The 130744-nt window shown below is 44.8% G+C and overlaps 5 protein-coding genes and 1 long non-coding RNA gene across 7 annotated transcripts; 2 read left to right on the top strand and 4 right to left on the bottom strand.

The window, feature by feature from the left end:
* Positions 1-5914: 5914 nt before the first annotated feature.
* LOC121135762 (PRAME family member 12-like) lies at positions 5915-9218 on the top strand. The gene is made up of 3 exons (XM_040734907.1): positions 5915-6195; positions 6514-7101; positions 8089-9218. Exons 1-3 carry the CDS (start codon positions 5915-5917, stop codon positions 8654-8656), a joined length of 1437 nt encoding a protein of 478 aa, XP_040590841.1. The 3' UTR covers positions 8657-9218.
* Positions 9219-30354: 21136 nt separating this feature from the next.
* LOC101834917 (preferentially expressed antigen in melanoma-like protein 1) lies at positions 30355-39470 on the bottom strand. Of its 2 annotated transcripts, none has more exons than XM_040735011.1 (4): positions 38881-39470; positions 34245-34541; positions 33176-33730; positions 30355-31171 (listed from the first exon to the last, which is right to left on the bottom strand). In XM_040735011.1, exons 2-4 carry the CDS (start codon positions 34529-34531, stop codon positions 30598-30600), a joined length of 1416 nt encoding a protein of 471 aa, XP_040590945.1. In that variant the 5' UTR covers positions 34532-34541; positions 38881-39470; the 3' UTR covers positions 30355-30597. The 2 variants fall into 2 exon arrangements, with proteins under 2 accessions (XP_040590945.1, XP_040590946.1); XM_040735012.1 differs by having other exon boundaries at positions 39027-39470.
* A 10842-nt stretch (positions 39471-50312) lies between these two features.
* On the bottom strand, positions 50313-59658 carry LOC121135789 (PRAME family member 12-like). The gene is made up of 5 exons (XM_040735040.1): positions 59537-59658; positions 57266-57399; positions 53722-54040; positions 51751-52332; positions 50313-50945 (listed from the first exon to the last, which is right to left on the bottom strand). Exons 3-5 carry the CDS (start codon positions 54012-54014, stop codon positions 50414-50416), a joined length of 1407 nt encoding a protein of 468 aa, XP_040590974.1. The 5' UTR covers positions 54015-54040; positions 57266-57399; positions 59537-59658; the 3' UTR covers positions 50313-50413.
* A 9264-nt stretch (positions 59659-68922) lies between these two features.
* On the bottom strand, positions 68923-85888 carry CUNH1orf158 (chromosome unknown C1orf158 homolog). Its single transcript, XM_005079403.3, has 4 exons — positions 85580-85888; positions 74994-75107; positions 70695-70872; positions 68923-69317 (listed from the first exon to the last, which is right to left on the bottom strand). The coding sequence occupies exons 1-4, from the start codon at positions 85688-85690 to the stop codon at positions 69136-69138; spliced, it is 585 nt and encodes a 194-aa protein (XP_005079460.1). The 5' UTR covers positions 85691-85888; the 3' UTR covers positions 68923-69135.
* A 43-nt stretch (positions 85889-85931) lies between these two features.
* On the top strand, positions 85932-94011 carry LOC121135797. Its single transcript, XR_005872915.1, has 2 exons — positions 85932-86112; positions 93250-94011. It is a non-coding gene; the product is annotated as an uncharacterized LOC121135797 (long non-coding RNA).
* A 1464-nt stretch (positions 94012-95475) lies between these two features.
* On the bottom strand, positions 95476-103363 carry LOC101834123 (arylacetamide deacetylase-like 3). Its single transcript, XM_005079402.4, has 4 exons — positions 102965-103363; positions 97829-98045; positions 96795-96858; positions 95476-96293 (listed from the first exon to the last, which is right to left on the bottom strand). The coding sequence occupies exons 1-4, from the start codon at positions 103133-103135 to the stop codon at positions 95519-95521; spliced, it is 1227 nt and encodes a 408-aa protein (XP_005079459.1). The 5' UTR covers positions 103136-103363; the 3' UTR covers positions 95476-95518.
* Between the last annotated feature and the right edge of the window lie 27381 nt (positions 103364-130744).

Genomic DNA, 130744 nt, shown 5'->3' with positions numbered 1-130744 from the left:
AATTGTGATATGGGTGGTTTTCAGGTATCCTATTCAATCTTGCCATCAAAACTAAAGGCATCATCTGGGGGACCAGCGAGTCCGGGTTACAGGGACCAAGTAAAACAGGCCCTGCATCCAGGCCTGCATTCCAGTGCCTGGGGATTGCCTGGGGACTGCCACAGAGCTTTCCATCCAGGCAGTTGCGAAGCACCCTAGATAGCAGGTGTTCTCTTCCACCAACAAGACCAGGGGACAAGGTGGGAGACTTCACACCCCAGATACCTGGGCTTCTTCCCCACCCACAGGACCAGAACTAGGATGAGGAATAGAAGAAAGAACAGATTATTAGACTTGCTTGCACCCACCGAAAGGGAACTCTGGTCCCCTAACCACGAAACCCGTAAGGGGCTCTTCCTTCATCAAGTAGAAGAAGAGCTGAGAAAGAGACAAAACAAAAACACACTCATCACCGGAAAACAAATATAACACAACCAGATTCTAGAGACTCCACACCAGCAAGACTCCAATACTCCAACGCAAATGAAGCAAAAGAGAATGATCTTGAAAACAATTTCATGAAAATGCTTGAGGCCCTAAAAGAGGATCTAGGAAAATCCTTGAAAGAAACGGAAGAAAAAACAACCCAAAAAATGCAAGGCATGTAAGAAAAAGAAAACAAGAAAATGACAGAAATGGAAGAAAAAAACAAAAAAATTTCATAATATGCAACAAATAGTCGCAAAGCTAAACCGTCAATTGCAAGAAACAATCCAAACTGTGCGAGGGTTGAAAACTGAAATAGCGGTAAGGAGAGTAGGGAAAGCAGTGGAAATGTAAGGTGTTCTGGGTCTGAGAATATGAATACACAATAGCACATGTCGAGGTTCCAAAAATCTAGATTCATTCCTGGGCCGCATTACAGAAACTGATTGAATAGAGATCACAGTGCAGACTCATTGGCTGAGCGCTTCCTGAATTCTCCTATCTAGGGTCGCAGAGAGGCAACATGCAGAAGCATATCTAAAATAATAAACATGGCTTACTTCCACAGGACCATATGACAGACAGTCTCTGGTGCTGCCAGATTGATTTTGGGATCCTCATGGGTGGATCTTCAGACCCAGCCAATGCATCAACATGTTGTGGCCCCAAGGCTGCAAATCAAACCAAGCAGACACAGAAGTTTCCATATGTGTTCCGTCATTTCCAAACAGAAAAACAATGAACCAATCAGAATTATTTGTTCTTATTCTTGATAGGAAAAGCCATAATGATTTACAGACCTAAAGATTCACTGTAGAGTGTCTCTCTTGTTTAAAGAGGTGTGGGACAGCGATTGGAAGGTCTCCAGCTCACAGAGGGCTTGGCAATGTGATCATTCATTCACCCTAAAGATAAAATGGATTCTGAAGTCAAAATGGCAGCACTTAAGACAAGGGGACTTTGCCTATTCCCTCCAAAGGGATGTAATTCATTGGCCTGTTCATCTCAGATAAAAAATCATTCAGAATGCTCTTGTGCAGTCAGAGGGGCCTTGGGAGCACCTTCCAAAACTTGGTTCACTTTTACTTTGCAGCCAGGAGGCCTAGTCATCACATCTTCTACCTTAGTTTCCAAATTACTAAAATGAAGCCCAGTGCCCCCACAGGAGCTCTCATGACTTCAAATATGAAGCTGAATGCCCACCTTTTTAGAGATGATCCCTAGTCTTTCCCTGGCAGTCTCAGGCTGTGGAAAACTGTGGCCGGGCCCATTGGGCATATTACACAGGCAATTGCTGTGCAATAGTCCTCTATTCCACTGTAAAGATTGTCTCTCTAATAGATTTTAAGAATCACTGATTGGTCAGTAACAAGGCAGGGAATAAAGGAGGCTCAACCAAACATAGGATGCTTGGATGAGCAAGGCTACATCAGAGGGTCACCAGCAAATGCAGATAATCAACATGAGAATGCTGTCCTGAGGAAAGGAACCAAGAGTAGCCACCTATAGCCAGACTTTGTCTGCAACATAAATCCAAACAAAGCGAAACGTGTTCCTGTACAGCAATTCAGATACCATTAGATGGAATGAGAGAACCCAAAAGACTGTGCTTCTAAAATGGAGATGCCAGTGCATAGTGTCTTACAGGAAGAGGACATCCAAGGTATTGATTGGGCCTAGCTAAACACAAACAGTATCAAATACATCTACTCTTTTATTTGCTGTTTAAAATATGGTTTTCCCTGCACTGCAGCCAGGAGATCAATTGGGTATGCTTTCTGACTGGAACTCAATATGTAGCCCAGGCTAGCTCCTCTTTACCATACTCTTGCCTATCATTGAGAGTGTTTGGATTCCCTATTTTAGCTATGATGCCTGGCTAGTGCATCTGGCTGTCTGATAGCGCATAGTTGCCTGGTTGTAGTTATATATTATTTACGATTTACTAAGCTTGACTGAGGATTAAGAAAGCAAAATCAGCCTAAAGCTGTAGAGATCACGCAGTGGTGGCTCACACCTTTAATCCCTGAAGCAGAAGCTAATTGGTGGTGGTCCACACCTTTAATCCTAGGACTCCTTATTGAGAGACAGACTTATCTCTCTGAGTTCAAGACTACCATGGGATCCATGAGATTGAGTTAGTGTAAAAGAGTAACAGATCACAATCACACACCTTTAATCCCAGCACTAGAGAGGTATAAAAGATAGAAGCAGTGTCCTCAGTATTCAGTGTCAGTCATACATTCTGCAGGCAGGAAAGAGAGGCAGCAGTTGGAGGTTTGGTGAAGAGGTTGTCTGTGGATCAGCCCTTACTGCCTGAGACTGAGGTAAGAGTTAGTTGCTAGCTGCTTTGCATTTGTGAAATTCAACTTGAAGTTTGAGCAACAATATCAGCCTCTGGGTCAATTATTTAGCATGCTGCTCCTGCCATGGTGGCAGGAGCCTCTAGTGGCAGCACTTTATGTGCATAGTAAGAGGACTGCAGGCCAGTCTATTTCTCTGTAGTGTGGCTTCAGGTGAGTTCAGGTTAGGGGATCAAATAAGATTCGCTATGTCTTTATGTAGGTGGATATGTTGTGGTGTTGTGAGCCCAATACAAATATGCCACAAGTATGAGCCACATTCCCCATTCCCAGGTCATCCATCTGCTTTTGTTTGAATTAATGTAAACACAACAGGCAGGGATGTTTGTCCCGGATGAGTGATATTTTATGCTCAGAAACTGCATTCTAGTTCCCATGTGTACCTTGGATGTGCTTCCTGGATCTGTCATTTTAAAATTTTATTCTTAGAAAATGTCAAGTCAAATAGTCAAGGCTGAAGCAACCACATTCCTAAAGATTAGATCTCAGTTCAGCTGCAACATGTAGCTTGTGTCCATAAAGCTACTAGCAGATCCCAGAAGCATTTGTAAATCATAATTCAAACAATTATGAAACCCTAATCAGGAATCCGTTATTGAAGGGAGTGCTAAGGTTTTGAACAACAGCGTAAATTCTAACTGGAATTCTAAAATGGGAATAAGAATCTCTATAGAGCCAGAAAGATCTGGAGATCAGCAATAGCCTTGCCTATTATAGAAATGTCTCAAGGATAGTCAAGTGTGTTGGCTCTTACTTTTAATCCCAGCACTCGGGTTTACAGACATTTGCCTTCAAGCAGGTCTCAGGTCACTGGCTTTCCTGTTTGTTCAGATGGGATTGCTCCTACGTACATCCCAGGCCAGTGACTCCATGCAGGACTCAAAGTTCATTTCCTGTTTTTCCATGGCACACAGTCTCTTCTAAACTACTGATACCAGCCTTGAGCTCACTATGAATTTCACGCAGGTGTTGACTTTGTTATTTCTTTCTCATCCTTCTGAGTAGGGACTGCTAAGTGGACATCGGAATTGGTAGTTCCCAGATCTAGACACATCTATGTTCTGGGACACAAGTGAGGCTACAAGATTAGCCTGTACACAGCACAGCAAGCAGGCATATAGGAAGTGCTAATTTAGCTGTGAGGTAGAGGTGCATGCCTTTAATCCCAATATTTGAGTGGCTGAGGCAGTAGGATCTCACTGAATTCAAGGCCAAGATAGGCTCCATCGTTACAGAAAAAAAGATTATCTAAAAAAAACACAAAAAAGGAAGGAAAATAAATCATAATTTACCCAGGTGGTGGTGGCTCACACAAGTGGTAAAATACTTTTCATGATTTATTAAAGCCACTGCAGATCAAAATAGCAAATCAACCATCCTAGATATCCTTATGCCAGGTACACCTTTAATCCCAAGACAGAGTAACACATTTCTCACCTTTAATCCCAGCACTAGTGAAGTATAAAAGAAGCAGGGACTTCAGTAGTCAGTCTTAGAATTATTCTGAAGCCACACAGAGGGTAGGCAGCTGTCTGAAACTTGGTGAGAGCTGGTGGAGAGAGGATCAGTTCTTTCAGCCTGAGGTAAAGGTAAGAGGTAGTGGTTTAGCTGCTTTCCTTCTCTGATCTTCACCTTAAGCTTGAACCCCATTAGTTTTCACTGGGCCTGTTATGTATCATGTGACATACACCTTTAATCCAGGCACTAAGCAGATTGAGGGAGGCAGATCACATACTACTATAATCAGCCAGAAGGATTGCTGAGACTTCCAGCTCAGCTCAGGGTACATAATGAGTTTTGATATGCCTGAGTTACATAGAGAGAATTTATATGAAATTTACAAACATATTAATGTAAGGAAGAGAGAGTATCCTAGTGCTGTGAGTTTGTGGAGTAGTGTTATGGAGGCTTTTGGGACTTGACTATGGTCTGGCATTTCATGCTTTCCCACATCTGATTCACTCAAGCCGTGGATGTAAAAGACCAAGTAGTACTACTGCATTGGGAGATGCCTTGTGATACAATCAGAAGGCAGCACTTGGCTGAGAGGTGGGACTATGAAGGGAAAGGGTGATTGTAAATGGGCCTATAAAGGTTATCATGGGCTGGCTAGGCACTGTTTTTTGGATCCAAAATGACTACCAGGATGTGCTGGGATTTGAAAACCTGTTATGTATGTCCTGATCAGGGAATGCTTTCATACCCCTCAAGATGACAAAACCATACCCAGGTTCACCAGTCTCTTAGGTCAGCTTAGTGTTCCTGAGTGTGTTGTTGTTTTCTTTGGTGTGCCTCTTTTGAAGGTGATAATTCCATGTAGCCGAGGCTAGCCTTGAAGTCCACATATAGGTAATTGTTAAGATTAGTGAGACCTGGAGCTAAATTTCTGTGTCCTTTAAAAGATTGCTGAAATTGTTATATTCAAGAGCTAAGGCACTTTGACCAAGCACTGACCAACACCTCTAATCTTCCTTAAAGGTATTTAATTCAAAGTGACTATATACTTATTAACTGCAAATGAAAAAAGTTCTAGAGAGCATAATTTGGCCATGAATCTCAGGAAAGCATGACAATTCCCAGTATTTGAACTCCTAAAGCGTGGCTGGAAGCTTTTGTGGCTCCAGGTTCTAAAGTTTTCCAAATAATGGCTATTCTACCCATTTCTTACTTTCAGCCAGCAAGTTCCATTGATTGAATCCCAAGCATACTTGGCAGAAGGAAATATCACTTTGCTCTTGAGGATCATGAGAGATATTTAAAGATGGTTGCCAACAAAAGAATCTGGTTCTCATTTGATTCTCCAATTTCTAAAAACCCTGAACATTAGTATTTACTGGAACAGAGATTTTGATTGGTCAAATAACAGAGAGACTTGTTCCCAGAGGTGTTCATCTCCAAGATATCTTAGAGGGATTTATGGCTATGAGAAAGTCAGATAGGGATTAATACACAATACATGATTTCAAGCTATTCTAGGTTAGTGAATTAAAGCCTCCATGGCTTAGGCAATGAAGGGGAAGTGGGGTATGACTAAATGGGTTTATTCTCTGCATCTTTCTATAGAACCTGTGTATAAGAAGTTCAGAATGAGTTCTCCATCGTCGCTCAAGCTGCTGGCAATAAAAAGTCTGCTGAAAGATGAAGCCTTGTCTCTCTCTGCTCTGAAGACTTTGCCCATGGAACTCTTCCCGCCAGTATTTAAAGTCGCCTTCGATGGCAAACAAACAAACATCCTGAGGGCCATGGTGGCAGCCTGGCCCTTCAGATGCCTTCCTGTGGGAGCCCTGATGAAGACTTCTGACCTGGAGATTTTGAAGGCTGTGCTGGATGGCCTTGACCTGCTCATTAAACAGAAGGCTCAACCTAGGTAATTGAGAAAATGCTAGCGTGGAAGGGCAGAGTGTGGATGGAGGGAGGTGACTACCGAGTTTAGAATGTGGTCCAAGTTGAATCAGAGCTTTCTTAGAGAAGTGCATAAATGAGAAAGGACAGTGGTGCATGGAGTGCTGTGCTAATAGATGTAGACACATAGAGTGACTGTACCTCTGCTATTATTCCACCAGCCACTAGAATTGGAAAGAGTCTTGGTTTAAAGAATGGATTTGAGAGAAGTGGATATGTGGGGGTTTGGCAGACTGTACATTGGTAACCCTGTGTTTGATTCATTGTCTTGTCTGACCAACAGGGCTTGCAAACTAGAAGTGCTTGACCTTCGGGATTTCCAACACAACTTCTGGAAGGTGTGGGCTGGAACAGAGGATGTTGAGTGCTCTCCAGATGTCATTAGTGAGAGGCAATCAGCGGTGTGTCATACCATAAGACGGGGAAAACAGGTTGTGACTGTGATGATGAACCTTTCCCTCAAGTCCAGGGATCTCTGTAAATCCCTAAAATATTTCCACTGGTGGGCCAAGCAGAGGAAAGATGTGGTGCAGGTGATCTGTGAAAAGGTGGAGTTTGGGGCCCTCCCTGCCTATAAGCCACTAAAGCTGCTGGAGGTATTTGAGCAAAGCTCTATACAGGAGTTGGAAGTGAATGCACGCTGGGACCTGAGAACCCTTGCGATGTTTGCCGCTGGCCTGGGTCAGATGAGAAATCTTCAGAAACTCCTTATCAATGAAATCTTCACACCTTTGGAGTGGTTTAGGGACCAAGAGAGGAAAGAATGGTGTTTTACAGAGATCATTTCCCAGTTCTCCCAACTCAACAAGCTCAAGAATCTCTATTTGAATGGTGTCTTCTTCCTCCATGGTAGACTGGACCGAGTGCTCAGGTGAGCAGCATACATAGCTTGTTCTGCAGCGCAGAGCACAGCTTTTCCTTGTTACATGAAACATTTGTGCAAACCTGGGGCTTCCCATTCACCCCCAGGTGCTCTTTGAGCACAGGTAGAGCCTGAGTAAATGGAAAATGCCTGAGAGTGATTAGGGCCACAGAGAAGCCCTAAAAGCAGGACAGAGTCTGTGCCAGCAAGCTGGGACTCATGGAGACCACTGTTGGCACACACACAGGGATGGCACTAAGTTCCCCCTTGGTTTTCCTTTCTTGTTTCCCGCTAATTCATCATCTGATGAGCTTTTATGCTCGACAGTGCAGAGGGAACAGATTTCAGGACAGAAACAGTCACAATGATGGACATTTGTTGTATTTTTATTATTTTACTTTAAATAGCTTGCTTCACTTGTCAATCCCATTTCCCTCTCCCTCCCCTCCTCCCTCACACTCCCACCCCCGCACATCTCTCCTGCTATTGCCACTTCCTTCCACATAGGGGATATCTAATGGCTGTCATTTCTCTCAGGGCAGGGTCCAGGCACTCCCCTAAATGTCCAGGCTGAGAGAGCATCCCTTTTTGTGTTATGGGCATACGAATTCCATTTGTATGCCAGGGATAAATAGTGATGATCCACTGCCCAGGGCCCCATAGGTTGCCCAGGCCTCCTCACCATCTTTTACACTCAGGTGGTCTGGATCAGTCCCATGCTGGCCTCCCAGCTGTATGTCTGGGGTCCAAAATCTCTCCCTGTTCAGATCAGTTGTCTCTGCTGGTTTTGACAGCTCATTCTTTGACAATTTGTTCATCGTTCCTCTCTGTCACTAGGCATGTGTTGTTAACTGTCCATCAGGTCGTGTCCTGAGTGTGGACTTCACGATGATCTCAGAATGATTTTAGGACAAACTAGCCTCTTCTACATGGACTTCATTGCTCTTTCTCATCCACTATTATATTTACAGAAGTAAACTCCTTTGTCTTTTTTAGGAACTTGGAGAGTCCTTTAGAGATCCTTGCAATCACTCGCTGCATGCTATCAGAAGCAGATATGATGCATCTTTCCCAGTGTCTAAGCGTTCATCAACTCACACATCTGGACCTGAGTGGTGTCAGCTTTTTAAATTTAAGTCATGCTCTTCTAGGAAGACTGCTAGAGAGATTGACAGGTACACTACGGACATTAAAATTGAAGGGATGTAAGCTCATGGATTTCCAAATCGGTGTTCTTCTCCCTGCCCTGAGCCAGTGTTCCCAGCTGGTTGAGGTGAATTTTGTGAAGAACTTCCTGTCTGTGTCCAGTCTTCAGAAGCTGCTGCAGCACACTGCTAACCTTAAAAAACTGACCCTAGAGATGTACCCTGCCCCTGATGAAGTCTATGATGACATTGGTGATGTCCTGCCAGACAGATTTGCCCAACACTGTTTTGAGCTCTTGGAAACAATCAGAGGTATAAGAGAGCCGAGAGAGATCTATTTTGTGAGTAAGAGATGTCTTGATTGCCAGGGTTTCTGTGTGTATGACAAGGAGGCCTCACTATGTTCATGTTGGGAATAAAGGATGAGATATCACTGCTGGACTCTGAGAAATGAAAGCCAGGACTCAAGTGACTCATCAGAGACACAGAGGATGTCTATTCAAGGGGTTTCAGATTTATATGAAAACAATATAGTTTCATTGATTCAGACAAGATAGAAAAGCACTGAGCTCGAGAATCAGTGGCTCCTTAACTGCTGAGGGCCAACAGTGAAGTCCCAGCCTCGGACAGGAAAACGGATTTGAAAATGGAAGGGATTGCATCCCAGTGTAATCAGGGAATGAGAGACCATAGACACAGGGAAGAGTAGAAAGACAGGAGAGTACAAAGAGCACAATGGACTGGATGAGTTTTGCTCCATGTCTCTGTTTTTGTTTGGTCTCCATCTTTTTCTTGTCCACCTTACATAAAAATTTGTAATGTATGCATGTATGTGTCTTTTATGAAAAATAACCTTCTCAGGGGAATGAACTGGTTTTGAACATACAGTACTGTCACTATTCAGCCTGATCTCTCTTCCTCTGGTTTCAAGAGGGATGTAAGCTGGATGTCATTTCCTCCACAGTCATTAGCATTACAGTTTCAATCATTTCAATAAACAGATTTGCATGAGAGAGTGCATTGCAACATTTTGTTGAGTCAGTTTATTTACCGTCTCATACCTGTTCTTTATGCTTAAAGTGTTTACATATTCTTGTGTCCCCTTGTCTCTATGCCTTTTGCATCCTAGAACTTTCAGAAAATGTAATGGCTCAACATGCCTTGCTCATGGAGATTTTCTACACCTTAGCTTCATGCATCCCCTGTCATAATGCTAGAGAGAATCTCTTGGAGAGATGGCTCAGAGTGTAATTGTGCCTACTGCTCCTTCTGGGGAACAGTGTTTGATGTCAGACACTTTGAACTGTTTCAGGTTATCTGAAGTTTATATCTGGTCTCTGGGAGCACTTGCAGTCATCTCCATCTACACACAAACAGCACCCATGCCCTTTAACACACATAATTAATGATGATTAAGATTTAAATGAAAATATATTCATAGAATTATATATGAAGACTCTCTAAATGGTTGATACACTCACTGGGTTTAACATATCAAAGTATGTAAAATCAAATTGCAGGTGTCATGATGATGCCTCTACAGTAGAGGAAAAAGTTATGGGATGAAGTATGTTTGTGCTTAAGGGCTGTGGTTCCAAATCAACAGTTTATACTTACCATGTATGAAGGAATCCCATCTCTATTTCCATATGGATGGGTGACTTCAGGTACCTTTCTGGTGCAGCGTTCCTTTTGATACCCTTGGCAAATGTCAGCATCCACTTCAGAAAGCTCTTCCACATCTTTGTCATGATACCTTCCACAAGATACTAAAGTTTATCAGCCATATCTTCAGGACATGCCTTTTCTTTCATTACTTATCATGAATGTGCATGTGAGTCAGTATGTACAAACTTCTGCGCCATTGTAAAAGTATGGATGTCAGAAGATCCTTCTCTCTCTTTTCCCCTCTCTGTCCCACACTCTCTCTCTCTGTTCCTCACTCTCTTCTGCCCCCCCACTTTCTATCTTTTTCTCTCTCTGTCTCTGTCTCTCTCTCCCTCGATCTCTGTCTTTCTGTCTGTCAGGCTCTTTGTCTCTGTGTCTCTCTCTCTCTCACCTCATCACTCACTGAACAGTTGAGACTTGTTTTGAACTCACTACTTTTACCAGGATTATTTTCAAGGTTTAGTTTGTTTTTCCCCCAGGACATTCTGGGGATGGCAGTTAGGTTTTTGTGCTTGTGTAGGAAACTCTCATCTGTTCTCCACAGAGATCACCTACCATGAGTAGCTGAATGCTTGTGTTGATAATATTTAATAAATGTGCTATATTTCCGGGTAGCTGGTGTGTCCCCTTCAGAGTGCACACAGTCCACATCATCCCAGCAATTATCTAACTATGTCTGTGGATTTTTTTCCACTCTCCACCACAGTGATCGCTCAGGCTCAAAGTTGAGCAGGTCCTGACATCAAAGAGACAGATCTCTTACCAATAGCACACAGAGCACACAGTTTCACATGGTGTTCAGTGTTTTGGAATCAATGGTATGGAGTCAGCTCTGATCACAGGCACTGAGTTTGATATGGAGGAATTGGGATGAGGCACAGGTGTCTGTGGAGGTAGAAAGACAATTGTGTGTCTAAATTATTATTTGGAGCCAGACATTTGGCAACTTGTAAATGTAACTCCTGGAAGAAGTAATTCAATCTCCAGGACTCCCTGTCCATAGGAAAACTCTTTGGATTCTCATTGTCATTCAAATCCTTTCCTACTGGCCTTTTCCTCTGTCCATCTTTCTGCTGTGCTGTTCACTGGGTTATTTTAAAAGATATTCGATGCAATGAGAGCCTAACAGAACCACTCTCCTTGAAGGAGGTTGGAGAGCTTGGCCAGCAAGTGCATTCCATTATGTTCAGGCTGAGATGACCAACTGGATTTTAATGTTGGCTGAAGAAAAAGGAAATGATAGAGCAAAGGGATTGGGGTCTGGGTACACTGTCCTCTTCTGTTCTTTTCATTCTTCTTAATAGCTTCAAACAGCCCATGTTTCCCTTGAAATTTAGATTCTTCATTCATCTCTTCCTGATTTCTGTGATTGCTAACACTCAGCACTGTGTCCTGCTTGTAAGCCATGGACTGTGGGGCCTTTTTCTTCAAAGCTCCTACCCTGTGGCTGTGGCTGGTGACCTTCAAATAAAACCTCCACTATTTGGTCACGTTTCAATTTTGGGACCTATAAGAGCTGCCCAACTTAGGAAGTATTCTTTTTACCCCAAATTGTAAATGCTGTATTAATTTTGGTGTTACTGTCTTTATATCCTTTGTCTGTAAAATCAGATAGAAACATAGGAATTTAATAACATACTATTTTTGTCTTAATATTCTTTGTTTTTTTTACTACAAAATGGATATTAGAAGGCCTACAACTAATTATGATGGTTTTTATATTCTCATCACTCTCAAAGATGAGTAAATGTGAAGGAATATTCATCAAGGATAATATTCAATGATGTAATATTGGAACCAGAGTGAATACTTCTCTGCTGCAGAATTCTGGGTTCAAAGGCATGTGCCAACACCCTTGCTAAATTTCAATTCAATATATAAATTTATTTTCTATAAGTTAACAAATTAAATAGCATTATAGGTAGAAAATGGAGTCACTCTAGAGGAAAGATACCTATTCCCAGCATGGAATTCAGACAAATCATCCTGCCTCTGCCTCCTCCATGCTGAGATTAAAGGAATGCACCATCAAATTTGCCTGTGAGACTGCATCCTGAATACCAGTGTGTACCAGGTGTTTCATGTGTTTGTGTTTTATTGAGATAAAGTCTCCAGTATCCCAGAATGGCCATGAAGTTGACATTCAGCTGAGGATAGCTTCAAACTTCATATCTCCATCCGCTACTAGTCAAGCACTACGATGACAGATGTGTACACCACCCAGCCTGTGTCTTAGATAGGGTCTCTATTGCTGTGAAGACACACCATGACCATGGCAACTCTTTTTTTTATTTGATTATTGATAATGTATACACTGTTCTGACTGCATGCCTGCACTCCAGAAGAGGGCACCAGATCTCATTATAGATGGTTGTGAGCCAATATGTGGTTGCTGGGAATTGAACTCAGAACCTCAGGAAGAGCAGCCAGTGCTCTAAACCGCTGAACTATCTATCCAGCCATGACCATGGTAATTCTTATATAGGCAAGCATTTAATTGAGGTGGTTCACTTACAGTTTCAGAGGTCCAGTGCATTACCATCATGGCTGGACATGGCAGGGGGCATGCATGCATGCTTGGTGTTGGAGAAGTAGCTGGGAGTCCTACATCTGTCAGGAAATAAGAAGTAGACTATGACACTGAGTGATGCTTAAACAAAGGAGACCAAAAGCCAGCCCCCACAGTGACACCCTTCCTCCAGCAAGGCCACACTTACTTCAACAAGGGAACATCACACAATAGTTCTACTCCGCATGAGCCTATGGGGGACCAATTACATTCAAACTATTACAACCTGATTCATGCCTTTCGGTGCATCCAACCAAGACCTCCTGTGTATTAGGTAAACAGTCATCCTACTCAACCACATTCCCAGTCTTCAACCACAGATTCCAGTGTTCACACCTCCTGCTCCCACTGTATAAGAAAATGAGTTTGAAATGACCTGTGGAGTTTATGCTCACTCCTCTAGCTTTTTTTTGTTTGTTTTTGTTTTTTATCATTTTTTATTTTAAATAGCTTGCTTTACATGTCAATCCCAGTTCCCTCTCCCTCACCTCCTCCCACACTCCCCTTCCCCCCCACCCTCCCACCCTATTGCCAAATCCTTCCACATAGGGGATATCAGAGTCTGTCATTTTACTCTGGGTAGGGTCCAGGCACTCCCCTAAGAGTCCAGGCTGAGAGAGCATCCCTCTTTGTGCTATAGGCACACGAAGACTGTTTGTATACCAGGGATAGACACTGATCCACAGCTCAGGGCCCCATAGGTTGCCCAGGCCTTCTCGCTGACACTCACATTTGGGGGGTGCAGATCAGTCCCATGCTGGCCTCCCCACTGTCAGTCTGGGGTCCAAGAGCTCTCCCCTGTTCAGATCAGCTGTCTCTGCTGGTTTTGCCAGCCCATTCTTTGCCAATTTGCTCATCACTCCTCTCTCTCTGTCACTGGGTTTCTTGGGTTCAGTTCAGTGATTAATTGTGTGTTTGCCTATGCTTCCATCAGTCACAGGATGAAGGTTCCAGGATGGTTATAGACATCAAGTTCATTATCAGGAATGGGCATTCGAGGTGGTCTCTCCACTATTGCTTAGCTTGCCAATTGGTGTTATCCCTTTAGATCACTCGAGGTCACTCTGGTGCCTGATCTGTATTCGATCCTATGATTCCCTCTTCCCCTTATTCTACCCCCACCCCCTCAACTTCCTGTTCCCCCATGACAAACTCTCTTCCTCTTCACCCCCTATCTTCTTCCCAGGTCCCACTCCTCCCCACCCCTCGCGGTGTTCCCCATCCATTCAGGGGATCTTGTCTCCATCCTCTTCTCTTGGGTACTATGCATATATGCATATCTTTTAGGTTCTTTCCTGTTTCCCAGACTCTCTAGCAGTGGAAGTGCAAACTGGCACTATCCTGATCCATGTCTAAAATCCATATATGAGTGAGTACATACCATGTTTGTCTTTTTGCGACTGGGTTACCTCACTCAGGATGGTTTCTTCCAGTGCTATCCATTTACCTGCGAATTTCAAGATTCCGTTATTTTTTTCTGCTGAGTAATACTCCATTGTGTAAATGTACCACATTTTCTCTATCCACTCTTCAGTTGAGGGGCATCTAGGTTGCTTCCAGGTTCTGGCTATTACAAATAATGCTGCTATGAACATAGTGGAGCAGATGCCCTTGTTGTATGAACTTGCCTCATTTGGATATATGCCTAAGAGTGGAATTGCTGGGTCTAGTGGTAGATTAATTCCCATTTTCCTGAGGAATCTCCATACTGATTTCCAAAGAAGCTGTATGAGTCAGCACTCCCACCAGCAGTGGAGGAGTGTCCCTCTCTCTCCACATCCTCTCCAGCATAAATTGTCTTCGGTGTTTTTGATTCTAGCCATTCTGACAGGAGTAAGATGGTATCTCAGAGTTGTTTTGATTTGCATTTCCCTGATGGCTAAGGATGTTGAGCACTTTCTTAAGTGTCTCTTGGCCATTTTAGCCTCCTCTACTGAGAATTCTCTGTTTAGCTCTGTACCCCACCTTTTAGTTGGATCCTTTGGTGTTTTGGAGACTTGTTTCTTGAGTTCTTTGTAAATTTTGGAGATTAGCCCTCTGTCAGATGTAGGGTTAGTGAATATCTTTTCCCATTCTGTGGCCTGCCTTTTTGTCTTGTGGACTGTGTCCTTTGCCTTACAGAAGCTTTTTAGTTTCAGAAGGTCCCATTTGTTAATTGTTGATCTCAGTGCCTGTGCCACTGGTGTTATGTTTAGGAAGTGGTCTCCTGTACCAACTCGTTGAAGAGTATCTCCCACTTTCTCTTCTAAAAGTTTCAGTGTGGCTGGATTTATGTTGAGATCTTTGATCCATTTGGACTTAAGTTTTCTACAAGGTGATAAACATGGATCTATCTGCAGTCTTCTGCATACCAGTACCCAGTTATGCCAGCACAATTTGTTGAAGATGCTTTCTTTTTTCCATTGTACAGTTTTAGCTTCTTTGCCAAAAATCAAGTGTTCATAGGTGTGTGGGTTAAAATTAGAGCTTTCAATTCGGTTCCATTGGTCTACCTGCCTATTTTTGTGCCAATACAAAGCTGTTTTCAGGACTATAGCTCTATAATAGAGCTTGAAGTCAGGTATGGTGATGCCTCCTGAAGTTCCTTTATTGTATAGGGATGTTTTAGCTATCCTGGGCCTTTTGTTTTTCCATATAAAGGTGATTAATGTTCTTTCCAGGTCCTTGAAGAATTGTGATGGAATTTTGATAGGGATTGCATTGAATCTGTAGACTGCTTTTGGCAAGATTGCCATTTTTATTATGTTGATCCTACCAATCCAAGAGCATGGGAGATCTTTCCATTTTCTGGTATCTTCTTTGATTTCTTTCTTTAAAGAAACAAAGTTCTTGATATACAGGTCTTTAATTTCCTTGGTTAACATTATCCCCAGATATTTGATGCTGTTTTTGGCTATTGTAAAGGGTGATGTTTCTCTGATTTCTTTCTCAGTGTCTTCATCATCTGTATATAATAGGGCCACTGATTTTTTTGAGTTTACCTTGTATCCTGCCACATTGCTGATGGTGTTTATCCGCTCTAGGAGTAACCTTGTGGAGTTTTTTGGGTCACTTATGTAAACTATCATATCATCTGCAAATAGTGAAAGTTTGACTTCTTCTTTTCCTATTTGTATCCCCTTTATCTCCTTTTGTTGTCTTATTGCTGTAGCTAGAACTTCAAGTACAATATTGAAGAGATATGGAGAGAGTGGACAGCCTTGTCTTGTTCCTGATTTTAGAGGAATTGCTTTGAGTTTCTCTCCATTTAGTTTGATGGTAGCTGTTGGTTTACTGTATATTGCTTTTATTATATTCAGGTACATTCCTGTTATCCCTGATCTCTCTAGGACCTTTATCATCAAGGGGTGCTGGATTTTGTCAAAGGCTTTTTCCGCATCTAGTGAGATGATCATGTGGTTTTCGTTCGCAGATTGTTAATATGGTGGATTACATTGATAGATTTTCTAATGTTGAACCATCCCTGCATTCCTGGGATGAAGCCTACTTGATCATGGTGGATGATTTTTCTGATGTGTTCTTGAATCCGGTTTGCGAGTATTTTATTGAGTATTTTTGCATCAATGTTCATGAGGGAAATTGGTCTATAGTTCTCTTTCTTAGTTGTGTCTTTGTGTGGCTTGGGTATCAAGGTAATTGTAGCCTTGTAGAAAGAGTTTGGCAGTGAGCCTCCTGCTTCTATTGTGTGGAATACTTTGAGGAGTATTGGAATTAGCTCTTCTTTGAATTTCTGGTAGAATTCTGCACTGAAGCCATCTGGGCCTGGGCTTTTTTTGTTTGGGAGACTTTTGATGACTGCTTCTATTTCATTAGGGGTTATAGGTCTGTTTAGATTGTTTATCTGTTCTTGATTTAGTTTTGGCAAGTGATATCTATCCAGGAAATTGTCCATTTCTTTTAAATTTTCAAATTTTGTGGAGTACAGATTTTCAAAGTATGCCCTGATGATTCTCTGGATTTCCTCAGAGTCTGTTGTTATGTCCCCTTTTTCATCCCTGATTTTCTTAATTAGCATGCTCTCCCTCTGTCTTTTGGTTAGTTTGGACAGAGGTTTATCTATTTTGTTGATTTTCTCAAAGAACCAACTCTTTGTTTCATTGATTCTTCTCAGTGTTTTTCTGGTTTCTACTTGATTGATTTCAGCCCTCAATTTGATTATTTCCTGGCGTCTGCTCCTCCTGGGGGAGTTTGCTTCTTTTTGTTCTAGAACATTCAGCTGTGCTATTAATTCTCTAGTATGACTGTTCTCCAATTTTTTCATGTGGGCACTTAGTGCTATAAACTTTCCTCTCAGCCCTGCTTTCAAAGCGTCCCATAAGTTTGTGTATGTTGTGTCTTCATTCTCATTGAAATCGAGGAAGTCCTTAATTTATTTTTTTATTTGTTCCTTTACCCAGGCATGGTGCAATTGTGCATTGTTCAATCTCCATGAGTTTGTAGGGTTTCTGCGATTTGTGTTATTGTTGAATTCTAATGTTAATGCATGAAGGTCTGATAAGATACAGGGGGTTATTCCAATTTTTTTGTATCTGTGGAGATTTGCTATGTTTCCTATTATGTGGTCAATTTTAGAGAAGGTTCCATGTGGTGCCGAGAAGAAGGTATATCCTTTTGTATTTGGGTGGAATGTTCTATAGATGTCTGTTAAACCCAGTTGGGTCATAACTTCTATTAATTCTTTTGTTTCTTTGTTAAGTTTCTGTCTGGAGGTCCTGTCTAGCGGTGAGAGCGGAGTGTTGAAGTCTCCTACTATTAGTGTGTGAGATTTTATGTGCATTTTGAGCTTTAGTAATGTTTCTTTCACGAATGTAGGTGCCTTTGTATTTGGGGCATAGATGTTTAAAATTGAGACTTCGTCTTGATGTATTTTTCCTTTGATGAATATGAAGTGTCCTTCTTCATCTCTTTTGATTGATTTTAATTTGAAGTCTAATTTGTTAGATATTAGGATTGCTACACCCGCTTGTTTCTTGGGACCGTTTGATTGGAAGATCTTTCCCCAGCCCTTTACTCTGAGATAACGTCTGTCTTTGATGTTGAGATGTGTTTCTTGTATGCAGCAGAAGGAAGGGTTCTGTCTTCGTATCCATTCTGCTAGTCTGTGTCTTTTTATAGGCAAGTTGAGGCCGTTGACATTGAGGGATATTAATGACCATTGATTGGTGATCCTTGCTTTTGCTTGATTTGTTGTTAGTGAAGTTATTTTGTGTAGTTTCTCCTCCCTTTTTCTTTTGGTGTTTTGTAAAGTATGATTATATATTGCCTGTGTCTTTGTGAATGTAGTTATCTTCCTTGGCTCTAGGTTTTCCTTCTAGCAATTTCTGTAGAGCTGGATTCATGGATACGTATTGTTTAAATCTGGCTTTGTCATGGAATATTTTGTTTTCTCCATCTATGGTAATTGAGAGCTTTGCTGGATATAGTAGTCTAGGCTGGCATCCTTGTTCCCTTAGCGTTTGTAGGACATCTGTCCATGATCTTCTGGCTTTCCTCGTTTCCATTGAGAAGTTAGGTGTAATTCGGATAGGTCTGATATTTTCTCTTTACTCTGTAGGTTTGATGTTTTGATTATTATATGGCAAGGTGACATCTTTTTCTGGTCCAGTCTATTTGGTGTTCTGTAAGATTCTTGTACTTTCATAGGCATATCTTTCTTTAGGTTAGGGAAGTTTTCTTCTATGATTTTGTTGAATATGTTTTCTGTACCTTTAAGTTGAAGTTCTTCACCTTCTTCTATACCTATTATTCTCAGGTTTGGCTTCTTCATGGTGTCCCATATTTCCTGGATATTTTGTGTTAAGGATTTGTTGGTTTTGAGATTTTCTTTGGTTGACGACTCTATATCCTCTAATGAGTCTTCAACACCTGAGAGTCTCTCTTCTATCTCTTGTATTCTATTGGTGATACTTGCATCTGTAGTTCCTGATCGTTTACCCAGCTTTTCTATTTCCAGCATCCCTTCATTCTGTGTTTTCTTTATCGTTTCTATTTCAGCTTTCAATCCTTCAACTGTTTGAGTTGTTTCCTTCATTTTTTTGGTTGTTCTTTATTGGTGCTCTTTAGATTCTTTGAGAGATTTGTTTATTTCTTGAATTTTTCCCCCATTTCATGGATTTTTTGTTTGATTTTTCTTCTATTTCTTTAAGGGATTTCCTCGTTTCTTCTTTGAGGGTCTCCATCATCTTCATGAAATAATTTTTAAGGTCCGTCTCCTCTTCTTCGTCTATGTAGTGCTTTTCGGGTCTTGCTGGTGTTGGATCCCTGGATTCTGGTGGGGTCATGTTGGCGTTTCTATTGCTGAGTGATCTCTTATTCTGTCTTCTTCCCATCTCTTCTTTCAGTGGGTGCTGGTGGGGTCTTTCTGTCTCCACTGGTCTCCTTCCTTCCTGCAGCTGAAGCTGGGGATGCTGACATGGAGTTTGGGTCCTGGTAGGGCTGATGTCTTTCCTGAAGCTGGTCTCACTGGGGTTGGGGTCTTGGAATTGTTGACTTCTTTGCTGTGTGGGCAGGTCTTCTGAAGCTGTACTCACTGGAGTTGGGGTCTTGGAAGGGCTGCTGTCTTTCCTGTGTGGGTGGGTCTTCTGGATGCCAGGAGTGGCCCCGAAGATCAAGGGGGATGGGGGATGGGCGGGCGGTCCCCGCCGAAGACCCAATCTCACCTGAAGCTGGACTCGCTGGGGTTGGGGTCTTGGAGGGGCTGATGTCTTTCCTGTGTGGGTGGGTCTTCACACTCCTCTAGCTTTTGTGGATTTTCCAGGAACTGGATTTTGTTTCCTTCAATTTTGATTATGATACTAGGCTCCACCGTGTAGCCCAGGCCAAGGTTGAACTCTAGGTCTCCCTAGATCAGCCTCCAGAGTGGTGTTGCTCTCCTAACTATAACTACACCAAGACATTCTGATGCATGTTTCTTCTAATCATCCACTACATTCCAGTCCCACAGTGTAAGGGATAAGTTTTCTCAGACTCTACCATGGTCATCCACATGGAATCCTAGATGCTCAATAGAGCTGATAGCATCAAATGTGCCATCATTAAGTGATGAATGTTAGGAATATGGTGAATCCAGGAGCACATTGATAACCCAGTCCATGAGCATGGACTGAGTATTACTGACATGTGGCCACAGCATGCAGAGAGTCGGCTGGAAAATGCTTCATCTATCCTTGGGCTTAGAAAGAAAGTCTGATTGTGGAACATTGGGGTGGCTCAAGAGAAGAGTGCAAAGACCTTACTGAGGTCCCCAGAATTTCCTGTGCAAAAAGAAACTGAACCTTGAAAGTTATCCTGTGAGGCCAAGCATTTTGGCAAGTACCTTTAATTCCTGCACAGGGAAGGCAGAGCCATGTGGATTTCTGTGAGTTCAAAGATATCCTGGTGAACATAGTGAGTCAGAACAGTGTAGTGAGACCAGGTCTGAGAGACAGGCAGAGAGAGAGGAGAGAGAGAGAGAGAGAGAGAGAGAGAGAGAGAGAGAAGCATCTTTTGACCTCCACATTGGCAGAGAAGGACCTACATACAGACATGCACGCTCAATGATAATAGATAAAACAAATCACAGGCATGTCCTGAAAACATGGCTATGAAGCTTCAGTCTCTTGAGGGAGGTAATATGTTGAAGAGAGTGGTCAGAGTTTTCTGAAGTGGATGCTGACATTTGTCAAGAGTAGTGGTGTTCTGCAGCACCTGCTCTCTCCCTGCCTCCCTGTGGAGGGCTGATGAAATTCCCAGATATAACAACGATATGGCAAGCTGTGCTGGATGGTGTAGATATGCAGCTGACGGGGAACGTTCACCAGAGGTAAGCAAAAACCAGGCAATGCCAAATGGCTCACATCTGGATGTAGTGAAGGGACATCTGGACTCATGGAGAATGGGGTCAAAGGTAGGCCAGAGGCTCTAGGTGGTATTGAAAGACCCCAGGCGGGGGACTTTCACGGGAGGGAGACCCGAACCCAAGGAACAACGAGACCACGAGCTTGGATGCAACAGCAAGAGGCTTTATTTACACACGGGTACCCGGGCGTCTCAGTCTCGGGGGGGCTGAGCGCCCTGAGCTGGGGACTCAGGGGTCCTTTTATAGCAAAAAGCGCAGTACAGAAGCGAGAAGCCTAGTAACAGGACCCTGATTGGGCAATTTAAATGAGGCTAGGGCTCAGAGCGCGGGCAGATAGAGATTTTTCTTGGAACTCAAGTTCCGGCCTTGGCCCTATCTGAAGAACAATTGGTCTCTGTGCTTGCTCAGCCCTGCTGGGCTGGTTATGCAGACACCTGTGTCCCTGGGCAGAGTTCCCTTTTGATAACAGTGACTATTCAGCCATGAGGACCTTGAGCTGAGCTCCTTTCTGATAACAATGACTATTCAGCTGGGGGGGGGAAAACGGAATTTTCCATAAGCCTCGGCTGCCTGTTTAGACTGGGCCGGGGTCTTTCAGTATCATTTTGGAGAGTTGCAGAGTCCTGGACAGCTGTTTGGGCCTTGCAGCAAACTTTATGTTAAGTGTGCGTTAGAGCTTGAAGCTGATGTAGCTACAGGAGAATGAGTCCGTTCCTGCGTCTCCACCAGCTAGTAGAAATAACGACAGCGGAAGTATAGAGTAACGAATGGAGCGAGCTGGGTAGGTCTCCAGATGCAGCTAAGGCACTGAGCTCTTGCCTGGCAGTTGTGAGTTGCTGCATGGAGACCTCGCTTTCAATATGTAAATGACACAACAGAGCAGGGACTTAGTGACAGCGGAGATGTGAGAAAAAGCTGCTCTGGCTTTAGCATTTTGTACCTTCTCGTGTTTCTACCTGTTTTGCTCACTGGAGGCGGAAGCTTCCGGTACTGGACCTGAGGAATGTGCACCACGATTTCTGGGATGCATGGGCCGAAAGGGAGGATGGCGAATGTTCAGAAGACACCGTGTGTGAAAAGCGAAGAGCAAAACTAGATGCGCTTGAAGGCGGCGTTTGAAGGTGGTCACGGACCTTTGCCTTGGGTTCGGTCTGGATGAACACCAAACATATTTGTTCCGGCGGGCCCAGCAGAGAAGAAGGTTCATCAGGCCATGCTATGTGAAGATACAGACTTGGGGATTGTCTGTGTACACATTCAGGAAGGTCTTGAAGATTTTACAGCCAGATTGTGTCAAGGAGTTGGAACTGCATAATGGGTGGCGACTGTCCACAGTGACATGTTTTTCACTTTGCCTTGGTCTCCTCTCTCTCCCCTCCCTCCCTCGCTCCCTCCATTTCTCTCTCTCTCTCTCTCTCTCTCTCTCTCTCTCTCTCTCTCTCTCTCTCTCTCTCTCTCTCTCTCTCTCTCTCTCTCTCTCTCTCTCACACACACACACAAACTCTCTCCCTCCCTTCCCCCCTCCCTCCATCTCTTTTTCATTGTTTTTGTTATTGTTGTTTTTGAGACAAGGTTTCTCTGTGAAGCTTTGGAGCCTGTCCTGGAACTTTCCGTAGACCAGGGTGGCCTTGATCTCACAGAGATTCTCCTGCCTCTGCCTCCTGAGTATGTGCCACCACTGCCTGGCTTCACAAACTCTTCCTAAAACTACTCCATGAGAACCTCTTCAGTCTTATAAGTACAGTAATAGACACAGTTGAGAAGACAGTCACCAAAGTTTGTTTCTCAGTTCTCCAAACTCAGCTGTCACCAGGCATTGGTGGAGCATGCCTTTAATCCCAGCACTGGGGAGGCAGAGGCAGGTGGATCTCTGTGACTTTGAGGCCAGCCTGGTCTACAAAGCAAGTGCCAGGACAGGCTCCAAAGCACCACAGAGAAACGCTGTCTCAAAAGACCAAAACAAAAACAAGCTCAGCTGTCTCTAGCTTTTCCAAATGATCAGTGCCTACTTTCTCAGTGGCCACATCAATCAGATGTTCAGGTAAGGAAGGAATGAGAGCTCTTTCTGCCACCACAATGACTAGTCCCCTTTTCTCGTACAGACTAGTGGAACTTGACGTCTGGCAGCCTGCACACAGATTTCTCAATAATAATCATGTCTTACCGTGATGGTGACTGACTGCAGCCTAGAATGGAGTGACTTGAGTGAGCAGACTGTACTTGGTGCTCACTGCTATGCCATGGTCACACTGGCCCTGGCTACCCATCACTATGGGCCAAACTAACCACTTGGTCTCTCCTTAGGTATCTGAAGATCCCCTTGGTGTCCCTGTCCATCTCTCTCTGCAAGTTCTCACAATCAGACTTGGAGTCTTTTATGGCGGGGGGAGGGGGTTGGGGGGGATGGGGGGTGGCCATGAGTAGGGTCAAGACAGGTTTTTTTTCTCTAGCTTTGGAGCCTGTCCTGGAACTAGCTCAGTAAACCAGCCTCGCCTCAAACTCACAGAGATCCACCTGTCTCTGCTTCCAAAGTGCTGGGATTAAAGGCGTGCGCCACCACTGCCTGGCCAAACAAGTCTTTTGCCCGCTGTTGGAGCCTCCAGTCATCTCAAACATTTGGAATTGGGAAGTGTGGTTTTATCTGATCTGATTACTGTGCCTCTTAGAGTTTTCTTTTCTTTGGTTTTTCAAGACAGGGTTTCTCTGTATTGTTTTGCAGGCTGTCCTCGAACTCGCTCTGCAGACCAGGCTGGCCTCAAACTCACAGAGATCCACTCGCCTCTGCCTCCTGAGTGCTGGAATTAAAGGCGTGCGCCACCAACACCCAGCTCTTAGAGTTTTCGTACAGAGTGTTGCAAACACTCTGCAGTGCTTGGAATTAGAACATTGTAGGATGAAGGACTCTCAGCTCGGTACTCTTTTCCCTGCTCTGAGCTTGTACTATCAGCTCACTAGAGTCAGTTTCTATGACAATGACATCTCCATGGTGGTCCTAAAGGGCCATCTATATCACACAACCAACCTGAACCAGCTGATCCTGGAACTGTACCCTGCCCCTCTGCAGTGCTACGATACGGGTTATGTCATTCAAGTAGACAGATTTGTCCAGCTTTCTTTCTTTTTTTTTTTCAGACAGGGTTTCTCTGTATTGCTTTGGAGTCTGGCTTGGAACTTGCTCTGTAGACCAGGCTGGCCCCAAACTCACAGAGACTAGCCTGCCTCTGCCTTCCGAGTGTCCAGCTTTCTTCTGATCTCATGAACACACTTTGAACTGTAAGGCAGCCCCAGTCCATTTTCTTTTCTTGTTTGTTTGTTCTGTTTTGTTTTTTGAGACAGGGTTTCTCTCTGTAGCTTTGCAGCCTGTCTTGGAACTCACTCTGTAGACCAGGTGGGCCTTGAACTCACAGAGATCTGCTTGCCTCTGCCTCCAAGTACTGGGATCAAAGATGTATGCCACCACCACCCAGCTGCGGTCCATCTTGGCTACTCAGTTCTGTCTTGAATGTTGCCTCTCCTGTTTTGGAAGACGGGTGCTAGTGTATGCAGTGTGCATGTCTGTGAATGCCTATGTGAAGTCCACAGGTCACTATTACTTCACCTAAGTTGCTTTGAGAACCTGGTGCTCACTTCTTTGGGTAGACTGGCTGACCAGCATCATCCCAGATTCTGTCTATTGTCCCCTACATCCTTACCCTCAGCACAGGGTTTGCAGATATTCCCCCTCATCACAGGTACCAGTGTTTATCTGGATGCTGAAGAGTCTGAATTCAAATCCTCACATTTTAACAGCAGTCATGTTACCTGCTAAGCCATTCTCAGCCCTAGTAATAACTTTATATATTTATGTACATATATATATCTATATATAGATATATACATTTATATTTATTAATGTATATGTTTTCTGTATGTATATAGATATACCATGTGGGTTCCATGCTCCTACAGAGACTAGAAGAGGGTGTTGGATCCCCTGGAGTTACAGATGGTTAATCCTCCATGTGGGTAGTGAGAATGGAACTCTAGTCCTCTGGAAGAGCAGCCAGTGCTCTTAATCACTGAGCCAACTCTCCAGCCTCCACAGATCACTGCTTAGTGATGGCTGTCTGATCTTGTGTTGCTAATGCTTTACGCTGGCCTGATGTGTGGGAAGTGGGAAAGATGGTTTGAACATGCGTGCACTCTGTTTTCTTTAGTGCTTACAGACATTCTGCACTCAGCTGCTGTTGTTTTCTGAAAGTGGAGTTTCATGAATTGTGGCTGACCCAGACACCTTTAGAACTTCTTTGAAAATAGTCGTTTGCCTTCCACACAGCGTAAGGGATGTTGAGTGTGGCATACATGTGTGTTTACAGCATTGTGAATGCAGGTGTATACATGCCACAGAGTGTGTGTGTGTGTCGAGGTCAGAGGACATTGTTTGGGAATTGTTCTTTTTCTACAGTGGGTTCTAGGGATCAAACTCAAGTCCTTCAGGCTTGTATGGCAAGTGCTTTCATCATCAGCTCAACCAACTCTTCTGACCCTTCCTTATCATTTGATCATCATTTTGAACAGGAGTATTGAGAAAAAAATGTAAAAGCTTGACAAAGTGGCACACCAGAGGCAGAGGCAGCAAAATCAGTTAAGATCATTATTGGCCTAGTAAGTTTGAGGCCAGCCAGGGCTACATGAGACTCTGGCTCAATAAAATAATATGCTAAAATCTGTAGTGCTGGAATCCAGTTAAGTACAAGGTCTTGGTGTGCTCAAGGTGGTGACAGGAAACAAAGCGGAGGACGTGCCCAGTGGTAGCAACAGAGGAAAGTATGCCAAGTGGACCTCGAAGGACCAAAGGTCTTTAAAGTCAGTAGGTATCACTCACACTCAGCCAGGGTTGTGGTGTCCATTGGGTTTCAAGTTGGGTACTTTTAACACTTCCATGCCTGACTGCCCTTCTTCAAGGACTTGACTCAGTCACTTGTAGCTTCATTGGTCTGAACCAGGTCTCCGTTCCCTGGTGACAGACCAGCCTATCGTTCCAATAATCCTGTTTCACTCGAATGAAGGGAGTGTGTCTTACATGTAAACCTTACTGTACTCTGAGGTCCAAAGGACCGTCTGTCGTGTAACCGGATGTCTCAACCCCCAGGGAGAAGCGTCAGTCAGGGGAAGCTTGTTGTTGATTTGCAGAACACCCAAGAACAAGCAACACACTTTTCCCAGCAGTACCTTAGGGTTTTGCCATTGTAAATGGGTCTAATGTGACATGACAAGACCAGAGAAATTGGATGTAAATTGACATTTTTGGATATGCTTGTTGTTCCGCATGATACATTTAGGGTATGCAGCTCCTTTTGTAGTTTTTATTTTTACTATTTAAGTTTGGAAACGATGCCAAATTTTTGTATTTCTTTAATCAATGTGTTCTCCTTGGTGATATATATTGCATTATATATTGATGTGCGTATCAATAATACCAATATGTGTTACACTTATGCATACAAACACACATAAGTGAGAGGGGTGAAACTGTAGCCTGCACTCCCTAGCCTCTGCAGAGAGGCCCTAAGAGCAGACTTGGTGTTGTGATGTACAGGAACGGAGAAGAATATTAAGCCATATTTAAGAATGAAAAAAGCAGAGGCAGGCAGATCTCTGTGAGTTCGAGACCAGCCTGGTCTACAAGAGCTAGGTCCAGGACAGCCTCCAAAGTCACAGAGAAACCCTGTTGGCCAGTCCATATAATTCTGATTCAATTTGCTCAGCTCATGTGAGGCAGTGTTTTATGTGGGGGAAGACCTGATGCATGGATGCATCCATTTTTGCAGGGCAGTGCCAGACTGAAAGTGTTTGTTTCCTCACCGGTGAGACCAGTGACTCAGCCTCGGTATTTGAATGCAAATAGAGAAACCCCTGTTACAAAACAGAGTCACTCAGGGCTGAAAGCTGCCATATTATGTAAGACCAAATAACAGAACAGGGTACAGACTGACCTCCAAAACATCAGAGTTAAACAGCTGTAGTAAGCCAAGCATAATGACACATGCCCACAATCTAGAATCAGGAGTTCAACAACGTGTTAGAATAAAAATAAAACCAAGCTGGGCGTTGGTGGTGCACACCTTAATTCCAGCACTTGGGAGGCAGAGGCAGGCAGAGCTCTATGAGTTCGAGGTCAGCCTGGTCTACAGAGTGAGTTCCAGGACAGACTCCAAATCTGCAGAGAAACTCTGTCTCAAAAACAAAACAAAATAAATATGTAAATAAATAAATAAAACCAAAATAATGATTTGGGCCAAGGACATGAGACCAACATTGAAACAAGGAAGAGTAAGGCCTGTTGGCACAAGCATGTAATCCCAGCTTCTTTGGAGACTGAGGCAGCAAGATTACAAGAACGCATGGCAAAGCCTTCTAGAAGAAACCCACTACAGTTTAAAGTAATTAATAATAGAACTTTTACACCAGGCAGTAGTGGCACACAACTTTAATCCCAGAGACAGTCAGATCTCTGTGAGTTCAAGGCCAGCCTGGTCTACACAGTGAGTTCCATGACAGCCAGGGATACACAATAAATCCTGTTTTAAAAATATTTTAATTAATTAACTAGTTAACGGAAAATAGAATTTAACGAAGAAAAGGGGTTTATGCCATGCATGCTGGTGCACATCTTTAATCCCTAGTTTGGAGGCAATGAAGATGAATCTGTGAGTTAGAGGACACCCTGGTCTACATAGGAGGTTTCAGGACAGCCAAGACCCTGGAGGTGTGTGGAGGGGATTTATTAGAATGGCTTAAAGGCTGGGGTCCAGCTAACCCAACAATGGCTGTCTACCAACTGCAGTCCAAGAGTCAATAGTTGTTCGCTCCATGAGGCATCCAGGTACTCTTCAGTCTATGCTGTAATCCCCAAAAAAAGTAGTTCTAACGCCAGTGAAAGAATGGATTTGCCAGCAAGAGCAGGAACAGGCTGGCAAAGACAAAAGAAGCTTCCTTCTTCCATGTCCATTTTTCAGGCTGCCAGCAGAAGGTGGAGCCCAGTTAAAGGTGGGTCTTCCAGCCTCAAAAGATCTGCACTAAAGATAAATCTTCCCTCCTTAAACATCTGGGTTAGAAGTGTGTCTTCTCCAGACATAAATCCAAACATTTATGGACACCAGATTTTTAGTAAGCCAGAAATATACACTGGTTCAATAGTGACATGACCATTAAGGGGAGAATTGTCCCCTTTGTGATTGGACTTGAGGACTGCTCCAGAGGAAATGTGTGCTGGATAGTGTACAGTTGGTCAAAAGCCTATTGCTACAGAAGTCTTAGGCAAGGGTAGCTATTGTTTCAGTAAATGGTCCTCTGGTCAAATGGCGTATCTTTTAGTTTATTTATTTATTATGCATACACATGCCAGAAGAGGGCACCAGATCTCACTACAGATGGTTGTGAGACACCACGTGATTGCTGGGTATTGAACTTGTGACCTCTGGAAGAGCAGCCAGTGCTCTTAAGCCCTGAGCCATTATCTCTCCAGCTCCATAAAGACATATTTTTGAAAGATGGGGACATCAGATCTCCTGGTACTGTAGTTACAGGCAGCTATGAACCACCTCTTGTGGGTGCTGTGAGCCAAACATCGATCCTCTATAAGAAATGACTATGCTCAGCTGGGCAGTGGTGGTGCACACCTTTCACCCCAGCATTCAGGAGGCAGAGGCAGATGGATCTCTGTGAGTTTAAGGCCTGCCCGGTCTACAGAGTGAGTTCTGGAACAGCTTCTAAAGCTACAGAGAAACCCTGTCTCAAGAAACCAATAATAATAATAATAGAAATGGCTATACTCTAAATATTGAGAAATTCCCTCAGCCCATAAACCAGTGTTTCTCAACCTGTGTGCCTTGCCACCTTGATGAGGGTCAAAGAACATTTTCACAAGGGTCACCTGAGACAATAGGAAAACACTGATATTCACATTATAACTCATAAAAGTAGCAAAATTAGTTACGAAGTAGCAACAAAAATAATTTTATGGTTGGGGTTACCACAGCATGAGAACTATTTAAAGGGTCATAGCGTTGGGAAAATTGAGGACCACGACCTAAGCATTTTTATACCCATAGATTAGTGCTGCTCTCAACCTCAATGAAAGACGCTTCTCTTTGTAGGGGGCAGCAGTTCATGAGACTCAATGAGTCAAAATGCTTAGCGCTATATAGCATAGTTACATCACATCCCTGCCCTCAAGAAAATCACAGAAGGGGAAGAGTGAACGCTAGACCCAGAAAGTAGGAAAGAGTACTGTGAAATACAGACATACGACTATTGTACAGCAGATCAAGCCAGTGGAATTTCCACATAGATAGGGGAGGGGCTCGTAAGGCCCACTTTTTTTTTTTTTTTTTTTTTTTTTTTGGTTTTTCGAGACACGGTTTCTCTGTAGCTTTGGAGGCTGTCCTGGAACTCACTTTGTAGACCAGGCTGGCCTCGAACTCACAGAGATCCGCCTGCCTCTGCCTCTTAACTGAGGAGCTACTGCCATGATAGTTGCAGGAGAGAGCAGATTTATTTTCTTTCAAGTCTAGCTACCCATGATCCAATGGGTGGTACCACACCAAAGCTCATATAGGTCACACTATTTGCACTCATAGTCTGTGCATAAGTGTTTTCTCTGCACAAAATGTTTGCTTCTTGTGTGTGCCCGTAGCTCGTGGGCTCTAGAAGATGACATCAGATCCCATGGAACTGGAGTTACAGTTGACAGTGAAGGGTGTTGGGAACTGCATCTGGGCACTCTTCACGAACAAGTGCTCTGAACCTCTGGGCTGGCTCTCCATCCAAGGGCTCTCTGTTCTTTTTAAGGGCAGGGAGAAAAGCGTAGAAGATATGTTGGAGAAAGGCTGCAGGAGTCAGGAGAGAAGGGGACAAACGACAGTGGTGTTCGAAGTACACTGCATACATGTATGGAAATCTCAAAGGGCTGTGTTTAACACTTTCTGTTTTATCCACATATATGTATATATACACACACATTTATGTGTGTATGCATTATTTTTAAAGGATCTGGCCGGGCGTTGGTGGCGCACACCTTTAATCCCAGCACTCGGGAGGCAGAGGCAGGCGGATCTCTGTGAGTTCGAGGCCAGCCTGTTCTACAGAGTGAGTTCCAGGACAGCTTCCAAAGCCACAAAGAAACCCTGTCTCGAAAAACCAAAAAAAAAAAAAAAAATAGAAAAAGGATCTGTGGGCCAGGAAGATGGCACAATGCTGTCTACACTAATGACTTGTCTGGATCCCCATGATATACATGGTGGAAAAAAACACTTGCTCCAAGTTGTCCTCTAACCTCCACGCATGTACTATGGCACCAAGCACTCTCAAAAACAAGTAAACGAAGTCTCCTGAGTAGAGTTCAGATGCCAAAGGGGGAAGCAGAGGGACTGGGGAGATGGTGCAGCTGTTAAAGGACCAGTTGCTCTTGCAGAGGACTAGAGTTTGGCCTCCAGCTCCCACACAGGCGACTCCCAACTGCCTGTAAGGCCAGCTCTAGTTCCAAGGAATCTATCTTCTGGGCTTGTGGGCACTGATACGTGTACACTCATACCTCTGCTCCTCCTGCCAGGCCTCCCCCCATAGAATTAAAAATAAATTTTAAGAAACTCAAAGGTGCATCACTTGAGGCAGGACCAAGGCCCTCCCCACCATATCTTGGCTAAGTAAGGTGTCTATCTCTCCATCGGGAATGGCTCCAAAAAGCCACACACTAGGGAAAAATACTGGTTCCCCTGTTAAGCCACAGAGAAACCCTGTCTCGAAAAACCAAAAAAAAAAAAAAAAACCAACTGTAAACCAGCCGGGCAGGCAGTAGTGGTACACATCTTTAAACCCAGCACTCGGAAGACAGAGGCAAGCAGATCTCTGTGAGCTGGAGACCAGCCTGCTATTCAAAGACAGTCCCATGACAGTCTCCAAATCTATAGAGAAACCCTGTCTCAAAAAAAAACCCAAAAAATAAAATTAAAAATAAAAATAACTGTAAACCATGTTAGTCATCAAGATGGGAAAGACACACATTTCACAATTTCAGAACATGACTTTATAATCTCCATGCTGGGGGTAACACACTTATCTTGCTAGAATCCACTCCCATGACACCTGTCAACAAACTTTCTCCCTCATCTTGAATTTAGCATCAACTAACTTTTCTCTCTCGATCTGTAGCATCAGTCTAAAGTCATGTGTTGTGTTTGTGTCCTCTGACTACCTTGTCTTTCATCTCCCAGAATCCACAGCAAGCTTTTGGAAATCGCACACAACTAGTCAGCGATTCTCCGACACTTACACATCATGGTTTTGTTGTAGATATATCGAATGTTGCATTCATGGCAGCGGTCAGCACCAAAATAGACCCTCCCTGGCTTCCTAATGGCTTTCAGTGTGTCCATAAGCTCATCACAAAGGATGCCTGTGTATTCCATATGGAGAGTGCCATTGTCTTCATAGCAATCCTTAGGAATAGGATATAGCTCCATGCTTAGGTGTTTCAAGCTGGCAGTGTGGCGTAGCAGTTTCTTCAGAGCATTCTTGGAGACTTGGTTCCCATAGAAGTTGAAGGTAGTGAGCTGGAGGCAGTTGCTCAGGGCAGGTAAGATGGCATAGAGATAGCGAGCCTTCATGTGACAGTCCTCTAAGCTCAGGGATACCAGGGTGGATGCAGATTTTACTAACAAAACTCGGAGGGGTTCAGGACTTAAATAGACCAATCTGATGTTTTCCAAACTCAGTTGTTTCAACTGACTGACACATGGCAACTTAGAGAGATGGTACCAATCTGAATCTGAGACTTGACAGTTAGTCACTGCCAGGTCATCCAAGGGGGTCTTCAGGGACCTAAGGAGTAAAACAGACAGTTCTTAGAACTGATGACCAAGTAATGATATAGGAGGACAGTGTGGGTCAAGATATTGCCAATTGTACGGCAGGTCAGTACCCATGATTGTCTCTACACACTAAAATCTGTACGAGGTCTGTCACCAACTGCACATCCTTCCCTCCCTGTCAAGAAAGATCCAAATGCTGGCTAGACTAGCAGGGTACACACAGGAAGGACCGAGGAGGATCATCAACCCAGGCAAGATCTGACAATAGACTTGCAGGACCCAATGTCCACCATACCCTCAAGCACATCCTCTCTTTTCCCGTCTCTGTGCTTCACCTCTCCTCCAATTTCATGGCTACACATTTCCCACACAGGCTTAAAACCATCAAAATTGGCTATGGTAACCAGGCACAGTGGTGAACATCGTTAATCCTAGCTCTCTCGGGAGGCAGAGGCAGGTGGATCTGTTGAGTTGGAGGTCAGCCTGTCTATAGTAAGTCCCAGGACAGCCAGAGTTACACAGCTAGATCCTGTCTCTGAAAAAAAGAAGCCAGTATAGTGGTACACACCTATAATGTAGACACTCGGAAGCTGTGACAAGAGAACCAGAGTTCAAGGCCAATCTGGACAACATCCTAAGAAGTCATTTTTAAAACTGATCATCCCAACAGCAGAGATGGCACATACCTTTAATCCCAACACTGGGGAGGCAGAAGTAGATAGAGCTCTTGAGTTCAAGGCCTGCCTGGTCTACAGAGTGAATTCCAGGACCACCAGGACTATTTCAGAGAAACCCCATTTTGAAAAAAAACAAAACAGACCATCTCTGCAGGGTGGTGGTAGCACACATCTTTTTTAATCCTAGCACTCACTTGGGAGGCAGAGTTCAAGGCCCAGAAAAGCCAAGGATACAGAGAAACCCTGTCACTGAAGGAAAAAAAAAGTTCATTCTAGGGTGAGACTGTGTAGCAGATTAAAGGCACCAAGGCTGACATTCTGCTTTTGGTCCTTGGGATCAACATGGTAGGAGAAAACTGACTACTACAAGTTGTCCTCTGACCTCCACTAGTATGCTGTGTTTTGTTTCCCTTCCCACCACCCTGAAACACAAAATAAACCAACATCTGTAGAATAAAATTTCCCCTATTCTCCAAAGAAAGCAAACTGTTGATGTGTGCTCGTAAACTTCAGATATTATCATCAACTCTAAATCTGTACTTTTCAGATATACAAGTTACAGCCGGACGTTGGTGGCACACATCTTTAATCCCAGCACTTGCGTGGCAGAGGCAGGCGGATCTCTGAGTTCGAGGCCAGCCTGGTCTACAGAGCGAGTTCTAGGACAGCCTCCAAAACAATACAGAGAAACCCTGTCTCGAGGGAAAAAAAAGATATAAGTTACTTGATTGTCACTATTTCACTATTTGATTAAATTGTATAATTATATAAATCTAGTCTTAGGAAAAAGAAAACATAGGTCAGCTAACCTGACTGTAATCAAGCTGACAATGATTAATACTTCAGTGTGGCTACAAGGGAAATGCCTGGTAAGCACTCTCAAAGTTTTCATCCATTTCTGTAGGGTGCAGTGAAAAGCATCTATCTCTCAGTTAATAAAAAGAAAAGCCACAGCCTTTCCTGGATGGGAAATTGCAGGCACACTGCTGCGTCCATACATACAGAGCCCAGATGGGGAACTAATGCAGACATGCTTTCACCAATGCCCTCGTCTCTTCCCTTAGTTGAACCACACTAGCTAAGGAAGAAACCAGAATCCACCCACTAGATCTCATTGCTTCATACGGGCTTAACATGGATATCCTTCCAGTCCATGAACCCCAGTTTAGCCCTGACCCTTTGCAACAGAGACAGGTCTCACATAACCACTAAGCCAGAGCAGGCGTGAAACAACGTGCCTTGGCACTGTCAGTCCACTAGGGAGGGTACATAGAGCAGGTGCCCACTAATGCAAAGTAACATGACTTGGCTTTGCTCTGAAGAGCATCTGTCTTTACCCGAGCAGCTGGTGCAGGTGACCCTGAAAGAAGGAGGTGTTATCTAGATGAAGCTTCTGGAGGCATTCCATGTTGAGGAGCTGCGAGGCGAACCCGGAGATGATATGCTTCCTCTCCTCTGGGGAGACAAGGCTCTCTTCGTGGAGGTTAGAGAGAGAGAGCTTGCGCAGGTTCGTCATGTGGCCAAGGTAAGAGTTCAAGTTAAGTAGGAAGGCTGGTTTGCGGAGGCAATACAGGCCCAGCACTTCTATGTGATGCAGGTTCATGCATTCCAAGAAATACTTGCAGTCAGAGAGGGATGGTAACCAAATCTGAAGCTCATAGCAGTACACCTCTAACAACCCTTTCCTCTTCTTAGCCCACTGAGAGAGGAAGAACAGCTTGTTAGCGGGATCATTCCTGAGATACAAGTTCACTGCCACCTTCAAGGGCTGCTTCCCTCCCTCCTTAGCCTCACTTGAGGTCTGTGGTAACCAATTATCTATGGGCCCAGACCAAACATCTGAACAGCTCTGACCCACAGACCGTAAATCCAGCACTTCTAGTTTGTACTCCCTGTGGGGAAAACAGAAAAGAGCTTCAGCTGCTAGGCAAGGACACAATATCTACCCTGTATTTTTTTTTATTCTATCCCTGAACAACTTCATATTCTTGGGTCTCCAAGGAGTTTCTCTTCTTCATAACTCCCAGAGGGAGTCGAGGGAAGGGCCAGGAAGCCACCATTTTCTTCAGGGCATTAACAAGACTACGTTCATAGGCTTGTTTAAATAGTTCCTTCCATTCTCTATCTTATTTTTTTTCATGGCCTTCAGTAAGTACATCCCTGTCCCACTTCTAGTACCCAAGGAAGTAGGGCTATCCTTCAGTCACTGCTGTATCCACCATGAGCCCTGTATAATCACACTCCACAGCCCTTTCCCAGACAGCTCAGCAATAGCCAAAGCCTCTGTAGTTCTCCAAGTTGGCGCCATCAGAATCCTCCCCATCCTTGCCTGCCTTTGCCACCGGACTTCCATGTCTCTGCTCCAGACACTCGACTCCCTTCCCAGGGTACCCGAGTCTTTCTTACCTGGGGCGAACCTTTTGGATAAGCACCCTATCAATTTCCTCTAGGATATATTCTTGGATCTGAAAGAAGTTTCTCTTCTTCATAGCTCCCAGAGGGAGTCGAGGGAAGGGCCAGGAAGCCACCATTTTCTTCAGAACATTACCAAGACCACGTTCACAGGCTTGTTTAAATAGCTCCAGGAAGAACACTGGGGGTAACTTCCCCAAACTAGAGATGATCAAGTTCTCATCTCTCAAAAGGGTCTGCATAGCCAGTTCCTGGAGTGGGGGTACATCCTTGCTGCTCATCTTGGTAGATCTTTGGAGAGGAAGATCCCAGAGAAACATGTAGAAAAAAAAGACATCCATATTTTCATGTTAATGTTTAGTGGACCCTTCTCACTCATCTCAGAAACACAGGGCCACAGTCACAGCTTGTTTCGCTCCCTGTTCCACTGATCCACAAATCCCACACTGCCCCCTGCTATCTCCAGTATTAGTGGCCACAGCCAATGACACTCTCACCCATTCCCAACCAGCTTTGGCGCTGGATCCCTTTCCCAGTGGTAAGTGAGTCCTGAGGACCCTAGAGGCTAACTCCAGGATAACTCCTGGGTTAGTTTTTTTTTTTCTCACTCAGATACTATACTGCTGGGAGCAGTGGCACAGACCTATAACTCTAGTACCCAGAACAGGAGATCTGGGCCTAGAGACAGATGGCTGAGCAGCTAAGAGCACCTGTTGTTCTTGTAGAGGACCTGGACTTGATTTTCAGCCCTCAAATCAGCTCACAACCCCCTGTAACACACACACACATGTGGGGCACCTATGTACATATAGGCAAACACTCATACACACATATGAAACAAATCAAACTCAGGTATGGCGGTGTACACCTTTAACCCCAGGGAGTTCAAAACATTGAGGATCTGAGGTTAATGCCAAAATGGTCTCCATATGGGGAGCAGATGTAGTGATTAAAGGCATCCGAGTTAAAGGCCAGCCTCCTTTGCAGCCAGCACAGCCAGGGCTAGTCTCAAATGCAGGGAAATCCTCCTGCCTCAGCTTCATGAACTGGTATTACAGGCAAGCAACACCCGCTAAGGTGTAAGCTTTTCAATAAAATTTACAGAAAAGAGCCGGGCGTTGGTGGCACACGCCTTTAATCCCAGCACTCGGGAGGCAGAGGCAGGCGGATCTCTGTGAGTTCGAGGCCAGCCTGGTCTACAGAGGGAGTTCCAGGACAACCTCCAAAACAATACAGAGAAACCCTGTCTCGAAAAACCAAAAAAAATTACAGAAAAGTAACTGGGCCGGGCAGCAATGGCACACAGCTTAGTCCCAAGCAGATCTGTAAATTTGTGGCCAGCCCGGTCTACAGAGTGAGTTCTAGGACAGGCTCCAAAGCTACACAGAGGAAATCCTGCATGGAAAAAAAAATTTCAGAAAACTGCCAGGTATGATGGCCTTCATAATCTCAGCCATCAGGAGGCAGAGGCAGGATTGTGTTGGGGCCAGCCTAGTCTACATAGAGAATTCCAGGCCAGGGCTGCATAAGGGAGACCCTGCCTGAAAAATAAAAAATGTACAGAAGACTTAGGCAGATATTTTCAATGTTTAACAATGTTTAAATTTTTTTTTTTGGTGCTGAAAATGCTGGCACTAGCAAGCTTTGTTAGCTCCTCCCACCCCAGCATTTTAAACTACACATTCTACTTATTGGTTTGTCATTACTATTGAGACAGGGTCTCTCTGTTGCATAACATGAAAAATAAAAGACCCAGAGACTGACATTAGGGTTCAAATTTCATTCAAGCTGAAGATCAGAAAAGCAAAGCAGCTGGTCACTAGCTCTTACTCTACCTCAGACTGCTACCTCTCCTCAGCAAGGCTGGAGAACCCTGAAATTTCAAACTAACTACTGAAAACCCTGCTCCTATCTTTTATACCCCCTCTAATGCTGGGATTAAAGGTGTGTGATCCCAGGTGTTGAGATCATCTTTGTATGAACTATTTCTCTTTAGGACTAGATCAATCTTTTTTTGTTTTTGTTTTTCGAGGCAGGGTTTCTCTGTATTGTTTTGGAACCTGTCTTGGAACTCACTAGGTAGACCAGGCTGGTCTCCAACTCAGAGATCTGCCTGCCTCTGCCTCCCGAGTGCAGGGATTAAAAGTGTGCACCACCAATGCCCACCTTGGACTGGATCTATCTTGTGAAGATCTGGATGGCCTTGGACTCACAAAGATCGCCTGTCACTTAATCTTGAGTTCTAGGATTACAGGTGTGTACCACCACTGCCTGATCTCTATAGCTTGAGGCTGATTTTGCTTTCTGAATCCTCAGACAAGCTTTAATAAGTAATAAATACATCACCACTGTTGAGTTCAAGGCCAGACTGAAGTACGTTAATAGTAAGTTCCAGGACAGCCAAAGCTACAAAGAATAACCAAACCCTGTCTTGAAAACCAAAAGCCAAAAAATCACTTCAAACAAAAACCAATCATCCCAGGCTATGGTGGTGCAAGCCTTTAATCCCAGCATTTGGGAGGCAGAGACAGCTGTATCAATGAGTTTGAGGATAGCCTGATCTTACAGAGTGAGTTACAGGACAGCCAGGCATCATACTGATGCATACCTTTAACTCTAGCACTGGGGAGGCCAGCAGATGAGTTCAAGGCTAGCCTGGTCTCCACGTATCTACAGAGTGAATTCCATCCCACCAGCTATATAGTAAGACTCAGCCAAAAAAACAAAACAAACAAAAAACCCACAAATTAGATCAGGAATGTAGCTCAGTAATGGAGCAATTGCCTCGTATGAGCAAGCCTATGGCCAACCCTATTGTATGAACTTTCCCCTAGGGAAATATGAACAAGTAAGTCATCACTCCAGGTAATACACTAGTACTAAGTTAAGCTTCCCACCCATGTCCAGCTTGGCCAACCAAAGAATTGATCACATTTTTTATAGAGGATCATGGGTGAAGGGTTACTTACAAGAGTCTAAAGTAACCCAAACAGTCCCACCCCAGCATGATAATCCCAAACCTCTTAGATGGAACCCTTCCTTTCAGCTAACCTTCTACCTCCAAGTCTCCTCAGACCGGCACTTAAGGCAGAGTTATATACAGCTGGGATTGGGTCACAGGTGGTGGTTAGCACCCCCCATCATGGAAGGTCAATAGGCACGATCAAGTAACATCAGCTGCTCTGATTAAGATATTAATGATGCCTAGGAACCAGAGAACATTACACAACAGCCTCACTATTTTTTGGTTTCAAGAAAGAGTCTCCCAATGTAGTTTAGGCTGGCCTCTAAATCTTATCATTCTTCTTGCCTCAGTTTCTCTAGTTTACAGGCCTGTGCCAGCATTTTTAAAGTTTAAAAATTTTTAATATCCAGGCGTGGTAGCACAGGCCTTTAATCCTAGAGCTCGGGAGGCAGAGGCAGGCCTCTGTGAGTTTGAGGCCAGCCTGGTCTACAGAAATTTCCAGGACAGCCTCCAAAGCCAGAGAAACCCTTTCTCGAAAAAAAAAAATTAATATAAATAGGCAGGCATAGTGGTGCATGCCATTAATCCCAGCTTTCTGGAGGCAAAAGCAGGAAGTCTCATTGATGCTATCCCGGTGCACATATTGACTTCTAGGACAACCAGAGCTACATAGAGACCTGGTCTCAAAAAATAAAACTTAATGTAAAATAAATGAAAAACAGAAATTAAAATGGTTAGGCAAAGCCGGGCGTTGGTGGTGCACGCCTTTAATCCCAGGACTCGGGAGGCAGAGGCAGGCGGATCTCTGTGAGTTCAAGGCCAGCCTGGTCTACCGAGTGAGTTCCAGGACAGCCTCCAAAATAACAGAGAAACCCTGTCTCGAAAAACAAAAAACAAACAAACAAACAAAAATGGTTAGGCAAGCCCTTAACTGAGAGGCACTGCTTGCTAGCAAAGCAGCAGCCAGCCTGATGTCTTTGAATGAGACCAGTCAGAGCTACCCGGTTGGGACCTTGTCTCAAAGATGGTGGCTGTGGGGCAGAGCGATGGTTCAGGGACTAAGTGAGCTGGCTGTTTCCCCCGAGGACTAAGGTTGAATTCTCAGCACTCACATGACTCACAGCTCCGGTTCTGGAGGAACGCCCTCTTCCAGCCTTCACAAGCATTATTTATGTGAAATAGACATAGTACAGGTAAAACATCCATTGTGATTTCCAGGACAAGCCTGGGATACATAAGATTTTTATCTTAAACCAAGGAAAACAGCCAGGCATTGGTGATACACGCCTTTAATCCCAGCACTTGGGAGGCAGAGGCAGGTGGATCTCTGTGAGTTCAAGACCAGCCTGGTCTACAAGAGCTAGTTCCAGGACAGCCTCCAAAGCCATAGAGAAACCCTGTCTAAAAAAAAAAAAAGGAAAACATTCTGTTCAACTATGTGTCCAAATCAGGGCCGGACAGTGGTGGTGAATGTCTTTAATCCCAACACTCGGGAGGCAGAAGCAGGCAGATCTCTGTAGCTCAAAGCTAACCTGGTCTACAAAGCAAGTTCCAGAACAGCCAGGGCTGTTGAACAGAAAAACCCTGTCTCAATGTCCCCTGCCCCCACAAAAAGGAGTCAGAGACTGTAATAAATCAAGGTGCATGCAGTCAAGGTACACGTACTCACGACTACTAGAAATTGGATGTACAGAGCTCTCAGGCTAGTCCAGAAGACCTGGGGTCAGGAAGTGATCCTATTGCAGAGGCAGTAGGTCGGTTTCCAGGCTAGCAAGGGAGAAGAAGTATGTCAATTGAGGTGAGCGATTTACCACGAGAGCTTCCTATCCAAGTTGGGCCAGGTATCACTCCAAGCTTCTGGAAATGTCTTCTCTGGCTCCTCTGGAGTTTTATGCTGGCCACTACTAACGCCTCCCCTTTAGGGCTGGTGCTCCTAACATAAACTGCTGCTATCTGATTAGACATTTGAAACTCCGCCCAGTAGTCCTGTTGAGTTTGTCTTTCCTAGTATTGCGTGATTAAGATGGCCGAAATGGAAATACTTAATGGAATTCAAGGGCCATTTGTGAATTCACTCGACAGACATTGACACTTCCCATTGGATGAGCTTCAGTGGGCAGAGAAACAGCAAAGGGTTTCTTCTGTTTCTCTTCATGGACTGACAAATAAACAAAAACACAAGACATGCAGGCACAGGCCTGTAGTCCCAACACTTGGAATGTGAAAGCTGGGGGGTTAGGAATTTCAGGTGCCCCCTAAACTACATAGTGAGGGCCAGCCTGGGTTACATGAGATCCTGTCTCAAAACTGGGGCCAGGAAGATGACTCAGAGGGTAAAGGCACCTTATGCCAAGCCTGATTGCCTGAGTTGGAATCACATGGTAGAAAAACCAAAACAAAACAATTCCTTTACATAGAAATAGGTACTGAGGCTGGGAGGTGGTAGCAGATGTCTTTAATCCCAGCACTCATGAGGCAGAGGCAGGCAGATCTCTGAGTTCAAGGCCAGCCTGGTCTACAGAGTTCCAGGACAGTCAGAGCTATATAGAGATACCCTGTCTGGGAAAAATAAAGTTGGTTCTTTTAGACTTGGTTTTAGATTTTATTAGGGTATGATAATGTTTTAACATGGTAAAGGCAGGGATGGGGTGTGGCTCTGTGGTAAAACTCCACCAGCACACCCGTGGTCCTGGGCTCCATTCCCAAGCTTCACAAAGGAAATATCCCAATAATAGCTTCCTTCCTTCCTTCCTTCCTTTCTTTATTTATTTTTTTGGTTTTTTGAGACAGGGTTTCTCTATTTTGGAGGTTGTCCTAGAACTCACTCTGTAGACCAAGCTGACCTGGAACTCACAGAGATCCGCCTGCCTCTGCCTCCCGAGTGCTTGGATTAAAGGTGTGTGCCACCAATGCCCCCTATATTCACTTTCAAAATTGAGCAATCTGTAAATCTGTATACAGTTGAGGAAAATAGTGAAACAAGGGACTGGATACATGGTTCAGCACTGACTGCTCTTGGAGTAAGTGGGTTTGGTTGCCAGAATCCACATGATGGTTCCCAACTGTCTATTACTCCAGTTCCAGGGGATCTGATGTTTCTTCAATGTGTATACACGGTGTGCATACATATACTTAGGCACATGTACATAAAAACAAGTATTTTAAAAATAATCAAGGCCCGTGTATCTACCCACCCCAAGGACAATGGTATCCCCATTCTTCCCCTGCTGACCCTATATTCCTATCTTTTCTTTCTTGTTTTGTGTTTTTGTTTTGTTTTTCAAACTGAGATTTCTCTGTGTAGCCCTGGCTGTCCTGGAACTCACTCTGTAGACCAGGCTGACCTCCAACTCAGAGATCTGCCTGATTCTGCCTCCTGAGTGCTCAGAGACACCTACACACCCAGTTGCCTTTTCTAACCAGTTATACAAATGACAAAGAAGAATTCAAGATAGGATTAAGGGTTGAGTGTCCACCAGGAATACAAGATTGCCTTAACATCTGAAAATCTACTGATAGCCAGCCAGATATGCTATGGCATACTTGTAATCCCAGAACTCCAGAGGCAAGGCAGAGGGCTCAAGAGAACTTAATGTCAGTCCTAGGCTACATATTCAACCCTATCTCAAAATAAAGAAAACAGAAATAATTTCTTGTTATTGTTGTTTTGAGACAGGGTCTCTCAATGTAACTGGGGCTGTCCAGGAATATACTATGTACACCAAGCTAGCCTCAAACCTGCAAAGATCCACCTGCCTCTCCTGAGTGCTGGAATTAAAGGCATGCACCGCCACACCCAGCCTAATTAAAAAAAAAAAAAAGAAGTTTTTTTTTTTATTAAAGGAAACAAGCAAGAAAGCTTGACTTGAAAATCAATTGCTCCTGAGGCCAGTCTGGCCTATGTGTATGTTCCAGGCCAACTGGGGCCATAGTATAAAATTTTGTCTCCAAACAGAAACAAAAGAAATCAGTTGCTACTACACTTAACCATACCAATGAAAATAAATGTTATCTCTGTCTAAGCCCATGATTTGACAAGATTTGAATACTTTTGTTCAAAACAAGACCAAGTGTTAGGCCTTTAATCCCTGCACCTGAGAGGCAGGGCCAAGTAGATCTCTGTGAGTTCTAGACCAGCCTCGTGGGAGCCTATCTGGAAAAAAAAAGGAAACAAAACCTAAGTCGGATGGAGTCTTGGTTTCCCATCTGAGGGAAGTGTCTACTGAATGATGTGGCCTGTATCTAGGCTGTATCTAGGGGAAGGCTTACTGATATATGTTACACATTTTGTATCGGCTGGCATGATACTATCCAAGGCGGCTTGAAGAGAGTGGCTTTGGATGGAGCTGAGTGGTGACAAACAGACTCAGTGTATATTCCAAGCCCTGGGTTGGCTCCTCAGCCCCAAAGAAGTAAAGAAATGTTTGATTCGGGCTCTAGATCACAGATGGTCTCACATTTGTTGGTAGGTCATCAAGCTGGTTGAAATCTGTTCCTGCTTAGTGTACCAAAAGCTTGAAGCTGAACGTATTAGAGCCAACAAGGGCAGAGAAGGCACTGAGTTCAGCATCAAGGTCATGGGTTTCATAGGTTTTGTTTTTTTTTTTTTTAGAGGAATCCACCTATATTATTTGCTTGACCTCCAGTTGGCCTAAATAACTGTAAAGACCAGGCTGGCCTCAAACTTACTGCGCTCCACCTGCCTCTGCCCACCACGTGCTGGGATTAAAGGCCTGAGCTGCTGCACTTGATCAGTTTTTGAGTTCCTAAGGGAGTGGCTCTAGAGGCCATTAAGGCTAGTGGAAGACTTCTGCCCAATTTGGTTTATTGCACATTTAATTTGCATGTGTAGGCAAGGAGACAACTTCTGTGAGCTGACTCTCCCCTCCCACCAACCATACTGATTCTAAAAGTTTGTTCTTCAGGGTAGCAGGCCCCTTTGGTTTTTGTTTGTTTGTTTTTGTTTTTCGAGGCAGGGTTTCTCTACATTCCTAGAAGTAGCTCTGTAGACGAGGCTGGCCTCGAACTCACAGAGATCCGCCTGCCTCTGCCTCCCCAGTGCTGGGATTAAAGGCGTGTGCCACCAACGCCCGGCCTAGCAGGCCCCTTTGTTGAGAGCCATCTTGCTAGTTGAGGCAATTTAGTGTAAGTAAATTAGATTTCAGACTGGGTGGTGGTGTGCATGCCTTTAATCCCAGCACTTAGGCAGACGGATCTATGTGAGTTCAAGGATAGCCTGGTCTACAGAGCGAGTGCCAGGACAGGCTTCAAAACTACACAAAGAAACCCTGTTTCGGGAGGAAAAAAAAATAGGTTTTACAATACTGTTTTCTGATAACCTTGAATAGGACAAGGGCAAAGTTAGTACTACAGCACCCTTCAGATATGCATCTGCTCTGGGTGTGGTTTCCCAACCCCAGGGGGGCAGAGGCAGGCAGATCTCTGTTCTCTTTTTCTATTATGTGGTTCCCAGAAAGACCATGAGGTCATTAGGCTTGGAAACACTTTCCTTTACCTGCTTAGACACTGACCAGTTAGTTCCTTAAATGATTGCTGTTACTGTTATAGTACCAGGACTTCTACAAATGTACAGTCTTAAGTCATTTTGAAAGCAGGCAAGTTACCACCTGAGTATAAGGAGTCACTAGCCCTTTGGCTGAGCTACTGCTTTAAATGAGGTCTGCCTTCAGGGTCTCCATGGTCCAGCAGGTCTCCCACAGACCTGAGATGTTAAACATCTCTGGGTTTAGGTGTCTGAAAAGCTAGAAGCTAGTTTACCATTTTGGTTTCTCTGTGTGCGCTTTGTTTTGCCGTTAGCGATTTATTTAATGCTTTTGGTTTTTGGGGGGAGGGAAGTTGGGACAAGGTCTCTATAACTAGCACTAGCTGTCCAGGAATTAGTTCAGGCTGATCTAGAACTCACAGAGATCCACTTGCCTCCCCTTCCATGCCTGAGTGTCAGTAACCAGATTAAAGGTGTGGGTCACCAAGTCCCTTTTGTTTTGGTTTGGTTTGGGGGAGTCTCACTAGGCTTTGTTTTTGCTTCTGTTTTATTCTTGTTTCCTAGTCTCACTATGCAGCCTTGGCTGTCCTCACAAAGATCTACCTGTCAGTGCTAAGATAAAAGGGCTTACACCATTTCCCTTGGGTATTTATACTTAGTTGATTTGTAATTTTAGGGCCTGGTCTCAAACTCACAGTGTTGTAGAGAATAACCTTGAATTTCTGATCCTTCTGCTTCTACCTACTGTGTATTAAGACTGCAGGCATTGGACACAAGCATTTTAATCAACTGATCTGCATCTCTAGTCTTCCTCTGCGCCTAACCACGGAGCCATCTCTCCAGCCCAAGGTATAGTTTAATGAAGTAACTCTGGCTAGCTGGGAATTCCCCTGTAGCTTCCTGAATGCCTGTACTGCACACGTGTGTGCTACTAAGACTGCGTGAAATAGCCATGTGGAGTATAGGGACGTCCATGAGCTATCCAGGAAAGCACCAACTGCTATGAGGTGCCAGCTGGGGGACAAAAGTGTGACAGGCACACTTTGTCCTGTTAACAGGTTAAATTTGCCATTCCATTACTAGCTGAATAGGTGAGGAATTTGCAGTCAGTGGGCACAGACAAAAGACTGTTTTCAAACTGGGAAAAGATGAGTACCAACCTAAGTAAGAAAAACAATTTAAAATTGTGGTGCAGTGGAGGCCAGAACTACATAGTGAGACGTTTTTCAAGAAAAACAAAAAGCTACATGGAAATGGTTTAAAAAGGGGGGGGGACAGTAAAAAGACCACGGTTGCCTTGGATTTGGGGGAGGCAGGATAAATCTTGAAGCATTAAAGGTTTTTCTTTTCTTTTTCTTTTTCTTTTTTTTTTCTTTTTTCTTTTTTGTTTGTTTTTTGTTTTTTGAGGCAGGGTTAATCTGTGGCTTTAGAGGTTGTCCTAGAACTAGCTCTTGTATTCCAAGCTGGTCTCGAACTCACAGAGATCTGCCTGCTTCTGCCTCCCGAGTGCTGGCATTAAAGGCGTGTGCCACCACCACCCGGCGAAGGTTCTTCTTCAAATATCATTTTATTTGCTTATTACTTGTGTCTCGTTTGTCACAGGACACATATGGTCACAGAAAAGAGCTATGTGGATTCAGTTCTCTCCAGCCTTTCCATGGGTTCTGAGGCTTGAACACTGGTCAACAGGCTTTCCTTGCCCACTGGGCCATCTCAGAGGTCCCCTTGAAGGTTTTGACCGGTCTCAAGCAGCCCAGGCTTGACCTAACTATAAACTCACTTGAGCTGACCCTCTACATACCTCTGCTTCTAAATCCATTTCTGTTTGTTTGAAGCAGAGTCTCACTCAGTCTCAGCCTGACCAGAACTCTCTCTGTAGCCTCTGGCTTCAGTTTCCTGAATTATGGGATTACAGCCGCAAACACCACTCCCAGACTATTTAAGACTGTAAAACAGGTCTACAGAGCGAGTTCCAGGACAACCTCCAAAGCCACAGAGAAACCCTGTCTCGAAAAACCAAAAAAAAAAAAAAAAAAAAAAAAAAAAAGACTGTAAAACAATGTTTGTGCATTGGTACTGGCACTTAAAATCTATTTCTTAAAAAGTTTCACTTCTTTTCAGAAAGGAAACAAAGTAGAACATATTCTCATGCACATTGCATTATTAAAGAAAACTAAATCTCCTTTGTAATTCTAAGTGGCTACACCCATTATTTAAAAGCAGCAAACTTCTTTTATACTTTTAAAAGGACACACTGGGTGTGGTGGGTGCATCCATTTAACCTTAGTGCTCAGGAGGCAGAGGCAAGGGCATCCTGGTCCACACAAGCAAGTCCTAGCCCAGCCAGGGCTACATAATGAGACTCTGTCTCAAAACAAATATTTTTAGGGGATTCTTTTTTGTTTGTTTTCTGTTTTCTTTTTTTGAGACGGTGTTTCTCTGTGTAACAGCTGTAGCTGTCCTGGGACTAGCTATGTAGACCAGGCTGGCCTCAAACTCACAGAGATCTCCCTGCCTCTGCCTCCCGAGTGCTGGGATTAAATCGTGTGCCACTGTGTGCTACTCAGTAACAGTTTTTTGTTTTGTTTTGTTTTTTTAATACCATAAAGTTAATTTACACCATTTGGTTTGGCCTACCGGAAGGTGGCGGTCAAACAACACAGTTTGTAAATTTTTCTTAGGATCACTAAAGAGGGATGTGTTCTGCTTTGGGGGTGAGTAGTGATTTAATGGTGGCCACATGTAAAGTTCCCATCCCATTCTGTTCTCATGCCTTGGCCTTCCTTTTGTCTATCAGAAACAGGGCAAACTGAGGCATGGAGAAGGGATAGAGAAGCATTTATTGAGCTCTCAGTGTACACCAAGGCCCAAACATGCATTAGTACATTGACCCCCCCAGAAGGGCTCACAATCTCAGTGCGGTTCAACGTCCTCATTTGATGTTGAAACTAAGGCTCAGCCTTCAGGTCCCCCACCCATAACCATCAGGACTCAGCTGGGGAACTCAGCAGGAATCCTTTATTTTGAGCCACAATTAACCACAGGCACCTTGTTTCCTTCTTTTGTTTTGTTGTTGAGACAGCATTTCTCTGTGTACCCCAGGCTGTCCTGGCACTGGCTTTGTAGACCAGGCTGGCCTCGAATTCACAGAGATCCGCCTGCCTCTGCCTCCCGAGTGCTGGGATTAAAGGCATGCACCACCACCACCCATCTAAAGGTCTATTTTCTTGATAGTTAAGTGGAAGAACATATTATTTAGAAAGATTTTTCATTGATATGATCAAGTCCCATGGTAGAACTTATCTTTTTTTTTTTTTTAACTCTAGAGCTCTTTACTCTTTGGTCTTTTTTGGGAGGGTCTGTCACCCAGTTCCCAAATAAATCCATGTGGAAATTAATTATTTCTTATAACTGCCAGGCCTTAGCCTTAGCTTGGCTGGTTTCTTGCCAGTTTTTCTTATCTTAAATTATCCCATCTACCTTTTGCCTCTGGGCCTTTCTTTCTTACTTATGTATATTGTACTTTCATTCTTAACCTGTGGCTGGCTGGGTGAGTGGGTGGCTAGGTGGCTGGCTGGGTGGGTGGGTGGCCAGGTGACTGGCTGGGTGGCCGGGTGGCTGGGTGGCTGGTTGGGTGGGTGGCTGGCCCCTGGCTTCTTCCTCTCCTTATTCTCTTGTTCCTCCTTTTCTTCCCAGATTTCTCCTATTTATCCTCTCTGTCTGCCAGTCCTGGCTATCCATTCTCCTGCCTCTCAATTGGCCATTCAGCTCTTTATTAGACCATCAGGTGTTTTAGACAGGCAAAGAATCAGTGTCACAGAGTTAAACAAAAGTAACACACCTTAAAATGATTTTCTACAAGAACCTTTTCTTTCTTTCTTTCTTTCTTTTTTTTTTTTTTCTTTGTTTTTTGGAGGCAGGGTTTCTCTGTGGCTTTGGAGGCTGTCCTGGAGCTAGCTCTTGTAGACCAGGCTGGTCTTGAACTCACAGAGATCCGCCTGCCTCTGCCTCCTGAGTGCTAGGACTACAACAAGAACTCTTAATAAAGTGTTCCATACCCGGGTGATCTTAGTATTTGATTCAAAGAGAATCTAGTTATCTTTACCAGTCATAACTAGTTTGGGCCAAGAAGGGTTGCAATCCGGTAGGACCTGAGGCATGGTTTCCAGAGGTCTAGAGGCTCTAGCTAGCTGGGAGTCCTCTCCACATGTGGGAAGGGTTTGTGTGCACCCTAGTGGATTCACATGGACTCATTTATGTTAAACCCTACCAAAATGGAGCTGGGATATAAAGCCCTGTGCCTGTGAGAATTCCTCAGAGCTACCCTGTCCCAAATAATCATCCTGTCCCAAATAATCACCCCTCAGGAGGGTTGCATGCTTGACCACAGCTGCCATCACCAAATTAGCACCAACCTGATGGCTCACTCCTATAATCCCAGTACTTGGGAATCACATGTCTTTAATCCCAGCACTAGGGAGGTGGAGACAGGTGTGATATGGTAGGATGGAGAGAGGAATATGAGGTGGGAGGGGACAGGAGCTCATTGCTGTAGGGAAAAGGGACCAGTCAAAGAAACACACCCTGAGCAGAGCCAAAGAAACACACTTTGGCCCTGCAACCAGAACCAAAGAAATGTACCCTGACCCTAAAACCAGTGCCAAAGGAACACACTTTGTCCCTGGAATCAGAGTCAGTGAAAGAAATGTACCCTGGCCCTAAAATTGGAGCCAAAAGGCTAAAAAGGACCAGAGAAAGAAACACACTTTGGCCCTGAAACCAGAGCCAAATCTGACCCTAATCCTGTGTAAAAAAGTAACCAATCCCGGAGCAGAGCTCTAGCCAATCTGAGCTCAGCACTGAAATCGGACCAATCCCTACCCTGGAAAAACTTCCCCAACCCCAGGAACCCCTATATAAACCCTGTGTATGTTCAGCTTGGCTGGTCCAGCTGTCTTCCAATAAACACCTTTGGATGAGCTTCGGGTGAAGATCTTCTTTTGCGGCTGCGACAGAGCAAAGGCGACCCTGGGCAGAGCAGAGCAGAGCAAGCAGAGGCGACCCTGGGCAGAGCAGAGCAGAGCGGAGCGAGCAGCACTGTAACACTTGCCCGGGAAACCTTCCTTGGCAGAGCGGAGTTGTTACACTCTGCTCCCGCCCGGCTCCCTGCTCTCCGCTCTCGGCTCTCCAGGAGCAGAGCTGAACTGTAGCAACTTCGCCCGAGAAACCTCCTGCGGAGCAAAACTGCTACACTAGGCGAACATCCCCAGCTGGAAGACCCTGTCCTGCCGGAGCGGAGCTGACACACCGGAGAAGCCTTTCTCTGAGGCAAGGCTGTAAGCTGCCAAGCTTACTGCAACCCGTGGTGGTCCTTGGCTCCCGAGCTCCAGGATACTTTTCTACCTGAGCTGTGTAACACTCAGTATCCTTGGCTCCCGAGCTCCAGGATACCTTTCCACCTGAGCTGTGTAACACTGGGTATTCTGTGACTCCCGAGTGTCAGAATACCTGACCCACTCACTCCTGTTCCATCCTGTCCTGACCCATCCCGACGAAACGCTTACAATTGCCTTCAGTCTGAGGATTCAGTAGAGGTAAGAGGTCTCTCTGTGACTCCTTTACTTCTCTGAATTTTCAGCATTTATCCTGCTGACTCTGTTTCTTTTTTGTTTTTATTAAGATCTATTAGAACTTCTGCTACACCAACTCTTGCCACAAGTCCCTGCAACCGGTAAACCTTCTCCCACAGTTCCCACAGTGGGTATCTGTTTTTTGTTTGTTTGTTTGTTTTTTGTTTTTTTTTTTTCGAGACAGGATTTCTCTGCGGCTTTTCTTTTTTATTCTTTCGAGACAAGGTTTCTCTGTGGCTTTGGAGGCTGTCCTGGAACTCACTCTGTAGACCAGGCTGGCCTCGAACTCACAGAGATCGCCTGCCTCTGTCTCCCAAACTGCTGGGATTAAAGGTGTATGCCACCACCACCCGGCTTCTCTGTGGCTTTTAAGGCTGTCCTGGAACTAGCTCTTGTAGCCCAGGCTGGTCTGGAACTCACAGAGATCCACCTGCCTCTGCCTCCCCAACTGCTGGGATTAAAGGTGTATGCCACCACCACCCGGCTACACAGTGGGTTATCTTGCATTTCTCTGCCCTTTAAACACATCCCCTTGGATACACCTATGTTGGCCAAGTGTGCGCATCTTAGGCTGCAATTCTATTACTCCCAAATAAACTACTCTGGAGAGTAGCTCTTCATTGCACATGTGTGTATAAACTCAGAGAATGACCCCAGATGCCTAAGAGAGAAGTTGAGAATGGAAGAGAATTACTGAAATCACATTGCAAGCCAAGAGTGGGGGAATCACTCTCATAGTCCAGACACTTGCGGTGATGGAGGTTAAGGCAGGAGGATCCAGAGTTCAAATCCCAGTATGGATTACACATGCCAAGACTTCTTGCTGGTGGTGATGAGGCATTTAATACCAGCTCTTGGGAGGCAGAGGCAGGCAGATCTCTGAGAGTCTGAGACCAGCCTGGGCTATGTAGAGAGACTGTCTCAAAAACAAACAAACAAACAACAACAAAAAAACAGAACAAAAGACTTCTTGATTTCTTTGTCACACATTTATTAATGACAGAGCAGTGCAATGCAATTCTTAAAGGTTCATAGCATTAGAGCATTTGTCTAGCATGCACGGTCCTATGTTTAATCCCCCAGTACTATTACTAATAACCACCCACCCACAGTGCAATAGACCAGTCACTCAAATCCAAAACTCTCTAATGGCCGTAGACCCAACACAGGTCAGATGATATGGGTCTGCTTTATGGTAGTCAGCCGTGACCTAGGTCCCTGAAGACCAATGAAGATGTTTCTTAAATGTACTGTACATCCGCTTTACTTGTTTGGTTTTTCAAGACAGGGTTTCTTTCTGCAGCCCTTTCTGTCCTTGAACTAGTTCTGCAGACCAGGCTGGCCTCAAAGGCAGAAATCTTCCTGCATCCCAAGTGTTGGGATTAACACCTCCTGGCCTTGCTCTACTGATTTTCAAAGTATGGTATACAGTTGTTGCCCACTTAAAGTTTAAGCCTGTCCCTCCCCACTTTGTGGTGATGCTCAGCACCATCTGACAGCTCTTTTTCATTGTCTTGGTGAAGTTATCCAAAATCTGTAATGCCCTCTCGGCAGAACCGTGGCCTTCTAGGATGGATGGGACTGATGGTGGCCAAACTCTCTAGGGCTCAGAGATACAGATTAGATGAAGGTAGTAGCTGCTGGTGGCTACTTAGGCCTTCAAAGCTGCAACAACCATCACGATCTATTCTCCTCACCCTATAGCATGAAGGGGGGGGAGGGGAAACACTGGCCATTGCTTTATCCTGGCCCACAACACAGTCAACACCCTCACAAGTGTTTCTTCATCTAGATTCTAGAAACTTCGCCTTTTATTTCTGAATACACCTGTCCTGAAGGTCCCATCAATTCCGTAGGTCAACATTTTTCTCAGGTTGCTTTTGCTGCCTGACCCCCCCTCCCCCTCCCCCTTCCCCCCCACACACACCCAAGATCACGGGTCCATGTTATCTTCAGGAGTCACCCATCCCATAAGAAATCTGCTTCCAAGAGCTAGAAGGAATCATTTAGCACACGAGTACCCAGCTAGATAGGACCGTAGCCCAAGTGCAGCTTGGGCTCTGACTCAATCAGCTTGGTTGTCACAAGGCCGACAGGGAATGATGCTGAACCACACTGTCCTGGTGTGTTCCAGTGGCTTAATGGTCCTGTTCAGCTCCTCACGAAGCTGCTCCAGCCGCTTGTGGTGAGACGTACCCTGGGCACCATAAATCTCCCAGGGGGTAGAATACATCTCCAGGCTTAAGCGGCTCAGCCTGGCAGTGTGGCAGAGCAGGCGCTCCAGACTAGCCACAGAAATGGGATTCTTTAAGTAGTTGAATGTGGTGAGCTGGGTGCAGAGGCTCAGAGCAGGCAGGAGGACACTGAGCTGAGAGTCCACGATCCTACAGTTCTCTAAGTCCAGGGTCTTCAGGGTGGCTGCGACTCTCTCTAGCAGGACTCGGAGGGGCTCAGGACTTATGTTGGTCAGTAAGACATCACTTAGGTTCAGGTGTTTGAGCTGACGGACGCCTGGACACTGGGCCAGGGACTGCAGGTCTGATTCTGAAAGATGGCAGTCAGTGATAGAGAGCATCTCCAAGGGGGCCTCCAGGCACCTAGGGAGAGACAAGAAGTTAGTCTTTTTTACAAGTAGTGGTGGTGAGTTAGGGAGTCCTGGGGCAGGGCGGATGTTGCGCTCCAGCCCCCACGAGGTCTCTTGAGTTGTTTGTCAGCCAATAACCGCAGGTGCATCCTCTTCTCTGGTCCTGGCTTAGAGTCCCAGCCTTGCCCCACTGACATCAACATCTAGTATGAGGAAAACACCAGTTCTTATACCTGGGGTTTTTCCACTGTGCTGTAAGTCTGTATATAAGGCTGCCCCCCCCCGCAAAAGGGCACGCGCGCACACACACACACACACACACACTCTTAGCACGAAAGGCCGGATGTCTTGTTTTTAATTTAAATCTCTAGGCTTTCACCCGATACATTGGATTTGCTCATGGAGCAGTTGCCCCAAGTGGAGGTTCCACTGGGATCGGGAAAGAAAGAGGAACCTGAGAGATCGCCCTCGGTTATGAGCGTGGATTGATTTAAGTCTCCAGGCTTCCCACCGATACATTGGTTTTGCTCGTGGCATGGGCACCACAGGTTGGATCATTTGTTCTATAGTCATTCTGGTCACCCAATAAAGGTCAATACCCAGTATGCTGCCTCCCAGAGTCTGCTCACTCAAACTACTCTCCTCTAACCCCAGGACCAGCACCATCACTGGGTGACTAGCTCAGCCCGTAGCCCTGCTGCACCTCCTCACCCCACTGTTAGAGCAGAAAACCCCAACTCTAGCTACACCACCACATCGTTCCAGCAAGGAAAAGGCCTTGCGGTGGTCTTCAAGGAAAGCTCTCCATCTTCCCTCACCTGAACATCTGGTCCATGTGGCCTTCGAGGAAGGAGATGGAGTCCAGGGAGAGCTCCTGGAGGCACTCCAGCTTGAGGAACTGAGAGGTAAACTGGCTGAGCAGCTGTCCCTGCTCCTTGGGGGAAATGGAGGCAGGCACGCAGACATGAGAGAGAAGGAGCTTGTGTAGGTTTCTCATTTGGCCCAGGTAAGGAGCGAAGTCGGCCAGGGTGGGCAGATTCCAGGTGCAGCACACTTCCACTTCCTCCATGCAGTCCAGGTCCAGCATCTCCAGAAACATCACGATGCTCTGGGTAGCTACCGTGGAGATCTTCAGCTTCTTACAGCCCAGCTGCACCAAACCTTTCCTCCCTTGCACCCACAGGAAGAGGTAGGACAGGCATACATCCGGGGCACTTGACTTGAGGTACAGGTCTATCAACACCGTCAAGGGCTTCTCGCCCTCCATCCTTGGACCTCTGGCCTGTGTTCTTCTCTTATGTTTCCCCTCGAGGGAGCGGGCACCTGCCTTGTCTCCAGCCCATACGTTCCAGAAGTCCTTGTGCAAAGGCCGCAGATCCAGAACTCGCAGCTTGCGACTCCTGTTGGGGAAATGAGAAGTCTAAGAATTAAGACGAAAATGACCCACTCCCCCTCGGTGTGCTTCCCCCAACCCCCTCCCAGACAGGGTTTCTCTGTGGCTTTGGAGGCTGTTCTGGAACTAGCTCTTGTAGACCAGGCTGGTCTCGAACTCACAGAGATCCGCCTTCCTCTGCCTTCATAGTGCTGGGATTAAAGGTGTGCGCCACCAACTTCCGGCCTCATCATACTTCTTTTGCATTTTCTTGAAATAGGGTCTCACTATGAAGGGGGCCAGAGTGGCCTCAAAATTGTATCCTGAGGCTGAAGGCTGAAACTAAAGGCCGGCACTACCAAAACAGGTCTGCACAAACTTTTCTTGCTCCCAACATCACTTCCCTCCCTCTCCTTTCCTTCTTTATCTTGATGCTCTCCATCCCTTCCTCTCTAACCTAGCCTGGCCCCACTTCTAACACCTAGGGGAAGTGGAGGGGTAGGCACTTTCAGCCTTAGCTACGTGTCACGGGAATTTTTCTGTGTCTGATGTCCACGGGCATTGGTTTGAGACGGGCCAGGATGGATCATCGAGTTCCCTGGCAGAGGCCCTCAGAGGAGGAAGAGCTGAGGCCCAGGGGTTGTGTGGACTTTTTGAACCGGGAAGTGGATAGTAGTGGTGGTGTGCCATGGTCATTTGCGGTTCATTCGGAGTTATATCCTTAAAATTTATCCCGAGATTTATTTTTTTAATAATTATTTATTATGTGTGAAGTGTTCTGTCTGCCTGCATGACAGAAGAGGGTACCACACCTCATTACAGATGGCTGTGAGCCACCATGAGGTTGCTGGGAATTGAACTCAGGACCTCTGGAAGAGCAGCCAGTACTCTTAACCTCTGAGCCATCTCTCCAGCCCTGGAGTTTTATTTTTTAATAAATGATAAAAAGAGGAGCTAGAGAGATGGCTCAGTGGTTAACAGCACTGACTGCTCTTGCAGAGAACTAAGGTTGGAATCCCAGCACCCACATGGTGGCTCCCAACCACCTGTAACTCCAATTCCAGGGTACCGGATGCCCTCTTCTGACGTCCACAGGCACCAGGCACACATTCGGCAAACAGATACACATGCAGGCAAAACATTCATACACACACACACACACACACACACACAAAAATAAAATAAAGAATAAATGATAAAAGAAACCACAATAGCTATGTCTATTCCTAAACAGTCCTGAACACTCAAATCCTTTACCTAGATGACTGAGCTGTGGTCCCATGACTTCTGAAATCCTCCTCACTGAGGCCAACACAAGCCTCCAGTCTTCCCTCCATTCTCTAGCCTCCTTGACCCTAGCTCTTCCTACCCTGGACTCCCAAGCCTCCTCCCTCTTGAGCATCTCGGTCTCCCTTACCTGGGGCAAACCTTCTGCTTAAGCATTGTATCGATCCCCAACAGTATGGTGTGTAAGGTCTTCAGGTGGGGTATCTTCATCTTCATCAGACCCCCGAGTGGGAGACAGGGGAAAGGCCAGCCCTGCACCATCGCCTTCAGGATCTTGGACTGCCCCTGGTTGAAGGCCTCCTTGAAGAGTGGTGGGAAGAGCTCCATGGGCAGGTCCTTCAGAGCAGAGATGGCCAGGGCCTCGTCCTTCAGTAGGCTCTGCACTGCCAGCTGCAGGAGTGTGGGTGGGGCCTGGAAGCTCATCCTGATGGATCTGCAGGGAGATGATCCTAAGGCAGCGTACAAGAGGAGACACCTTTTCAGGCCAAGGATTAAGATGCCCTTCTCAACCCGGAAACCAGCCCAGGCCCACAGCCACATCTCTGTCGACGATTCTCTTCAGCCATCCATTTCCAAACAGGATCCCGTTGTATCATGCCCTCTCACCTTGTAATGTGGTCCTGGGGGCCGGAAAGCCTACTCTGCCTTTTTTTTTTTTTTCCTTTTCAGACAGGGTTTCTCTGTGGCTTTGGAGGCTGTCCTAGAACTCGCTCTGTAGACCAGGCTGGCCTCGAACTCACAGAGATCCGCCCGCCTCTGCCTCCCGAGTGCTGGGATTAAAGGCATGCGCCACCAACGCCCGGCTCGCCTACTCTGCTTTTTAGAAAAGTTCTTTATCACTCAGAGCCCTAGAACAAGGATTGAGAAAGTCCCTTGGACCAACACAGTCACCTTCTGAGTTCCAGCAATGAACTCGGCTGGCAACAGTTTAGGAGGCTGTAAATGACTGCTATAGTCTCCTAAATAAACAAGCATGCAAACAGATAAATAATAGCCAGGCAATGGTGGCCCTGGCATGCACCTTTAATCCCAGCACTCAGGAGGCACAGACAGGTGGATATGAGTTGTGGCCAGCCTGGTCTACAGAGCGAGTTCCAGGACAGCTGAGTCTACACAGAGTAACCCTGTCTGAAGAAAAAAAATTTCCCAGCAGCCATCTGTAAGTTTAGTCCCAGTGGGTCTGACACCCTGTCTGGCCTCTGCACCTTGAGAATTGTAACAACTTTCAATCATCTCACACAGACCATTTTTAAGCGAGTCCTCCACTAACCTCGTGTGACTTACCCCTGCATTAAGCTTACGTTTTCTGCCACTGCCCTCCCCTCATCTTTCTTTTTCTGTTTTTGGACAAATAGAGCAAAATTTTATTTTACTATACAAAAAAAATCCTTATTAAAAAAGATGTCTCTTTTAAGGCTACCAGAAATACATTAATACAGTCTCATTCCCCCCCTCCCTTTTTTTTTGTTTTTTCAGACAGGGTTTCTCTGTGTAGCCCTGGCTGTCCTGGAACTATGTAGACCAGACTGGCCTTGAACTCCCAGAGATCCGCCTGCCTCTGCTTCCCAAGTGCTGGGATTAAAGGCGTGTTGTTACCATGCCCATGCCCAACCTAGGTATTTTTTAATATTTCTCTAACCTACTTAATGGCTCCTTTTACTTTATTCCCTTTTTTTGAGACAGAGCCACATTTTTATTGGAAGATCAGGTGGAGAATGGAGTTTCAAGTAGCTTAGGTTGGTCTTGAACTTTGATGTAGCCAAGGATGACTTTGAACTTGGTCCTGTCTGAATGCTGGGCTTTGAGGCAAACACCAACAAACCCAGATCATGCTTTGCTTATGCACACCATGCAAGCACTATACCAAGCCTTCGTTTTCTTTCTCATTGTCACTAGACAAGACATTTACCAGTTTATTATAAGAGAATTGAATCCAATTACATGCGTAACATATTGTAACAAATATCCCCTCTCCTCATAGTGTAAAACTGTAGAGTTCTTGTTTGATACAGTCCTAAGGGATTTTGCTACCACTTGTACTTTAAAGCGGGGGGGGTGCTCTTTTCTGAGCCAGCAAGAAGGCTCAGTGAGTAAAATCACTCACGAGAAATGTCTGAAGACCTGAGTTCAATCCCCAGAACCCACAAAGCCAGATGTAGTGGCATGTATCTGTAGTCCCAGGGCTACTACTGCCAGACGGGAGGTGGAGACCTGGAGATGCAAGGCCAGCTCGCCTGAGCACACAGATGTAAACCGTTCATCAATGAGGCAAAAGGAGAGACCTCATGTGCATCACATGACCACCCACACCACACAACACACACTACCAATAACAAAATGTCAAGTGCTGTTTTACGTATCACAAAGCTTGTGAGTAAAGAATGCCAAATCGGCCAGGCTGACAATTTCCTGTGCCTTCAAGAAGGTGGAAAAAATACTCATAAATTAAAAAATCCAAGAGAAGTTATGCAGCATATTACATGGAAACGCAATTCTGTTTGTTTTTTTTTCTTGTTTGTTTTGTTTTGTTGAGACAGGATTTCACTATGTAGTCCTGGAACTCACTCTGAAAACAAGGTTGGCCTCCAACTTAGAGAGATACAGCTGCCTCTAAGTACTGGGATTAAAGGTGTGCTCCAACACTGCCTGGCTTAGAAACCCCAATCCTGAAATTCCCAGGGATTTGCTATGCAAATATATTTAAGAATTTCAAGGTCAAATTAAGGTTTTTCTCACTATTTTACACACTAAAAGACAAATAATTACATTACAGAACTTATTCTGTTTTTGTTTGCTTGTTTCCAGACAGGGTTCTTCCTCTATGTAACAGCCTTGGCTGTCCCGGAACTCACTGTGTGGATTAGCCTGGCTTCGAACTCAAGAGATCCACCTGCCTCTGCCTCCTGAGTGCAGGGATCAAAGGTGTGTTCCACCATGACCAGCTCAGAATGTATTAAGTAGAAACAAGCCCCCCCCCAAAAAAATTGTACATTTCTTAGAGGAAATTTTTACTTTACTTTTTTAAAAAAAAAAAAGGATTTCTGTTTCTTTGTTTTGAAACAGGGTCTCAGTAGTCCTGTCTGGCTTTGAACTCATAAAGACATGTCTCTGTCTCTGTCTCTGAGTGGTAGGATTAAAGGTAGGTACCAGCCTCCCAGAGTTCTTTCAAACCACAGGTTGAAAAACCTGTAAACCTGGAACAAAACCAGACAGGGAAACAATTCAGTCTGTTTGAGTGACAGTGACGGAGAGGGTAGGAAAGCCAGAGAGATAAAAGTCCCCATGTGAAATCACCTGAAGCCCTGCGCCATCATTTGAAGCCTCTGCCCCCTGAGGGCTGGGAGTAAAGGTATAGTCCACTACACCTGGCTCTTCAAAGACACCTTTTAAAATTTATTATCATTATTAAGATAACTTCTCTTGGGTTCCAGGTTGTTCTCAAACTCACCATGTATCCAGCGATGACCTTGACCTTCTGCCTCTATCTCCCAATTGCTAAAATTATAGGCCTGTGCTACCACACACGGTTTTATGTGGCACTGGGGGTCAAACCTAGGGCCTGCCTATGTTAGGCAAGTACTGTACCAACTGAGCCAGGGGTTTCCCAAAAAGGACCCCCTGGGGTCCCAAAGTCCAGGCAGTGAGCAGGACTTCTCGATAACTCTGCAACTTACCAGAGAACTCCCAAGCTGCCTGGTGGAGTCACCAGAATATGTCACCAGGATACTCTAGCTAGTGGTACCACCCTTCAATGAGCAAAGGCAGGAACTGAGTCTTCAGGCTGAGGGTTATGAAGAGAGCCAGTGATCTGTGAAGGCAGAGGGTTAATGTACCCCTTAAGACGCCATGAAACAGCTTTCCATCTCCAGCCAAGAGTTGGGGTGGAAAGAGGCAACCCATCATCTCAGAGCTCAGGTCAGGTGCTCAGCCACATTTCTGAGACCTGCGATGTCTGTGCCTCTCTTATCACTTTCGCCTGTTAGCTTGTTTTGGTCTCTTTATGTAGCCTTGGCCTGGAGCTCTCTCTGTCCATCAGGCTGGTCCCCAATTTATGGAATCTGCATGCTTCCTCCTCCTGAGTGTTGGGATTAAAAGTGTGGACCACTACATCTGGCTCTATAAAAGTTTTTGTTTTTTTGTTTTTGTTTTTTAGAGATAGGGTTTCTCTGTGGCTTTGGAGGCGGTCCTGGAACTCGTTCTGTAGATCGGGCTGGTCTCGAACTCACAGAGATCCGCCTGCCTCTGCCTCCCAAGTGCTGGGATTAAAGGCATGTGCCACCAACGCCTGGCTAAGTTTTTTTAATTATTTATATTTTTTATTTTAATATGAGGTCACTTGGGTTCCAGGCGGCTGGCCTCAAACTCACTTCCGATCCTCCGGCCTCTACCCACCAATTGTTAAAGTTACAGGTGTGTGCCAGCCACCATGTATGGTTTTATGTGGTGCTGAGCATCAAACCTAGAGCTGTGCATGCTAGGCAAATACTGTACCAAAGGAGCCACCTCCCCGGCTGTTATTATTTTACAGCACATTCTTTCTTTATGCAAAAGCTGCACCTCTTATTCTAGCACTTCACAGTCTGAGGGAGGGTGTGGGTCTGAGGCCAGCTTGGATACCTCAAAACACAAAGCATAAGCCAACAACTGGCTGTAACTCCAGAGGCTCTGCCGCCCTCCTCTGTCCCCTGCAAGCCCCAGGCACTCACAGGGTGCCTGCAGGCCAAACACTTGCATACATGAAACAAAAAATAAAGCTTTAAAAAAGGTAAATGTAGCCGGGCCTTAGTGGCTCACCCCTTTAATCCCAGCACTCGGGAGGCAGAGACAGGTGGCTCTCTCTGAGTTCGAGGCCAGCCTGGTCTACAGAGTGAGTTTCAGGACAGGCCCCAAAGCCACAGAGAAACCCTGTCTGGGGAAAACATACAAACAAACAAACAACAAAAGTAAATGTAAAATAGACCACCTCATGCGGACTACACTGGTTGCAACAGGGAAGTATGCAAGCTGGGTGTGGGCACAAGTTTAACCCCAGCACTCAGGAGACAGAAGCAGAAGGATTTCTATTAGTTTGAACTAAATCACAAGACAGCCAGAGATACAAAAAGATCAAAAGAAAGAAAGAGAGGGGCGGAGGGAAGGAGAGAGGGAGGGAGGCAAACCAGGCATGGTGTCATACACCCTTAATCCTGGCACTCAGTGGCCAGCGCAAGTGGATTGCTGTGAGTTCCAGGCCAGCCTAGTAGTTCCAGGATAGCCAGGGCTACACAATGAGACCTTGTCTCAAAAACAAATAAATGAATAAAATAAAAATAATTAATTTAATAAAAAACAAACAAAAAAACCCAGAAGCGTGGAAGTGCTGGGCAAAGTGGTATGCACCTTTAATCTCAACAGAGGCAGACAAATCTCCGGGCAGCCAGACACACACACACACACACACACACTTTGTCTCAAAAACACAAAAGAACCAACCAAACAAAAAAGAAACCAGGCAGTCGGGCAGTGGTTGGTTTACACCAAATCTTTTTTGTTTTTTCGGAGGGGGGGTGCGGGGGTGGGGAGAGGGTGGGGGGATGGGGGGACATGTTCGAGACAGCGTTTCTCTGTGTGGCTTTAGAGGCTGTACCGGGACTCGGAACTCGTTCTGTAGACCTTGCTGGCCTAACTCACAGAGATCAGCCTGCCTCTGTGGTCTCCCGAGTGCAGGGATTAAAGCCGTGCGCTGCCCGCCGCCACCACCACCCAGCGGTACACCAATTCTTGATGTTTGTGTGAATGCCTTCGGTGAGGTTTGCTTGAGGTCTTGTGACCCATTTCTAAGGATGCACACCTATCCTCAAGCTACCCCAGACCATACTGGATCTTCCAGAGAGATTGGGAGTCTTTTCCCTAACAACCTACTCTACTCTGGAGAGTCGTGATTGCTCTGGAACGGTCATAAATACCTGCAATGAAGTCTCCGCTGAACTCGAACCAGGGTTCTACTGATACACAAAAGCCGCCATTGTGCTGCACTTCCTTGACCAGGAAAGATCGAGCCTCTGCCTGGCCTCCTCCTCTCCTCCTCCGTCCTAGCTCCTCCCCTTTCCCCACCACCCCCTCATTCCATAAGAACAGGTCTGCTGGCTACTGTCTCTCTAGCCCGAGGGCTTTCCAAACTTAGGGGTCTGTTCAAACACAGGATTGTTTTAAAGTGTCCAGATGTTACCAGTCCTCTGTAGAAAGCTGAGGCCTGTCTGCGGAGAGAGAGAAACTGTGTCAGACAGGCTTCGGGTCCTGGGTGTTGGGTTGCTGGGTTAGCGCAAGAGCGACAGTTTTACTTTTTAACTTTTATTTATTTTGAGATCGGGTCTCTCCTATACAGGCCAGGCTGGCCTCACACTCACTATGTAACTAATGGCCTTCACTCCAGATTCTTCTGCTTGCATTCTTACTGCTGGGATTGCAAGTGTACGCCTCTGCCAGGTTTAGCCGTGCTGGGAATGAGCACTGCGAACTGAATCCACGTGGGTCAGGGGTGGGGAGGGGGTGGCCTCTCTGCAAACAGCGTCCAGCTGGATCCCAGAGCTGCAAGAAGGAAGTCCAGTTCAACAGGACTCAGCAGTCTCGTTCAAACTCTGACACCAGTAGTTTTTTGTTTTTGGTTTTTGTTGTTGTTGTTGTTCTTTTTGTGTTTTTTTTTTGTTTGTTTTTTTGGTTTTTGTTTTTTTAGGAATATTTAAGCAGAGAACAATTCGGAAAACATCTCCTGGTGATAATTAAGACAATCCTGTGTGCACAACAAAGCTTAAGGCGTGACTACACGAAACGCTTTGTACAGTACAGGTGACATGTTAGGGTCTGGGGGAAGATCTGGCGTGGTGTCACCAGACAGACAGAGCATAGGTCACCAGGCTATTCACCTCCCAGCCCCAATGCTGCTGCTGCTCCTGGCCTTCTGGGCAGAAAACAGGTTCTTCTTCTTTCCCTTTGGACAGACAGAGCCTCTTTAACACCCCTGGTTTCCCCAGTGCTTCTGTGTGAGCACAAGAACTCTGCTTTCTGCACCCACCGCCTTGTTCAAGCCAGGCAAGCGCTCTACCCCAGTTATGTTGCTTCCAAGGGAGCCTGACTTGCACTCGAGTGGCTCTGGGCGGCATTGGGGAGGCCTGGGGGGGAGCAACTTGCTTGATGTTTTGCACACACACACACACACACACCACACCACACACACACACACACACACACACACGCACACACGCACCACACACACACACACACACACACACACACACACACACACAAAGGCTAAAGCCTTTTTCCACAGTGGGAGGACTCCCAAAATGGGCAAAGGGTGAGAAAACCCTTCCCCCAATGGAGGGGGAAAGTTGGGGACCTAGGTTCCAATAGCACACACTGCCAAGCTTGACCTGAGTGGGGACCCTGGAAGTTCCAGTCTAGATGAAGGCAAAACCCAGAAGGCAGCTGGCATTAGAAATCACTGGGGGTCAGGCTTCCACCCTATGTTTTACGGGCTTCTGAAACACCTCCTTTCCCAGATGACAAAACCAAGTTGTGGGGGACATGACAAGTCTGTGACCTTGTGGGCTGACCACCTCTTGCCTCAGCAGCAATACACCTAAGTTCACCACCAGCCACACACGCTATCCAAGAACAGTCACTGGGGTGGGAGGGAAGGCTGAGTTTGGTCGTGATTTTTTTTTTCTTTTCTTTTGTTTCTCTGTGTAGCTTTGGAGGTTGTCCTGGAATTCTATCTGTAGACCAGGCTGGCCTCGAACTCACAGAGATCTGCCTTCTTCTGCCTCCCGAGTGCTGGGATTAAAGGCGTGCGCCGCCAACACCTGGCTTTGGTTGTAATTTTTTTCTTCCATTTTTTAGTTGGTGTTTGTTTGTTTTGTTTGAGATGGTCTCTTGTAACCCACACTGGCCTCAAACTAGCAGTGGAACCAAGGATTGCACTGACTCCTGATCCTCTTGCCTCTGCATCCGGAGTGCCAGTGTGACAGGTGTGTTCCACTAAGCTCGGTTTACCTCTGAATTATTCTCACACCTGTTTTCTAGTGTTAATGCTAGACACAGAGAGATTAACAAAAAAACAAAACAACAACAAAAAACAGGTAGCCTGTAAACTGGTGACTGGTGTCCAGAGGGCCACCAAGGGTGGGAGTACAGGGAGAGCCAGAGTTCTCCCTCCTACCTCCTATAGCCTGATTCCCAAGGACATTTCTAGTGCTGGGTTCTATAGCCAAGACACCACTGTACCCTAGCAGAGGGAACTGTATCAGCAAAGGTTCCTTCGTCTTGCTTCAGGTGAAGCCTTTAATACCAGTACTCAGGAGGCAGAGGCAAGTGGAACTCTTCGAGTTCGAGACCAACCTGATCTACAGAGCCAGTTCCAGAACAGGCCCCAAAGCTACAGAGAAACCCTGTCTCCAAAACAAAACAAAACAAAACAAAAAAAGGAACTACTTCAGTCATGCTCATAAGTTTGTCTCTAGGTGATTCTAAATCCTGTCAAGCTGACAATTTGATATTGTTATGCCCAGATGGAGGAACCCCAAAAATCCACAAGGAGATGATTCACCAAGTGCAAAAACAAAGGTTTCTTTATTTCAAGTTGCAACTCGGACCTTGCCAGTTCGCAATCAAGCAGAGGGCCACTTTTGGCTGAGAAGGTTTTTAAAGGGCAAAGTTCAAAAGATTGGATATCTTGAGATTACAGTTTTTATGGTTACATAGGATAAAACAATAACTGTATGTTTGGGCAGGATGAAATTAAGCAGGAAGCTATCGAGGAAATTGTTGTGCCAGGTTTGCAGAGCCCAGAGATTAACCCAAAGAGTCTACACTCTGATACAAAAGCAAAAGATTTCTTTTTATTATTCAGGTGGCCAGCTTGGATCTCACTCCTTGGTGGAGGAAATGAGATGCCAATCAGCCAAAAAGAGAAGCTTTTAAAGGGGCAGACCATAAGGTTGAAGGCCACAAATTTCAAAGATTCCATGGTTACTTAAGGTCATACAAAGTACAGAGTAAAACAGCAACTATATATTTTAAGCCAGATACATTTGAGTAAGATAAGACAGGGGGCAGGGTTACAGAGTCACAGGGTCTGTCGGTTATTCCCTGAGCTGGGGATATTTACAACCTTATGACCAGCAATTAGCAGACAGGAGTGTTGGCCCAAGTGGTGGATGGTCACCTCCCCTTCTCTGAGAGCAGGGCTCAGGCACCAGAAACAGCATTCTCAGTCATTAGAAGTTCCCTTTTCAGGGCCTACGTTTTTTTTTTGTTTGTTTGTTTTTTGTTTTTTCAAGACAGGGTTTCTCTGTGGCTTTGGAGGATGTCTTGGAACTAGCTCTAGTAGACCATGCTGGTCTCGAACTCACAGAGATCGGCCTGCCTCTGCCTCCTGAGTGCTGGGATTAAAGGTGTGTGTCAACACCTCCAGGCAGGGCCTAAGTTTTTTAAACTTTTATTAATTTTAATTTTTGGTTCCTCAGAAATAAGTTTGTTAATTATCTCCTAGGCAGGGACTGAGTTGACAATTATCTGATCTTCTTTAGGACAGAGAAATGTTGACACAGCTTGGGGGTGTTATCTGTTTCCAGACCTCTGAACCAGTTCTTTGTTTAGCCTTATTTGTCAGGGGCTGCCTTTTTGCCTTTTTGGGAACTCGGAGAGGCTTGGAAATTTTTCTTTTTCCTGTATAGGCTTTGGTGTCTAAGTTTTAGACTTTTATTAATTTTCCCCTTTCAGTATTTTTATCTGAGTTAGAAATTACGGCTGTACCCATTGAATAAATGAAGACACAGATTCAGCGGTAATACTGTAGAGTTATGGCCTCCCGTTACAGCTGAGGAAACCTTCAAGGATATCTAGTTTAGTGTGTTTGTTTGTGTGTGTGTATAATTTTTTTTTCCTGTGACAAGATTTCATTGTGACAGGGCAAGACAATGCAAAGGTTCCTCCATCTTGTATTCTTGGTGAGGCCATTTCAAGTTTCACTAGAATTTCATCTTCTTGATGGAGAATTACCCAACTCTATTCTAGGAACCAAAGGTTAGGATGCCCTAGCTAACTTGTCACTTGTTTCAGCAGCTTCTGTTAAACTGCCAGTTTGTGCTGACCGCCCTCCACACCCCTTCCCCAACAGCTAACTGATTACTTTAGCTCCTGTTTAAACTGCTTGCTGCAAACTGCTGACGTCTACAAAGCACCACCCCCTCCCGCCCTGCCCTGTAGCTGCCGAGCAAGAGAGCAAGACGTCAGGAAACAGTTTCTGCCTCTAAAAATTTGGCTGTAAACTGTGTCTCAGTGGTCATCTCTGGTGAGCTACCCATAACATCATGTAGCCCAGGCTGGCCTCAAACTCAACTATGCAGACAAGGATGATCTTGAACTTCTATTCCCAGCTGAGCGCTAGGACCGATTTTGTATACCTCCGACAGTTTCTGTCATGCTGGGAGTGGAACCCAGAGCTTCCATGTGTGCTGAGCGAAAACTGTGCCCGTCTCCAGCCCCTGCTCTTTTCAATGTGGAATCCATCATTTCAGAGACAGAAATTATCATTTATATAAACATGTAGCTTGAATAATAAACCCAGAGGCAGATATTGGGGTTCAAGCTGAAGATCAGAGTGTTGGGTCCCAGCCCCCACGGATTTCTGTGCATTGCTTGTCAGCTGATAGCCACAGGTGCATCCTGCTCTGTAGTCCTGGCTTACAGCCCCAGCCTTGCCTGCCTGAAATCAATATCTAGCTTGAGGAGAACATGAGCTCTTTTACACCTGGGGTTTTTCCACTGTGCTGTAAACCTGTATATAAGCCTGCTCCCTCTTTACGGGGGGGGATCTCTTAGCACTTGCAATAAAGACGTACACACACGCATTCTCTGGCAATAAAGGCGACAGACGCATTCTCTTAGCACAAACTGTTGGATGTCTTGTCTTTCATTTCCCGAAACCTCGGAATTGCTCGTGGCATTGGCGTCACCCAGAGAAGCAAAGCAGCCAAGCCACCAGAGGGCTCTTGCCTCTACCCAGGTTGGGGCAATCCTGTCTTCACCGTGGCTGGAGACTACTTGCCACATGAGACCTTTTGCTTCTTCCTTATATATCTCTCTAGTGCTGGGACTGAAGGCTCGGTTACTCTTTTAGACTGATTAATGATGATGTAGCCCTGGGTAGCCTCGAACTCACAGTGATCCATCTGCCTCTGTCTCCTGAGTCCTGGGATTAAAGGTGTGTGACAACACTGCTCCGGCTTCTGTGGCTAGCTAGTATGGCTGGCTTTGCATTCTGAACCCCAGGCAAGCTCTATTAATTCATAAACACTACATTACCACATAAACAGAGGAAATCTTGGCCTCTAGGAGTGATTCCAAACTGGTGCAGCAGCGGCAGCCTCTGGAAGATTTGTTAGAACAGCAATGGCAGTGGCCCAACTTTATCCTACAGATTCAGGAATTTAGTGGTGAGCCGGTGACCCCCCTCCCCCAGGGCATTCTGATGCTGGCCAAGGTAGAGCCTGGGAGTGGAGAAAGAAGGGCCTCCCTAGAGAAGAATTAGAGAAAATTCCATCTTGGTCAACCAGATCTCAGATCATTTGAGATAGGGTCTTACTACATATCTCCAGCTGGCCAGGAACTTACTATGTAGGTCTGGCTGTACTCATAGAGATCCTCCTGCCTCCAGCATATGCCTTGCATCAAGTCAAATTATCCCTAACTTGTTTGACTTTCTTAAAATGTATTGTGTGTATGTGTCTTGGCTAGCTTTATGTCAACTAGACTGAAGTCATCAAAAGGAAACTCAATTAAGAAGGTAGGCCTGGCCGTAGTAGCACACGCCTTTAATCCCAGCACTTGGGAGGCAGAGGCAGGTGGATCTCTGTTGAGTTTGAGGCCAACCTGGTCTACAGTGCCAGGACAGCTACAGTTGTTACACAGAGAAACCCTGTGCCAAAAAAAAACAAAACAAAAACAAGCAAACAAAACCTCCAGTCAGGCAGTGGTAGTGTGTGCCTTTAATCTCAGCACTCATAGAGGCAGAGGCAGGTTAATCTCTAAATTTGGAGCCATCCTGATCTACAGAGTTCCAGGGCAGCCAGGGGATACCTGGGAGAAAATACCTTCAGAAGACCAGGCTGTAGGCAAACCTGTAGGGCGTTTTCTTAATTAGTGACTGCTGGTATTGGGCCCAGCCCATTGTGGGTAGTCTCATGCCTGGGTTTGTGGTTTTAGGTTCTATAAGAAAGCAGGCTGAAGCCGGGCGTTGGTGGCGCACGCCTTTAATCCCAGCACTTGGGAGGCAGAGGCAGGCGGATCTCTGTGAGTTCGAGGCCAGCCTGGTCTACAAGAGCTAGTTCCAGGACAGCCTCCAAAGCCACAGAAGAAACCCTGTCTCGAAAAAAAAAAAAAAAAAAAAAAAAACAAAAAAAAAACAACAAAAAAAAAAACAAAAGAAAGCAGGCTGAGCAAGCCATGGGGAGCAAACAGTGAAGCAGTTCTCCTCCATGAGCTCCGCATCAGCTCTGCCTCCCTGTTCCTGCCCTGTTTGAGCTTGTTCTCTTGACTCTCTTCCATGATGAACAGCAATATGGAAGTGTAAGCCAAATGAACCCTTTCCTCCCCTAAGGCACTGCACATGTATAAGTTCGGCGGCCAAAGTCTCCAGAGGCTAAGGTCAACTCTCTCTCCCTCAGAACCATCTCAGCCAGCTGGACAGGGCATGGGATATATGACCTAGAACCTAGGAATGGGACTGTGAACTTGTGAACTCTGGGTATAGGTGCCCCTGGCCTGGGGTTGGGGTTTAGGGGGAGATACACAAGGGAAGAATTTATCCTGAAACCCTGCAGAAGAAATGTAGCCCTCCAGACCCCTTGTTTTCTGGAAGTGCTTCCCATCTTCAGAACTGTAAGAGCATAGGTGCACACCCCTTTAAGGCAATGAGGTTGGTGGTGGTTTTTTTATAGCAGCTGTAGAAAATTGATATGCTGAACTTTCCACAACTGCCCAGCAACTGACTCTGGCAGAGCATTCTACATGCTCTTGTGGCCTGAGTCACCCTCTTCCTCCCCTGCCCATCCCCTAGCTTTGTCACTTTGACCTAAACATCTTTCCCCAGGGAAATCTTCCTTGGCCCTACCTGGCTGGATCAGATCTATCCATTGTGGATGTCTTTCAACAAACATTTATCGAGCCATTAACATGTGTCAGCGTCTAACTTCTGGATACTTGGAAAAATAAGGAAGGAGCCAGAGTATGTGCAGAGGTTACCCTGGAGCAGACGGCTGGCAGCTGGCCCGTAACCTGTGTAAGGGATGACACAAAGTCAGGCTCTGAACTTTGAGTCACTTTATTTGCCTGTAGTGTCAAATCACAGACACAGACACACAGACACAGGCCTGTGAGTCAAGCAGGCGTCTTGTGGAGAGGCACAAGGGACAATGACTCGATGAGCACACTGTGGCCACTTGTCTGGGTTCAGTGTCTGGTGCTGGGCTTCACCTACTGTGTAGTAACCTCAGGCCTTTCGGTGAATCTCAATTCGCACTTTCCCTCCTCACCTGGGAAGCAGACATGGCTCCAGTGATTCTGAACCTTGGAATGTGGTGGTTAGCCAGTGAGAGAATCAGTCCGCAGGCAGACATCATGCTCAGTCCTCTCCTCAACAAATGCTGAGCTCCTCTCTCTCTCTCTCTCTCTCTCTCTCTCTCTCTCTCTCTCTCTCTCTCTCTCTCTCTCTCTTTCTCTCTCTCTCTCTCTCTCCTCTTTCTCACTGTTGCAAAAATCTAAGAACAATTTTCTATTCATTATTTTTCTGCAAAACAGATAAGTAGATGCTGTTTGTTTGGGCGGGAGACCACATTAGATTAATCTAGTGAAGTTAGTTGCCCTGACATCCCTGGGATGGATGGATGGATGGATGGATGGATGGATGGATGGATGGATGGATGGACAGAGAGAGATGGATGGATGGATGAATAGATATGGGGTTGGAGAAAAGTCTGTATTTATAAAGAGATGAGTGAAAAATTGATGGATGGACAAATCATGGAGATGTGTATGTATGGGTTCGGTGTTTTGCCTGCATGTCTGTCTGTGCAAGGGTATAAGATCCCCTGGAACTGGAATCACAGACAGCTGTAAGCTGCCATGTGGGTGCTGGGAATTGAACCTTGATCCTCAAGAGCAGCCAGTGCTCTTATCCACTGAACCATCTCTCCAACCCCAGGATGTATTCCAATCTCCTTAAAGCCCTCTTCTGAGGACCCAGATGCAGAGGACAGTGTCCAGTGACTTTCCCTTTGTGCCAGCATACCTCTCCTCTAACCTCAGGAACAATGAGGTGGGCCCCTCCCTCACCACCTGCTGTTCTGCCACGATTCCTATTCTCTGCAGCTTCCTCCTGGGTCTCAAAGGTACGTTTCCTTTTCACCCCTGGACCTGACATTCCTTGAAAATGCATACCAGTTTGCAAAAACATCCGAGGGAATCTGTGCCCTCTTTATGCCTCAGTTTCCCCTTCTGTGGAATATGGGAAATCAAACTTAAGGACTTAGGATGGGGACTGCTGAGCTAGTTCAGTGGGTATGGTCACTTGTTGCCAAGCCTGAAGATCTGAGTTCAAGTCCCAGGACCCACATGGTAGAAGGAGAGAACCAACTCCCAAAAGTTGTCCTCTGACCTCTATGTGTGGGCATACACAAACATATATAGGTAATTTTTTTAAAAGATTTTATTTATTATATATACAGTGTCCTGTCTGCATGTATGCCTGCAGGCCAGAAGAAGGCACCAGATCTCATTACAGATGGTTGTGAGCCACCGTGTGGTTGCTGGGAATTGAACTCAGGACCTCTGGAAGAGCAGCCCATGCTCTTAACCTCTGAGCCATCTCTCCAGCCCAAATAGGTAAATTTTTACAGGGCTTTGCAGTAGTGGATATCAATTGTCATCTTGACAAGTCTTGGGCGTGCCTGAGGGCGATGAGCCGGGTTGAGTTAACTGTAGGTGGCACCATTCCATGGCCTGGGATCCTGAAACAAAAAGAGGGGAAGTACTGAAGCCACCTGATTCTTGACTCATGACCCAGTCTGCAAGGGGGCCAGCTACCTCCTGCTTCTGTCACCATGCCTTGCCCTAGCATGATGGGCTGGCTGTACCCCTGGAACTGCGAGCCGGAACAAAGTCTCCCCCCCTTAAGTTAGTGTCTATCAGATACTTGGTCACAGTGACCAGAAACGCAATGGGCTCAGGACTCTTCTGCTTTTCTCCTACAGTGTCTGCTTGGCCTCAGCACACACTGGGCTTTGCAGTTCTGCAGTTGTGTAAAAGAGCTTTAATTTATGGGGTGGGAACAAAAACAGTGAGTTTACAGAGACGGTACCATAAAATACACATCATGATTCCAAGATACTCCCCCCCCCATAACAATGGTCCATAATTAATTCTTGGGCTACATCTGCAGATGCTTGCTCTCCGACAAGTCCGGTCTCTCTTGCCGGCTCTGGCTGGTCTGCAAATGCAGTGGTACTCCTCAGAGGCGTGGGATGGGGTGTAGCCGAGGGGCAACGACTGGGATGGCATGCTCCCTCCTGGACATAGCACACACCGGCAGCCTGGTGTAGGACGTAGTATAAATGCTTTCCCGCAGGCCAGTCTTGGGTGCCTGCCACTTTTGCTTCATTTGCTCTAACAGTCCGTAGTTTGTGGGGGGCGCTGCAAGAGAAACCAGGTTGGGGTGACACAGGGCTTCCAGAAGTCTTATACATAGTACTTAACGAAAACACATACAATAATCACATCCCCCACCAGAGCAATACATCCATCAGGTTCTGGAACAGCACAGCAGTTGCCTACCCTGGCCTTGTCATGCTGATAGAGATGCCACCTCTAGGAGCTGCTGGGGTGAGGCACAAAGGCCAGCAATCAGGAGGCACAACTGTCTCCCACTGCTGCCACATTTTCCAGACTGTTAAGAACCAAGGTTGGGTGCTGGAGAGATGGTTCAGAGGTTAAGAGCACACTGGCTGCTGCTCTCCCCAAGGTCCTGAGTTCAATTCCTAGCAACCACAAGGTGGCTCACAACCATCTATAATGAGATCCTGTGCCCTCTTCTGGCCTGCAGGAATGCAGTCAGAGCATTATATACATAAAAAACAAACAAGACAACAACAACAACAACAAACAACACAGGGCAGGCAGGGGGAGTAGAGGCCAGAGAGGACATAAAAAAATCCTCAAAACCAGTCTGTGGTGGCACACACCTTTAATCCTCAGGAGGCAGAGGTAGATGGATCTCTGTGAGTTTGAGGCCAGCCTGGTCTAGTCTAGAAATCTAGTTCCGGGAAAGCCAGGGCAACACAAAGAAACCTTGTCTCAAAAAACCCAATAAGTAAACAAACAAACAAATAAAAGAAGGTCTCAAATATTCTGCCCCTTACCTGTTTTATTTTTTCATACAGTACACACCACTATCTGAATCTTGTTTACTCAATCTTACTGTCTCTTATATGATGAAGATTACCATACACAGGATAGGGGTGTTATAGGTTATTTTTCATGGGGAGAAATCACTTACATGAGAAATCAATAACCCAGGGTCAGCGTTCTGAGCATCCAGTCTCCTATGCTCCGAGAGCCAACCTGAACCCCGAGAGAGACAGCGCCTGCCTCTCCTCAGGCCTGTATCCCACACGCCCAACCAGGTGAGGTCAGCACCACAGGTACCTAGTAAGACCTCTCCCTGGAGCCTCTTTTTTGGATCAATTCCCTGAGGGCTGAAGCATTTTGTGCTTGTCACCACTATGTCCCCTAGGACCCTCAAGGGAGATTCAATCATTGTGCTTAGAGGTAATGCCTGGCATAGGAGAAGAGAGCGTGTTGCTTCCAGCCACTTCTGGTCCTAGCATACAGGTGAGGCTGTCAAGGGAAGAAAGCAGTGCAGTTCCGAACAACAAACAGGACTCATTTTCCTGTGACCTCCCCCCCCCTCGCTGCTCCTGTAGGTCTTTGTGATGGGAGCACACCTCAGCCCCATGCATCTGTGGTTCCCTTACAGAGCAATACAGGGGAAATCTCCAGTTACAAAAGTACCAAGAAGAGGAAAGTCAGTCTTCTCTGGCAGCCACAGCAATTTCTGTCCACTCCAGGTACGCAGGGCGGGGACACCCGGGTTATAATTGTGTCGGTTGTAGTGGTCATCATAGGTGCTGATCAGATAGCGATTTGAGGGCTCCTGGTGGTGGGTGATCAGGTGTTTGTACGGGAGATCCTGGAAGGACATATACAGTGGCCACGTTACCCACCAGAGCTGAGTGTCCTTTCCAGCCCAGGTGGGTGACAGTAATCACCTCTCAAGGAGCTGAGACACCAGTGATGAGGAAGCCTCCACTGTTCACCAGAGACCTCCAAGGGCCACAGAACTGTCTGTCCCATTGGGACATTCCTCTTTCCATGTCCCACCTGGCTGCTTTCAGGTCTCTGGCCAAGTCCATTCGTCCCCAGGGTGAGCTACTATGGTATATTAAAATTAAACTGCCCGGGTCACCCAGAGTGCAACTTTGGGATCTGACATTACACCCTTTGGTTCAGTCTTGCCTTATTGCCCCAACTGCCTGTTTCCAAGGTAAGGGGCTTTGGGGCCTCATATTTCCTTCAGTTACTGTCTCTGCAGCTCCCTTTGCTGCAAAGCAAGGAGCTGTTTCTTTGGTGAGGAGTTGTTTACCAGGAAGGAGAAAACTGGTCTTTCTCTGTCTGGGATGCCTTTCGGAAACCAGAGTTTTCCTAAGGACAGTTTCCCAACTAGATAGGGAACACTAGGGAGCTGAACTGGTTGAAAGGAGGTTGATTTGCCATGTGTAGACACCATGTGTAGACACCATGTGTAGACACCCTGCACCCCAGACTTCAAAGGGTGGTTCCATAAATAAGTCAGAGCACAATGCCAGAGAGAGACAAGTGTTTGGGCTAGAATACGATGCACAGTTCCCAAGATCTGCACCACCGGGGTCAGGAGTCCCTTTCTAATCCAGCCAGTGAGCTGGTGGCATTCCCTGGATGGCAGGCCTGCAGGAGAGGGGCCAGTGAGGGTTTTTTGTTGGTTGGTTGGTTGGTTTTTTGTTTTTCGAGACAGGGTTTTTCTGTGTAGCCCTGGCTGTCCTGGAACTCACTCTGGAGACCCAGCTGGCCTCGACTCATAGAGATCCACCTGCCTCTCCCTCCCAAGTGCTAGGATCAAAGGCATGCACCACCACTGCCCAGCTCCAGCAGGGGTTTTATTGGCATTTCTTTTGGTTCTGCATTTGACCCTGCTGTCTCAGAAAAAAGAAAGAAAGGAAGAAAAGGAAGGAAGGAAGGAAGGAAGGAAAGAAAAGAAAGAAAGAAAGAAAGAAAGAAAGAAAGAAAGAAAGAAAGAAAGAAAGAAAGAAAGAAAGAAAGAGAAATCAACAACAAATGGAAACCATGGCAAGCTGACTTAGAACCTTTGGTTCTCTTGAGGAGAAGTATGCAATGCCACACATGATTACACGAGGCAGCAGAGCACTGGCCAGGGATGGCTATTAAGTTGAGAAGGGGATGGAGTTTTGTTGCACACTTCCCCCATGGGGGTCTGTTGACTGCTTGTTACTAGGGGCCTTTAGCAAAACACTTCTCATCCCCTCCTCCCAGTAAGGCCTGCATGCAAGTTCCTGTTTATTGTCTAAAAGCTAACTCTTGTTTTTGGTCCATCCTTTGCTGGAGGTCCCTGGGAAGGTAGGCTTCTGACCTTGGTGTTTTTCCACCATGCCTGCCTTTGGTATGTATATAAGGCTCCACTCTTGTAAAAATAAATGCCATTCTCCTTGTAAGAATGAGCCGCTGTCTTTGTCTTTATTTTCATCCTGAGCCCTTAGCCTCAGATCATTGTGAAGTATGGTAGCACTGTAGCTGCAAACACACTGGCAGCTCACTACAGAGTTTGGTGAATGAGCCCTTAGGAACAGAAAAAAATATTGAGGAAGAGGTTTCTGTTGTTCGGTTGTGTGTAGTGCTCATGGGGTCAGGGAAAGTTTTTAGTATAGATTTATTTACATGTATGTATATGCATGTTGAGAGTGGGGAGGAGGATGCCAATGCTGGCCAGAAGAGGGAGTCAGTCCTTCCACCTGCAGTTGGAGTGACAGAGGGCAGTGTGTTGACAGACATGGGTGCTGGAACTAAACTCAGTCCTCTGTAATAGCGGCCGGGGCTCTTCACTACTGAGCCATCTCTCCCGTCTCTGGAACTTATTAATTTTAGCCATATTAAACCATGAGTTGGGGTCTGTGTTTGCAATGAGTCTAAAGGTCTCTTTAAAAGATTGCCTAATGTTCTACACTTGATCATAGCCAAAGGCCAAGAAGCTGTGGTGTAATGAGCTGATATTTAAGAATTGGGGTGAGCGTGGTTGGGCACTGGGGGCCCCAGGCTGTGAGTTCTTATTCTATCTCCCTTCAGTTAAAGTTCCTTTGTGTCTTCCAATCAGAAAGCAGTGGGGGAAGTTCAAGAGCCCAAGCGCATGACCTGGAGATGCTGCTCAGTCCGGGGACACAGCTAGGAGTGGCAGTGCGGACTAGAGATGTGTGCATGGCCCGGGGACGCCAGTGGAGTTGTGTCTCAGGGATGCCAACAGAGAGTGTGACACCATTTATTGTGATAGGACTTTCCCAAAGCCCGAAGACAACCATCTCTGGCAGCATCTCAAAGGAAATAAAAGATAATTTATTCTTGAGGTATGAGTGACCAGGGCTTGGGAGCACAAGTTCAAGTCTCCAAGAACAGTCGATTGTATGTAGAAACAATTTCATTATTATTTTTTAAAGGAATCCTATTTTAGTCATTTTGGGGGGGGGCTTATGTGAAAGAAAGCCAAATGTTTGTTTATATATGTGCACTACATACAACTGTGTGTGTGTGTGTGTGTGTGTGTGTGTATGTGTGTGTGTGTCTGTAAACGTGTGGAGATCAGAGGACAACCTGCAGAAACTGGTTTTCTCCTTCTACCTAACTGCATTCCACGGATGGAATTCAGGTTGTCAGGCTTGGTGACATGGGCCTTCTGTGTACTGAGCTATCCTGGACAGCTGGCCCTCATGAAGGTTTGGTTTTGTTTTGTTGTGGGGGTTTGTTTGTTTGTTTTCATTGTTTTGAGACCAGTCAGGCAGGTTTTAATAAAGTGGAGAAATCTCTGCTACAAGTCTCAGATGCTATCTGATGACATTCTCATCTTCAGGTAGAGGGAAGCTAAGTTAATAAATTTCGAAAAATTTTACCAGATCTCAACAAGGATGTTAGGTCGGACACAAGGGCAGTGAACGGCTACTAGGAAGACTAAATAATTTGGGTCTAGGTCGGCAACATTCCAACCCCTTACAGTTAGGAAGTTCTGACCAGACAATCAAGCATCAAGCTTGTAGAGTCTTTAATATAGGTATGGCTTCTTCTCCTTCTCCTTCTTCTTCTTCTCCTTCTTCTTCTTTTCTTTCTGGGAACTTCAGTTCATACTGAAATAAAAATTTCAGTCTGTGATGGAATAAAAAGCCTCCTGAGTCATACCTCAAGGCCTGAGAGAGGGCTCAGCTGCTAAAGTTGCTTGCTGCCCTTGCTGAGGATTTGAGGTGGCTCCTCAGGTTTCACATGGGGAAGGAGAGAGGTCTTGCAGCTTGCCCTCTGACCTCCAGACCTGCACAGATGCCTCCCACAGCAAATGGACGACGAGTCAATGTTTTCCCAAAGTTTAAAAGAAGCCTGGTGGGGGTGGAGTCAGTGGCGACAAGGCACACATTTAATCCTGGCACTCGAGAGGCAGAGGTAGGTGGATCTCTGAGTTCAAGGCCGGTCAGGTCTACCAAGGGGGTACCAGGACAAAAAGAAAAACAAAAACAAAACCCAGAAACCAAACCAAACAAACAAAACCCCAAAGTTTAAAAGAAGAAGACACATGCATTGTCTCTGATTTACAGAAAAGCCCCCTGCTTGTTCCCTTACCATCAAGCCACACAACTTGGAAGAATTTGTTTCCTGCCTTTGGTCTCTCGGGGAGCCCTCCCCACACTAAGATGCTCTGATGGTCACAAATCACACCTCCCTCTCTCCTGCCTGAGTTTAAACAGGTGTTGGGGCGCGTGGGATGGGGAGAAACAGGCTGGCCAAACAAAACACTCAGGACTCTCACTTGACGCTCTCAGAGCGTGGCGGCACAGAGCACAGCTGTGCCCTATGGATGAATGATGACAAGCTTGCTGCCCCCACCACAAGCCTGGAGGGAGACGCCCAGAGGAACTCCTGTAGGAGGTATCTCTCCCTGCTGTACCTGGAGGTGCTGGGATCCCAGAGCCTCTGGCACAATGCCACCTGTTAATAAATGCTGCTTACCTCCATTATCCTTTTCGAGTACCACCTGGAAATATGGTCTGGTCTGTGGCCTGGGAAGGGGACATATTCCTTCCTGTAAATGCACTGTGGGGTGTGGTCAGTGGCTTTGCTGAACTGGAAAAGAACACATGTTCGTGAGATGCCGCGTCCCTTGTCCCACTGTGTCCCCAGACACCACACAGGGACAGATACCAAATAACACAGGAAGCACATGAGCAAAGGGGCTTCCAGCCTGCTCCAGACTCACTTGGCGACTTTCTTTCTTTTTTTTCAAAATTTGTTTTTATTTTATGTGCCCTGCATGCGTGTCTGTATGAGGGTGCTGGGTCCCCCGGACTTGAGTTATGGACAGCTGTGAACTGCCTTGTGGGAACTGGGAGTTGAAACCCAATGCTCTCAATTTTCTAGTCATCTCTCCAGCCTGCTCTTGTCCTTTCTTGCTCCCAGCGTTCCTCTATGCCAGTGGTTCTCAACCTTCCTAATGCTGCGGCCCTTTAACACAGTTCCTCATGTTGCGGTGACCCCCAAGCACAAAATCATTTTTGTTGCTGCTTCATAACTGTAATTTGTTACTGTTACCCGCCATAATGTAAGTATTTGATATGTGACCCTGTGAAAGGGTCTTTTGCCATCAAGGCTGAGAATCCGAACTCTGTAAGTCTTTTCCTTCTCCTTTCTCTTTTGAGTTCCCCATTCTTCATCTTTTTCTTTTCTGTCTTTTGGTTTTTCAAGACAGGGTTTCTCTGTGTAACAGTGGTGGCTATCCTGGAACTTGTTCTGTAAGACCAAGATGGCCTCGAACTCACAGAGATCCACTTGCCTCTGCCTCCAAAGTGCTGAGATTAAAGACGTGAGCCACCATCCTCTTTTTATTTCTTTCATGATGTTGTCTTTTCTGATTGACTTTCTTAATATGGTAAACTATTAAGTACTTACTAGTTTGGCTGTTTTGTTTGTGTACTTGTTTTCTGCCTAGACAGAATTTCAAAATATAGCTAACGCTGGCCTTGAAATCATGGTATTCCCTCTTTATTCTCTTCCTAAGTGCCAGGATTACAGGAATGCACAGGCATAAAGTTTAGTCCATTTCATTTTCTTTTTTGAGATAGATTCCCTCTCTGTAGTCCTGGTTGTCAATAGGAGCTTGCTATGTCAACCTAGTTGACCTCAAGCCCAGAGATCCTCCTGTCTGAGTGATGGGATTAAAATCATGTACCACCACTGCCCAGTTCCATTTCAGCTATTTTTAAGTATACAGTGCGATGACATTAAGCACATTCACATCGTTGCTCAGCTCCCCCCAGTATCCCTGTCTAGAAGGTCTACATCCCAAACACCAGGCTCTCCTGGCCATGCTGCTTTCAGTTTCTATGGATGTGTCTATCCCAGGCACCAGGAATAAGTGGTCACACAATGTTTGTCTGGTTGCATCTGACTCCTTTCACTGATGTCTTCAAGATTCATTCATGTGGGAGGACATCCAGAATTTTCTTCCTCCTCAAGGCTGTGTGACCTGGCATATCTTGTTTATCCATCCATGCATGGGTGACTACCCGCATTGTGTCTTCATTTTGACTAAATGTGAATAACATTGCTCTTTATGTATGTATGGAAATATCTTTCTGAGTTTCAGTTTTCATTCTTTTCAGGTTATATCCAAGAGAACTGGGGCGGGGGGTGTCATATGGTCGTATTGTTTAATTCTTTCTATTCCTTCCCCCTGTCCTTTTAAGAAACATTAAAAAATAATTTTATTTTCATTATTTTTGATTTGTTTTTCCTTATGTATATGTGTACAGGGCCCTCAGAGTCCAGAAGAGGGCATCAGATTCCTCTGCAAATGGAATTACAGATGGTTGTGACCTGCCATGTGTGTGCTGGGAACCAAATCTGGGTCCTCTGGAAGAGCAATCAGTGGTCTTAACCACTGAGCCATCTCTCTCCAGTCCCTTGGTTGTGGAATATTCCTTTGTACTGTGTGAAGACGTGTTGCTGTGATTGGTGTAATAGAAAGAGAAACAGCCAATAGCTAGGCAGGAGGAATAGGTGGGACTTCTGGGTAGAGAGAGCTCCGGGAAGAAGAAAGGCAGAAGCCAGCCAGATGCAGGGGGAGCAAGGCATAGGAGGAGAGGGTTAAAGCCACGGGTCACGTGGCAACATGTAGCTGCATAGAAACAGGTTAATTTAAGCTGTGAGAGTTAGTGGGACAAACCTAAGCTAAAGGCCAAGCTTTCATAATGAGTAAGTCTCCGTGTGTGTGTGTGTGTGTGTGTGTGTGTGTGTGTGAGTGAGTCTGTGTGTGAGTGTGTGTGTGTATGAGTGTGTCTGCCAGAGAGAGAGAGAGAGAGAGAGAGAGAGAGAGAGAGAGAGAGAGAGAGAGAGAGAGAGAGAGAGAATAGTATAGAAAGAGACATAGAAAGAAAGAGAGAAAATCCATCTAAAAATCCACATGGGGTGGGGGCTGGGATGTCCAAACATAGGGCCTGAGAAAACTAAGGAAAATTCTGAGTCCTGCTGTCTCTCAGGCCAGCTTGTGCTTAAAGGCTTACGAAGGCGTGGCCGCTGGCCTGAGGGCTGGAGCCAGGCACCCTCACAATGAGACAGCAGCGTGTTACCTGAGCCATGAGGCAGCTGACACAGCAGTTTAGTATTTGTCTCATGCTGTGAGAGAATGCGGCAAGCACTATGTCAATAAAGATGGGAAACAAACTTCCAAACAGGGTACAGTTTGTTTAAAAAAGTATGTGTAGGCTTGTGCCTTTAATCCCAGCACTTGGGAGACAGAGCTAGGCGGATCTCTGAGTTGGAGACCAGCCTGGTCTACAAGAGCTAGTTCCAGGACAGCCTCCAAAGCTACACAGGGAGACCCTATGTTGAAAAAACAAAACAAACAAAAAAGCAAAAAGCAAAAAAAAAAAAAAAAAAAAAAGCCAAACCAAAACCCCCAAACAGAAACAACAACAACAAAAAAGGGTGTGTAGGCTTAAAAAGGAAAATAAAATGGGTATACATAGTCACAAAAACAGTTTATAAATAGTAAGAAAAGTTTTTAAAGAGAGAATACAATAATATGGAAAAGATAAACCACATTAAGATGGAAAATACACAGAGAGTCACATGTGGTGTCTTGTTAATTTTGAATTTTTGAATGCTAATGAACAGTTTGGTTTAGTAAAAAGCTAATCAGTCTATTTTAAAACCAGTTTTGAACTTTATTAATTATAGTTGTGTGTATGCTTGAGAGTACACGTGTGCAGGTGTCTGAAAAGACGAGAGGTATCAGATCTCTCTGGAACTGGAAATACAGACGCAGGGGTGAGCTGCCTGATGTCGGTGCCAGAACCAAACTGGGGTCCTCTGGAGAAGCAATGCATGTTCTTAACTGCGAGGCCATCCCTCCAGCTCCTTAAAAGCCATTTTAGCATGTGTTTGTTTGATGGGGGGCTTGGGGTATGCTTGTGTGTCAGATCAGTGTGTTGGGGTTAGAGGACAACTTGGGAATCAGTTCTGTCCTTCTGCCATGTGGGATCGGAGGATCAAACTCAGGCCCTAACACCTTGCTGCAGTCACCTTTGCCCACTGAGCCATCTTGTCAGCCACCTGCTCTTTTCTTTTTTTTTAATTTCTATTTTATTTGTTTAATTAAAGATCAATTAAAGATCATATCTTTTCCCCTCCTCTTTCCTCCCTCTAATCCCTCCTGTGTACCCCACATTGCACCCTATAGAAACCATGACCTCTTTTTAAAAATTGTTAGTATTATCACTCACTCACACACACACACACACACCTAAATATACAAATGTAGCCTGTCCACTATGCTTAATACCACTTGTGAGTATATGATACCAGGGATGATCACTGACATTAGGTAACCCATTAGGGAGCTCATCCCTGAGGAGGACTGGTTTCTCCAGCACTCAGCATGATTTGTTGCCTGAAGCTCTTTGTCTGTGGTTGGAACCTCTGTTCTGTTCTCATTTTCCTTTCCCTCCCTTCTTTCTGTAGGGAGTTTTTTCCTCCGTCCTTCCAGCTCCCAAATAACCACACAGAGACTTCTCATTAATTACAAAATCTCTTCCAATAGCTTAGGCTTGTTTCTAACTAGCTCTTACATCTTAAACGCACCAATTTCTATTAATTTACTTTCTGCCACATGGTTCATGGCTTGTTACTTTGTCTCCGCATCTGGCTGGTGATTCCCACATCTCTGCCCTTCTTCTTCCCAGCATCCCCCCTGCCTCAATAAATCCCGCCTAGCTATTGGCCATTCAGCTTTTTGTTAAACCAATCAGAGTGACAAATCTTTAGAGTAAACAAAAAAGATTATTCCACAGCATTTCCACCTTTTTGCCTAAATAAAAGGGAAAGGGTTTTAACTCCAACACAATAAAACTCTAAACGATAAGAACAACTATCAGCAAGAATTACACTTACAATGTCCAGTCCATTTGTGTTTGGCATATTTATAGAAGATACTTCATTATTTATTCTGTCTTGATGAGTCCAAAGCTCTGTACTCAATTTGCCTTCTATCAAAAGTATGACTATCTAGTCTTCAATGCCATCAAAGACCCCAGAAGGACATAACATTACCTTAGTAAACAGGAAGTGTAGAACAAGCAATTTCCAAAACTAAAAGAAACAACAGAAACAGCTGGCTGCCTGGACAGTCACCCAAGTTTACTCTGCAACATTAGCACATCCATTTTCATCCTAAAGGCCTAGAATATCTGACAGACTTTTCTGTGCCAGAGGAATTGTTGTAGGACTTTCCTACCCTGTCTTGGCAAAGTTTGGCAGCCACTTTTCTTTGTGTCCTGCAGATCCAATTTGAACAGCAAACTACTGTTTGCAGTCAAGACAAGAGCAGATTCTTGTCCAAATGGCTAGTTTTGCCATATTGAAAACAAACTCCATATGGAGTTTCTTCAATGCCCATCAGTTTTCCATGAACTTTGATGACCAGGGTTGGATAACTGGAGCCTACATGGTAGAAAAAGAGAACTGACTTCTAAAAGTTTTCCTCTCATAGTATGTCAGGGAAAGGGCAGGAGACATAATGTAAATAAATGGATAAATGTAACTTTTGTTTGACTGTTTTTTTGTTTGTTTGTTTTTTGTTTTTTGTTTTTGTTTTTTGAGACAAGGTCTCTCTGTGTAGTCCTGGCTGTCCTGGAACTCACTTTGTAGACCAGGCTAGTTTCACACTTAGAGATCCACTCTGTCTCCAAAGTGCTGGGATTAAAGGCATGCACCACCACAGCCAGCTAAAATTCGTTTTTTGAGACAGGGTTTCTCTGTGGCTTTGGAGGCTGTCCTGGAACTAGCTCTTGTAGACCAGGCTGGCCTGGAACTCTAAGGATCCGCCTTCCTCTGCCTCCATAGTGCTGGGATTAAAGGCATGCACCACCACCGCCTGGCTAAAATGTTTAAATTTTATTTTTGGGGGCTCTAGGAATATAAATCAATGGCAGAGTGCTTGCCTAGCATTGACAAAGCTCTGTGTTCCATCCCCAGCACCAAAGTAAAGCTATCTTTCCAATTTTAGTATATGTGCTGCCAAAGCGAGCACAAGTAAAGCTATCTTTAAAATTTACCTTTTGCATATTTCAAGATCTATCTTCCCACTTGCCTCCCTATCAGCAATTGTGATGCTAAAGTAAACAGGGATTATAGGGACCTATCTGATGGGCATACAGCAATCCGTAAGTAAGTTTCCCAACTAACCACAATGTCAGTGTTCTGCCAGTATAAACGAAAATAACCCAAGCCCAAATCTACAGTTTATCAGAAGAAATATCCACAGCATAAGGATTATTAAACTACAACCTTCTACCTGTCTTCAGCTACAAGTACTCTTTGAACTCATTATATCTTATTTAGCTGTGCAAATGGGGTTATGTAGGCTGATATTTACTGAAGCAGATGAATGCAGCATTTGAAAGTTCTACTTTAAGATTTAATTGGCTATTAAGCAAGTTTCTTACGATGAAAACACGAATGTGTGTTTTAAAAACTTAACACATTTTGTTTATTTAAAAGCATGGGGGTGAGGGAGGGGGACGCCATGCCAGGATACACATGTGGAGCTCACAGGACAACTTGTAAGTGTCACTTCTTCCACCCATGTAGGCTCCTGGATCAAACTCAGATCATTAGGCTTGGCGACAGGCACCTTTACACACAGAGGAGCCATCTTGCAAGCCCTGCTTTACTTTATTGCTGTCACAAATCACATCATCATGAGTTGTGTTCTCATTTGTGTAGATCTGCAATTTTTATGTTTTCCTAAATTGTGTGGAAAACAACAGGTAGTTACAAATTTTAGATTGCATAATACTGATTTTTATCTTGTCTGTGTATTTTCAATTAAGTGAGCTAATATCCCTTCGTTCCACCTTGAGTAACTCAAAGGCCTGTCTCTGATTTCCAGAGCTCCAGTTTGATAAACATTCTCAGCCTTTGCTTGTCTGGAAATGCCTTCATTACCTTCTCATTTTTGAAGGAGAGTTTTGTGGGCTAGAGAATTCTCAGTTGAAAGTTTTTGCGTCATATGTACTTTGAATATATCACCTGGCTGCTTCTAGGTTTTTGCAGACAAAAATCTCCATTGATAGACTCTTTGATAAGTTATTGTTACTATATTGGACCAGTCATTGTCTGTGGGTTTTATTTTCATTTATTTGTCTTCCTATCTTTTTTTCTCCTCCTTCTGGACAAGTCATTGTTTGTGGGTTTTGTTTTTATTCATTTATTTTTCTTTTTATTTTTGTCTTTCTCCTCCTCCTGGTTTTTCTTCTTCTGTAGATTTGTTTAGTTCATGTGTATGAGTATTTTGCCTGCATGTATGTCTGTGTATCACATGCATAGACAGGAGCACTTGGAGGTCAGAAAAGGGCGTAAGACCCCCTGGACCCAGAATCATAGATGGCTGTGAGTCACCATATGGATTCTGGGAACTGAACCTGGGCCCTCTGCAAGAGCAAAGAGTGCTCTTAACCTCTGAGTCACCTCTGCTGCCCATGCTTCTCAGGCTTTTTTGTATTTTGTTTTTTGTTTTATTTTGTGTAACAGCTCTGGATGTCCTGGAACTTCCTCTGTGGACCAGGCTGGCCTCAGACTCACAGAGATGCACCTGCCTCTGCCTTCCAAGTGCTGAGATTAAAGGTGTGCACCACCACTGCCTGGTGCTTCTCAGGTTTTTAAGAGTCCATGTGTCTTTGATTTTTAATAGTTTGATTTCCATGATTATCACCAACATGTCTTTCTACATTTATTCTTCTTGGAATTCCTTGAACTTCTAAAATTCATAAAGCCATGTTCTTCCTTAAGCCGTGATATTTTCAGCCATTATCTTTTCTTCTTTTGAAACACAGCTGGCCACAAACTCACAGTGATGCACAAACTTACACAGATCTGCCTGCCTCTACCTTCCAAGTGCTGGAATTAAAGGTATGTGCCATCATGAACATCAGTACTTTATTTCTTTAGAAAGACTGCTTGTTACTTTGTTTATTTCTTCGGCATATTTTCCTTTTCCTTTGTATGTCATGTCTAATGATTTTTTTCACTTATGAAAAAAAATTAGAAAACACTAACTCCTCTACTTTTGTTGACCAGATATATGCAAGGGGGAGAACTTTATTATTATTTTTAACTAGCTGGTCTTCAGGGCCAGCCATCATGAAGGCTGAGTCAATTCTCCAGCCTTTTCTTCATATACATCCTGCCTGGACTTTTCTGTAGTTTATCATATTCTCATACACACTTCCTATTAATTTTTTTTCGAGACAAGGTTTCTCTGTATTGTTTTGGCACCTGTCCTGGAACTCGCTTGGTAGACCAGGCTGGTCTCGAACTCACAGAGATCTGCCTGCCTCTGCCTCCCCAGTGCTGGGATTAAAGACATGAACCACCAACTCCAAGCCCTATTACATTTCTTAATTTCCCTCTATCTTCCTTTTTCCTTCTTTTCTTGATCTCAATACACAGCCTATATTGGCCTTGAATTTACAAACCTCCTGCCAAACTCTTTTAAGTGTTGAGATTATAGATATATATGCCACCAAAGCCTAGGTTTTATTTTTTTTCTTCTTTTTCTTCCTTCCCTCCCTATGTCTCCTTCCCTCTCAACAAAGTCTCACTATGTAGCTCTGGCTGGCTTGGAACTCCCTATGTAGATCAGGCTCTCATCAGCCTTCTGTGTGCTGGGATTAAGGGTATGCACCATCTTTGGCCTTCTCTACCCATTATCTCTTGTTTGAGACATTTATAGGCCAGATTCCCTTGCAGCTTTCTCCTCCAGGCATCACTGATTATTTACAGACTGGAGTCCCTTGCAGTTTTCTTACCTACAGGAACCCTAACTGATTGCTCATCTGGTCATTTTTTTTTTCCCTTGGCGCCTCTCTTCCTCACGTATGTCAAGCACAACCAAAGTTAAATGATGACTCATGCCATGTCTGGTGATGATCTACGTGGAGACAATGTTTTCTTGTTATTCAAAGTGATGGAACACAGTCAAAAGAATGACGCATGGAGAATGACACCTTGGGGGAACTGTGAAAGAGGCTCCAAGAGGAAAAAAGACAGAGGGCCTTTCACCTTAAGTCCATTTTGTTCCGTGGAATGTTCTTGGATGCGATTTTGTGCCTCCTGGGGCAAACATTCACATTCAATTCCTAAGACATGTTTATTCTTGTTGGATGTGGGAACATAGCTTTAGAACCCAGTCTGGTGAATGAATGCTGTCCTCAGTGTACCCTAAATTTGGATATGGTCGGCTGCCTTGCTTTCATGCTTTCCCAGGTATAATCTCTAGTACATTCCTGGAAATTGTGTTTAAACTGGCCTGTCTCGAGGAAGTTTTGGGAAAGGGCTACTCTTTTAATAATTAGTATGTGCTTAGTGATGTTTTGTTGTTGTTTTGTTTTTCAAGGTTTTTAAAATTAATTTATGTCTTACATTCCAATCCCACTTTCCCCTCCCTCCTTTCCTCCTGCTCCCCCACTCCCCTCTCCCACCTGCTCCATGGAGAAGGTAAGGCCTCCCTAGGAAGTCTAAGTCTGTACCATCAATCTCACTGAGGCACTGAAATTTATTTACATGCTTTTCTTATGTTTTTCTGAACTCAAACAAGCCTCCTTAGATCATTGCTTTCTTTTTTTTTTTTTTTTTTTTTTTGGTTTTTCGAGACAGGGTTTCTCTGTGGCTTTGGAGGCTGTCCTGGAACTAGCTCTTGTAGACCAGGCTGGCCTCGAACTCACAGAGATTCACCTGCCTCCCAAGTGCTGGGATTAAAGGCGTGTGCCACCAACGCCCGGCAGATCATTGCTTTCTTTGTTTTATTTATGTATAGAAGTACAGTGAAGCTGGAGTAAAGTTATCTGCAGTGCTGGATAACTGTAGTCTGCCCCAATCTTTAAGGTCCTCAAATGCCAAGTCTTTTTTTTTTCTTTCGAGACAGGGTTTCTGCGTGGCTTTGGAGGCTGTCCTGGAACTCACTCTGTAGGCCAGGCTGGCCTCGAACTCACAGAGATCCGCCTGCCTCTGCCTCCCGAGTGCTGGGATGAAAGGCGTGTGCCACCAAAGCCCAGCAAATCCCAAGTCTTATAGACAGATCTGCATAGGTTGACATAAAGTACCACCAACTTTCCCCATTCTCCCCACACCAAAGCTGGCAGTAGTATCTTAACCTCTTTCCCAAGATTATCTGAGGATGCCTATGTATCTCTGAAAAGACAAAAAAATAAAATTGGTATCTACATGTATAATTATATCATATCTATATGTATCATGTTTACATATCCATATCATAAACCTTCATATCATATATCTACAATCTCTCTATATATATCAGGCTGGCTTTGTGCTCACTTTGTTACCAAAAGTGGCCTTGAAATATAGATCCTTCTGCCACAATCTCCTGAGTTCTGAGAGCTCAGGACTGCAGGTGTCCACCTCACCTCCTGGCGGGTCTCGTGCATGCTAAACAAGCACTGGGCCAATTGAACGACTCAAGCCCAGGCTCTGCAAGGCTGTAAGTGGCTCATTCTTGGTGGCCACAAAGGTGAGTATTCAGTTTCACGAGGCCCATTCAGGCAATGCAAACCAAGAGACAGTTCTGTTTTGAATGCAGACACTGAACACGGCCGGGGCAGGGCTGTGGCACAAGCGCAGTTAGCAGTAACCCGTCCATCCATGTCACTGCATGGTGTGTGCCATGACCGCTTCAGTGGGTGCTATGGTCAGGGAACGGAAAAGAGTAGAAATTCTTCAAATAAAAGGACGAAGGCTGGCTCAGGAGTTAAGAGAGCTTACTGCTCTCGCAGGGGAATATTCTGATACCCAGAAACAGTCCAGTTACAGAAGTACTAGAGATACAACTGTATTAATACCCCTTCTACGGTGTCTTTAAGACACAAGGAGGGATCCTAATTACTTCATGGATGCATCTTTCCTGTGTAGAACACGGAGACCCTACCATGATCTTCAGGCTCAGCTGTGGGCTGCCTCACAGTTGACAGTAGCAATGACTTCCCTCTTCCCTCTGAGCTGTTTTCCCTCTGGGTCCCTCTTCTTACCTTCCTCCTTTCCTCCACCCAGTTCCCAGTGAGCACTCTGGTCGAATATTTCTTCTCAATCTGCCAGCCTGGAGTAGACAATGCCTGAGGAATTGCTGCGGTCACAAACATGGTAAGGATCTGTCCCGAGTCCCTTTGGCTTGGCACATTCAGGGGCCAGAGAGGTATTGGGGGTTTGTTAGAGTGCTCATCTCCTTATCGGCCTTCCCAGAGTGGGCAGTAGTTGACACTTTGCCAAGCTCAGGAGATTTAAAACAAAGCCAAGAGAGCTCACTTCCGTCCCAGAAGAGTGATGTGATCTTGGATTCTCTTTTGTTGACTGTCTCCATGGTAACAGACACAGACAGCAGTCTTCACTAGGAAGCAGTTGATTCTGTAGGAGCAGAGCTGGCCCCACATAAAGAAGCCAAACTGAAAAGGCACCACCATGAAAACAGGAGAGAAAAGGCCAGGTGTCTCTCCTGTTGCAAGAGGGGTACCACCCTTGTCATATTATTTTTTTACAATGGGGGGAGTTGGACTATTTCTTGAAGGTGAGTTGCATTCTAATACTGCTTAGTGCTGACATGTGAGCCGTGCTAAGATCCTAACAGATATCCCCCAGCAGGACCCCTTGGAGGCTGGTAACATAATGGTGTCTCTGTGTGCTTTACAAGCAAGGAGGTTCTGGTGCCTCAAGTCACTCTGCTACCTGGTGGGACACTTGAGACATCTGTCTGTTTCAACTCTGGCTTAAATCACTGACTTCTATCCACTCCCTGTCTGTAACTCTGCCTGAGGGGCTTCCATCCTGCAGTGTGTTTGCAGCTAACACGATACAGGTTCCTTCATTCAGTCTTCATTCATTTATTCCGTAAGTTCTTCACATTGTGTGTCTTAGGTGCTAAGGTGAGGTTGCAACGCATTAACGAACAGACATCAGCTTAGCTCAGTGAGATAGAACCCCATGCTTTGCTTACTCTCTAGGCCAAAGGATCAGGAGCCACCGAGGTATCTATCTAGAGGGCTGGCTCTATATAGTGAAATAGGTCCATATGGTGCAATGTTCTATAGCTCTTAAAAAAGTCTGGTCTGGGGAATGTTATGTAATTCCAAGGCAGAGCACTAGCATAACATGTGAAAACGCCCTTAGTTTAAACCCTGGCAAAGGAAGGGAAGAAAGGGTGAGTAGGAGAGGAAGAGGAAGAGGAAGAGGAAGAACAGAGAAGCAAAGAGAAAGGGGAGAAAGAAAAAAAAGGATTAACCTAAAAACAGATGTACTAGTAAGTAGAGGAAACTGTTTAAAAAATTAAATTTTGTTTCGTTTTATGTGTATGGGTGTTTTGCTTACATGTGTTCTACATTCATGCCTATTGTTCATGGAGGCCAGAAGAGAATGTCAGATCCCCTGGAACTGGAGTTACATAAATTTGTGAGTCACCATGTGGTTACTGGGAGTTGAACCTGGGACCTCTAGAAGATCAGCCAGTGATCTTAACCACTGAGCTGTCAATCCAGCCCTAGAAGAAATATTTGTCTGACTAGCCACAGTGAGACACAGTTGTACCATGTGGGTGCAAATGTTGCATAGTCTTACAAAGGTGTGCACGCACACATGCACACACACATACACACACACACACGCATGCATGCATGCATGAAAATACGCATGCATGTATGTATGTGTGTATGTATGTATCTCCATGCTGGAAAGATGGCTCAGAGGGTTTAGGGCTTACCATGTAAGCCTGATAGCCAAAGTTTGGTCTCTGGAAGCCACTTAAGGTGGAAGGAGAAATTGACTCTACAATGGGCATCAGATCTCCTGGAACTGGAGTTATGGTGGCTGTGTGCTGCTGGGAACTGAATCAGGTCCCTTGTGTGACCAGCAAGCACTCTTAACTGCTGACCTCCTCTCTAGTCTGAGGTGTAACTTTAATACTACAACAAGACTCTAAAACTTAGGAAAATAATGTATTCAGGAATGAATAGTATTTTCCAACCTGGGAAGAACATGTGACAGTGAATTGTAGGCACATCTAGAAAAGTTTGTACAAGAGGTAGGAGGGCAGGTGTTAAAGACGAAAAGGAGAAGGGCATTATGGGTGTTTGTGCTCAGTTGCAGAGATGTGTGCACTAGCTTTGTCCGATGGTCTTCCTAGCAACATCCTTGATGTTGTGGTTTAGCAAGGCCACTCACTAGGTTGCGGCTAGAACCGCTTATTATTAAAAGGATGGTCTCATAGACATGACCTTGACAGCTGTGGTTTGGCAGAGTCTCTTGGGACTGTTCTTTTTAATCTGTCATATGCACGGGGACCCTTCATCCAAGGCACCCAGATTCTGTCTGGGTAGGGTTTAAAACAATGGTTCCTTTTTGCCTTTGGCAGCTTCCTTCCACACAAGCAGCATTTCCTGTTACTGTGTGGTAGTTTTAAACACTGCTTCATAACAGACAGGAGGCAGAAAAGAGCACATACAGGAGGGGACAGTGCATAGTACAGGCCCTGATACAGGCCTCCAGTGACCTACTTCCTTCAACCAGGTGCCACCATCCTCACTTCACCACCTCCCAGTGACAGCCAGGGTGAGCTTTACTAATCTCCTTGACATTTTTTAATTCAATCCAACAAGTTGACAGTTGATAATCAAGATTAATTTCCACAGTAGTACCGTCTACTGAGATGCCCAGGGATAGCCATTTCCCCAGAGCAATGTTTTTTTTTCAATATTTTTTTGTGTATGCGTGCATGTGTATGCTCACACACATGCATTCAGGTGCCCACAGGAGCCAGAAGATTGTGTAGGATCCCCTAGAACTGGAGTTACAGTTGTGAGCCATCTCGTGGGTGCTGGGGACTGAACCCAGGTCCTCTGCAGCAGCAGTCAGTGCTCCTAACACCTGGGCCACCTCTCCAGCCCCACTCCAGGACCTCTTTACAGGCATTATATTGATAGAAGCTACAAATGGCCATGACCTCCTGTGAGAGCATTTGTCAGCTTCTCTGAACGATGTGAAATCATATTAGTTGATTAAAATCTGTCTTGGTGGGAATATTTACATCACAGAGTTGGCAAATGCTCTTGTGAGGGTTAATTTTGGTTGTCAGTTTGATTGAATTAGAATCCACTAACTGCCAGGCGTTGGTGGTGCACGCCTTTAATCCCAGCACTCGGGAGGCAGAGGCAGGGGGATCTCTGTGAGTTCGAGACCAGCCTGGTCTACAGAGCAAGTTCCAGGACAGGCTCCACAACAATACAGAGAAACCCTGTCTCAGAAAAACCATAAAAAAAAGGAGAGAACCAGTTTCTGCAGGCTTCCATTCAGTGGCGCTCCAGGAGTCTCCCTGGCATTCAGCACCACACTGAGGCATCCAGCAACATGGACTGAAGGGCCAATTGGTTCTCAGCCTCTTCAGCATGTAGACAGCCATTGTTGGGAGTATCCAGTCTGCATCACGTAAGCCAACCTAATAAGTGCCCTTTGTAACACACACTCATTCCATTAGTTATGTATGTATTAGCCCTGGCTAATGCAGCTGTACACTGGGGTATATCAACTGGCTTTTTATTTCTAAGACAGCTTCTTATACTTGCCATACTAAAAATCAAAACAAAAATCTTAATAGACTTAATTCACTTTGAAATAAGAACAAGCAAATGACACGAACATGGTTTTATGTATGTATTTGTATTTTTACAAACACGTGCAATGCCTGAGCTTAGTAAGAATCAGTTGAATTCCACTCGTTCTTCTGTTGTGACAGTATTTTGTTCACAGAAAGGAAGCAAGCTCCATACCCTTACATACACAATTGGAAGAGGCAGACACCCTTACATAACCCTTGTAACTAACTGAAATGTTTGCTTTGCTTTGAGACTGAGTCTTACTATGTAGCTCTGGAACTCATGGACCAGCTTGGCCTTGAACTCACAGAGATCCATTTGCTTCCAACTCCCAACTACATCCATCTATTTTATCTGAAGACTTCCTGTTTGCCCTCACTCTGACGAGCATTTTTATTGAACGCAGAATTGATGGTTAATTTTATTGTAACTTCCAAGAAAATGACCACCAGTCAAACTGCTAATTCTTTTTTAATTGTTTTATTGTAGTTTGTGTGTATGATTTTGGACATGTAACCATTGGTTATTTCCTTCCACTGTGGGTCCTGAGGATCAAACTCACGTTGTCGGGCTATTTTGTCAAACATTCAGCCTAACCCTCCCTGTTCATTATTTTAAGGTAGTTGGGTTTTGAGTTGTTTTTTTTTAAATTTTAGTGTGTGTGTATGTGTGTACATGTCAGAGAGAGACAGACAGAGAGACACAGAGAGAGACAGAGACGGGGGAGGGCAGTATGCACAAGAGAGCGTAGGTGCCATTACCCCACAGCAGAGGATGGCAGAGGACAACTGTCCAGGGTTGCTTCTCTTCTCCCACCTTGTTAAGGCAGGGTCTCTCTTGTTTCTGTCCCTGTCCCTTTGTATGTTCCAAGCTAGCTGACGCTCAAGATTCCTAGTGGTTTGGTTGTCTGTGCTGGAGGTTGAACCTAGGGCCTTGCTCGTGCTACTAAGTGCTCTGCTAGTAAGGCAGCTGCTCCGCCCTTCTTGGAAGATTTCTCTAGGAATACAAAGAAACTGAACGCCAGGCCCTGTCTTACCTAATCCAACTATTTTACCTAATCCAACCCTTTAGAGCAATTTTCCAAACAAGAATACCAGTTGTGGCATTAGGAGTAGGAGTCCTGCCTAAAGAACAAAGCAAGCCCTGACTGCTTCTGCAGGGAGGAGCTGGCTCACTGACCCCAGGCATCCTTTACATTGTAAGACAAAGGCAAGGGTGTCAGAAGTAAAACACTAGCTGTGATTTATTTGAGTTACAGGGCTGCGGCAATCAGGTTTGTAGGCTTGGCAGCAGTTCCGTGTACCCGCTGAGCCATCTCACCAGATCCGATGGTTGATCTCGATGAGATCTAGACTAACTAAGGAAACAACTGTCTGGGTGTGTCTGGGAGAGGAGTTCTGGATTAGCACAGCTGAGGGCAGGCGGCACCATTCCATAGATCAGGGTTCTAGCCTGAATGAGAAAGAGAAAGGGGGTAAGGACTGGCTTCCTTGGGCACCTGCACTCACTGTATGTACCCCCCACATATATACATAATTTAAAAAATAATATAACTAGCATAAATCTATCTTTACTAAATTAGATTTCTAAAATAAATTGTTGGCTGAAACAGCACAAGATGGACAACATGAAGAGAATAATGTATTTTATGTAGTCGTGTTTGCCAAAATCACCTTTCAAAATATTATACATTTTCTATAGGTATATATGTAAATATGGAGAAGCAGCTTTTAAGGGATTTGCAACATCACATTAAAGAAAACAACAAAGTGTCTGGGCAGTAGTGGTGGTGATGGTGGTGGTGGCAGGGCATGCCTTTAATCCCAGCCCTTGGGAAACAGAGGCATGAAGAGCTCTGAGTTTGAGGTCAGCCCAGTCTACAGAGTGAGTTCCAGTACAGCCATGGCTACACAGAGAAACCCTACCTTGAAAAAACAAAACAAAACAAAAACAAACAAATAAATAAAGATCAAAGCAGGAGCCAGGCATAGTGATGCACACAGAATCTATTCCCAGCACTCATGTTGGGCGGTTCACTCGTGCCTGTAACTCCAGTTCCAGGGGATCTGATGACAGCTTCTGCACGCCCACCCAGATACTGCAATTGCGGTGCATTTACATGCATGCAGGTAAACATTCATACACCTAAAAAAGGAATAAATCTTATTTTTTAAAGAAAATATCTGCCATATTTCTAATATTTTAAGGTTTTACTTGAAGATGTATTCATGGGACACTAATGTAATTGGCAAGTGTTTGGTTTTGGTACTGTACATCGGGCCTCATGCATACTGAACAGGCCCCTTAGAGCTGAGTCACACCCTCTGCCATAAGGTAAATTTTAGAGTAAGGAAATTGGAACATTCTGATTCCGGGTATAGCAAGTTCTGCCACAAGACCACAGATGTTCTGGCTAGAGCCTGTTCTTACCCTATTGGGGTGGATGGGGGTGGGAGTGGGACTCCTCTTTGACCTTTGAAAGCCATACATGTGAGTAACAGATTATTGCTGCCATAGCCCTGGGCACTGAGGCGCCATTAGCACACCCTGACTTATCTTTGCTAACCTAGGGATAAGATGAGCAAGCCAGCAGTTACTTGGAGCAGAGTTCAAGGGGACAAGGGGATAAGGACCAGGGAGTCTTGTTTGTCACACACAGTGGAGGCAAAGCAGAATGAAGAGCAGCATAGAAAAATTTGACTAGTTTCACTATGTCCCAAGTCCTCTTACCTCAGTAGTCTGTGGACCAAAGAAAGCAATGGACTTGGGACGTGGCTCAGCAGGTCAAGCCTAGCATGAATGAGGCCCTTGGTTTGGTTCCAAGCACCGTATAACTTGGATGGGCACACTTGTAATCTCTGCTTAGGCTAGGAGGATCAAAAGTTCAAGGCCATCCTTGGCTATAGAACAAGTTCAAGGCCAGGTTAGAACACATGAGACCCTGTCTGATGGGGGTGGGGATTGGAAGGTGGGAGGTGGGAGAGGGGTAGATGGGGCCGGGTAGCAACTTGGGATGTAGCTCTCTGTCCTTTATCAGATGGTATTGGCCAAGAGCTAACAGTACTTTCTAGAAAAGTACTGGGAATGTAACGAGAAAACACACTCAGCCCAAAGTATCTGGATTTAAAAGTATGTGGGTTTCCACATCTCTTAAGGACTCTCAACTAGCCATCTTAGTAGCAAATCCAAGGGGTCTCCTACACTGGCCAAGGGCATCCATTCTCAGAGAAAGCGATAGTCAAGAAAGCAGAGTAAAATACTTGATGCTAACAGCCTAACTCAAGGAACATAAAATATCACATCTGTGTATGAGGAATGACTCAGGATGACAGGCTTGGTGGCTCCTTTATTTTAATGAATAATAAGAAAGAAAAGAGTTTCATTTGTTGACTAATAGGCCATGGGGTACAATCAAGTGTTTTCTGATCAGGCCATGATTTGCAGTGGGGACACCACATAGCCTTGGACATGAAATCAGTCATCTGGCTTTCAGTTGGACTGGAAGAAATTGAGAGATTAGTGTTAATTTCTCAGAACCCCAGTTCCTTCATTTTAAGGGTGATTTTGAGGACATTGGATATAATGGCTAGTAATCTTACCAACTGGGAGACTGAGGTAGAAGGATCACTATGAGTTCAAGGTCAGCTTGGGTTACATAGTGAATTTTAGGCCAGTCTATGCTACTGAGTATGAATCTGTCTCCCCAAAATTCACTTTGAAGCCACACATGAAACAAGGCCTCCACGAATTCTGGGACAGCCTGGGCTACATGGTGAGACACTGTCTCAAATTAAAATGGAAAGAAATGAAGGAAGGAAGGAAAGAGAGAGAGAGAGAGAGAGAGAGAGAGAGAGAGAGAGAGAGAGAGAAGAATACATACTCAATCTGTAGAACTGGCATAAGAACAAAGAAGTTCAATACTCTGCACACAAGGGGTTGGCCCTCATGAATGTGTCACAATGATGACAGAAATGAATGGGCTAACAGAAGATGTATAGGTTTGCTACTAGGGTCCCCAGCCAACTACTAAGGTAAAAGTCTTTTGTCTCTTTTTTGATCTACAGAAGGAAGACATTGTGGAAATGCACCCTCAGCCTTGAGATGTCCCAAGACATTCCTACTGGGAAGTCTTCCAGTAGCTTATCAATAGAATAGATAGGCACCCACTTACCCAGAAGGCCAATCCTTACTCCATGTGCCTCCAGTGGCTGGAGTAACACAACACAAAACCCACTCTAGTTTGAAGACCTACTCAACCTCAACTCATAGGTCTGTCTCAGAGAGGACCATGATCCCAGGGTCCCATTGCTTCCTATAATATATGTTTTCAGGGTCTAGTTCCTATTTTTCCCCAAAGTCACCTGCTAGTCAGTTATGAACAGCTCAAGAAGCCATCCATAAGAATTCCTTTCTGGTCATATTTCAGCACAATCAACGGAAAGCAAGTTGAAGCATGCCTGGATTCCACTGGACTTCAAGGCTGGCCTTTAAAAGCTGCTGGTCAACAAGGGCAAATCCTCCTAAAAACAGGAGAACCATGTGGTCATCTCCTTCAAATGAATCTTTACTTCCAAGAGGCAGTTGATCATCTTGTCTCTGGCATATCTTGCCACTTCCATGAAACTTGATTCATTTTGGGCCTCTATTTCACTTCTGTAGTTGAATGAATACTAATGTCCACCCAATATCTATCTAGCTTTCTACTAGGGATGTGTTCATTGCCCCCCCACCCCTACCCCTAACTCAGTTCCATATTTGTTATGGAATATTATTTTAAGATGTATTGCTTTCATTTATGCTGTGGAACATTTGTTTAATGATGCAAAGATGTGTTGTATTCTTTTATATTGCATTTGTTTAAGTCTGTGAAGCTGTGTTACTTTGCCTGTTTAAAACATCTGATTGGTCTAATGAAGAGATGAACGAATAGCTGGGAAGAGAGAGAAATTGGCAGGGCTAGCAGACAGAGAGAATAAATAGGAGGAGAAATCTGGGATCGAAAATTGAGGAACTGGCAAAGAACAGTCAGCTACCCTGCCACACAGCCAGACACTGAATAAGAAGGAAGGAAAAGATATACAGAAATAGAGAAAGGTAAAAGCCCAGAAACAAAAGGTAGATTGGATAATTTAAGAAAAGCTAGCAAGAAACAAACCAAACTAATGTCTAGGATTTATATGAAAGAATAAGTCTCTGTGTGTGATTTATTTGGAAGCTGGGTGGTGGGCTCGCCAAAAAGAACCAAAGAGTGAAAAACAACTAACTACACATATTCTACTCAAAGGATAGCATAGACGTTGGAATGTACAGTCAGAAATTTCTATTCCCTTGTTTGTAACTACCACACACAGCTCAGAAAACCAGTAGAAATGGAAAATTACTATGGAGTTTTTGTTGAAAAATGGATACACACATAAAAATGAGCATAACTCTTAGAGAACTTAGCAGGGAATTGTTAAGGACCACCATATAGACAGATGAAGACATCAGCATGGAGTAGAGGGGGGCAGAGATAAGAAGAGAACATAAATTGGTGCTCTTATTTGAGTCCCTACATCAGACCACACCTGATTTACACCTGATATTCACAGCTACAAATGCCAGTCCATTTTATATATACTTGGGAATTATGCATTGATTCTTTGAGAACAAATAGACAGCACTAACACACCTGTTCCCTTGGATTTCTCTAGAATTTCCACTGTGAATGTGGTCTGAGTTTGGTTGAATTCAGCTTCCCTCCAACTCTGGTCTTTTAATATTTGTGATGTTTCTTTAGGGCTGTTTGTTGGGAATTCAACTCTGACACCCAGAACTTCTAAGCTCCCCTATGCACAAAACTCTGGTTGTCTCCACTCATCTTCATCTAGGAGCCATGTACCATGGGGAATCTGTCCTGTTTCTTAGCTTTCAGCTCAAGCAAGTTGGGCACCCAGAGATTGTCACCACCACCAACCATCTACCACTCAACAGACTTGGTCATCAGAGTTCTACATTCTGAGCCACACAGGCAAGCCCAAGGAGACTATATGCAACACACCTGTTTTTTTTCAAGGTCAAACCAGATAAACGTATCATAAAGTTTCAATCAATCTAAACAGTCTGACTTCTAGCTAAGGGGATTAAGGACAAGCTTCATGCACAGATTCAGCCTTTCAAATGGATGCTGAAGACGGTCAGCTCGGTTGTTCCTCAAGACTGAACAAGAACATAGAACTTCACTCCATTCTCCTTAGCCCGCCTCATCTCTATTCATCATAAAAAGCATACATTCATTGCATTCTTCTAGAACTCAGATTAGGTTGGTGAGGCTATCACAAGAAGGGATGAGGATCACAAATTTCTAATAAATTGGGCAACCAGATCCATAATTCTTGTGGAGCAAGGGAAGCTCAAGAAGCCCAAGTCAAGGGTGTTAAGCACTCCATGGAAACCATCCTCCATGTGATGCCACGTCACAGGCACCCCCAGATCTTCCAATCTCTTCTTGTATAAGAGTGAATGGTCCCGGAGAAGGTCATACTCACAGCTCACAATGCAGGTTTCTGGGAGCTGAGACACTATATCATCTTCCGCAATGAGGGGTGAGCATATTGAGTTCAGTGTCAAATTTACCTCCCGGTAAGCATCTTCATTCACAGGCCCTGGGGGTATGCATTGGTAGCCTCGCTTCTTAAACCTCTCTGGGATGTTTTCTGAGCCCAACCACTTTCTGTATTTCTCCCAGACTTCTGGAGGCAAATGGGTACCATTCTTGATAACATTTTTCCAGGAAGTACTCACATCTAGGTGACAACAGCAACAGTAAAAGGCCAGATTCCAAGAGAGCAATGGGATGTTGGCATTTTGTTGATAAGAAGGGCCCCAAAAATCTATGCTTTGTAGTGAGGAGTAGATCAGAATCTGAGCCCGGATTCGGGGAAAATCTGCTTTGTTCATAAACACTTGACAAATCACAGTGGCTACATTCCCTCCTATGCTGTCACCACAGACCACGACCCGAGCTGGATCCACTCCATACACATGCAACAATTTCAGAAACTGGGTAGTGGCTGCCACACAGTCATTTTTCATCGCTGGGTACTTGTACTTGGGCGACTTTCTGTATCTAAAGAGAAATCAAGTACCATAGATTATGTTCAATGCTCAGCCAAACCTAAAGGACTCTTCTCTAATATCTCAAGTCCCTTTTTGAAGCCAAAAGAGGAGATAGGCAAGGACCCAACACACTAGATATAAAGCCCTCCCAAATGTTCCAGTGGTCATGCAGGGCACTGCCGGCTTTAGGCAAAGAGGATGCTATCTGTCTGCCATGGGCAAGGCTGTTAGACCTAATGAATTCTTCTAATCAAAACCAAAGTGTCATCCCCATTCTCACCAGCCTCCCAAAGAGAGGGTTGAATGATGACTTTATTTCATGCACCAAGGAAGGAGGTCAACTCCACTGTCCCTCTCTCCTCTGTTCCTTGCTTCTCCTTCCTGGGTCCTCACAGCCCAGTTCCCCCCCCCATTCTCCTCTCCAATTCCATCTGCTTCAGGTTTAATCTTCAGACCTTGTCACTACAAACCAGGGCTGTCTGCTTTTGTGCTCCCATAATCCCCTTTTTACCCAACTGCCAGGACAACAGAGTCACAGTCCTTGGACAACCGTAAGCATACGTTGTGGTGGGTTCCTGGAAAACAAAATCAAATGTCACATGTACTAGGACATTTTCCTTCCTTCAGCCTTTATGGCATTTTACTCTCGTAAACAGAGTGCCCGAGTTAGCTGAGCAGGTCATAAAATAACCTATGACTATTGAGTAAATATCCGTCCAACTTCTCACTGTTTTGCTTCTATGAGCTGCAAGGCCAGCATTCTCAAAGATGCCCATGACCCAAAGCACTTCACCACTTATCAAAAACATCCAAAAGTGAATGGATTGCAGTGGCTCAGTCTGTGAGAGAGGCATTCTCATATCAATGTAGGAAGAGGTCAGACCATTACATAATACACCACCAAAGTCATCTGTGCCTACTAATTGCCCTGGGTTTCTTGGTTGGAACAGTAGACTGTCTACCAGGAAGAATGACCATCCTTTTTAAAGATTTTCTTTACTTTTATGTATGTGTATGTGTTATACACGCATGTGAAAGTATCCATGAAGACCAGAAGGAGGAGCTAGATCCCTTGGAGCTAGAGTTACAGGCAGTTGTATGATGCCCTAGATAGGTGCTAGGAACCACACTTGGGTCCTCTGGAAGAGCTGAAAGTGCTCTTAACTACTAAGCCATCTCCCATCTCCCACAAAATGATCATGTTTTCAAGCCCATTTAGCTGGGTGACAGGAGGCTTGAGGAAGCCAGAAGAAAGGCAGGCTTTCTTTCTTTCTTTCTTTCTTTCTTTCTTTCTTTCTTTCTTTCTTTCTTTCTTTCTCTTTCTTTCTTTCTTTCTTTCTTTCTCTTTCTTTCTTCCTTCCTTCCTTCCTTTCTTTCTTTCCTTTTTTTCAAAACAGGTTTCCTCTGTAGGTTTGGATACTGTCCTAGAACTCTCTTTGAAGAACAGGCTGGCCTTGAACTCACAGAGATCCACCTGCCTCTGCCTCCCAAGTGCTGGCAATGAAGGCATGTGCCACCACTGCCAAACAAGAAAGGCTTTCTTACTCAAGCTCCCCAGGATGGTTCCACCACCATGGAAGAAGATGATGCCAGTCCTAAGGGTGGAGGAAGATTCCTTGGGCTGATACAGTTTCACAGGGACTGTCCCAAAGTGAAGATCTTTGACCACAACATCAGGATCTCTCTTGAGTGGCTTCAGATCATGCAGAAAACTGGCAAACTGGGATGCATAACACAGTCCCAGCTTCTCAAAAATCATACCCTGTCAGAGAGAGAAGAGAGAAGGGTTACAAATCAGTCACACTGCATGCAGCCTGAAGTGTCTGTCACATACATCTACTCTACCCTGGTGCCAAGAAGTATCTTGGGAAATATTGATCAGACTGGACAAGAGACCTGAATTTCCTCCTCTCTCAGCATCCTCATGAGCCACCTGCAGTTAAAGCCACACCTACCTAGACCTATGGGGCTCCACCACCAGACCCATTCCTCTCAACCATACTCTTCCTAGACATTTTGCATGCTAGACTTGACAACCTAGGCTTCTGGCCAACCCTTGAGGTTCCCTTTTGAAGACTCCTGTTCTGCCTGGCATCTGGACATGGTCTTCTCTCCAGGGAAGATAACCTGGGTCTCCCAAATATTTATTGCTATGGATGTGATATTTCTGAAGTGAGAGAGAGAGAGGTATTTTCTTTTGTTCTTTTTTAAAAGATTTATTTATTTATTATGTATACAGTGTTCTCTCTGCATGTGTCCTTGCAGACAAGAAGAGGATACCCCATCTCATTACAGATGGTTGTGAGTCATCATGTGGTTGCTGAGAATTGAACTAGAGATATCTGGAAGAGCAACCAGTGCTCTTAACCCCTGAGCCATTTCTCCATCCCCCAAGGGGTATTTTCTTATATTTCCATGGCATCTAATGAAGTATTTTTGGAAAACATGATATGAAAGGTTTTCCTCTTTAGAAAAGTTAAGAATGAGGGGGAAGCTGGGTGGTGGTAGCACACACCTGTAAACCCAGTGCTTGGGAGGCAGGGATAGTGAGATCTCTGTGAGTTCAAGACCAACCTGGTCTACAGAGTGAGTTCTAGGATAGCCAGGGCTGTCTTTTTTGTCTCAAAAAGAAAGGAAGGAAGGAAGGAAGGAAGAAAGAAAGAAAGGAAGGAAGGAAGGAAGGAAGGAAGAAAGAAAGAAAGGAAGAAAGGAAGAAGGTGGGGAAAGAGGAAGGTGTATGTATTTGGGGGTCGTTGATGTCAATGCTGGTGGTAGCACATGGAGCTTCTTCAGGCTACTGTGTTATCTTTGAGATCTGGCTTAAAGGTTTTCAAAATGAATATAAGTATTAATAAATAAATTAACAACATTCTTCTATATCCGTAAACCAGTGTCTCACTCAGCCATTATCAGAGAAGCTTCCTCCTACAGGAGATGGGAATAAATACAACTGGAAAAATGTGCAGAAAGTTAGAGACCTTGGAACACACCCTTCTAAGTGGGATGTCTCCACCAAAACCCTACCCTGAGGGCTCAGGAGGAAGATGAGGCAGAAAGATTGTAAGAGCCAGTGGGGATAGATGATACCAAGGAAACTATGTCTTCCATGTGGATCAGGCTGACACACATATGAACTCACATAGACTGCAGAGCATGCACAAAGACTACATAGGTCCAAGCTAGGTCCCAGTGCTGAGAGGGGAAGTGGACATAAGCCTCCATCCCTAACCAAGAAGCTGTCTCCAATTGGCAACCGCTCAAAAGGAAAAATGATTTTTTTTCCCGATGGAATCTCAATGGTTATACAAACCACATTTAAGGGCGGTTCCATATCCATAGTAGATGAGCAACACAAAATAAACTCAATGGTGTTTTTGGAGATATGCCTGGAGATATGCCTTGTTTGTTTATTTGGTTTTTAAAAATCTTTCTCTTGTCTTCTGATTATCTATTATGGTTTTCCAATTTTGTGCTTTTATGGTGTGTGTGTGTGTGTGTGTGTGTGTGTTGCGCGCACACACACACACACTTGTACACATTTGTGCACCTGGGCATGTTTCTCCTGCTTTTTATGTTTGTTTTCTTTTACCCCCTTCTGGGCTGTTTCTTCTTCTTCTCTCTCTCTTCCTTCTTTCTTTTTCTTTTTGTTGATGTTTTCCAGGACAGGGTTTCTCTGTGTAGCCTTAGCTGTCCTGGAACTCCCTCTGTAGACCAGGTCTCAAATGGAGAAGACCACTACTTTCCATGTCTGTGGTGCATGAAATAATCTTTCAGTCAAAGCGTTTGTGATTCCTCTTACGAGAGAGTTACCGCTCTGCACTGGGGATTGTGCTCCGCTGCCCTCCAGACACCTCACCCCCAATGGCAGGCAGGAGACATTACAATAGGAGTGAAAACAGGCTAATTTGTATCCTACTCATCAAAAGCTGTGGGCCTCTTGCATTCTGACCCTTGAGTAAGCAAGCAGGTGTCTCCCGCCCTGCCTTGTTATACTTTCCTCCTGGTCCTGGCCCCTGGATGAAGCTATTTGTACCAAGAGTTCTGTTGAGCTTGTTAACACTGGCCGGTCCCTACCCTCTGCTCCCGATGAACTGCAAGGTCCCTGGAGGCAGACTCTGCCTCTTTTTTTTTTTTTTTTTTCTTTCCCTGAGCTCAGATCCTGGGCCAGGATACACAGAGGTTGCATAACACACCGTTACAAAACAAAATCAACAGTAACAGTGTGTTATGTATAAGGAGGGCTTACCCTGGCCCCGATGTTGCAATACGCCCTCTGGATAACTCAACTCTGGAATCCTCCAGAAATGCCAGGAGTAGGGATGGCTAAGATTCCCTGTTTAGCACACAGGGAAGCTGAATCATGGTAACTAGGAACCTGGACTGTAGACAAAAAATAAAATAAAAATGCCAGGGGGAATACTATGGATTCTAGTCTGGCCATTTGCAAAATCAGGCCTGGACACGATCTCCAGTTCCATCATTTTCCTAAATGCTCTCCCCCCTCCTCTCTCTTCTCTCTCTCTCAAAGATTGAGTAAAATTCTATTGCATCTGGGCATGGTGATTCACACCTTTAATCCCAAGACAGACACAGGCAGATGTCTCTTGATTTTAAGTCAAGCCTGGTCTATATAGTGAGACCTTGTCTCATTTTTCTTCTTCTTCTTCTTTTTTTTTTTTTTTTGAGACAGGGTTTCTCTGTGGCTTTGGAGGCTGTCCTGGAACTAGTTCTTGTAGACCAGGCTGGTCTCAAACTCACAGAGATCCGCCTGCCTCTGCCTCCCGAGCTCTGGGATTAAAGGCGTGCTCCACCAACGCCCGGTTCATTTTTGTTGTTGCTGTTGTGTATTTTCTATTGTGTATTTTCTTCATCCATTCGTCTGTTGATGGATGTCTAGGGTGGTTTTGCTTCCTGGCTATTGTGAATAGAGCCACAGCGAATATGGATGCACAAACGTCTGTGTGGTAGGATATAGAATCTTGGAGTGTTATAGTGAGGTGACCCAGATTCAGAAGGACAAAAGCCACATTCTCTTTCCTATCTGGAGTCTACCTTATCACTTTTATATGTGTGTGTAAAAGCGGTTGTGAGTGTGGCCGTGAGCTATGAAATGGGAAGGAGGCCATGAGAAGGGGGAAGAGGACCAATGGGATAGGAAGGTGGAGAGGAGGTTACTGGAGGTAGCAAAGACAGCAAGTTAGGGGGAGGAGCTAGAAAAACAAATTTTGATTGAAAATGCTGTTATGAAACCCAAAACTTTGTATAACAATTGTTTTAAAAAATAGGTATTTTTGTCTCTCTCTCTATTTTTTTTTTGGGGGGGGGGAGACAGGGTTTCTCTTTGTATCCCTGGCTATCCCGGGACTCACTATGTAGATCAGGCTGGACTCAAACTCACAGAGTTCCCTCTTCTTCTATCAGTCAAGTGCTGGGATCAAAGGCATGTGCTACCATACCTGGACTTAAAAATAGTTTTTAAAAAGGCAACAAAAGATCTGTTAAAGTTATGTTCTATGGAGCTTAGCAGTTTGGAGCAATGGCCTCTCTTCCAGAGGACCCAGGTTCAATTCCCAGCACATATGTGGCAGCCCACAACCATCTGTGACTCTAGTCCCAGGGGATCCTGTGCCCTCTTCTTGCCTCTGAAGATACTACACACATGGTACACAGACATTCATGTAGGCAAAACACCATAATACAAAATAATTAATGTTTTTAAAGAGGTGTGTTATATGAATGCTTCTGTCTCGAGTTAATTTAGTAATTAGCTTTCTGGTTTCTTAATTTTGTTGTTTGTTAACTCTAGCTAGCAGATCTGCAATCATTGGAGCCTCAAAATTCATCACTATCTTCAGGGCTTTCCTAAGTCCCAAGTACTAACAAGGAATGAGATTGGCTTTTTCCTCTGTGTTACCTGGGTACCAGAGGTAGCACATTTCCATGTTCCTCAGAGGCTATTTATAGGTGGCAGAGCTCTTGGGAAGAAGATTTAGGATGAGGTCTTTAGGTCCCTAGGGATATAGGCTGCTGGAGGAAGGTAGAGCATAAGATCAAGGTCTAAGACGGGCAGTAGTGGCATACTCGAGAGGCAGATACAGGTGGATCTTTGAGTTCAAGACCAACCTGGTCTACAGAGTGAGTTGCATGACAGCCAAGGCCACACAGAGTAACCCAGTCTCCAAAAACAAAAAACAAAAAAATAAAATAAAATAAAAACAACCCCCCTCGCAGAAAAGAGAACAAAGTCTAGAGACACATGCACTCTGAAATACACAGCGAAGCCCATTCTTTTGCATGGTAAACACAAGATGAATTTAATGGTAAACACAAGATGAATTTAAAGGAAAAGCGCACTGTGGAACCTCAACCCTTCTTCCTCTTTTGTTCCTTGGTACATGAACAGTGTTCCTCAGCCATATGCTCCTATTGGGATATGCTCATCTTCCACAGACCCAACACAATGAAGCCAACACCACAAGCTACAACCTCAAAACATATGAGCCTAAGCAACCCTTTTTGCTTTGTAAATCCATTGTCTTGGGGATTTTGTTACAGCAATGGGAAGTAGACTGAGGCGTCGAGAATGCATACATTCTTTGAATTGTGTGTGGTATTGAAGCATCCAGTATCTGGTTTTTCCTCAGCCCTCAGGCAAAAGAGACAAGCAAAACAGGAACTCACCCATGTCAATGACAGTTGTAAAAGGCAACTGAGGATTCGCAGCCTCACAGGGTGAGTGATGCCTTTGGGGATGTGTTCAGTCCAAAAGTGTCTACAGATCACCCACAGCAGAACTCCCAGCGAGAATGCAGCGACAGCAGCTACGAGGAGTGTCAGGGCCAGAAGCACCATGCTGTTCCTACCTCAGACGAGACCAAGTGTCATCTGTGCCTTCGGCAGCCCATGGAAGACAGTGCAGGCTGGCAGGGCTCTTATATAACACCAGCTTCTGTCTCTCTCTGTGCCTCCCTGCTTCCTGTAAACACTGGCCCAGCCCAGAGGAGGACTGACACAGGGGGAGGGTGTGGTTCTAGACCAGGGCCCATGCAGAGGAGAAAGTGGCTCCTATAGATTCATTCAGCTGGAAAGAGATCTTGAGAGCTCCCTTTTAAGTCCTGGCATCACCACTAGACATGGCATTGGATAAGCCACAGAGTGATTGTAGTCATCAGACAATTGCCCTCAGATGCCATCACCCACACCCTAATTCTAGTCTTGCCACACTTACGATTCCTTAACCAGATGAGGAGGTCCCAGGGCCTTCACATTTGCTTCTCTGTACAACTGCCTCCTACTCCTTACTCCCCAGGCTAGATGCCAGCTGGGCTCTGTTCTTTCTATTCTGCCTGTTGTTCTCAAGTGTCACCTTCTGTCTATCTAGCTATTTAAAACTGTAATACTTCACTACCAACAGTCCCTCGGCACCACCCTGCTTAATTTTAATCTGTGGCTTTTATTGTCACCCAGGATGCTAGACCTTGTCTGCAGAGCATACATCTTGAAAACAGAAATGTTCATGTTATTGTTGAGATTTATTTTTATTTTATGGTATGGGTATCCTAACATTATGCCTGAATGTATACCTGTGCACCATGCCTGCCTGGTGTACCAGATGCCACAAGAAGGTGCCAGCTCCAATGGAATAGAGTCGCGGATGGTTGTGAGATACCACGTGGATGCTGGAAACTGAGTCCAGGCTGTCTTCATGAGCAACCAGTGCTCTTAATCACTGAGCCATCTCTCTCTCTCTTTTTTTTCTTTATTTTCGAGGCAGGGTTTCTCCAAGGCTTTTGGAGGCTGTCCTGGAACTAGCTCTTGTAGACCAGGCTGGCCTCGAACTCACAGAGATCCGCCTGCCTCTGCCTCCCGAGTGCTGGGATTAAAGGTGTGTGCCACCAATGCCCGGCTCTGAGCCATCTCTTTGACCGCCCCAACTTTGTGGTTTTGTGCCTAGAGGCTGGATTAGAGCCTGGTTCTTCGTCAGGGCTGGGCGAAGTTGCACCAAAAGGAGGGGTCGACAAACAGGTTTTTTCCCTCTCCACTGTGAAACAGAGAAGCTTAAGTATGCTTGCTTTCTAGGTCAGGTCAGATGCTAGGGCAGTTTCCACAGCTTTTCCTAGCAAGGAGGCTCCATATAATCATATCGATGGGAATATGGGCTCTGTCCCCTGACTCCCCGTGACGGTTGACTTTAATTGTCAATTAACACAACCTAAAATTCACTGGAAAGAAAGTGTCCATGAGTGGATTGTCCACATTAGGTTGGTCTGTGGACAAGCCTGTGGGGGGGGCTGTCCTAATTAAATCACTTGATTCGAGGAAGACCCAGGTCCTGAACTGTGTAAGAGCAGAGAAATGGAGACAAGCACAAACAAGCAAGCAGTTATGAAGGCACACGTTAATTTTTCTCTCTGCTCTTGCCTGTGGGTGTGATGTGAAGGGCTGTTTGAAGTTTCTGCCTCGATTTCCCCACAACGATGGACTGTAACCTGGAATTCCCCACTAAGTTGCTTTTCACGAGGGTATTTTTTATTATAGCCACAGAAATGAAACTAGGACATTCTCCAACTTGGTGATGGAGCAGAACCTTCCAAACAAAGAGATCTTACCTCTCAGGAGACAACGGGACAATGCCTGGGGATACTGTGGGTAACAGAGGAGCAGGGTATTAGCATTTCAGAGACAGGTGCCAGAGATGTGCTAAGCATCTCTATACTCACGATGGCCCCTGCAACACAGAAGTGTCCGGTCTAGCATATCAAGACAGGTGAGGTTAAAATAACCCGAGTCAGGGTCCCTTGGCTTGGAATGGTGGGTCTGCTCAATGCCAAGCATTCTAATAAGGAACAAGTTACTGACAATTCCTAAGTCTTTCCTCAGGGGGTGGTTGAATGCACCAAAAACACGTCATCAAATACAAAGCATTAGCGTGAGCGTGTCATGCCGCACACTCAACAGATGGCAGCCACAGAAACAGTGACCAACACATTTCCTCCGAGTTCTCCAGACACATTCATGTCTCTTGTGGACCCGCTCTGGCCCCTGCTGTAAGGGGATGGAGCTTGGGATGCTTCCTGGCCAGTGGGGTGTGAGTGGGGGTGCTGGAGCCCCTGCCTGGCCATGGAGGGTCTACATGGTCCTCCAATGCCTGGCCGCAGAGCATCGCCAGAGTCTGTTACACTCTTTCTCTCTGGAAAGGAAGGGCTCCTGATAGTGAGTGTTATCAGGTCACATCCCTGTGGCCAGCTTGGAGGGGAGTGGCATGGGGTGGGATGGGAAGGTCACTGCCAGGGGGCATTTCTGAAAGATTTCATGGGAATACTGAATGAAGCTGCAGAGACGCAAGGCTGCTTGTTCTGGCGGCCGTCTCCTTTCATGGTGGCTGTGTCAACAGCAGTTAGCTTCAGTGGTACTAGATTCTACACGCCACTCGAGAAGATTTCTTCCTGATTTTATCCCTTGTGTACATTTTGCACTGGATTCTACCCAAAGATGATGGCTGTGATAGTCCCTGAGAAGAGCTGATGTGGGGAAAGACCACAGTGTCTGTCTGTCTGTCTGTCTGTCTGTCTGTCTGTCTCTCCCTCAGTTTATTCATCTATAAGATGAAGCCTGGGTTTTTTGTTTTTTTGGTTTTTTTTTTTCCCTCTGTGGCAAGCCAGGGCCAAATCCTTTGCATATGTTAAGGCATGGCAGTGAGCTCCCACACGTTCAGGTTTAACTCGTTGGTACATAAATCAGGGCTCAGTCACCCTTGACACTGTTTCAGTGCTCTGCTCTTTCTAGTTCACTGGCATTGAGTCACCTGTGTTGGCCAGTCTTTTGTCAACTTGATACAAACGCGAGTCACTTGGGAAGAGGGACTTTCAGTTGAGAAGATGCCACCATAAGTGTTGCCTGTAGGCAAGTCCATAGTGTTTTTTCTAGATTAACGATTGATGTTGGAGGGCCAAGTTCACTGTGGACCTTGCCAACCTTAGGCAGGCAGCACTGAGCTGTATAAGAAAGAAAACTGAGCATGTCAGGAGGATCAGGCCCTCTATGGCTTCTGCTTCAGTTCCTGCACTCATGTTCCTGAGTTTCTAGACCAGCTCCTCCCAGTGATGGAGTGTGATCTGAGAGTTGTAAGAAGGAATAAACCCTTTCCTCCTCAAATTGTTTATGGGCATAATGTTTTAGGACAGCAATAGAAACCCCAACTAAGACATCCTCTCTGTGGAACAGCTAAGCATAACATCCCTGGCTCCCTCTATTGACCTCCATACTCAACATGGACTTCATAGAAAATAGTGTGTCACAAGACTCATACCTACACATCTAACCCACCACTTAGAACTCCCTCCTGTGAAGCTGGGGAGACAGCGGAGTTCACAGAATGTCTGCATGCAAGCACGGGAACCTGAGTTTGGATTCCTAACACCCATGTGAAAAACCAGGGATGGCAGTACATACCTGTTATCCTTAGCATTGGTGTGGCGTAGACAGGAGGACTCCTGAGGCTGGCTGGTTTGCTAATTTGCCTCAAGAGGTGAAAGACCGGGGTCAATGAAAAACCCATTTCTGATGGCTTTGCCAGCCCATTCTTTGCCAATTTGCTCATCGCTCCTCCCTCTCGAGACAGCTGATCTGAACAGGGGAGAGCTCTTGGACCCCCAGACCAACAGCTGGGAGGCCAGCATGGGACTGATCCAGACCTCCCCAAATGTGAGAGTCAGTGAGGAGGCCTGGGCAACCTATGGGGCCCTGGGCAGTGGATCAGTGTTTATCCCTGGCATACAAACAGACATTGTGTGTCCATAACACAAAGAGGGATGCTCTCTCAGCCTGGACTCTTAGGGGAGTGCCTGGACCCTGTCCTGAGTGAAATGACAGACTCTAGATATCCCCTATGTAGAAGGAAGTGGTGACAGGATGGGAGGCTGGGGGAGATGGTGGGGGGTGTGGGAGGAGGGGAGGGAGAGGGAACTGGGATTGACATGTAAAACAAGCTATTTAAAATTAAAATAATAAAAGAAAAACCCATCTTAAAAATAAGATGGAGATCTGTCAAGACAGCTCAGTGGGTAAGAGAGTTTGACACCAAGCCTGATAACCTGAATCTGATCCCTGAGACCCCACGTTGTTGAAGGAGAGAACTGACTTCTGCAAGTTGTCCTGTGCTCTCTGTCTCTGTCTCTGTCTCTGTCTCTGTCTCTGCCTCTCTCTCTCTCTCTCTCTCTCTCTCTCTCTCACACACACACACACACACACACACACTCTCTCTCTAATTTAAAAGTGGCCAGAGCAATGGTGCAGTCATTAAGAGTGTGTACTGTTGTTGCAGAAGACCCAAGTTCAGTTCTCATCACCCATGTGGGGCAGTTTACAATTACCTGTAACTCCAACTCCTGGGAGTCTGATCTCCTCTGATGATACCTACAAGGTACACATACAGACAACATGTACATATGCACAAAAAACAAATCTCAAAAAGAGGAAAAACATAAGATGGAGAAGTGATTGAAGAAGGTACACAAAATTAACCTCTGAACCTATAACAAACACACACACACAGACACAGACACACACACACACACAGACACACACACACAGACACACACACACACATACACACATAGAGTAATTCACTTATTGAATAAGTCCTGGACTTGAATAAAGGTTTTCATTTACATTTTACTATCATGTTTGTGTACGTGTGTGTGTGTTTTCTGTGTATGAGAGGAGAGACAGACAGACAGAAAGAGAGACAGAGAGAGAGACAGAGACAGAGAGACAATGTACAGGCAGACATGTGGAATCAGAGGACAGCTTTTTGAGAGTCACTTCTGTATCATGTGGTTTGTGGTTTGGACTCAGGCTACTAACCTTGTGGGACAAGCCTTGGAGCCATCTCAGTGACCCCCAGTAAGGGCTCTGCCTGTGTTCCATTGAGTCACCCTCACATGTCTCTTGTGAATGGCATCCTGAGCCTGGCTTCCTGCCTGATCAGGACTCTCCTAGCTGCTGTCTTGATAAAGATGAACCAGACACAAACCAGACAAGAATCACAAAGGCTACCTAACCAAAGTTTCCTGCTGCAGGTCAGACCCTTGGGCAGGAGTCTTCACATGAAGGCAGATGTCATGGCAAACATTGTGTCCATGATGACAAGGTCTCATGAGGCTAGAGACCATACCCTGTACCAGACTCCCCAAGACCAGTCAGAAGACAAGCCACAACGCTTGCATAACTCCTTTGCCTATTATTTCAAGAGATTCGTCTTGTGCCCACTTAATGGATAAGAAAACTGAGCCTTGATAAAATTAAGCAGCTTTCATAGAGAAGGGAGGCTCCTCTTGTGCCCCCTTATTTTATGCAATGACAAAATTTCAGTTAATAGAGCAAACTCCCAGTGGTCGTACAGGCTTAGCTGTCTGCCATCTAGCTCCAAGGATGAGCACGAGTAATCAAGACACAGTCTAAGTAGGAACTGCCTATGTGTTGCTCAATAGGCAGTTGGTTGCAAATCTATGTTAGGCCAAAGCTTGTTTCGCCATAACAGAGAAGATTATTGTCTTAGCTGTGCAGGTATACTGATGTACATATTATTCTGAGGGGCTGGCGAGATGGCTCAGCGAATAAAGGCAGTAGCTGCAGAAGCCTGGCATCCTGAGTTCATCTATGGATCACATGCTGGAAGGAAAGAACCACTCCAGAAAGTCATCCCCTGACCTGCACACCTGAGTCATGGTGTGAGCACACGGGCACACTCACATTCACACACTACCTACAAATGAAAATTCTGTGTGTTTGGTGTTGGTGTGTGTGTGTGTATTTTTATTTATTTATTTGTTTTTGCTTTTTTTTTACAGGGTCTTTCTACATAGCCTCAGCTGTTCCACAACTCAATAGCAGACCAGGCTGGCCTTAAACTCACAGAGATCCACCTGCCTCTGCTTCTAGAGTGCTGGGATTAAAAGACAAAAACCAACAAAAATCAATGCCAGAAAAAGAAATAATAATAATAAAAGAATGGAAGCTGGGCATGGTGCTCCAACCTGTAATCACAGCACCTGAAAAGTTGGGGCAAGAAGGTCATAAATTCAAGGCCATGCTGAGGTACATAGCAAGACCAAATCTTAAGAAACAAAAAAGCTTAGAAAAATGTCAGTGTGGGACTGGAGAGATGGCTCAGCCGTTACAACCATAAATATAAGAAAAATGTCCATGTGAAGTGTGGACACTCACGTTGGTTGTCCTTAATTGTCATTATTTTGAGACAAGGTCTGACAAGGGTAGCTCAGGCTGGCCTGTAACTCACGATGTGTTCCAGGCTAGCTTCAAACTTGTGATTACAGATATGTGCCACAATTCTTCACTCACGTTTGAGTCTAAATCAGATTCTCTACTTTACATTTTTTCCTACATAAAATCCTCAAAATTGAATGAGCTCAAACCAAACCAGACCTAGAAGGACGTGTGTGTGTGTGTGTGTGTGTGTGTGTGTGTGTGTGCGCGCGCGCGCGCGTGTGTGTGTACATGTACAGATGCACATGTATTTACACGAGACATTGTCATCTACTCTGTCCTTTCCATACCAATGAATTTATTTATATATTTTTCAGTGTCTACAAAATAAGATACTCATTACATCATTTGTACTTGCCACAACTGATTTAATCAATTATTGATTGACATCTATGTTGTCTCCGACTTTTCCCCCTCAATCTTTTGGTAATAGTTATCTCGGTAGGAGAAAAAAAAAAACAAGTAAGGATTGCTAAGTTTAAAAAAGAGAGGACACTTGCATATTTTTGGTACCTGAGGATGTTATCTCTCAGAAGAGCTGTGTCGACTTACACCTCAATTCAGACTAGACCAGAAGTGATCATCCCTGTACTCTCAACACACTGAACAGCACCATTATTCTTGGATTTGTCCTTCAACTCACTACATAGCTGAGGATGGCCTTGAACTCCTGATCTTCTTGCTCCACTATCCAATAGATGGGGCTGCAGCACCGTGTTCAGTTCAGTGGGCTTGGCTTAAATATTTTCTCCTTATTTTTCATGTTATGGGTCTGTCTGTGCACCAAGTACATGCAGTGCTCACTAAGGCCAGAAGAGGGCGCAGATTTCAAGAACTGAAGTTACAGATGTTGTGAGGCACCAAGTGAGTTGGGAATTGAACCTGGGTCCTCTGCAGGAACAATTGCTCTTAATTCCCGAGGAAGACACTGGAAGCCATGGGTAAAATGACGCATCCTGTCTTTGGGATGTTCACGTGCTTCTCCTCAGCTGCTGCCAGGGAAAAACCGGCTTCCACTTCTAGATCATTTATAGGAAAGTTTCCAACAGAGTGAAAATCAAACTCAGAGAAATGCTGGTGCTGTCAGGATCAAAATGGAGTCCTTTGTGTCAACACTAATAAGACGAACAAAACCAGGAGACAATAGAGGAAGGCTTTGCATACACCGTTGCAGATTACCTGATAGACTGGCTTTTGGAACCCTGGGTTGCCTTGCTCAGCCTTAATACAAGACATAGTGTTCTGGCATATGGAACACACACTAATTTGACCATGATATTTGGCACCCTTGAGGCTCAGCCCATGGCCTGTCCAGGGGTCCACGGCCTGAGGTCACGTGTTCCTGCCTCACAGATCCCTGTAGTGCCGCTCAGTGCCCTCAGGTGTCACAGAACCACTCTGAATGTCTAATCTTACCGCCCCACCCCATGCATTGTGCTGCCGAGTTCATCAAGCATTCACAGATCTATCACTACAGGCATGCTTAGTAGTTTCTGCTCAGAATGTCATAAAACACTGGCTGAGAGGATTAAACATCAGAACCTTAGTCTTAGTTTTTGTCACTTCAGGGAGGCTGGAGGTGCAAAATCAAGGTGGCAGCAAGATTGGCCTTGCTAAGACCCCCATCTTCAAATAATGTCTCCTTATAGGGTATTTGGCGTTAGGATTTTAGATACAGGTTAGCAATCAGGGGACATGATTCAGCCCACAACAGTATCCTTCATCATTGATATTAAATAGTTCTTCTCTTGTGATGTAATGCATCTTGCTTTGCACTCTACACGTGCAAAGTCAGAAGCTAGGAAGCATTTAAGGTGAAGATTCCCTCAGTAAGGGCTCTCTCAAAGAGGGATTCCAGACTCTCTCCCTGTCTCTTCTCTAACTGTTCTGCAAGGGAGAAGTGACGTCTCCCAGTGAGACCATGAAGGAAAGATTCAAGCATGTGCACGTGTCTGGGGGAATGGCCTGCCTGTTCCTCATGGCCACAGGTGGAAGTGGGCAGTGTTCTTAGCCACCTGGCACCAGTTCCTGGTGTCAGCCAATGAGCCTACGCACACACCTGAGTTACAAATTCTCGTCACAGTCTGAATCAGAAAGAAAGGTGATGTTATAGTCACGTGATCAGAGCTTGACCGGGAAACAGATGGACACTCGGGTAGGATGCTCTGAGAAGAGCATCATAAGGAACCATACAGACACACCATAGATAATACAGCTGGCGACGGCAGGGGCCCGCCCACCTGAGTCCTGGAAGTGGATCCCAGAAGTCTATGGAGAGAGGTTCTAGCCGGATCTCAGAACGACACAGTAATGTCTAGTCCAAGATGCCGCTGGGCCACGCAGCAAGGCAATCCCACTGGACTTAATAACCAAGCCCAGCACCCCTCATTATTCTCCCTCAACGCCCTGCTGCTGCTGTACTCCTCACTGTGCAGATCTTTAAGGGTGATGGAGGATAAAGAGATGTACAAATGTGACCAAGCAGTTTCCAAAGTCACAGAGAAGGCAGAGGAAGGCTAAGAGCACACCCTGGGGACAGAGGGACAATATCCAGCACTAGGTGGTTTGATTAACAGCTCTTTATAGTTTAGGATGTGTCTCAGTCAATAAACTCATGTCGAGGAGTATTAGTTCCCTGTAGCTGCTGTAATAAATTATCACAAACTTAGCAGCTTAATTCTTTTTTCCATTCTGGAGCAGAATGGATGGTACCTCAGGATGCTCATATGTAGATCCTTGTCTTTTCTAGCTTCAAGAGGCCATCTTTGTTCCTCACCATGTGATCCCTTCCCTTAATCACTCTGTCACATGCTGTGGTCATTACCGATGGCCCCCCATTTCCCTCCCTTAAGGACCCTTGTATCAGTCACTGGGAGAATACAGGATAATGTACTCACTTAACGTATGACGTTTTCCCCCCGGTTCACTGCCATCTTGGACGACAGATTACCTGACCGGCAAAGGTAGTGAGGCCTATAGTAAAGGTGATGAGGCTGTTGATGCACACTCGAAGGAGGAAAGTGGGGTTCTCAAGACTCTCCCTCGGTACTGTAGTCCCTGCCCCCTCATTCCTTTCTCTAGATGCAAGTGACCTCGGGAGATATTAGAGTATATAAGAAACACATTAACCCAAGATAGATGTCCAGGACGGCTTCCATGAGGTCACCATGGATGGGGGAAGGAGGCTGTGGTGATAGCTATTTTGGGGTCACTCATACTTCTGTAGCAACTTCTCACCTATGTTGTGTAAATAAGCCAAATAAACTCATTAAGCTGCCAATTTAAGCTTGGCGGAATTATTTTGTCTATCACTGGTGTCAGGGTTTGAGGGTTCAAGGGGAAAAGGGGCGTTGCAGAAAGAAGCATGGAGTTAATTGTCCTTTGGGCGAGAGCATTGTTGATGCTGGCAGGCAGACCAGCAGAGGTGCTGTTGGGTCTGAGGTAGAGAGCTTCGGGAGAACCAGGTCTGGTTTTCTTTTAAAGTCCCTGGGGGAGAATTACAGAGGGAGAGAGGTTGTTCCAGGAAGAAGTGGATTCAAGTTCAGTTGATATCACCAAATTAGACTAAAAGACACTGTGTTCTCTTAGACTGTTGGCCAAGGCAGGTATTTAAAAGGTTCCAGGGGCACTTTTCCATAAAGAAGGCTGGGAAGAACAAAGGGCCTAGTTAGTATGTGACCCAACCATGGTCACTTGTCCTGCCTGTGGCTCTTCTCTGGCATTGTATCTGGAAGGGCTCCGTGCCAGGGTCAGGTAACCCACTTATCCTCTCTGACAGCAGATGTCCTATCTGGGGTGAACAAATGTTTCTTCAGGCCCTCCCAGGGAATTGAATGCAATACCATCTCAGAAGATTTACTTGTTTGTGCGAAGCCCCAAGTGAAACAGGGTTCAGGACTTCCAGTACCGACAAGCTGCTTAGCACTTGATATGTTAGGTGCCTGAATGAGTCACTTTCTCCCTTGCTGTTACAAGAACCTGATTTAATGTCAGGGAGAGGTTGGCTCACAATCCAGACGCAGTTCATTATGCTGGGGGAAGGCATGGCAAGCAAAGCAGCTAGTTCTGTGGTGGCAGGACCTTGCAGTGTGGTTTTGTTACACAGAGAGCTCACATTGGGAACCCAGCTAGCCTAGGACCCTCAAGCTCCACCAGTAACCCTGTTTCTCTCAGTTAGACCCCATATCCAAATGTCTCACAGTTTCCCCAAACAGCATTACCAGCTGGGAACCAAGTGTTCAAACATAGAAGCCATGGAAGCATTTCATATTAAACAATAGCATTCCATCCCTGACCACCCCCCATAAACACATGACATCTCATAATGTAAAATGTGTCAGCATAACTTCAGAAGTCCCCATAACCTTAGAGTCCCAACAACAGTTCAAAGTATCTTCTAATATCCAAAGCAGTCCCTTAACCATTATTTCATATATCTATATCATTCATACCATCTGTGTCAGCTATATCTATGTCTACATACTTCCAATACACAATGCTGTATTGTAAATGTTGGCATTCCAATTGGGAAGAACATGAAAATAGTAAGGCAATGCAGACCAAAGCAAAGAAAGAAGAGTAGTAAAACAGCTCAAGAGTAAAAGTGTCGTTCTCTTGATAAAGGAAGGAGAGTGAATTGTTTGAGTAAAAACATTGTGCCCTTGAGATCAGCTAGAAGGAGAAACCCCTTCCAGCAGAGGCCACTGTCATTTATCCCATTGTATAAACACCCATGGTGGGAACAAGAACTCGGAAGTGCATCCATGGAGACAATGCTCTGCTCTGCCTGGAAATCGCTCAATCTGACACTCCATACTGTTTCAGCCGTTTCCTAGTCATTTGCACTGGATATGTTAAGTGCCAGAATTGATAACGTGACTTTGGCTTGCTTTCCCCATCGGCCTACTCTAGTTGTTTCTACTGCATGTTGTAAGCACCTTACTTGATGGTGTTTTGTGATATGAAAGATATTTCTATCTACTTGCTGTCTGCTCTTTTGCTTGTCACATGCTTAATAAACACACTCACTTGAAACCGAGTGTAGCTATCTGTTTGGGTTTTGGGTCTTTCTGAGACAGGGTTTCTCTGTGAAGCCCTGGATGTCCTGGACCTCACTCTGCACACCAATCTGGCTGCAGTCTCCCAAATGCTGGGATTAAAGGTGTAAAACACCAGACCGAGTGTAGCTATCTTCTGTAGATCATTCTCTGCATAGAAAAAGGTGTGTTGTACTTTCCAAAGGCCTTGTCTGCACCTATGGAGATAATCGTATAAATTATCTTCCTTGAGTCTATTTATATTTTATATTACCTTTATTGATTTGTATATGTTGAGCCAATTTTAAATCCCTGGGATGAAATCAACTTAGTCATGGTGTATGGCTTTCTTAATGTGATATTAAATCTGGCTTGCAAGGAAGTTACTGATTTTTTTTTTGAAGCTGTGGTCATTAAGGAGACGGCTTGTGGGGATTCTTGTTGTTGCTACTGTTATTTCTTTATCTGGTTTTGGTATGGGATGCCACTGGCTTTGTAAAGGGACTGGGTGGTATTCTTCTTTCTGTTTTGTGAAAGGATTTGAGGATTTTTAGCAGTAACTCTTCCTTAAAGTAATGGCATGATTTGACAGTAACTCTGTCTTATTCTGAGCCTTCTTAAAAGACCATTTTATTATTTTTTTAAAGATTTATTTTATCTTAAATTATGAGTATGGAGTTTTGCTTGCATGTATGCAAGCCCACAACATGCATGCAGTGCTTGCAAAAGTCTGAAGAGGCATCCAATCCTCTGGAATTGGAGTTACAGAGTTGTAACCCACCATCTGGGTGCTGGGAATTTGATCTCAGTCCTCAGAAAGAGCAGGCAGTGCTCTTAACCACTGAGCCATCTCTCCTGCCTCTTGATGGGCTTAAATGCTCTGTTTCTTAAGTCTGTGGATATCTTTAACAGTGAAGTCTGTTTCTTACTGCTGTAAGTGTCATTAAAAGGGAAAAAGAAGGAAATCCCAAGGAGAGTAGAAGCATAGGCAGAGTTTTTCTGAGTCTTTGTAAAGGCTAGGAGACCAGAGTTAGCCCCTACCCAGGGTTCCAAAGGTGAAATCCTTCTCAGGAGTGAAGGAGGGGTAAAAGATTTCTCTAGTAACTTCTCACACCATCCGAGGGACATGCTCTTTATTTCCTGTGTCCTTTACTCCTCTGGTTCTACTCTGATTATCCTGTCCCACTTCTAACTTCTCCAAGCGTCTTCTATTCTAAAAACTCTTCTTCGGGAGCCTTGAAGTGATAAAGAAATTTCTCTTATTTGTTAAAAGCATATTCCTAGAGCAATTGATAAGGAGTCTAGCCATTTACCATGGCAACACAAGGGTCCAAGGCCATAGGAGCAAAAAACTGTGACCAGACAGGGAGGGTTCAGTGACAAATGATAAAGTTAAAGACAAAGATCAATTGTTAGTAGAGTGGCAAGTGAAGAATTAGCAAGCTTTTCTTAGTAACCTTGCTAGATATTTATGACTCTGACTTTGTGCAAGCTGTGAAGTTTTCTTTTCACAAAAAGTCTTTAATCTATAGAACGCTCCATCCAAACACAAAAGAATATACCATCTTGTCTGTGCCACACAGAACCTTCTCAAAAATCGACCACATACTTGACAACATAGCAAACTTCAACAGGTACAAAAAAAATTGTAATAACTCAATGTATCTTATCAGACCACCATGCTTTAAAGTTAGAATTAAACAACAACACAAATTGCAGAAACCCTGCAAACTCATGGAAATTGAATAATGCACAATTGCACCACTCCTGGGTTACAGAAGAATTAAAAAAAACAAATTAAAGACTTCCTAGAATCCAACGAGAATGAAGACACAACACACCCAAACTTATGGGACACTTTGAAAGCAGTGCTAAGAGGAAAGTTCATAGCACTAAGTGCCCACATGAAGAAACTGGAGAATAGTCACACTAGAGAATTAGCAGCACAACCCTGTTCAACAAAGCAGCATCTGGAGGCATCACCATCTGTGACTTCAAACTCTATTATAGAGCTATAGTTCTGAAAACAGCTTGGTATTGGCTGCACAAAAATAGACAGGTAGGCCAATGGAATCGAACTGAACACCCTTAGATTAATCCACAAACCTATGAACACCTGATTTTCAACAAAGAAGCTAAAATGGAAAAAAGAAAGCATCTTCAACAAATGGTGCTGGCATAACTGGATATTGGCATGTAGAAGACTGCAGATAGATCCATGTCTATTGCCATGCACAAAACTTAAGTCCAAATGGATCAAAGACCTCAACATAAATCCAGCCACACTGAACCTGTTAGAAGAGAAAGTGGGAGGTACCTTTGCACGAATTGGTACAGGAGACCACTTCCTGAACATAACACCAGTAGCACAAACACTGAGATCGACAATTAATAAATGGGACCTCCTGAAACTGAGAAGCTTCTGTAAGGCAAAGGACACAGTCAGCAAGACAAAATGGCACACCACAGATTGGGAAAAGATATTCACTAACCCCACATCTGATAGAGGGCTGATCTCCAAAATTTACAAAGAACTCTAGAAGTAAGTCGCAAAATACCAAAGGATTCAATTAAAAAGTGGGGGACTGAACTAAATAGAGAATTCTCAATAGAGGAGTCTAAAATGGCTGAGAGACACTTGAAAAAGTGCTCAACCTCCTTAGCCATCCGGGAAATGCAAATCAAAACAACTCTGAGATACCATCTTACTCCTGTTAGAATGGCTAAAATCAAAAACACCAATGACAGTTCATGCTGGAGAGGAAGTGAACAAAGGGGAACACTTGTCCATTTCTGTTGGGAGTGCAAACTTGTACACTCATTTTGGAAATCAGTATGGAGATTCCTCAGGAAAATGGCACTCAGTCTACCACACGACCCAGCAATTCCACTCTTAGGCATATACCCAAAAGATGCCCATTCATACAACAAGGATGTCTGTTCCATTATGTTCATAGTAGCATAGTTCATGTAATAGCTACATCCTGGAAGCAACCTACATGCCCCACAACTGAAGAGTGGATAGAGAAAATGTGGTACATTTACACAATGGAGTACTACTCAGCCAAAAAAAAATGGATTCTTGAAATTTGCAGGCAAATGGATGGCAGTAGAAGAAACCATCCCGAGTGAGGTAACCCAGTCACAAAAAGACAAACATGGTATGTACTCACTCATATATGGATTTTAGAGATGGATTAGGGGACTGTCAGCCTACAATCCCAGTGCCAGTGAGTCTGAGAAACAGGGAGTTTCCCACAAGATATGCATGATACCTCAGAAAAGTGGAATGAGGCAAGATCTCCTGAGCAGATTGGGAACATTGGGGGAGGAGAGAGGGAACCAGGAAAAAGAGAGGGGGATAGGAAGAGGGGAGAAGAAGGCATGGGGGAGCAGGTAGGTTGAGTTGAGGTTAGAATAGAGGAGAGCAGGATAAGAGATACCATAATAGATACAGTCATTATAGGTTTGAGGAGAGAGCTGATACTAGTGAGATTTCTAGAGATCTACAAGGATAACACCAACTAGCAAACTAAGCAATAGTGGAGAGACTACATTAATAGCCCCTCTTGATGATAAGATTGATGACTACCTTATATGCCATCCTAGAACCTTCATTCAGTGACTGATGGAACCAGTGGTAGATATCTGTAGCTAAATACTGAACCGAACTCCTGGAACCCAGTGGCAGAGATGGAAGAGTGATGAGCAACGGGGTCAAGACTGTGCTGGTGAAACCCACAAAGACAGCTGACCGGACAATGGGGAGCTCTTGAACCCCAGACTGATGGCTGAGAGGCCAACAGGGGACTGATCCAGACTCCATGAATGTAGTATCAGTGAGGATGCCTTAGAAATCTCTGGGGCCTTGGGTAGTAGATTAGTGTTCACCATGGCATACAAATGAACTGTGGGAGCACATTCCACATGGAGGGATGTTCTCTCAGCCTGGACACATAGGGAAGGGCCTAGGTCCTGCCCTGGATAAAATGACAGACTCAGGAGATCCCCCTAAGGAGGGTCTCACCCTCCCTGGGGAATGATGTGGGGATTGGGTAGGGGGCTAGGGGGAGCTTGTGGAGGGACAAGGAAGGAGGGGTGGGAGAGAGAGCTGGAATTGACATGGGAAGCATGCATGTTTCTAATTTAAATAAAAACATATATTGAAGAAAAAATAAAATGAAAATATGTGTTCCTTCACGTTTTCAAGGTTTCCTAAGTATTAATCACCATGATGGGGGAATGCAGTGGGCTGAGAGCTATCACACACCAGGTTATTCCCAGTTGGCGATATTTAGCTCCTTGTGATCAAAGGCAAGACCATCTTTCCCTCTAAACGCCACTGCTGTAACTGTGATCCCTGGTCACCTGTACTTAGGGCTGGGCACTGTTGACCCCTCCCATAATTCTAAGTCCACTCCCCCATCGTTGTCTCCTATGGCTTTGGTTATACTCAGTCTTCCTCCCACAAGTTGTTCTCCATTCTTGGGGCCCCAAAGTATTTCAGTATCAAACAGGTTGTTTCTCAAGAGGGCGCCTGGTTGGCTTGCACATAGAGTGACAAAGTGTAATCACTTTGCAGTGCTTATCTCGCTGCCAGAGGGATCGCTGTGAAGTCAAAACCCAACTGGTCTTGAGGCTCAGGAGGATTGTTGACTTGCCCAGAGGAAGGACCACCAATGCCTTTCCTCCAGGCATCTACTGAAGAGGCTTCCACAACCCCTTCCCCTCTGCCTGCTGGGGAGCTGTGGGACTAGAACTTGGCATCTTTTCTGTGTGTCAACTGGCTTTTCTCTCCACACTCTTCAGGTTACTCTTGTGAATTTCTGAGGGTCTTCGTTGCTCTTTTTTCTTTCTTTGGGATAAAGTCTATGTTTTTCTTATTCTGTTGCTCTGTTACCTGGTTACACAGAGGATGGATGCCTCTAGTCTGCTGTCTTACTTAGAGGCAAAAATCACATTTGCAAAGCAATCTGGCCACATCCAGCCAACTGGCAAGAGGTTTACACTGGTATTGGAATCCCATCCAATTAAAATTCAATTTGATTTAAATCCAATTCTGTTCAAGTCTGAGTCTAAGGCCAAGTTCTTCTTGCAGCTACATACCGCAAAACTTATGTAAATTACCAAACTCCTAATCTTTCACATGTCCCAACCCACACATGTTTTAATGGATTTTCTATCTTACAGTTCTTAGAAGGATATGAATGTACAGTCTTTTATTTTGGGAGGGGGAGTTCAAGACAGGGTTTCTCTGTGGCTTTGGAGGCTGTCCTGGAACTAGCTCTTGTAAACCAGGCTGGCCTCGAACTCACAGAGATCTGCCTGCCTCTGCCTCCCAAGTGCTGGGATTAAAGGTATGCGCCACCACTGCCTGACTGGATGTACATTCTTGTGAGACATACTGGGCAAAATTTTTTTCTTTCCCGGCAGTGGTGGCACATTCCTTTAATCCCAGCACTCGGCAGACAGAATTCCCTGTGAGTTTGAGGACCACCTGGTCTACAGAGAAAGTTCCAGGGAATCCACAGCTACATAGAGACAACCTGTCTCAAAAAACAAACAAACAAACAAACAAACAAACAAAATTTGCTGTCTGGAAAGATGAGAAAACAGAAAGCCGAAGTAATGGGTATTTGTCTAATTGCTTAAGAATATTTAATTCTGGTGCCCAGAGAGATGATGCAGCCATTAAGAGCCACCAACAACTCATAAAGAGGACCCAAGCTCCATACCCAGGGCACACACCGTGGCTCACAACCATCTATAACTCCAGTTCCAGTGGATCATATGCCCTCTTCTGGCCTCTTCAGAACTAGATATGCATATAATGCACAGACAAATGTACAGCAAAAACATCCATACACAAAAATAAAAAATTGTAAAGAATATTTGATTGTGGTCTTTGTACCATGTATTCTTTCCAGCCAGCTGCCTGGGTCCCGCTGCTGTCTCAGCCCCCAAATAACACACGAGACACTATATTAATTATGAAGCTGCTGGCCGTTTGCTATGGTTTCTCATTGGCTAGCTCTGACTTAATTATTAACCCATAACTACTAATATATATATATATATATATATATATATATATTGGTTTTGCGAGACAGGGTTTCTCTGTATTGTCTTGGAAGCTGTCCTGGAACTCGCTTTGTAGACCAGGCTGGCCTCGAACTCACAGAGATCCACCCGTCTCTGCCTCCCGAGTGCTGGGATTAAAGGCGTGTGCCACCAACGCCCGGCCCGCTAATATATATTTTTATAAGGTCTTATCTTACCAAGGATACAGCTTCATGTGTCCTCTCTTCCTGGGATCACATGGTGACTCTCTACTTTTGACTACATTTCCCAGAATCCTCCTCGACTTCTAGTTCCACCTATCTTGCCTCCCTATCGGCCAACAGTGTTTTGTTTATCAACCAATAGGACAACATATACACAAAAGGACTTCCCCCATCAGGTCTTTAAGAAAAGAAAAGGGGATGGATGAAATAGAAGGGTTAAGTACAGACAAGAATAAGCTGGTATCATGAAAAACAAAATGTCTAGGGAGTGATATCTTTAGGCAGTAAGTTAAAAAGTACCTTGGTGAAACAAAAAGTCATTTTGTGACATTTTCAGTATAGACAGTAAGTGAGATAGCAACCACTTACTAATTAAAGATATTAGTGTGTTACATAAACTTATATGGATGTAGCAATAATCAATGAAAAAAGTATATAAATTTGAAAAAAGCAAGAAGGGTATATGGGAGGTTTGGAGGGAGGAAAGAGAAGGGTGTAATGATGTAATTATATTGTAATCTCAAAAATAAAAGAAAAAGTACAATAATTTAAAGGAGATATTAGCAATGTTTTTGATCTTAGCCATCCTGGTAGATGTAAGATGGTATCTCAGAGTCATTTTGATTTGCATTTCCCTGTTGACTGAGGATGTCGAGTAATTCCTTAAATGACTTTTGGCATGTGAGTTTCTTCTGTTGAGAATTCTCTGTTTAGATCTGTACTCCATTTTTAAATTGGATTACTTTGTATTTTGGTGTCTAGTTTCTTGAGTTCTTTATGTATTTTGGAGATCAGCCCTCTGTCAGATGTGGGGTGGGTGAAGATCTTTTCTCATTCTGTAGGCTGCTGTTTTGTCTTATTGATCATATCATTTGTCTTATAGAAGATTCTCAGTTTCAGGAAGTCTCATTTATGATTGTTGCTCTCAGAGACTGTGCTACTGGTGTCATGTTCAGGAAGTGGTCTCCTGTGCCCATGCACTCAAGGCTACTTCCCACTTTCTCCTCTATCAGATTCAGTGTAGTTGGATTCATGTTGGGGTTTTTGATCTATTTGGACTTGAGTTTTGTGCATGGTGATAGATATGGATCTATTTGTATTTTCTATACATCAACATCCAGTTATGCCAGCACCATTTGCTGAAGATGCTTTCTTTTTTCCATTGTACAGTTTTGACTTCTTGGTCAAAAATCAGGTGTTCATAGGTGTGTGAATTAATATCAGGGTCTGTTTTTATGCCAATACCAAGCTGTTTTTTATTACTGTATCTCTATAGTAGAGCTAGAAGTCAGGGATGGTAATGTCTCTGGAAGTTCCTTTATTATACAAGATTGTTTTGGCTGTCCTGGGTTTTTTCTTTTTCCATATTAAGGTGAGTATTGTTCTTTTGAGGTCTGTGAAGAATTGCGTTGGGATTTTGATGTGGAGTGAATCTAAGATCAAAAACACTGATGACAGCTTATGCTGGAGAGGATGTGAAGTAAAGAGAACACACTTCCACTGCTGATGGGAGTGCAATCATATACAGCCACTTTGGAAATCATTATGGCGGGTTTCTCAGAAAATTGGGAATCAATCCACCTCAAGAGGCAGCAATACCACCCTTGGGTATATACCCAAAAGATGCACAATCATATCACAAGGATGTTTGGTCAACTATGTTCATAGCAGTGTTATTTGTAATAGCCAGAACCTGGAAACTACCTAGATGCCCCTCAACCAAGGAATGGATAAATGAAGGTGGTGCATTCACACAATGGAGTAAAAACTCAGCAATAAAAACAATGCACTAAAACTCAGCAGTAAAAACAATGCAGTAAAAATAATGACATCTTGAAATTTGCAGGCAGATAGATGGAGCTAGAAAAAAACATCCTAAGGAAAGTAACCTAGACTCAGAAAGACAAACACACTATTTACCCACTCATAAGTGATTATTAGACCTAAAGAAAAGGGTAACTAGGCCATAATCCACAACCGCAGAGAAGCTAGGTAAAAAGGGGGACCCTAAGAGGGATACACATGGAAGGCCCCAGGAAGGGAACATAGTTAAGATCTCCTGGATAAACTGGGAGGCGGGTAGAAGGGAGGGTGTAGGGATGGGAACATGAGGGAACAAGAAGGCCCAGTTGGGGAAGAGATGGAAGGCAAGAACAATGAAAGAAATATCTTGATAGTGGGAGCCATTATGGAATTAGGGAGAAACCTGGTGTTAGATACCTGGAAATCCACAAGGATGACCCAAGTTAAGACTCCTAGCAATAATGGAGAGGGTGTCTGAATTGGACTTCCCCTTTAATTAGATTAGTGACTACCCTAATTGTCATTATAGAACCCACATCCAGTAGCTGATGGAAACAGATAAAGTGACCCAGAGCCAAGCACTGGACTGAGCTCCTGGAGTTCAGGAGGGAGGAGGGACCATATGAACAAGGGGTGTCTCGATCATGATGGGGAAAATCACAGACAGCTGACCCAAGTTAGTGAGTGTTCATGGACGATGGACTGATAGTTGAGAAACCGGCATGGGACTGAACTAGGCCCTCTGAATGTAGGTGACATTTATGTGGATTGATCGGTTGGGGGACCCCTGGCAGTGGGACCAGGATCTATCCCAGGTATATGAACTGGCTTTTTGGAGTCCATCCCCCTATGATCAGATACCTTGCTCAACTCTGATGGGGGGGGGGAACGAGGGGGCTTGGTCCTGCCTCAACTTGCTATACCAGACTTTGTTGACTCCCCAAGGAAGTCCTTACCCTCTCTGAGGAATGGAGGAGGACAGGAAAGGGGGATGTGGAGGGCAGGAGAAAGGGAGGAAGGGGGAACTGGGGTTGGTATATAAAATAAAAAAAGAACATAAACTAACAAGCTAGGCATGAATAAAAAAGGAGATATTAGCATGTATATATACAAAAACAAATAAGATGTATGTAAAAAAGACATATGTAAAAAAAGATACTGAAAGATTAAGTCCTGAGTCATGAGCATGACTCGTCTGACTGACTGCTCATTAGGTAATATCCAGTATGGTTCATTATGTCCCTGCACATCATTTCTAAAAGGATGCTGATGAAACTCATAGGAATTCACCAGGTGAGCAAGGGAGGGACCTACTCTTATGGCAGTAGAATTGACTCCCTGTATCTCCAGTGGAGAAGGCGTCACCACCTACCAGTCTGCCTCATTCACCCTCAGCTCTGGTCATCTTATACACACCAGTGGAAAGGAAGACAGAGGCAGGGGCCACGTGAACACTGTGTAACTGTAACAGTGTGGATGTGAACTCTGATCCCCAGTACCCCGTGCTGCACAGGATAACTCTATGATCTCCAGCCCTTTGCTTGTCTCTACACATGCATTTTGTGACTGGACTGCATCATCTTAAGTTTCTCTGTGATCATTTTCTCCAATGACAAGCACAGTTTCATGTCTCGTGATATTTGGGACTACTGTTGCACTAAGATAATTTCCTGCAGGGCTAGAGAGATGGCTCAGGACTCTTACAGAAGTCCTGAGTGTGGCTGCCAGCACCCATACTGGTAAACTCACATGATGGGGATGCTCTTCTGTATACATATGTTTCTCTTATTGGTTGATGAATGAAACACTAATTGGTCAGTAGAGGCAGGAAGGTGAGCGGGGCTAGGAGACAAGGAGAATGCTAGGGAGAGAGGCAGAGAGGTGTCACGAGAGGACGACATGTAGAGACAAGGAAGATAGGATGTGCCAGGCGTTCATAAGGCCATGTAGAAATGCATAGATTAGTAATTATGGGTCAATAATTAAGAGAAAGCTAGCCAGTAAGAAGCTCTAGCCATCGGCTAATGGTTTCATAATTAATATAGCATCTGTGTGTTTGTTTGGGGCAAAACAGCAGTGGGACCAGGCGGTACAGAAACCTCCATCTTCACTCACAGCTGCCCATAACTCTTCAGACACATCTGTCTTCTTTGGGCATCTGTACTTATGTGTATATAACCTTCCTTCCACATACACACAATAACTTACTAAAAATAATAAAATATTTTGAAAAGGAACCTAAATTTTCATGCCACAGCTAATTTAAAAAAAACCCGTGGACTAGAAACTTACCTATGGCATTTGCATTATCCCTTGTGACCCTTGTAGACCACACTGGGATTCTTTCCATCAAACTCTACCCCCTTGTCTGGAGATGAAAACTTTTGATGTTCTATCGTACTTTCCAAATGTGTGTTTTACCCAGTTTTTTCATTTTGGTGTTGTTGCCTCTCATTTGAGGTTGCAAGATCAACCTTCAGCACACTCTTTAAAACACAAACTATTACTATTATTATTTTAGTAAATTGCCCCCAATTAATGATAATTCCTCAGACTTGTTCATTTTCACCCACAAGGAGATGAAAAGAGGCTGGTGTCATGGTTTTTTTAAGATATGCATCTATCTTTTGATTATGTGTGTGCACATGCCTGTGGAAACCAGACAAGGTGTAGAATGCCATGGGGCTGGGGTTACAGATGCTTGTGAGTCACCTGGCATAGGTTCTGGGAAGCTAACTTTGGTCCTCTGTAAGAGCTGGCTGTGTATGCTCTTCACCACTAATCCATCTCTCTAGCCTAGCAAGAGCAAGGGTCTTTGTTATTGCTGTTACTATTGTTATGCTTTGGTTTTTGAGACAAAGATCTCTCTATGTCGCACTAGCTGTCCTGGAACTCTCTGTGTAAGATCAGGTTGGCCTCAAACTCACCAAAATCTGCTTGCACCATAATAGTAGGGGCACCTATGTCTTTAATCAAGCCATCCTTTGGGTACTCATCCTTGTAAATCAGGGGCAATCATGATAGAATACCACATCAAGATAGGCTCCGTGATAGGATGGAGACATCAGTCCATCTGCCTCTGCCTCCTGAGTGCTAGGACTAAAGGCATGTGCCACCAGACCCCACGTTAGTCCCATTTTTTTTTAAATTTGGTTTTTCGAGACAGGGTTTCTCTGTATTGTTTTGGAGGTTGTCCTGGAACTCACTCTGTAGACCAGGCTGGCCTCGAACTCACAGAGATCTGCCTGCCTCTGCCTCCTGAGTGCTGGGATTAAAGGCGTGCGCCACCGACGCCCGGCTTGTTAGTCTCAGTTTTAAACCCCCAGCCTCTGTTCTCACTACAGTAGGTGGGAGTAACCTGCAGTCTCCACCATGGACCCTTTCCTCTCACTGATGACAGAGGGCTAAAGAGATGAGAGTAAACCGGGGAGTGACCTCACTAGGACCCAGCAGGGGCATTTACCTCGTTGGTTTGATGGATGCACCAGCAATCACTATGATCTACCCACAGAGATTTTGGCAGCGATTGGAGGACCATAGTGTTCCATGAATGAATTCTATTACCAGATTTCTTTAGAGGATCGTTGTATGCAAGAGAAAAATTATCCAAATCTAGTGCCATGAGCTGCTCAGCCCCACACAGGTGAGAACGTATCAAGTCTCCATAAGGAAGAGCCCCATCTTTGCAAGAGCTCTCTACTTAACTTTTAATTAGCCAGTCTATTATATGAGACAGGTCTTACTCTAATGGTGAGCCTGGACCTCTTCTTGATTTTGCTTGCTGGGGAACGAACATTACACACAGGGACTGCCTTGTCTATACAGCTCTACCTCTGTTTTAAGTCTTCCCCAAAACACCATGTTGAAGACCCTGAGAAAGGTAGAGACCGACTCTTCACAGGAAAAGGAAAATACTCCATTTTCCAGGAACCACTGGGCATCTGTTCTGAATGAATATGAATACTGAGGAATAACATAGCCATTGAGGCTCCCGAGGCTTACTGTGACTGACAGACAGCCTCTAGCCTCAGATGGTCTCCTTGACCCACAGACATTTTTCGTGTGTGTATTCTCAGCTGCTGACTGTACTGTCCAGGCAATAGGTGTACTGGCAAACTCAAAGAACTGCACACTAACTTTATGGGCACAGAGTGGGAGTCCCTGTGAGGGAGCCGGGTGGACTTCACCCCCTCTGCAAAAAATGATAAAGAAAAGCAGCCCCGTATCCCACAAAGCACTGCGGACCTTCAGATCACCACAAAAGGCTTCAAATGTCACCGTGTCACCCTTTGCTCTAGCTCAGCCACCTGAAGTGCTCATAAGTCAGGCAGACCATGGGGAATGAGTGTGCTTGACCCTGAAGTGACTCATGCAGTGACTGAAATTATAGCTGCTCCCCAGCTGTAGTGTCTCCACTGAATCAGGTAAACACAGGGCCAGGCGCTTGGAAAAGCCCCAGGTCACCTGTTCTGTGCCTTTTTCTCCATACCAATTAGTAAGAGCGAAGCTATGTGCCTTCCTGTGGCAGGCCCAGCTGCACACCTTTGCAGTCTTGAGTCATCATTGTGGACACTGCCTGTCCTGCTCTGTGCCGTGACACACTGTGCAGAAACCACGACAGCCCCCCTCCCAAACCCCACACCACTCAGCCGCACCAAAGACCTTCTCCAGTTTCCATGGCCAGAAAGTAGAAAGTTCTCTAGAGACCGAAGTGATTAGGCTCCAGCCAGAAGGCATAGGGAGACAATGATTCTCGGATACAAGGCACCGAGGCTGCTCTTGGGAAAGAAATAGAGTTTATATTGGAGCATGACCATAAATACATCAGCATTATGTCATCAAGAAGCTAAGCTTAACTTTGCAGTAAACCTGGCTGAGTGGTTCCTGGACACTTCACTTTCTCTCCCTATTGTGATAAAACACTCCAATAAAAACTTAAAGGGGAAAGGGTTTGTTTTAGCTCGTAGTTCAAGGTATAACTCATTGTGGTGATTGAGGGGGAGGAGATCAGAGCAACAGGAACTTGAGGCAATTTATCTAGATGGCCATAGGGTCACATCTCTGTGTATCTATCCTGATGGATGGTTGGATGTTGTATGAACCATGTGTGTGAATGTGTGAGAATAGTGTCTGTATGTGGGCAGGGTGACTTTCCCTCACGAGGGGCTTCGCTATATATTTATGGAGCAACACAAAACAAATCACATGAGGAAGGAATGGGACACTTTCCAGAAAACTTTAATAGAGTTGTATAAGGGATTAAGTCCCTGGTTGCGACTAATCCCAACTGACTCAGACAACAATCATTGTTTATCAACCAGTATCCGTATATTGTTGCTTTCAGCCTTTATGGTAGATTTTGGGAACTTGCTTTCAACTTCTGTATTTTCTGCTTTCAGCAAACAACACACATTCATTACCTGACTCAGGGGCATGGAAGTGTATTTAAGTTAAGATTATAGTTATGCATTAGCTTAGGTTATAAAAGTTGACCACGTGGGAAACCCAAGGCAAGTAAGGTTGGCTTTTACATTGTTCTCTTAAAGGCAAGGTGAACAGTGACTGCAAAGTGTGTTATTAACTCTGATTGTGATGTCCAGAAACAGGTCGAGTCTCTTAGATTGTAAGAGATACTGTCAGAACATAGATTGCATCAACCACATCCAAATACAAGGATATACGTGGGAAAGGAAAGGAAGAAGGTTGTGTGAGTATCTGATGAGTATACTGGCTTGTCTACTATTATAGGATTCTCAGGGAGCCATGCTGCTTCTGTAGTATCCAGAACCAGACATAGGTCCTCCCAACACTGTGGCTCCCACATAAAATAGAAGGAAGATGCTAGGATTTGTCATTGACTTGAGGCAGCCAACATGTCTGCTGTGGGTGTATTATAACGGTATGAAGAACATTGACCAGCAGGCTGTGAAGACAACACACTGAGTGAAATGCATGCTACACAAGCATGGGGATATGAGTTCAAATCCCCAGCACCCATATAAAAACTGTGGAGCAGTGACACGGCTGCAACCCCATCACTAGAGCATGGAGGAGAAAGGCTGATCTCACAGAAGCACTGGACAGTCAGTCCAGTCAAAACAGAGAGTCCCGCAGTTCAGCGAGAGAACCTGTCTCCAAAAGTAAGGTGGAAACTGATAGAGGAAGAAATTCCATGTCAAACTCTGAGCTCCCACGTGCACTTACATGGGGGAGTGCACTCACATATGTACACACTCATATAGCACACACAGAGAACTATTTTTTTTTGTTTTTGGTTTTTCGAGACAGGGTTTCTCTGTGGTTTTGGAGGCTGTCCTGGAACTAGCTCTTGTAGACCAGGCTGGCCTCGAACTCACAGAGATCTGCCTGCCTCTGCCTCCCGAGTGCTGGGATTAAAGTCGTGTGCCACCAACGCCCGGCCCGGAGCACTATTTTTATGGGAAGTGCTATACGTGTAGCGGTTCATCACCAACCTGGAGGATGTACCTCAACACTGCTCACATTTTAGAACCACAAGGAGCCTCACTGTGGTCACTGTCCCCTGAGAGCTTCTGGGTGACTTTACCTCTTCCACTTTGCCAAAGTCTCCCCGTGGCATTCTGCACTATTCATGAATACTGGACACCGTAACTGAAACACAGTGGCTTACAGTGGTCTCCTCTGGAATATCAAAGCAACCAGATCTCTGAGAAAGACACTGTATTAGAGCAGACAGCAGAAAACCCCCGAGGTCAGGTTGCAAATATTTCCTGTTGTTCCTACTGGTACGAGGGAAGTGGTTTCTGTCTTTACCCAATGGTCTGGAGAAAAAGGCGTCGAGCCGATGAGTGACTGCTTCCCATATGTTATGGGCTGTGTTTACATGATTCAGCGAAGGTGGTACAGCTGGGGACCAGCTGAACTTTTAGTCACCTTTTGAATAATTTTAGAATCACCTTTAGTCATTTTGCAAGGCACATCTGGCTTTTGAACATTCCAGTCAGGTGAGTGGAATGGGGGTGTGATAGATATGTCTCTTAGTCACCCTGAATTTGACATGCAGTGTGACTTCTACTCTACTGATCTTGGCACAATGGAGAAGGTTCAAGGGACTTTTCCATGGCCCATCTTAATCAAACTGAGTCTTAATTTGTGGTCAGAGTCAGTGTTGGTTTTTTGGAGGGAGGGTCTCTAAAAGCACCTGTTCTAAGACACATGCTAGCAAAAAGACCATAAGAAATGAATGTGTTTCTGGATCAAGAAACAGTCTTGAAGTTAGTCTTGGTCTGCCCCTGACCACAATAAGCCCTTCTGACTGTAAAAGCTATAGCAGCAATATTATTTCTCAGCACCAATATCCACTCAGAACAGATGTCCAGGGATCCTTGGGAAAATGGTATTTTCTTTTTGCTGTGTAGGGTCCATCCAACAAATGGTTGTGATCCCTGGTGGACTGGAAGCCATTTGGTAGAAGATTTGCATGAGTCAAGAGGTTGAAGCAGGAAAATGGACAGTTTGATGCCATACAGGACGACATAAGAAGACTATGACTTAAAGAATAAAGTACACATAAATTAAATATTTAGTTGGTACAAATAGCCACAGTCAGTTCACAAGGAGAGCCTACCCCCGTGCCAATCCAAAGACTCATACCTTCGAAATAACTTGGATTTGGGGGTTATGTGAGGGACTACTGTTTCATTTTGTTGACTTACATAATGTCACTAAATTTTGCATCAGTTTTCTCCTTTTATCTGGCTTTGTGTGTATAGGTGCTTTTGCCTTCATGTGTATCTGTGCACCATGTAAGTGGAAGAATTAGAGGATCATATTTTAAAGTCATAAATGCCATCCCACCTCTATAATATAGTGAATTTCCCTTTGTTTTAAGGGAGCATTATGATGGATGTCATCATATGACTGGTCTTATAGGTTGGAAGTCTGAATTGCAATCTAATGGTTTCTTGGGCATTTGGAAATTCAGCTGGGGAAATTCTAGCATGTGCACTTCATAAAATGAAGGCTGCCTATGGAATATAAGTTCAAGTCCAGCAACCACATCTTCAGATTTT

Source organism: Mesocricetus auratus, unplaced genomic scaffold (assembly GCF_017639785.1).
Source record: "Mesocricetus auratus isolate SY011 unplaced genomic scaffold, BCM_Maur_2.0 Super-Scaffold_100042, whole genome shotgun sequence".
Lineage (NCBI taxonomy): Eukaryota > Metazoa > Chordata > Mammalia > Rodentia > Cricetidae > Mesocricetus > Mesocricetus auratus.
The sequence above is the reverse complement of the archived record's forward strand: the minus strand, read 5'-3'. Positions and strand labels throughout refer to the sequence as shown.

What these genes read in the sequence shown, in the direction of transcription:
- LOC121135762 (XM_040734907.1), top strand. Translation starts at nt 5,915, where the DNA reads ATGAGTTCTCCATCGTCGCTCAAGCTGCTGGCAATAAAAAGTCTGCTG. An exon ending in AAACAGAAGGCTCAACCTAG is followed by an intron (nt 6,196 to 6,513) that starts GTAATTGAGAAA and finishes TCTGACCAACAG; the next exon opens with GGCTTGCAAACTAGAAGTGC. An exon ending in AGACTGGACCGAGTGCTCAG is followed by an intron (nt 7,102 to 8,088) that starts GTGAGCAGCATA and finishes TGTCTTTTTTAG; the next exon opens with GAACTTGGAGAGTCCTTTAG.
- LOC101834917 (XM_040735011.1), bottom strand. Translation starts at nt 34,531, where the DNA reads ATGAGCAGCAAGGATGTACCCCCACTCCAGGAACTGGCTATGCAGACC. An exon ending in ATCCAAAAGGTTCGCCCCAG is followed by an intron (nt 33,731 to 34,244) that starts GTAAGAAAGACT and finishes TTTTCCCCACAG; the next exon opens with GGAGTACAAACTAGAAGTGC. An exon ending in CACCTGCACCAGCTGCTCGG is followed by an intron (nt 31,172 to 33,175) that starts GTAAAGACAGAT and finishes TTTACTCCTTAG; the next exon opens with GTCCCTGAAGACCCCCTTGG.
- LOC121135789 (XM_040735040.1), bottom strand. Translation starts at nt 54,014, where the DNA reads ATGAGCTTCCAGGCCCCACCCACACTCCTGCAGCTGGCAGTGCAGAGC. An exon ending in AAGCAGAAGGTTTGCCCCAG is followed by an intron (nt 52,333 to 53,721) that starts GTAAGGGAGACC and finishes TTTCCCCAACAG; the next exon opens with GAGTCGCAAGCTGCGAGTTC. An exon ending in CACATGGACCAGATGTTCAG is followed by an intron (nt 50,946 to 51,750) that starts GTGAGGGAAGAT and finishes GTCTCTCCCTAG; the next exon opens with GTGCCTGGAGGCCCCCTTGG.
- CUNH1orf158 (XM_005079403.3), bottom strand. Translation starts at nt 85,690, where the DNA reads ATGTTTGTGACCGCAGCAATTCCTCAGGCATTGTCTACTCCAGGCTGG. An exon ending in GGGTGGAGGAAAGGAGGAAG is followed by an intron (nt 75,108 to 85,579) that starts GTAAGAAGAGGG and finishes GTTCTTTTCCAG; the next exon opens with TTCAGCAAAGCCACTGACCA. An exon ending in GACTGACTTTCCTCTTCTTG is followed by an intron (nt 69,318 to 70,694) that starts GTACTTTTGTAA and finishes TTTCTCTTGCAG; the next exon opens with CGCCCCCCACAAACTACGGA.
- LOC101834123 (XM_005079402.4), bottom strand. Translation starts at nt 103,135, where the DNA reads ATGGTGCTTCTGGCCCTGACACTCCTCGTAGCTGCTGTCGCTGCATTC. An exon ending in TACAACTGTCATTGACATGG is followed by an intron (nt 98,046 to 102,964) that starts GTGAGTTCCTGT and finishes TCTCTCTGACAG; the next exon opens with GGTATGATTTTTGAGAAGCT. An exon ending in AACCATCCTGGGGAGCTTGA is followed by an intron (nt 96,859 to 97,828) that starts GTAAGAAAGCCT and finishes TTTGTTTTCCAG; the next exon opens with GAACCCACCACAACGTATGC.